Here is a 142,343-nt window from a genome sequence, read left to right as displayed (position 1 = left end):
TGGTTATGATTTCTGTTATGATTTCGGTTATGATTACGGTTATGATTTAGGTTATGATTTCGGTTATGATTTAGCTTATGATTTAGGTTATGATTTAGGTTATGATTTAGGTTATGATTACGGTTATGATTTAGGTTATGATTTAGGTTATGATTTCGGTTATGATTTGGGTTATGATTTAGGTTATGATTTAGGTTATGATTTCGGTTATGATTTCTGTTATGATTTCGGTTATGATTACGGTTATGATTTCGGTTATCGTTTCGGTTATGATTCCGGTTATGATTTAGGTTATGATTTCGGTTATGATTTCGGTTATGATTTTGGTTATGATTTCGGTTATGATTACGGTTATGATTTCGGTTATGCTTTTGGTTATGATTCCGGTTATGATTTAGGTTATGATTTCGGTTATGATTTCGGTTATGATTTTGGTTATCATTTCGGTTATGATTTCGGTTATGATTTCGGTTATGATTTTGGTTATGATTCCGGTTATGATTTAGGTTATGATTTCGGTTATGATTTCGGTTATGATTTTGGTTATCGTTTCGGTTATGATTCCGGTTATGATTTCGGTTATCGTTTCGGTTATGATTCCGGTTATGATTTAGGTTATGATTTCGGTTATGATTCCGGTTATGATTTAGGTTATGATTTCGGTTATGATTTCTGTTATGATTTAGGTTATGATTTCGGTTATGATTTCGGTTATCATTTTGGTTATCATTTCGGTTATGATTACGGTTATGATTTCGGTTATGCTTTTGGTTATGATTCCGGTTATGATTTAGGTTATGATTTCGGTTATGATTTCGGTTATGATTTTGGTTATCATTTCGGTTATGATTTCGGTTATGATTTCGGTTATCGTTTCGGTTATGATTTCGGTTATGATTCCGGTTATGATTTAGGTTATGATTTCGGTTATGATTTCGGTTATCATTTTGGTTATCATTTCGGTTATGATTTCGGTTATCGTTTCGGTTATGATTTCGGTTATGATTTCGGTTATCGTTTCGGTTATGATTACGGTTATGATTTCGGTTATGACTTCTGTTATGATTTCTGTTATGATTTCTGTTATGACGTAACGTTAAAAAATTTCCTTCGTAATGTTAAAAAATTTTCTTAGCAACGTTAAAAAATTCTTTAGCAACGTTAAAAAACTTTCTTAGGAACGTTAAAAAATTATCTTAGCAACGTTAAAATAAATCCTTAGCAACGTTGATATAAATTCCTTACCAACGTTAAATAAAATCTTTGGCAACGTTAAATAATTCCTTACAAAGCCGGCAACCATTCATAACGCAGGAATGTCGTGGAAAGCTTAATGGGCCAGGCTTTTCGAAGTTTAAGCATATTTAGATGATTTTTGTCTTTCGTGTTATAATTTCGGTATGGATTAGTGCATCACACCAGTTATGTAATGCCTCGACATAATGGTTTTGGTGGGTTCTAAAACTTTAGTTCTGGGCCGTCTTTAAGACGGGCTTTTAGGCTAGTTTACCATAAATTTAAACAACCTACTTTGGAACGGGGATTATTCCTTTTGCCAAGTACATGTAGACCATATTTCCGTGGTCATGAGGTAACTTGAGTAAGCCAAACGTACCGGTCCATACTTTCAACATGGTATTACCTGCGTACACTCTGACGTCGTTTTCGATGTTCTACATGAATAATGTTCAGATACCTATGACGCTAAGTCTGCCTATGACGCTTAGAGTGTATCCATCTATTATATGAGTGTGAAAAAAGTGAAGGAGGGTTTTATTCCAAGAGCCCATTTACGCCCACCCCACCTCCCTCAATGACCCCAATATCCCCCCATTAAAATCATCACCCAAAATCGAGTTTTGCTCAGATTTGGAGGAAATTTACACTTTTTTACGGCAGCTGGGGTTTTGGTGCCTTTCAGTGGGTGTGGAAGTTGTAAATGGCTCATTTAGTTTGCGTCTGATTTCCCACCAATTAGAAAAATGGCAAAAAGCCACCAAGGTGGGAGTACACTCCGACCGGTAAAACAAGGACACCTAACAATTTGTCTAACTTCTCAAAGGCCCTTCAAGATATTTAGCTGATTTTTTCACCATGAAGTACTACAGTGCGTAGTAGTCTTGTTGCAAATTTTCGTTCAAATTAGCGCAGGGGCGGAGAAATTATCCAATAACATGTTAAAATCAGGTGGCCAGTAAAACAAGGACACCTTTGGAATTATTGCTTTTTGAACCATTTATTTTGAGCTTTGTCAATTATCTTTCAGATCAATACTCAGAATAGCTATCCCCTTTATTGATGGTCGATACATTTTAATTTTTCATCGACCCCATGTGCTGATTAATGACACTGGTTGGCATTGAATCACATGCATCAATCTATATATCTTTTACTTGGAAAACTGTTGAACATGGTCGCCTATTAGCATCGACTTGACGCTATAAGTATCCCTGAATATTTTTAATCTAATTTAGACCCGAACTCCTCAATGGCTAAGGCAGAAAGTCGATACCATTATCTTAGAACCATTTCTTTGATTACCAAAATGCATAATATGGTGTATTTTCTGGTTGAAACAGCCATTTTTTCTTGCGAAGTTGTGCTTCGGACAAAATCAATTACTCTTGAGATGTTTTTATGACCGTGTACGTTAAAATTTGTACGCACAAGTACGATTTCGGACCTCATTCCGTTACCGACGAAAACCTAAATCATGACACAATTTCCACCGTTCTATTTATGGCAAAAATTAAGGTTTTCCTTGCGAAGGTCATGAAAATCATAGTTGTAGCTATCAGGTCCATCGCAGGTAACTCTTTTCTCGTCGTTAAATACGGTGTAATCCCCCTTAGAAGTCCACGTTATTCGTTGTTTCGCCCGTTGGAATCTGCCATCTTTTTGCTTCTGGGGATGTACCGGTTTGATCTTAATTTTCCTCTTGCCGAGGTTGGAGCAAGTAGACATGACTTGAATAGTTTCAGATGTTGAACTAGGAAGATAAAACTCCGCTCAAAGCTGGCTAATTGTAACACAGTTGTTCCTAGAGCGACGGCGAGTGGTGAATTTTTATATTTGTGTCGTCTAAGGCTTGCGTCCTCTGTTAATTGTTCTACCGAAAGTGCTCCCCTTGGCCTTCATCCTTGTTACGAAAGGTCGGCGGACACTTAGGTGATTGTACGTTTGGGAAATACTCCGCCGTAATGCACATTGAGCTTCTACTCTGCCACTCAGCCACAACTTCGGGAATTTACCCCTCATTATGTGAAATCTACCGAAGAAAAGAGTAAGTTTATGTCATAAATTGACCAAAATATCCCAAATGTACTGAAATTTTAATTTCCTACCAGAATTCGTCATATTTTAATTACTTTCGCCGAAAACAATCAATTTAATTTGGGGTGTCCTTGTTTTATTGGCCACCTGATTTTGACATATTCTTAAATTATTTGAAGTAATTTGAACGCCTCTGCGCCATTTTAACGAAATTTTGCGACAAGACTACTAGGAACTGTAGTACTTAATGGCGAAAGTAACAGCTATACATTCCGAAGGGCCTTTAAGAAATTGGAAGAAATGTTAGGTGTCCTTGTTTTACCGGTCGCAGTGTATAATGGTCCAAAAGTTTCAAATTCCGAGCAAATTTGAATTTTTGGTGAGCGTTTAAAGATGGTGATTATCGAGCTTGTGGCGCCTTTTTGTAGGTGTGGCGGGCGTAAATGTGACCAAGGGGTCAAACCACTTTAGGCTTTTAGTAAACGTATGGAGGACTACCACTACCACCACATGTCAAAAGGACATCGAAATCTGTGACTGAGAAGTATAGAAGCTTTCCTCCTTAGTCTAGGAAGGTTGTAGGAAGATTTAAAAATAATTCCTGCAAAGAAATGTGTAACTACTTAATGGAAGGCAAGGAAAATTCAATTTCGCGGGAAATATCCATCATGAGTATTAAGACCAGATCCATCCTCTAGCTAATTAAAACCCTAGAAGGACATTAACCGTTTGCTCCAACACTGCCAAATACCATATTAAGATTGACTGCTTATCAAAAGTGGTGAAACACCCACACTCTATAGATATTGGTTGTGTTGCTCGACTAATCCTGATATCGTATTCTAATCTAGAACTCGTCCTTATCAAGGCTCTCGCTTTGAGCGTGTCGACGTATTCAATACTGAGTTCGTGAACACTAGCCGCGTTTGGCAGGATTATACCTATCAATATGATCATCGTGAGTGAAACAATCAGGAAAGCTACCAAGATATAAGTAGGAACTAATACATGGAATTTGATAGAGCAACTGATGCCACAGACAACCACGCCCCCAACACCACCTAATGTGACTGCGAGCGTCCAGCGGAATATATTATTGCAAAGGTGAACCAGTAAGCTGAAGCAAATATATCTGTGACGTAAACATTTCCGGAACCAACGACGACTGTCGCGAACAATGCAGTTCAATATTTCTGGAATCAGGTATGCCAATTCCATTCCAGTTGCAGATATGTAGGCACCACCCATAAGCCAGTGATAACCAAGAACGCCACCGGTTAAACTTCGGAGCAATTTTCCTGCCAGGGTATTCTCAAACCCAGACGATGGCGATAAGCCTTTTAGAATAAAGTAGACGGGGTCCTCCTGTAAGAAAAACGGTGCTATTGGGAGAATACAGACTCCAAAGACTGCAGAGAAAAATAGTTCGTGAAGTAAGCAAGTCCACAAAAATTCTTGCATCTTGCTGGGATTATTGTTAGGTGTGGTGACCTGGGTGCCTGTGCAAATTTAAATCATTTTCAGAATAAATTAGGTCCATTCTTATTAGGGTATCCCGACCCCGGGTGTGATTGGAGTTGTTGGGGTTCTATTCGGGTTTTTTTTTGCAACTTAAACTCAGACACTTATTCAACCAAAATTATATTTTTAAAGTTTTTCATCAACCTCCCCAGGCACATAATTAAGTGATTTTTTACGAAAAGTTTAATAAAACCCAGTGAAACCCAGGTAAGGATTGTGCCGACCAACTGATACTGGCGTAAAATTGTAGATCATACTTGGCATACACGATTAGGAAAGCATGTTTCGTTGAACCTTTAGACAAACTTTTGATGAATTAAAACATAATAATGTGTTATTTTAAATTATGTCTGGAAGTTTTTTAAGAGTTGACTATATTTTTGTTAAACCGATCCTAATACATCACATAGTGGCGAAACTTATGAACTCGGTGGGGTAAAAAGTTCACTAGTTTCGTTGGGGATTTTGAATTTTTTGCAAAAAACTGCAAAAATCATCTGGAGTTGTTTATGTTTTTAGTGGTTTCCAGTGCACTGCAGTGGGGTATGTGTAGTGGGAACTTGCTGCCACACATGCTCTATGACGAGTTGAGACGAATCAGGAAAAATTGCAAAATTCTGACCTTATCGATGCTATATGCTTCAACGTGTGCTTAGAAATGTAGAATTTTTTGCATTACAATTAGTAATAGTTGTGGAACAAATTACCATCGGGCTTTAACGAATAAATACAATAGTTTCATTTATATTAATTAATTTACATAATACTTTTTTTCGTTTGAAGATTCGTTGATTAATATAAATGAAACTATTATATTTACTCCGTAAAGGCCGATGGTCATTTGTTCCACAACTATTACTTGTTGTAATGCAAAAAATTCCACATTTCTAAGTGCACGTTCAGGCTCATAATAGCAACGATAAGGTCAGAATTCTATAATGCATGGGTAGCATAGGGCGAAGGTATTTAGCGAGAGACTTTATTGGCTGGTAGAGCGAGCAGAGCACGCTATAACCAGTCGTTAAGTCGGATTAAAAGTGGAAACTTTGCATCATATTTTTCAAGATATTTGCTCGGAACCAAATTAGTGTGGATGGCGGAAATGATTTAGTCGAATTTTCAAGCCCCCATTTTTCTATTCAGTCAAAGGCCAGGAAGCGCCACATAAAATCAAATTGAAATTGACAAGCAAGTTTCCCAAGAAATTCTGGGATTCACCAGAAAAGAAATTACATTCAGTTCTTCATTATACATAAATGACTACAGTGACCAAAATATCAACATAAAAAAATGAATCAAATGAATTTTGGAATCCATGGTCATGACCATCATCCTTCGCGGAAAATTATTTTTCCTGTACGAAACTCGCTTTCAATAAGTGAAAATTGCTAAAAATTGTTAAAAAGTTAAAATTCATCAATTTGTGGCCACGAGGAAAATGCCCCAAATTATCCCCAATGTCGTCCCATTAAAAAATCGGGACACAATTTAAAAACAAGTATCCTAATGAATCAGAAATACCGAATGGATCCCCTGGATTCAGTAGAATGTGGAAACTAAATAGAAAGCTCCAGGTGGGTGATTTCTGGTAGTTTTTAAGAAGAAAATGGGTTGTGGGCCACAAATTGTGGGGGTGGAGAAAGGAGGTGGAGGTAACTATGATTGATGATCATTTGTAGGATAGGGTTACTACTTACATAAAATTTTTATTAAAATTGGTCAGTAATCTTTCAAGATATCAATTTCCCGCGAGTATCAGTTGATTGTCATACATCCGGAAACTAATAGCATAATATACCAAATGAAACCCGACGGGTAGTGGTTATATTAAGTAAAACTCGGGTGTTTTCCTCATACTTACGTAATTTCTTGGCATCAGACAACATCTGTCGGATAAGCTCGTGGTAGTTGAACATGGTGTAGTCGAAACAAACGTTGTATACAGCAGTTACCCCCAAAAGTGTTTGAATAAGAAAACGGACGACCTCTATTGCATCGTAGGATTTCTGGGTCATGAACAGCATGACAAGGAACAACGTACCCACAATGAATCCCAAGTTTAGTGTGGATATGATTAAGAAGGTAATAAATCGCTGGGGTGGTGGCGACCCAGTTATACCTGTGGGTTCTGCTGTGGTTCCGTCCACTTTTGGAAATAGGGATGGAACTTTGTACAAAATTACAGATGCATCGATTGTTTTCTCTATCTTAAGATATGCAGCATCCATGGTGAAAGTGTTACAGAAAACTGCTAAAGTCTTAGGGCAAAGGCTGTAGTTTATATGTACTCCAAGCTATGAATGATTGAATTATCCATCCAGTATGAATTTAAATATAACTAAATAAATTTCACCAAGGTTTCATAAGTTAAGCAGAAAATTTTTTACGTTCTGCACGGAACTAATTTCATTATGCGAAAAGATATGGTATGTTGAAGTCGATCGAAGATAAATTTAATTAATGAAAGGTTGAAATAAGCATATTCATGAATTAACTTATATTTTTGCTACTAGCAAACATTAAATAAGCATGTTCATACATTTAGAGTGGTATTTGCTACTGGCTTATCTGTTAAATAAACATGTTCCTGAATAATTTTTTTCATGAAGGAACCACTATCGTCTTCATGGTAGTATCTGTATGTTATTCTGAGAACCTATTCTTTGAGTGACTGAACGGGCTGGCGGAATGAGGAAGTGGAAATCTATACGCAAAGATTCATCATGAAATAGCTTCTTAAACGGCTTTCTTAAATTCTCCATGCAAAATATTGCAAAAAGTTAGTTGACGATGCGTATCTATTAGGAAATTATAATTTACGGTATTTATTTATGATCAAGGATTCCATAACAGCTTTGACCGATCGATAGGTAATTTAGACGTAGTGCTCAGTAACTTTGACGTAATATTAATACATATATACTCAATTTTTCTCCATGTACTTACGTATATTCAGACTAAATTCATTCTAGAATTGCAAATAATATCGTTTTTAAATATGTCTACGAAATTTCAGTCAGGCATGATAAGTTTTGCGTAATCGATAGACAGGTAACTAGAATTACGAGCCTCAACACGGTTTTGTAAGGTTTCAAATCTAGGCCTGGCTGTCCCAATTAATGAGTTGCCCTGTCACCCTACAAAGTACAGGTCTCAAACCATCATGGATGTTTAGATAACTGAATCTTACCCTTACTTGACAGTGTATCAAAATGTGAAATTTCTTTCATACATATCTGGAGTAACATAATATATATGAAAAACGATATTGTCTGCACGAATTGCAGTTCAGTCATTTTTATGGCATTTTTTGCATAATTAACAATTATACACAACCGATCTAAAAAAAACTCCTAATTATGAATTTTATTCATTTTTATTCATCATGTATGCATAAAGATAATATTTTGCTTACAAAAAGCACTGCAATTTATACGTTATCAAATTCATATAACTTTGACCCAATCCCAAGTTTTGAAGACATGCCAAATTAAACATGTCACAAATTGAAAGTTTCGATCAGTAAATATGTACGTATGTTCATTAATTACTCTTAAATTGCATATGTTAAACCCTTACTAAACCAAGGAACCATCACTTTCCGTGGCTTATACATTGCTCTGAGGAAGGTTAGTCCTTAATAAAATTTATTACCAACACAGTCAGTTCTTACACAAATGCATACATATTTCAATTTTAAATTTATTTGGCGTAATAGTAATTACCCGTTTGAACTTCGCGCATTTGAATGAAAATTTTGTACAAAATTATACGTTTGCCGATTGATTTATTTATCTTGGGAAAAGCAGCATCTGTGGTGAAAGTCTTGTAGAAAATTGCTCACCTGGCATGCTAAAAGGGGTCGCATTTTGTGCCAACCTACAGATATTCGAGGTTTTAAAAGATTGAATTAGCATCCAATATGTATTTAATATGTATGTATAAGTAAACATATTTTTTATCCATGGATTCGTCAACCTAAGACAGTTTAAAAGGAATTATATTTCTATTTCGTCAACGTGGAAGATATGGAAATTTAGAGAAGATAAATCAAATTAAGCATGATGTTGAAATAAATAGGCTAATTAATTAAATTTTCTATTTGCTACTGGCAGGTATATTCACACATATGTACAGTAGGGTCTCCCAAGTTTGTAAAAAAGATCTAAAAAAGCGAAAAGCTAAAAAATCTGAAATCCGTTTTTTTCGCTCAATACTTGACTGTCCCGATTTTTTATCGCTTGAATACGCAGGAGCAGAGAATGGGTGGTCAGGAAACTTTGGAGTTTCTTTTAAAATTCAAATTTGCTTCATGTTGGATATGATAAAACAACTATCTAAAATCATGTAAATCCAAAAATTACCAAAATTGGATGAAAATGGGATTTATGGCAAAGGTTTGAATACGGTAGTTTTAGTGGTTGCAATGCTTTTCAGGGGGTGTGGCGGGCGCAGGTGGGACCATGGAGTAAAATCCTCTTTCACTTTCCATGCACTCACCTTTTATTGCAATATATTCCATAGGGCATCAAATCGGGTGATGTCCCCTTAAACATGTCTCTGAGAGACTGATTTTTCACTCAAAGTAGTAAAAAGAGCGAAAAAATCATCTTAAAGTAGATTTTATTTTTGAGCAGAAAAAGCGGAAAAAAGATCGGAATCGCATGCGCAGTGCGGTTTACAAAAAGAGCGAAAAAATCGTGAGCGGAAAAAGCGATTTTTTTTCAAAGTTGGGACACCCTAGTATGTAACAAATTTAATGCTACGATGAAATAATTTTTATATCGACATGATCGCGTAAATTTTAAAATTTCAAACTCCGCACAAAAATCTCAAAAGTATATACGGACAATTTCCTCGTCGCCGATTTTTAATATCGCACAAAGGTCAAAGGTCACCATTATTTTTGTGAACAAATTTGAGGCGTCGAAAAAAAAACTTCGTGGATAATTTTTTTTTGAACTTTCTAATATTTTTTATCGGATACGACATGCGTTTTGAAGAAAAATGAGCTTTGGTCGGACCGTGTACGATTTTTTTGACGCCCACAGGAATTTTTCGCCAAGGACAGGTTGAAGGCCTAAAATCGCCACCGCGGCGAAAATTCGAAAACTGAAATATACGTTTGCATGTCGGGACTGTAAATATGCAAATGTGTATTTTAGTTTTCGAATTTTCGCCGCGGTGGCGATTTTAGGCCTTCAACCTGTCCTTGACGAAAAATTCCTGTGGTCGTCAAAAAAATCGTACACGGTCCCACCAAAGCTCATTTTTCTTCAAAACGCATGTCGTATCCGATAAAAAATATTAGAAAGTTCAAAAAAAAATTATCCACGAAGTTTTTTTTTCGACGCCTCAAATTTGTTCACAAAAATAATGGTGACCTTTGACCTTTGTGCGATATTAAAAATCGGCGACGAGGAAATTGTCCGTATATACTTTTGAGATTTTTTTACGGAGTTTGAAATTTTGAAATTTACGCGATCTTGTCGATAGAAAAATTATGTCATCGTAGCATTAAATTTGTTGCATACTGTAGGTACAAAGGAACGTTTTAATGTTATGGTCTGCTTAAGAATCAAGCGTACAAACTGCAAAACGCATATACACAACAAAGTAATAAATTTGTTTAAACGAAACTTTGGTCAGATGGAGACAAACGTTGAAGATAATTATTGTTTGCTTCGAATGGTCAATACACCCCCTTCCGTCCAATCTGGAGAAGCTTTTGTCGGACGCTCCCCATTAGTGCTTCACCACTGTTTTTAGTTACCTTTTTTGGGATTTTTGACCACATTTGGTGAAATAAGTTAAAATTTTTGGCTGAAGTTTTTCGACTATGATATTCTTTTCTGAATAAAGACAAAAATTGTTCAATAGGTCTTATATGGGGCAAATTTGGGAACGTTGTTCACCTCTCCCATGTTAATTGCATTTGATCCGTTTTCAGGCGGAGCGGGATAATTTTGCTTAGATCCATTTTCTAGTTTTGCTTGAACGGTTTTCTTGAATGTAGGAGAGTTGTACTTTGTAGAAATAAAGTCATTTTGATAATTTCGGCTGTAAATCAGGCTGTGGATGACGACCAATTTTGATTACATCAGGTCGCGTCTTTTTTCAGCAAGCTTGTTTTCCACTTTAATTTTGACCTTGACTGTATTTAAAAGCTTATAAACACTTATAGGACTTGATGCCCAACTTCTAAGGTTTAAAATAATGTATGGTGTTAAGCCTCAACTTCAAGTACTTAACCGGATTTCGCTATAAAGTTGCACATTTCTATTTGTACGAGTCTTGCCACTTTGGGAGCTGCCACACGAATGGGCAGACCGGATATTTTTTTGTGATTAGCAGTTTTTTGTAGCTCATACCTCTGTAGTATATGACAATTTTTGATTTTAGAATTACTTGATTTTCAAAGTGGCTACAGACAAATTTCTTCGAGCGCGCAACCACTTTTTCGTGGTAGTGGCGGACAGCTTTTGCTAGTCACTCGGTGGTTTTTGATCTCATTTTGGAACGGTAAGAGGTATCGACTTTCGGTTTTCGAATTTTAGTCGATGGATATATGTGCTACACGACTACGGTCATTTAGATTTTGGGGGAATCTGATATCCCATAGATATATGCGTTTGCAGTTTGTACGCTTGATTCTTAAGCGAACCATAAATCTATGGACATGAACGGAGCAACCCGAGGTAAATAGATGATATACATATGTACGCAGAATTTGAAAATCAATACCCTAAAGCCATCATGCTATTCATTTTTGAAGGGGTTTCTTAAATTTATCCAGACTTGTAAAATTATGTTAGTATTTCCTAATTCCTATTTATTTAAATTCGGACTTCATCGATCCATCGTGGATATGTATTAATTATGCACAAAGTATGTATGTATACCCTCTCTTTCCCGGATGTACCAATCCGATATATAACTCACGTGCTCAGAAATGGCAAACAGAAAACCAGAAAAAGTAAATGCTTCATAGATTTTTAACGGGTTTTCGTAAATTTACAATACTGTCTTGTAGTAGTTAACTCATATTTCCTGTATTTTATTTTCAGCATATTGTGATAGTTCTTAAACCTGAAAGAGCAGCAAAAAACCTGGCTATATGATAATAACTCACAAATGGCAATACACATAAATTTTCTATGTAAATTATCTTACTAAATATATCGTTCATTTAACAAATGGTTACTACCGACATAACTACATACATATGTACATACATCATTAAATATATGTACATTGACTGCTTCTTAACACTTCTAAATACTTCTTAGCCCTAAATACACATTTGTTTAAAATTCTGCATATGTCAGTAGCAACAATTAGAGTAACCTAGTTGTATGTATGTATTATGTAATATTGTTGAATAAAATGATGCTATCGATATTAATCTAACGAACACAAACAATTTTGTACATAAAACAATGGATCATGTAGCAATTTAAATGGTCTTATGGGCCTGGGAGAAGATTTACTTTTCGAAACTCGATCTTATGCTAGCAACAATAATTGCTAGAGATCAAGATTATGTATCACTCTATAAGGTTACGGCCACGATTAATTGACACCGTTTGTATTGCACGCTCGAGTTAAGTAGCTCTGGTTTAGTCACTGTACCCTCAAGTTCTTGAAAAAGTTGCTTTCATTTGTTCCATGGATACGCAATATTCAACTTATGCCATCAATTTTGCAATTCCTGGCCAATTTGTACTGACCACTGCACAAGAGGACAGATCGTCAAAAAAACTGAAGTAAAATCTAAAGATATGATTACTTAACACATTAAACATAGATAATTCAAAAATCTGTCAACTTTTGCATGACTGAATTTTATCGTCAGAGTTGGCATGATTTCTAAGCAACCTCTCCGGGGCCCTAAAAATGGTAAGACCAGTTGAAATTTAGAAGTAGAAAGTACTAAATAAATTATTTTATATTTATAAACTTTATTAGGAATAAAATAAACACAAATTTAGGTTTTTGATGCAATTAGCTTTCCTTTTCTGCATGATTAGCCAAGCTGTAAATTAGTCTATAATCCACTTACTTTTTATGATGTGATAAAGTGTGATAATATGAAATTACGATAATATGAAAGTGCATTCAGTACTTAATTTTGAAAAGACCAAAGTGCACAATAGAAACTAGAAAAAGACCTAACTGCAATTCCTAAATTATTTATTCAAAACGTTAGATGAACTGAAATATGAATTTCTTGGTCCCACGAGCCTATTTATATGGTACTCCTCGTTTTCAACTTTCCATGAACCCAAAAGAGCTTCGGGGCGAACACGGCGACGTCAAAAAAAGGCGTCCAGGCACGACGTCCAATAATGATATTAGCCGAGAAGCCGAATTATCCTATTATTTAACACCAGTTTATTTTATTTTGGCGTTTAAATTATTCAATTCGTGTCAAGAATTTGGGTAATTGAATGACCTCTTTTGGGTGGACGGAGAGTTTAAAACGAGGAGTACATGTCAAATAATATTGTCCAAAATATTAAACATTTCTCTGCTACAACGAGATCCTCACTCATACATGCATAATTAAAATCCTAGCAGAACATTAATCGATTGCTCCAATACTGTCATATACCACATTAAGATTGATTGCTTATCAATGGTAGTGAAACAGCCAGACTCAAAGGACACTGCTTGCGTTGCTCGACTGATCCTGATATCATATTCTAATCTAGAACTCGTCCTTATCAACACTCTCGCTTTGAGTGTGTAGACGTATTCCATACTGCGTTCGTGAACACTAGCCGCGTTTGGGAGGATCGTACTTATCAATATCATTATAGTAAGAGCAAGAAACACGAAAGCTATAAGGACAAAGGTAGGAATTAGTGTGTGAAATTTGATGGTTGCACTAAGGCAACAAACAACCACGCCAGCAGAACCACCCAATCCGGTTGCGGCTGTCCAGCGGAATATATTATTGAACCGGCGCATTAATATACTGTAACAAATAAATCTCTCACGTAGACATTTCCGGAACCAACGACTGTCGCGAACAATGCAGTTCAGTATTTCGGAAAATAGGTATGCCATTTGAAGCTCAGCTGATGTTATGTACGCACTGCCCATAAGCCAGTGATAACCCAGAAGGCCTTGGACCAAACTTCGGACCAATTTTCCAGCTATGGTTGTCTCAAAGCCCGATGTTGGCGATAACGCCTGTAAAATAAAATACGCAGGGTCCTCCTGTATGAAAAACGGTACTATTATGATAGTACAGACTGTAAAGACGCCAGAGAAGAAGAGTTCGTGAAAAAGACTAGTCCATAAAAATTCCTTAAGTTTGCTGGATTTATTGTTGCGAATGGCGACCAGGTTGCCTGGGTAAAGCAAAATCAATTTCTGGTGAGATATTGAGTTATTACAGGACATTCGGACACCGGGTTTTACTGGATTGGAGTTATTGGGGTGCCACTAAATATGTTAGCGGTTTATTTTAGTTGAGGTTTAGTTGAGTTGCTGGGTAATGGGGTAAGACATCGAGGTTTTCCTTGGGTTTCACAGAGTTTCACATGGAATACATGGCCAAATAAACAATTTTTCTGCATTTATTCGACCAAAATTAATTCCTAATAGTTAAGGTAAATTTTCGCAAACTGGTCTAGGTATACCATTGTATAATTTTAAATCTATATAGATTTTATCTCTGTAAGATATAATGAGGGTATTCATTATTTCTTCGTATCCTTAGTATTCTTCGTATCGGAAAATAACTTACGACGCTTACGAGATTTTGTAAGCGTCGTAAGATTTTCTCATCGAAAATCGCGTTACTACGCTTACGATTTTTACGAAACCTGACCCCTTGTTTTATCTTCGTAAACTATTTTACGATACTACGGATACGAAGAAATAACGAATACCCTCAATATCTGTTTAACCCTGACAAAACCTGATAAAATCTCAGTGGCATATGAAACTCAACGAGAGTGGGTTTATGGAGAAAAACTCAGGTTTCCCCTAACCATGTGACTTACGTAATTTCCTGACATCACATAAAGTTTGCCGGATAAGCTGGTGGTAGTTTAACAAAATGTAGTCGTACGAAACGTTATATACTGCAGTAAATCAAGGAGTGTTTGAGCAAGACAACGGACGACATCCATCGCATAGTATGATTTCTGGATTAGGAACAACTTCACAAGGTACAACATCCCCACAATGACTCCCAAGTTAAATATGCAAATGAGGCCAAAGGTAGTAAATCGCCTGGTTGCACTAGAAGGTTGTGCAGGGTCACCGTCCACATTTGGAGATAACGATGGAATTTTGTACAAGATTACAGATGCATTGATGGTTTTATCAATCCTAAGAAATGCAGCATCGATCGCGAAGGTCTTGCAAATACTGCTATCCTGATTCACCTAAAAGTCCCAACTTATATCTACGCCACGCTTTAAATGATTGAATTATGGATCGACCTTACATTACGTAGAAAACTGGGTAGGTGACTTATTCGAGTTAATCTTAAAATGGTAGGAAAGAGAAGAGTTTAATTGGGAGCTTTAAAAATCAGTAATTTTTTGATGTCGTAATATATTTATGTTCCCTTTTCGATTCAATATTGATTCAAATATTTACACATATACTATACCTAAATAAACAAAATTATTCATCCAAGGATTCCTCAAATTAAGTTCACGATATGATAAGATATGCACAGTTAGAGACGACCGGAGATAAATTGAATTAACGAAAGTTTGGAATAAGCATGTCAATGAATTAAATTTTCTATATACTTGCCACTGGAATATTTAACTTTTAATTTTTTCCTAATCAAGTTACCACTATCGTCTTCATGGTTTCATTTACATGATACTATTCCCATTTCTTTACAATACGGAGCAACCCCACGGAGGCACGAACACATGCAAAACATGTTTCTCACGGATATTCTTAAAATCAGCACCAAAATCTCAAATAACTAGATACAATCAAGAGTTGGTGTGGCACTTGAACACTTCTGTATAATTCACGCAATGGTGAAGGCGAAGTTTTAAGAATATCCGGAAGAAACATGTCGGGCATGTGCATTGTCCGAAATCGGATGTCGGTAATCATTAACTATATTCATACATAGATGCAATATGTTTCACGGAGCTTTCTGAAATTTACGTCGACTTGTACAGGTCCAAATACTTAACATATTCAAACAAATTTCTAGAATATACCTGAAGCAGGTTATAATCCGTGGTATTTATGATCAAGGATATCATTTTAGCCGTGATCAATCGATATTTAATTTCGATATACAGCCATTTTCATTCCGGTACATACATATGTACTACTGAAATCTATTTAAAAATATATATTTGATTTTTATCCATTTACTTTGTTATATTCGTACATTCAGACTAAATTGATTCTATAGATCCAGTAAAGTAGATAATAATGTCATCTTATCTAATTTGTATGTATATGTACATATATATATACATATATATATATGTATATATGTACATTTGTATGTATATGTATCTAATCTGTATGTATGTACATAGGTGCATACCTCCATATGTATACATACATACATAAATATAACTCTCAGTGAGCCGGACAAGTTTTAAGAGCGTAATCGATAAAGAGACAAGCAACAAGGATGGGCACATAATTATGTATTTGTGCAAGCCCTTACTCGGTAAGGTTTCAAATCAACGTAGAAGTTTACTTAAAATGCAACCTTTTTTCAAGCTACACCGGGATTGTCTAACGAGTTATGCTAAAAAATCGAAGTCAAAAATTAGGAATCCCGTGGCGCTTATCATTCCGTTGAATGGCCCTTTTGAAGAAAAATATTGGGGGCAAAGTTAAAGTTTTTAGTGGATTACATATTTATATTTGTATTTATCTAATCAATCCTTAAATATTTGTAATTAGCTTCGAAACGAAATATCGTCGCTTTCTGTGCAAAAGTTGTCAAATTTAACCCAGATGAAAACAAGATTTTTGAGATCGTTTTCCACCACATTTCTGGAGCGGAGAAATACATACTCAATAATTACGCACTGTTATCCAAACCTGCTTAAAATTATTGGCATACATAAGTGAAATACATCTTGAAATAATTACATAGAAACTAGATTCTTAACAACGATTTTGAGTAGAGATTATTTCTTTCGATTCGAGACAAGTTTGTTTAGTACAGGGGTGGGACAGAAGAAGGAGCCACTTGAATTTTAGGGGTGGCGTGTGATGCACAGTCGCGGCATTTTCAAAATTTGCATATGTCATACCCAGATAGTTACCGAAAATTTAGCACTATTCAGATTTTCCCTACGGTTAAAAATGCCCCTGCAGCACCCCCCAGAGTGCGAGGCACGCATAAAAGTGTTTTCCAAAGACATACTGAGCCAGAGAGCGATTGTTAGAAAATTTGCTGCAAATGGATTTATCGTCGATCGAAAGTACGTTTCTAATGTACTTAAAAACGTTGGAATCAAGCGGAGGGAAAAAGCGGTTAGAGCTCCACCCCCACGGAAAGGATACCCAAGATCCGCTTGAACCAAAAAGTTTATCCGGAAAATCAATTTTTCGCCAAAACGGTAAATCCACCAACTAAAAGTTGCATGGCGAAAATGTTAAACGTTAGTAGGAGAACATTTCTAGAGTCATCCACAATGACCTACAGCAAGTGACTCGTAGGAAATCTCGAGATCATTCTCTCAACCCAATTTATTTCTCACAAAATAACAGCCTACGCGAAGGATTTTTAAAAAAGTTTGGGTATAACAATTATTCCTACTACAGAAACTCTCGTTAGTTCCTCTGATATCAATCCGATGTTTTTTTTGGATTCGAGTACTTAAAACAGAGCCTTCTTGAAAGGAAAACGCGTGCGTTTTGATGCACTTTGGAAAAGTGTTCAGGACGAGTGGTGCAGAATCACTCTGAAAATTGTGTCAAAGGTCATGACTGGTTGGAAAAAGCGACTGAGGCTCGTTAGATAAACCAAAGGGCTTCACACTGAACCAATTACCAAGCTTCACAAACGAATAATAAGGCCGGAATAAATTTAGGCAAAGTGGCTCCTTCTTCTGTCCCACCCCTCTGTATATACAAATATTTGCAGGTTGGTGTTATGTATTCGATTTTAATCATACCTGTTCAAAGTGAAATCAGTCATTCAAATTTCACTCATTCGCATTTGTACGTGCCACCTTTCATTCACTTTCATTCAGCCTCATTCGATTTCACTCACTTTCATTCAGCCTCATTCGATCTCCTTCACACTCATTTGCCATCATTCGCTCTCATCATCAGTCACGCGCATTCACATTCAGCCTCGATCGTTAACTTTAATTCGCTGTCAATCACTTCATTCACAATCATTCAATTTGATTCCGAGTAAATCTTGTCGCTTAATATAGCTACGTATGTAAAATTTACATGAATTTGTTACGAATTATGGGTCAATATTCGCACCCAACATGTTTGTCTTTAGTATTTTATAAAGTGTCTGGTTTCGCGGCATTATCTAAAAAAGCTAGGGATTATTTTTTGCATTACATCTCGTGAAGCATCACATTTATTGAATTTCAGAATGGCATGTTTATAAAATAATGTTGTAATGAATTATTTAACAATTTAGTCAGCCGGATCTGTTCCATCCGACCTCAGTTTCTTGCTAGGTTTGCAGTTGGGGTTAATTACCCGTTTTCCTGTGTTTTTCTGTTTTAGCCTTTGATTTAAAATTGGTAGACGGTATTCCCTGTGAAGCACTATGTTTTGTAATGATTTGGGCGCTAGGCTCGATCTTCTTGCCCTCCCAAGAGATCCAAGTCGCGAAAAAACTCGCTCGATGCCTCCTGTCGACGCCGGAATAGAAAGGTACGTTGTAGCTAATTTTGCCAATCCAGGAAAATTTAATTCGTTTGCTGCCCAAAATTCCAGTGGGTCCACGTTGGGCTGTCTTGGTAAGTTCAAGTACCTTTGGACCTCGTCAGCTTCCTCATCACCTCGTTTTGAAATTTGTGGCAATTTTTTGAATGTAAAGTCTTCAAGGCTTTTATCGCTCGAAGATGAGATTAGAGAATATGTAGGTCTATCTGGTTTGCAAAATGTTTCCAAAATGTTTCTCGCCATTGTAGTTGAAGGTGTGTTAAGGCTTCTTGTACCATATGAAGCTGGTTTAACTAGAATAGATACATGTATTTACATCAAAGCATAATTTTAACAGCATGATTAACGAAATAGGTTTTACATTCGAACACATCCAGCTTTTGTCTAGGATCTAACAATGCACTTAATACGACAACGGCGTCAGTCAAGTCATCTTCAAATCTCGCCTTCATCCCGTCCAATAATTGCGACTTCATGCAAGTAAACATCTTGGTTGGAGTTTTAGCAATTTCTGATCAACCAAATAAAAAATACAACTGTTGTTATCAGATACGTATGTATGTAACGATTTTATCATTAGTTAAACATGATTTACCGTCATATGTATTGACGACTGCATAGTAAATTAGGCTTGAGGTTACACCGTCACCTTGAAGTAGATTTGTAGCCTCACATATCGGTGCAAGAAGATTACGAATTTCCACCATTTTCTCTTTTACCTCCATGCTTGGTGTTGGAGGTAAATTTTTAGGTTTTCGTGGACCGGTGCTGGCCTCGTGAATTAAATTGCAGACCTCTTCATAGACGTTATCCTGAGGTATAGATACACACAAAATTTATGTTTAACCCTCATCTTGCACGTAATTAGTAAAACAGATATACGTATGTTTACCTGAGTCAGTCGTTCCAAGATGTAGAAGGTATAGTTCCATCGGGTAGGGGCTGGTTTTAAAAGTACTTTACCCAACACCTTTTTCAGTCTTTTTCGCCAGTAACTGGATCTCATGAAATATTTTATAATGTTGTTAGCGCAATCCAGAACATCTTTGGGCCTTCCTCCTTTGGCTAGGACATCCTTCACTACGAGTTGGAAACGATGGGCATAGCATGAAAATCTGAATATTTCCCCAAGTGAAATATTCACGTTATGTTCAGTATCCGAGTCCGCGTCGTCAATTACGCCAGGGTCGGAGGTGTCATCTTCCTCCTCGTCCGAGCAATCACTTTGATCGGAACTTTCTTCTCTGTCAGTATCGTTTGTAACGTCGATTTCCTCCACAAAGCTTTCAGCGTTTTTAGTATTTTGTTCTGTTTCATTAATCCAATCGCGGAATCCACATACCATGTTGCTGGCACCATCTGTTACAAGGTAGCCTATCTATGCAATAAATATGGGAAACAAATTAAACAAATATTCCAAATTACCGTTCTGTTTTCAATTGAATAGAATTGCATAGCTGCTTCATAATTAAATATTAATTTATATTGTGTTAACTCACCTTATCGTGACCAATTCCTAAACTATTCAGGCATTTTGTAAAACTATTTTTTATGTTTTCCCCACTATGTCGGTCATTAAATTCCTCAGCAGCTAATACTTTTGACACCATGTTCCAACTTCTGGGATTTTCAGTTTTTTCGATGTAATGACATTTGATTCCGATGATCCCGTCGCCTTGTTTAGTTGTCCAAATATCTGTTGTCACGTGCAAATTGTGCTCCTGGACTTTGACAAGTGGGTTTTTGATATTCGGCTTCACCTATTATACAAATTAAACAAATTGTTAAACTCATAATTCAAAATTCAAATTGTGTGTCGACTTAGTCAGTATAGTTGCTGAAAATTTAATCTTTAAAAGCATACCGTTTTATCGACAATGCTGTTTAATCTTCTAGCTAGTGTCACGCGGTCCGGGAAAGTCACACGGGGGTTAAGATCGCTTACTAAATTCCTAAAACCAATCCCGTTAATAAACGAATACGGAAGACCATCAATAGAGACCAGGTCAAGTAGATTCGTATTAAATCGAGACTGAATGGGGTCGGTGTTTGAATATCCAGCATGGGTTGAAGAAAAAAACTCTTTAACCGTGTGATTCGGTTTAACTTCAACCGCAATATCTCCATGCGACAACTAAGGTTAAAATCCGGAAATATGTTACGACAACTTAAAATTTATTTTTGATAGATTACAGGAAGGTATATATAATTTATGTTACCCGATAATGCCGATTTCCATTCGATTTGAAATTTCCTAAGTCAAAGTAGTACAATCTGCTTGTACCAATCTCAATGCATCTTTTGCAAGTTGCGACAAATTTGTCGGATGATTTTTTGTGGCCGATGTAGTTAAATTGATTGTCAAATAAAATTCTAATTTGTGGGAGGGATTCAAATCCTGGTCGCTTAATGAGGTCTTGTGAGCCCGAGCAGACTGCCTCTTCATCGTCTTCAACGTTACAAGATGACCTCGTTATAAGGGCCGATAGATCTCCTTGGCTTGTTTTCTTTTTGCTTCGTTGACCAGTACTGGAATTAAGCTGTTCCTTGTTAGAATGTGGATTGGCCATTCTGAACTTTAGAATAACAATAAAAAAAATTTAAATACAAACAAAAGTCATAATTATCATTTAAATCTAATGAAATTACTTACATGGAACCAGAATGATGACAAAATAAAATTACTGAGAACTAAATCAAATTGGTAAGATTAAATTAATCTGTTAGCCGGACTTATTATGCAGCAAAGGATTAATTTGCACCAAATCAATGTGTAAAATTTTAAAGACCGTATCAACATGCTCAGGATTTAGAGTTTCATTCGCGTTCAAATGACATTGAAAGATCCACTTCGCCCATGTGTGAGTGAAAGGAGTGAAATGAGAAATGAAGAGAATGAACCACAATGACATATTTCACATTCACTCACAAACCTACTACATGAAATATTTCATTCACGCTCACTCACGAAATGATGGCCAACTCTTTCATCAGTAATTTTCATTCACACGAACCAAAATTCATATTCATTCACACTCATTCGTCCTCATACTCACGTCCGTGAATGAAAATGAACAGGTATGATTTTAATACGTCGATACGTGATAAACCAATCATCTTGGCATACCTACAGCATCATGAATTGACGTGCGTATTCGAAGCAGTATCAACCTTGCTATTTTTAAGCATAGTCTAAAATTCAAAATCACTCTTTTTAAGCATCCGCCAAATTGCGAAGCAACTTTTTTTAAGCATTCGCTAAAATTCAAAGCAACCCTTTCTAAGCGTTCCCTAAAATTCAAAGCAGCTCTCTTTAAACATGTCCTAAAATGCACCGATTTAAGGTAGTAGAAAATTTCGAGAAAATACATCAAAACACATCCAACACAAAGAAATAAAAATAAAATATAAAATGAACTTAAATTTCTCATTGAAATAAATGATGAAGGGGCCGTCTTATTAACACAACTCGAATATTTTGCTATTTCCAATACATGCGCATGTTTTTCCCAGCTTGTCCAAATCTGACGAAATCCAGCTTCGTTCATGGCCTTCATAACTGTGTCGATTGGCATGTAAATATTTGCAAGAACATGATCGAATTTTGTATAGGGTAAAATAACATGTTTCAAAACGTAGCATTTATATTTTCCCTTAAGAACGACATTTTCTACGTAAGAAGTGTAAGCTTCGAAGTGATCCGTAATAAATAAAATTGCACGTAGTGGAGTTTGCGGTGAAAGTTCGTGGAAAATGTCCTTCTCAACGTATGTTCTATTCATTTCGTATAAACTGACATTTGCATATTTCTCCAGCTTTTGTAGCACCAAGTCTGCCTTAAGTTGACCGAAGTGTGACGTTTGATTTTGCCCAGGTTTCTGAAACCAAATTTGGTACGAACTTTCTAACATGTCTTGCAATGATGTGAATTCCTTAAAATTCAGAAAGTCAAGAATATCCATTGTCATGTAGGTTGAATAAACCATCGACAAATATACCATTGGTGGAGAAACTACTAGCAAAAAGTTCTTAACCTTCACCCGTCTTGCATTATTGCATATGCCAGAAATATGTGACATTGTAACGTAAATAATATACGAAACTGACGCAAGGAGCCAAACTGTAACGGGAAATGGAAAAAACCACGGATCATACGTAGTGACCTCACTTCGTATAACATAATTACAATACAGCAGACTACATGAGCCAGAGTACGTGTGGGTGAACGTGTTCAAGGTGAAGAATAAGTAGCGGTTCTCGAGGACATGAAATCTGTAATACCCATAACCTTGTTCAAGGCGGGGTAATTTAGTCCATTCGATAAATGTGACATTTATTACTGAGGTGAGTTCCGCAATAATCCGAGTAGAATATGGACAATTCAATGTGCTTCTAGCGTAGGCTCCACTTGAGCACATCCGAGTCCATTTGGTATATGCATTTGTGTAGAAATATATACCCGGCCTCCAATCTGATTTGAACTTGATTGTGGAAAATGACGAGAGCTGGATATTTGTGGCTTGCTTGAAGTCAACTTTGCAGTAAGGACAGAAGAATAGGATGTGAGAAACTGCGAAATAGAATAGAAAGGTGGGTTGGCGTATATAAGGGGTGGTTTAAAGATCTCGCCAGAGAAGAAAATTATGCCAAGAGAAAGGCTGAAAAATTTAAATTAGCCATCAGGCATTTTTTCAACTGAGATTTTTATGGATTATTCAGCTAAAATATTAAAACTGTTGGAATGACACCTAGTGAATTTCACAGGCCAAACCTAGGAAATCCTACCGAGACATTTAAATTACCTTGCAGTAATTTATTTACAGATATGAGTTTTTAGATTGGCCAAAATTATTTAAGTTTACCTTTAATTTCGGCAAATTTTCGGGAAACGAGGATGTAAAAGAGCTTGACTGAGTGTCGCGAATCAGTTGAGTAGATTGGTTGATCACCCAGTATTTCTGTAAATACCAGCATTGTCGAGAATGCATTGGTACGATACGTGTCACCATGATTTATATTCAGCCTTCCTCGTTGCAGTAGTCTACCACTAGTTTTATCCGATTCAAAGAATAGGCTCAATGCGCACTGTTCCTGAAAAGTGAAATCGTACGGGAGTAGGTCGCGAGCATGAAGTGTTTCGTTGATAATACTGGTAGTCATTAAGACTAGATTGTTCTTATTATTGGCCTGCAGAACGTGCTCAAATACGTCCATGTAAAATATATCAGGATCAAATAAAAAGGCTTTAAATGTGCATTGCTGAAATTCAGGAAAGTAAAAATGTATGCTATCCGAAGGAAAAATAGTTAGAGAACAAATAAAAATTGTTTCCTGTAATATGTTCATTTCCGTCGTATCTGTATATAGGCGAAGCTGGATAGAAGGAATGTATGCTCTGGGGGTTGAATATATGTACTATAATACTGGGGAAGTATAACTTCCATCAAAATTTGATTCCCGCCTTCGTAAACTTTCCCAAACAGAAAGCCGGTAAGTGTATTTCGGATAATGTAAACTAATATACAAACATATAAACAGGTTAGCCAAATTCGTTCGTTTAATAATACACTCAATGGTTTTTTAGAGGTGGATCAATTATGCTTTGTAAGGCTTATGACATCCTTGCACAACTGACCTCGCGTCAATTCCACAAAGGACTGATCGCCAGATGTCCTGAAAGCGTATAAGTATTGATCTACTACATTGTAGTTATCATGCGCTGCCATATATGTAAACTTAATAAAATTCTTGGCATACTTAATTGTAGGGAAATTCCAGCAACTTAAATGAGTTTTTGTCTAAGAAAAGACTTATGAATAGGGATGGTAATCCGTATCCTAAATTAACCGATCCGTAGGATAGGATCGGATAAATACAGGATCGGATCGGATCGGATTTGCTCGCTTTAGGATCGGATCGGCTCCCGGTTCTACTCGAAATCCGATGCGATCCGATCCTAGGATATCCGCGGATGATATGTGTGAGACACCTTGTGTCTAACTATGGAAATACTTTACCAGCTGCTTTTCTTTATTTATTGGAACGGTTTTTGGTGAGTTCATCACATGGCGTACATTACCCGAATGAGCCGAATTATCCTATTATTTTACACCAGTTATTTTTATTTTGGCGTTCAAATTATTCAATTTAGTATGATTTCAACGCCAAAATAAAAATAACTGGTGTAGAATAATAACATAATTCGGCTCGTTCGGGTAATGTACGCCATGTGATGAACTCACCAAATGTGAAACGAGTTTACATCGGATGATCCGAGGATCCTGTGCGATCCTAGGATTTTATCGGTTCGGATCGGATCGGATTGTCTGATCCTCGGATCCTCTATCCGATCCGTGTGAAAATCCGATCCTATCCGAGTTTTTACGATCCTAGGATAGGATCGGTTACGGATTACCATCACTACTTATGAACAAGTGTAATTTATGATCAAGGGTATCATGACAGCCGTGATCGATAGATATATGTAATTTTGCTTAAACGCTGTGCCAATGACATGCATAAGAAGGTAATAAAGGAACTATAGTTAAATAAATTACATTTTCACTCCACCCTAGATTAAAGTATCACTATTTTCTAGTGAAATCTCTAATAAAATTGATAAGGAATAAACACTTAGGATTAGACAGTTCATACATATTTATGTACTATCCTCGTGTTTAGGCTTGGCACCTAATTTGCACATACATATCTCACTATGCTCATTTTCGGAGATACAAGCTTTCAATGTTGAATAAACTCTGTTTCTAGCGAATGCGTCAAAATATGCAAATGAGTTGCCCGGCTATAAAAATTCGATAGTATATAGATACATACATACAGGTGCAATCTATTTCGAAATCTATATATTAGTCTCTCGATTTTGATCCATTTATTCACATTAGGATTTCTTCGATTCGTCGTGAATACATAATTATTATTATGCATAAAATATACCCGACCCCTTTAGTTCCAAGATGGAACAACCCGACATAGATCACGTACTCAGAAATTGGAAATCGATAACCAAAAACCATTTATCATAGAATAGCTTTTAACGGTTTCCTTTAATTTACACCGAATTGAAATAGTTAACTTGAGCTTGAAGCATTGTATTTTCGGCTAATTCTTGAAACTGTAAGAAAAAAATGAGCGTAATTGGGTGAGATATCAGTTACACTTTACCATGTATTTACCTATGTATGTACATATATGTATGCAATATTGCTAAACAAATTGATATGATGATATCGATAATTCCGTATTAATCTTATGCACACAACAATGGATAACAAATTAATCCGAATTTTCTTAAAATCGTGAAGTAATTTAGAAGTGCAAAGTACTACATAAATTCATATTTACTCACTCATTTTCTATTTAAAACTTATTTCCAAATATTTGTACATACAATTTGCGTGCACAAATGCAATTCCAACCCAATCGGTTCTGCCCTCTTGGCTGTATTGTTTTTATGGAAGTCTTGACTCGGATTAAAACTGGAAAAATACCCACAATGCATATATTTAGGGGCAAGATTTGCATCGGATATAAAATCTGGCAGGGGCCAGTTCAAGTTGCAATTTATGTACATAAATACGTATAAAGTGCACTTTGGATTTTTACTTCCAACCACGCATTGTTTATATAAATACATAATTTCAGATACCACTGGCTTATATAAAATCCACGATGTAATATAAATATCTGGGCATCGAGCCCGGACTATGCAAATGTTCAACAAGGTATGCTAGATATGATACGTTATCAAGTAACAGCATAACCATAACTTTTACCTAATGTCTATGTAGGTAAGTTATTATACCACATTAATACTCCACTTGCATAACTAACATAATCCCAAAGTTACATAAATATATAAGCCCTGTAAACTGTCAGTAAATTTTTTTTGATTGATTTATGTATGTACGTTTGCCAGTTTTACATCGTTTTGCATACAGAATTTTAAATAAAACGGGCCTGGTTGGGCTCATATTTTTCACATTGAAATACTTGTTCTCCCCATAATTACGTATCTCTGAATTCTAGGAATACACATTGAAATGGGATTTGCAAATTTCTTTATTTTTGCAACGCTTGTAACCTCCGCGTTGAGCGCTGTGGTCCCAATTAATGGGGGAAAATATATTTTGGAAACGAGGGTAACCTTGACGGGTATTTTAAGCGTTAAAATCACGGCTGAAACGTTGGGCTGGATCGGGTGGGGGATATCACCTAGAGGAACGATGATGGGGTCGGACATGGTCATGGGGGGATTTAATGGAGCCACGGGGGAAGCATATATTGGGGTGAGGAACTTAACATCATATCAATATTTTGTGCAAACTGTTAGAAATCTTGTGTGGCCAGAAAGGAATTGGTTTCTCGGTATTAAAGTTGCTACCGTTTGATATTAAAATTGTATCAGTTCTTGAAAACTTGTCACCGAAATGGAAAACTGAGCTACTACACGGTATGACTTATCACTACCTCTTTTATAGAGTCACACATGAATTTTGCTTGGTATTATTTTATTACTGAATTTCTTACAGTGCACAGAATATTGAAAACATTGTTTAGAATTTTCAAGGAGAACTTAAAATTTTACATATACTTGATTGTTGTTCTGGACATTTAATTAGTCTAAGTGTAAATTGTAGGCTAATTTAATTAAGAAAATCTCTTACTCCAGGATCGCTACGCGTCTCATCCAGGCCTCCCAGAATTAGACAGGGAACAAAACGTTGAGCTTGTCTCTGCCTCTGAAAACGCTACCCACACCGTCCTGGAGTTCACGAGAGCTGTGGACACTGGCGATATAGATCAGGACCTTACAGTTGAGGTGGGCTTAAAAATTTTACAATAATTATCACCTCTGTTATCCCAATTTTTTGTAAAAATAGAACGAAGTCCAATTTATCGTGTGGGCCATCGGGGACACTGATGACCTCGTGTATCACGGTGTTGGTAGTCGTGGGTCTATTCAACTGAATTTGATGGATGGTTAAATCACACAAATTTCTTATTTCTGGATATAACAAGTCTTGTCCTCCTTAATGTGGTTGATTACTTATTTACGTAATAAAAATAAAATAGAAAGGATTTCCGCACTAAATATTCCTTAACAAATGTATTAAATATGTATTTGTGCACACAAACATAAATTTCTGAGAGCACATATTTAACTGATTCTGGATTTAGCACGTGCGATCCGTAGCAATAAAAATTGCATAATAGCTTACTAATTACCCTCTTTCATGGCTTAAAGTGAAGATTTCTTGGGCCGGATCAATTTGAATATTTAATTTTAGGCAGGGCAGATTTTTAAATAATTTATATCTTTTATACGTACATACATACATACAACACAGGCATGCATATATGTATATGCATATATTGGCAAATAAATTACGTGCTACCTTTTCATAAATGCTTGACATCAAACTAATTTGATACAGGAAAATCTAAAAAGATATGTACTGGTGTGGGATAAGTATTTAAATGTGAGTTCAATCATGACATGATTAATTCCTTCCCGAAAAATTGTACAGATGTGTGCACAATGAAATTTCTATAGAAATTAAAATTAACCAAATATGGGTATAAATTCCTCCAAACGAACGATAATACATACATACATACATCGAGCGGATGTACATACATACATACAAACTATTGTCGCGTCAGCAATTCATCTGCAACTATAATGAAACACTACAATGAATAGTTTACGTTGACGATATTTAAGCATGCACACACACGCAGCAAATTTTCGTACCAAATACTGCTTCTTAATTATGCACTAATAGTCTGCTACACATTCTGATCATTATTAAGTAACGCATTGTGCAGCCCTAACTAAAAAGTGGGTATGTATCACGTCATCCTACATATTTGTGTGCTTGTATGCATGCCGACACAAAAAAATCATGGTGATGATCTCGCTCAACTGCACATACAAATCTAGTTACGTATGAATTTAGTCATCTCATATAAACCACTTATAACCTCGGAACTTTATATCTGCATGAACCGAACACCTGACTTTGTGCACATTTTTTTACGTGCTTACAGAGATCTCGGATTGCAAGTTGTTTAGTCTTTTTTTTTGTTAATTTTTGCTGCCATGGAAATTTATTCCGTGGATGAAAATTTGCTCCACGGTTTAATCGAGCATGACGCTCTTCTCATAGAAACCTTGTCGTTGCTGCAAGCTAAAATTGTGGAAACTTATAATAAGACGAATACCCCGAAAACGATAGGAACTGGGATCAATTGTTTGGCGGCGGGGGCAAGTGTGGGGAGTATTTTGGGGGGAATGGCGTTAGCACCGTTGACCGCGGGGGTATCGTTAGGCTTGGCGGTGGGAGGGTTGGCAGGTATGATTTTATTGTGTTAAGAATTCTGCAAGAAAAAACATACATTTTCAAAACTTAACTGTGAGTTTTGGGCTTGAGTTTACTAATTTTTTTGTAACGTTGCATAAGTAGTTTACTGGGTTACAAATATGTGAGTACATAGTGTTCGAGTGACCCAGTTGAGATTCCAATGGTACGTCATTTTGCTTGGTAAACTTTGAAGATTGTGGAATCTAGATTTATTACATTGGTAAATTTTTGGAAGACATTTTGGAATTTGGAAACCCTCAAATATTACAAAATTTACACTCCTACGTACAACATATTTCGGTATAAAACTTGACGTGAAATATCCCAATATATGAAAACAGTGGAACTTGTATAGAGTATGCAAAATGCTTGCCAAAATTTTATATGCAAAATCAACATAAGTACTGAAATAATTCACGCCGTCTTTGGTACATTACATTGTGAAACCCGTAAATGCTGTACACTTACAAACTTTTTTAATTGTATAAATACCTGTAAAGAAAATTAGCTTAAAATTTTTTTTGAAACTTGCCCAGATTATGATGTTTCTTTATTTTTAAAAATTATTTTACAGAAGTTATAACTTCTGTAAACAGTTAACAGTTTTTAAAAGTTTATAGTTGCGCAGTTTCTCGCAATTTTTATTCTGTTTGCGTTTTAAAAAATCATCACTTAACAACCAATTTTTTATTATTTCACTTCAGGAATTCTAACTGGAACCGGGATAAACGTAGCGGCCGACTTATTTAAAGGGAAGAAACTAAAAGAACACTTAGCCCAATTAAACCTCCTCGCAGAAGAGCATGACCACCAGTTAAGGAAACTTGTCAAAGACCTAAATTCCGGAAGTGATCCACGAAATGAAATCTTAATTGAATATCTTCTCAAAGATTACAAAGTCAATAGCAAAGAAAAAACCTTCTCGGCCAGAAATCTCGCCACGGACGCGGTCACATTGACGGGTCGAGTAGGAGTAGTTTTAGATGCCAGAGAAGCCACCAAAATTCCACATGTCGTTAGTGAGGTACAAAAATTCTTACTTTTTTCTACATACATTTTGAGGCATTTCACTTCTGCCTTTGTAAGTCGGTAATGAAATAAGTTTACGAAGATCAGGTTACACACCAAAAAATATATCTTCGCAAATTTTTGTAAATTCATAAACAAAAATTATCTTTTATATCTTCTTTTATAATTATCTTTTATAAAAATTAACTAAAATTATCAAAAATTATACGAGACGTTCACTAGTTTCGTCAAAAGTTCGCAAGTCTACGTGGTTACGGATTTTGACGTGAAATGCTTCATTGTAATTCTTCCTATCCACAAATTTTTATATTGCAAAACTTAACGTGAATATGCCCATTGTAATGTAACGTTGATTTTTCTTTGTAAAGTTTTTGAAAAAATGCATTTGTATATTTTAAATTTACATAGTACATACATATGTACATGACTTTTTTTCTGCGTAACGTTCTAAACCAGATTTCGTACTGAATTTTATTTTATTTGAAGTATTTAGTTTTAATTTTCATCTCAACTTTTTCTACAGATCACTACAAATTCCGCCTCCACCGGACTGGTCATAACGGGGGCGGCGGTGTCTACCGGTCTCGCAGTGACTGGGGCAGTAGCATCGATAGGATTTGCGGTGTGGGATGTAGTTTCACTAATTCGAAAATGGGGCCAAACCCCGACTGCCGATACCGTGGAGAAATTACGATTAGAAATTGAAAAGGAGAGGGACTGGTTAAAGAAATTTTTTAATGTGTGAGTGATGTCTGTATAGAAACTGAATAATTGTGATACGATATTGACAGGGTTTGCTAAATACATAAGTATTAACATTTTTAATTAAATAATTTTAAATGGAGATTAATTAAGTAATTTATAAACACAAACCCTAAAATAAAATAAATTGCCTAAGTGCATATAAAATTATTTATTTGATTTCTTAATCATTTTAGTATTTAAGTTATTATTTTAAATTTTAAATGATACCATAAACGTATCAAATTTAATTCGACAATTCACAAATCCCTTGGTAACATTGTAAAATCCCTAAATTCTCTAAACTTTCAAACTTTTACTAATTTTAGAAATATTTCTGCGGAAAATTAGCCTACAAATTTTCGCAAACTTTTTTTTAACGTCAATTGCGTCTTTTTATTTTGTAAAATTATGTTACAAGACGCACGCATTTTGCAAAGGTACCAGTAGCTGCGTGAATTTCCTCAATATTTAGTACATAGTTGATTCATAAGTTCCCGCACAAGCATTTCTGGTGATAATTCCCAAAGTATTGTAGATATATGTTAGAATTCTTTATGGATGAACAAGGCACTAATATGGTTTAGAAATCATAACTTCTTTTTCAACATTTCCTCCAATGGCTTGCACGCAAGACATAAGTCGTGACGAAAACTGCACGATCGCGGCACGCACGGTTTTCATGGGAAAAGCGCCCAGATCTTCAGTAAGTATGACCTCAGGCCTTTAACGCTTTTATGAGACTTAGAACATATCTGTATCTATAATTTTTACCACCAGTCATAATTTAGGGGATTAAGGTCTGCAGATGCTGAAGGCCGTTCCATCGATGAAAAAAATTCATAAAAATTCGCCCGAAGTCAGTTTTGGACAATTTTTGCACTATTCTCAGCAGCAGAGCATAGTTGAAAGTTAAATGTTATTTTTCGAATAGTTCATGGCCCAGGGGTTTAACCATTGGCTCAGGGGCATTCTGAAAATAATTCTTGACCTGAATTTTTATTCCTTGCGGTGAAAAACAAGGATTTCCTTTCTCCAGCCAACTCGCTTCCTTTCACACCATGTTGGTGACTTTTTATTTACTTCCGCGTACCTAAAGGGATGTCAGACGTCCGTAGAGCAAATATCTGTCCAATCAAGGAATCCTCACTGAAGGAATCCTTTCTGAAAGGCATGAACACTTTCCCATGAAAAAGGTGCGTGCCACGAACGATCAGCCACCGTCCCGACTTATGTCTTCTGTATGAGCCCCTGGAGGAAATCTTGAAAAAGAAGTTATGATTTTTAAACCATATCAGTACCTTGTTCGTCCATAAAAATTTCTAACATATATCTATAATGCTTTGGGAATTATCACCAGAAATGTTTGTGCGGGAATTTATGAATAGACTATGTACATACCCCCAGGAAATGACATGACAGCTTTTGCCTGTTCATAAGCATTTCCATCCTCTTCACGTAGGCTCCTTTTAATTCTTCCAGTGTCAGTTGTTGAAGTCGTGGAATTTATTTTGACCTCATCCCCACACTGATAAACCTTCCCAGACATGATGTTTTCCTTATACATATTCTTCCGGTGTCATTTTATTTTGAATCGTGTACAGCAAATAATCCGGTGCGGATGAAGCCGTGAACAGTCCTCCGTCCCGGACAGAATTGCAACTCAATCGTTGACCGCATTTGGGGACGAAGCGACCCAATGTGGTGCATGTTGAAAAATGGTCATAAAATACTTATGACTTACGATTTCCAAGGAAACTAATTCTCTTAATTTTATTGGGATGGTTGATCATGTCATCTACCCATAAGTAAGTCATGGCGATGGAGATGATGCCATAGGTCGGAAATTGTTATTAATTCAAGGGTTAACCTATGTACTTAGGTTAGTCAGGTCTGGTAAAAATAAGTATTTGTCATTTTGAGACAGAAACATTACGATAATAATTATTATATGTACATACATTATTGTATGTATGCAAATTTAATAAAATTTCCTAAAATGTCTGCAATATTTTCATTTAAAGTATTTCATTTTTGTATAAGTACCTATGCAATATATTTATTTAGACACTTACCGTAGTTCCCACTCCAATTCTGAGGGTGGCCTGTTTCACGTTGCGACATCAATACACCGACATTTTTAGTGAATGGTAAACGTACATACATGAAGATTCATGTGTGGGACGGCAAAAAGTCTATTACAACTGACATTTTATTCTCTCCAGTTCCATCTCAGTACTGGAGCATTTTGTAAGTGACGAGTTGTTATCGGAACAAAAATAATAGTCCACTGAATCACAATTTGATCCTTTGTGAGTCGCAATGTTCTCTATCTAGTCTAGTTCTTAAACGATGACGTTGCACAGGGGCCAAACAAAAAGCATGTATGTACTCTCCATCCATGCAGGATTAAACTTTTACAGAAATTGAGAATTATGAGAAACTACGCCACTGCCAGTCTCAAAGTTCCCCGTCAGCACAATTTGAGCGACTTTGAGAGTAACAGTGGCGTATTTTCTCAGAATTCTCAATTTCTGTAAAAGTTCAATTCTACGTGGATGGAGAGTAATATATACCGTGTCCCAGGGAAAGTTAGACAGTGATCCATGACCTGTATAGTCCAACCTGGTTAGAATATTTTTATAATATCTTCGGTGCAGGGTAGGTGGTAATTATACCAACCAGTTTTTGTCCCGGGGGATTTGTGACAACCCCTTCTCCGCCTCCTATCCGACTTTCCGCACCAACCCTCGAATTTGCGGTTTTCCACTCGCTTGCGAAATGTCCTTGTTGATTTTTCCCAATTAACCTTTGAATTCTTGCAGCTTTTTCGCATTGGCGTTTAGGTTAGAGTATCTTGTTCTACAAGAGGCTTAAAACTTTTCGATTCGTCGCAATTGAGGGACATTTGAGAGGTTATCGTTTTAAAGGGCAAAATCGACACATTCAACCCGAAAGTGCTCATTCCAAATTTTTGTGTAATGGGAGGTTGCGACGTCCGGCCAAGGTTAAATTTCATCCAGATTATGACGTTTCCTTATCCAGAGCTGTGACCGCTTCAAACAGTCGTCTTTGTTAACTTCTGTATTTATGGTACCTTTTCAAATATAAGCTGGTGAAATGTTGTCAAAACTGTCCGGCCCCATCCAAACTAGGAATTTCACAAGGAGTTTGGTTTTCACTTTAAATTCATGTTGATATTCCACGTCAGAGGGGTTGGCCGAGTGAAAAAATTTCCATCCCGAAGTCTCTGAGAGATCAACTTTGCCGTAGTTGGCGTCATAAATAACATTAATTTTAGTGACATTTGTCGACATTCTTTTTTAGATTTTTTTGAAGTCTGCTTTTTTGGCCCTTAACGTACTTTGGGAAACTTTGTTTATTTTTTTCCGTAATCCTCAGTTTATGAACTTTACTGTTGCGGAGCAAACATTTTGAAATTAGCAGTACCCGAGCAGCGCCACAAGTTTACGTGGAAGAGTTAGTGCTGAAAAGTGTTTTTACGTCTTTCGAGTTTTAATTGGTGGCTATGAAAAGAGGTGGCCTGGAAATTTTTAAAAAGTGCACTTTTTGGCATTCTCATACCTCGAAATATAAAGGTAGGTTGCCATTTTGTGATACCTTTCCACGTTGAATTACTGCCACGTTATGTTCGAGTCACGTAAAGTGTCAATTTTTTAGTTGTGAAAAACTCGTTTTGCGAATTTTTCACCTTGACCCCGATTTCTATTGAATTTCGTCGTTTTAATTAAAAATGCTTTACACCTGCTGGAAGCCCTTGAAATTGCGTTTCAAAAAATTAAGTTAGCTAAGCAACAATATCCACTAATTGCGCAGTAAACTACATAATCAAACTGTCTAACCAAACCTGGGACATGCCTTAGTTGATGTAGCTAGGCATTTTTTTAAACTCGTATCCAGGTTACATGAATGTACGTAAGTTTTAGCAAAATCAGCATGTTCATTATAAAGCACAGATTCCTGGGGAGAATTAAGCGCTTGATATCTCGTCTATTTATTTGAGCAATACTGAATTAATAATATTCAAGTTTTTTTGCCGGCATAGTTTTTATTCCTCACTTCTCAAGTCTGACATTGTACTTTGTCCAAGGTCATACCTGTGCAAGTGAGTTTCGCTTCACTCAATTTCACTCATTTTTACCTCGAGTCAAACTCCCTTCACTCCCCTCACTCGCGTGAAGGAAGGCTGAGTGAGGCTTCACTCACTGACAAATCTCATTCGCACTCCTTCATTCCCTTCACTCCCTCATTCGTTACACGTCACTCATTCCCCTCACTCATCTATTTCCTTCACTCTTTCTTTCAATCAATTAAGTCCCTCGTGTCATCATAATTAAAATATTTTGGCGCCATCTAGTGGGGTAACGTGAGATTTGACTGGGACAACGTGAGACTGGGCTGGGGCAACGTGAGACTAGACTGGGGTAATATAAGACGGTACTATGTTAATATTGCCACGCTAATTTCAGCACGTATACTGATTATCTATCCTATATTCCTTCACCCTTCTTCCCCGGAGACGAAAGAGTGAAAGAGATGAAGCCTTCATCTCCTTCGCCCTTCATTCCACTCATTTCTCATTTGGGCCTCCCTCACTCACCTTCACTCACTCGATTAAAGTTCTCAATTCCCTCACTGAGTGAAGCTGCACAGGTATGTCCAAGGTACATATGTATATTATGTTCAGTGTGTTTTATGCATGGGTTTGTTTTGATTTCATTCCTGCTGCATTGTTTGGGCGAGAACACTGATAAAAAATGACCTTAGAAAGATACATGCTTGCAATCCATGTTAAGAACTTACACAGATTCGTCCTAATATACGTACATATTGCAAGTACATAAAGTTCTATTTTTTGCTATTTCAAATCAGTCATTTCTACTGTAAGCATTGAGCTTTAGTCACAAAGTTATGATTACTATGCACCACAATGGAAACAGTTGGAAGCGGGGGACACGTGTTAATAAAAACACTTTTTTGCAGATCTCCAAATCAACGCAGAATTTACCTGTATAACGATGCAAAGTTGCCTTAAGTTCGTGCATTCTTTAATATGAAAATATTTAATACATGCATATGTAACTTGCAAATTTTCATGACGCATCGTACCCACTACTCTGAGACATTGTGCAGAAAATGATTTCGCAAAGGTTTACTTGTTACTAATTTAGTTTACATGGAACCACGTGACAGTATAGAAACTATTAGAAACACACGCTCACTCCATAGCACCCCTGAATCTATACAAATAGTTCAGCAACCTGTAACCACATGAAGGTTGTGAAAATCAAACAGATTGTGATTTATGCAATTCAATAAAATGGGGAAAACTTGTTGCTGCACGTTACAACAGGGAACCGCTATCATTGGGACTCTTTGTATTGTAAGTACATATCTTTAGTCCAGAGCCTATGGAATTTTTTAAACAATAACGATTATCAGGGCATTGCGAAGAAATATTTGAGTGTATATTTTTTACCGAAGAAACAATTCGTAAAATCCGAAAGTTTTGTGAACCAATTTTACTAACTTTTACGTCATAAAATACGCACTTAATCTGAGCAAGTTTACAAAAATTTGTAAGCTAATTTTCCTTAAAAGGTTTTGCAAAGTTTTATAAAAGCTTGTTATAGAAGTTTACAGCATATAGGTTTTACCACGTTACCAAAGTGTGCGTGAAGTAATATAATATATTTATGTATGTTTTGTAATAAAATTTAAGGTTGGGAGCATCCTTACCGTTATAGTGAATTCTTTCTGGATCAATACCATCGTCAGCAATGAACGCATTAAGCCGCAGAAACATTGTACGTGTATTTTTCAAATGTCAAGTCTGTATTCAAATAATATCCGACAGTGTGTATCAAAATTATTGTACCATAGAAAAACTCACATATTTACCAGAATAACATCCTGAAAATTTGGAACGTGATAGCCCAGAAAACTTGTTTTTAGATGGCGTTTCTATTTTTGAAAAATGTGAAAATGATCAAAATTCACAATTTCGCCGGAAAAGTTATCGTTTCAACTCCCATATTGATTTTTTCCTTGGCTGTTCGACTTTGTAATCGATAGCTCAACTCAATGTGAGCATTTTGATATGTTAAGACACAAATTGTACCATTTTTTGAACAAATTTATGAATTTTTCAATAATGCGAATTTCCAAAATCTAAGAATGGCAGTTAGGGCGAATTTTGAAAAGCAGTTAAAATTTCAAAAATTTATTGGATTTAGATTAATTTCTAATTTGGCATATGTCGAGGCAATGTTTTTCAAACTTCGGTCACCCTCCGGATTCCTTAAGCTCAAGTGGTCAAAACACACAATGTAAATTACAAAATACACAAAATACGCAACGTGCAAAATTGTGTAAATATGTAATTTAAAATTGTAAAATTGTAATTGTAATTGCAATTGAAATTGTAAAATTTAAAATTGTAATTTACACAATGTGTGTGTACACATATCTCAAGATGACCTTTGAAAATTCTGACTAAAATTTGGAGAGTTACAGAAATTTGAAAAATAACGCTTTTTCAACTGACTAATACTTCCAGACGGTCTTTTCCTCATCCTCCCTTGTATCGGGATTGTCTCGGGCGTCGTGAGCTTTATCCTGGGTTCTCTCATGGTGTACGGATCTATCATTGTAAGTCGTCTAAAAACCCACACACTCTTAGGAATTAGTAATAAACGATTACTGGTCAAATTAACCGTATAGTAATGTACATGCTAATCAAAAATGTAAATGTCTCAGAATGAAATTCACGATTGTCGAAATGTCGATCGAATTATATCAAGAAATCAGGACAAAAATTAGGGATTATATGATACTCATATTCCAGTTGAAAGACCACTTTGAAGAAAAATATTGGCGGCAAAATTCAATTTTTGAGTAAATTTTCTCTCGCTTTTTCCTCACGTGGCGAAAACCTAGGTCGACTTGTGAACTTTGCCATCAATATTTTTTCTTTTCAACGGAAAAGTAAGATTTCTAATTTTTAGCCTGATTTTTTGATATAACTGGCTCGACAATACCAGTCTGTTTGAAAAAATGGTTCCAGTGTCGGAACCAAATTATTACCGGTTCGGTAAGAATTTACTGCCGAATCAATACGGGTGCGGACTATAAATTTATATATTTAAATATGTGGCTTATCGGGTTTTTAGAGTCTAGCGGTTTTTAAAAGTTTTCCCAAAATTGAATATATAACTTATGTACTTTGCAGCGCAATCGCCGCTTCATCATCCCGTGGTTGGTGTGCAGCTATGTTATCGTTGTACTACTCCTGGTCGTGGGAGCGATGGGGACGTTTAATGTCGTCTTTTATGGAGAGATGGATCATGTCGAACAAGTTTTCCTCGTCATCTTCAGTGGGATTATCCAGACATATTTTATTTCCGTTGTGAACAGATTCGTCACAGAATTGAAAGCAGAAGCGGATAATTGAAGTGTTAGCAAAATAGAAATTGGAACTCAAACCATGTTCAGACCAGATTATTTTTGGCTATTTTAGTTTGAAGGGCAACTCCTTGGAACATTTAGTCCGGCACTTGCGCAGATGTGAACAATTTAGTAACTTTTGGTCCCCACCAAGTTCGCAGAGACGATCGGTTCTCCGATGACTTGCTGCGCTAAAAGCTTGCTAAATTTTTCGAATCTACGCAAGTCTAGCACTAAATGTTGTTTTAAGGAGTTGCTCTTTTAACTTGACATCATCATTACTTTTCGATAGATACGATCTGCCAAGTTGCAAAATTTTATAATTTAAAAATTTCCTCATCTGCGGGTGATAATATTGATATGATATTATGATAATAATTTATAAACAAACCTGTAAAAATAAATTACCCAAAACTATTTAAGTATTTTTTCTCGGTTTCAGTAAAGTCAATTATTTTTTTAATTTAAAATGATATCTCAAAATTTGAGACCCAAACACATATGTTTGTATAAAAACTTTAACGATGCAATTCACTCATGCATGGGTAACATTCTGCAAACTTACAAACTTAAAAAATTACAAATATTTAAAAGCTTAAATTTTTTTGTAAAATTACTCAGATCAATGTTTCTCTTTACATATTTTTTAAAACACTTATTAAAAAAAGCACAAACTTATTTTATGAATTACAAATGCCTACGTGAATTACTTTAATATTTAATTTGTAGCTCCCTGAGGCGACATGATGGCTTTTGCTTGTTCATAAACGTTACCCTCTTCTTCACGAAGGCTTCTTTTAATTCGTCCCGTGCCAATTACGGAACTCGTGGAATTTCTCCTGATTTCATCCCCACAGCGACAAACCTCCCCCATCATAACGTTTTCCCTATATTCTTCCGGTGCTATCTTATTGTGAATCGTATACAGCAAATAGTCGGATTCGGATGAACCCGTGCATAATCCTTCCTCCCGGACAGAATTGCAACTTAGTATTTGTCCGCATTGGTTCACGAAGCGACCAGGTATGGTGCATGATGAAAAATCACATTGCGCACCACGCGACCAGCGGCACACCTTTTCCCCAGTCTCGTTATCCCATAGATCGGATATTTTGCGTCCTCCGGCCTCCGCGTACTCCGGCCATGCGTACTCCGGCCTCCGCGTACTCCGGCCTCCGGCTGGCCACGCGTACTCCGGCCTCCGCGTACTCCGGCCTCCGGAGGCCGAAGTACTCCAAGCCCGGAATTCTCCTATCTATGCGATCGGAAATTTTGCGTACTCCGGCCTCCGTACTCCGGCCTCCAGCCGGCCATGCGTACTCCGGCCTCCGGCTGGCCACGTGTACTCCGGCCTCCAGAAAAAGTCGCGTACTCCAGCCTCCGGAGGCCGAAGTACGTACTCCAAGCCCGGAATTCTCCTATCTATGCGATCGGAAATTTTGCGTACTCCGGCCTCCGTACTCCGGCCGACCATGCGTACTCCGGCCTCCGGCTGGCCACGTGTACTCCGGCCTCCGCGTACTCCGGCCTCCGGCTGGCCACGTGTACTCCGGCCTCCGCGTACTCCGGCCTCCAGAAAAAGCTGCGTACTCCAAGCCCGGAGTACTCCGATCTATGCGTTATCCACTTCGGCAAGGTAGCTACTTGGTTTGTACTTATCCCCAAGAAAGGCCTAGTGAATAAGTAAGATTCAAAAAGTTTAGGTTTTGTTTGAAGGTATAATTTATTCAAAATTGTTTTTTTGTTTAGTTTTTAATTTTTTAAACAGGCTTTCGATTTAAGGTAAGACCGGTTCTAAAACTTTCATTAACTTCTGATTTTTCTCCTATTTTAAATTCCGGTGGATGATGTATATTGACGACAATTTTTAAATGGATGGAGATGATCGGAAACCCTTACGAAATTTAAAAAATCGGAAAAGTATAAAATAAGTTTTACTAAATTTTCCAAACTCCAACTAATGGGGAAGCTCTTTTACGAAACAAATTTTCAAAAATCATAAAAATTGTCATCGAGTTTTTTAAAATTTTCCAATTTTACATCCCTAATTTTTTATCCAAATTTACATAGATACACTGTAACAAATCTGCTATATAAGGTCAGGCAAGTATTGATCTCTCGGTATTACACTTTCTGCAGCCTGGTATGCAAACATATACATACATACATATGCACATATTCCAATTATACCGGTCGGTAAAAGTTTCATTCAGATAATATCGTAACCATTCAATACCGAGCTGTTACCCCACAGTAATACCAATTTGGTACAGTAATACATATGCAAATATTGTTAGATATTATTTTAATACCAGATTTCCAAAAGTGTGTTCAATTTTTTTGTACTTTACCTGCACATTAAATTCTCCACAAACGCATTTTTCCGTCGCCTTATCGCACACTAACATACTCGATCCTTTGCAGTAAGTCCTGCGTTTCTCTATCGTGCTGGAGACGATTTGGTCAAAAATCTTGTCAGCTTCTTTGTCCATTATGCCGAATCGCTTCCACTTTGCAAACATGGTTAAACGGTACGACTCATCATCCCAGTGTTAGGTATATACGTAGTGTTAGGTACATACATAGTATGCAAAATGCAATGTAATAATGCAACCACAATTATTATTAATAAAGCCTTCCTAAACTACACATCTCTCCTCTCTCATCTCTCCTCTAAATGCATACATAACATTGGTGGACCTCCAGAGTACTTTTTCTCCTCTGACTGCCAAGAAATTAACTTTTACATACATAATCTCTTAAAGTGCAAATTATACAATTTATTCAAAATTAAGTACACATCCTTTCCTGACAAACATAATGCAATTTTTCCACGACGATGCCCCTTTGGAACTTTTTCAGTCGACGCACTGACCCCTCACCTCCCCCGTCAAACCTGCTCGCAGCTCCCGAAAGTGTATTTGTTTCTGGCCGACGTTTTAGCCATTTACGTGACCCTATTGACCCTGCCTCTGACCGTGATCACCAGATCGTCAGCCCCACAGACAGTTCTCAGTGCGGTGTTGTGACTGATGACTTTGGAGATACCAATAGTGATCCACTTCCGCTATCGCACCTCCCCTCGGCCCCTGACCCAGATCATTCCGCGTCGAGCATCCTCCCTGGAAATATAAATGATAATTTGTTAAACAACCAGGTGCGTCCTCCTTCCGTTACTTTTATACGCGAGAATCAGCCAGTGAACTTCGTACCAACCCCGGAACCTTCGCGTCCCCCAAACCCTCCTCCCCCACCCCCAGCCAACACATTTTTCTTCGGACCAAGAGCATTAAACCCAGACGCAGTTTTTCGGTTTCCGTCCTCTCCATCCCCCTTCATCCGTCCGCCCCCGCCAAACCGACCTCCAGTTCCTCCTCCCACTCCAGCAGCCGCCACCGCTAACATGGCCGCGAGGAATTTTTTTACCGGTAGCCCTCCACAACCAGCTCCTCTGGTTAATATTAATCTCGAAATGCCAAAATATGGACATGAACTATCCAAGCTCGGACTTCGACTTTTTATTCAGCGTTTCCAGCGCTGGGCGGAAGCAAAACGCTTAACTGTTCCTCAAGCCAAATTAACTCTTCCCTTGGCTTTCTCCAATGCCACTGCCCAACATTATTTCATGATCAATTTCGCGGAACAAGACAATCCAGCCATTGACTGGGCTACCTTTATTAACAATTTTCTGACCAAATGCCCAATGGAGGTTGATGATCATACGTCCGTCCTGGACCTCTTAAAGTCCCCAAAACCAGAGCTCGAGAAAGCATCGGTTTACTTGCAACGACTTCGCGCTGCAATGTTTGAGGAATACACACGCCATGCAGAACCAGATATCATTCGACTCCTTATGGACAATTTGGACCCTTCCCTACGTCAATTCCTCGAGTGCAAAGGACCTCCTCTGACTTATGGTGACTTAGTGTCACTTGTGAAGCATTATGAAGACCGTGGCCTGCAGAAAACACTGACCCCTCAACTCCAACCGCCCGTAACGATTATCTCCCCAACCGCTCCCCCTCAATCTGTTGGACTCGACGCATTCGCTGGCCTCCACCAGGCCCCAGTAACCCCACTAGCTCCGCCCACGGCTCAGCCTAAGCCCGTGAATAATGCAACTGACGGAGGCCTGTCACTCGGAGTGAATTTGACCAATGTTAAGAATATGCAAGGTCTGCTTAATCACCTTAGCGATCTACAAGCTGCTATCATGCGCCTTAATGTGTCGCCCTCCCAAAATCACGGCTCAAGATCTCGCCCAGATCAGTCCCAGGATAATCGTGCGCCTCGTCCTAACGGACAACGCCCCTCATTTGAATGTTACTACTGCGGCATCCGCGGACATAGAATTATAGAGTGTCGCAAGAAAATGATGGCCTTCAACTTAACGGCCAAGGGCGTGGTCGCAATGGTGGGTATCGTAATAACGATACTTTCCGGTGCTGGCTACCGCCGCGATAACCGCCGCCGCGACGACTCTCCTCGTGACCACCGCCGTCGCAATGACAACCGTGGCTACCGTCGCCGAGATGACTCCCCCCGCGATCAGCGTCGCAATTCAGACTTTCAGCAACGCCGCCATGATGAATCTCCCCGTCGCCGTGACAACTTCCATCATAATACTACGGATCGTGACGACACGCGACGTGAAAACCATCAGTGGGATGAGCGTTCAACGCGTACCCCTCCCGGTTCACCGCCCCCGTCGGGAAACGCCCGGCTTTGGGCAGATTGATCTGCCCACCATCCCTCAAGCCTTTAAAATCTATTCTACGTCCATCGTCCCCCTCCCTTGACCCTGCTGGACCCCGACATGTCACCTTTAACCAAAATACGATTGACTTACGCATCAACCTACAGGATTTCTCTGCTAATCATGGTCCCGTAACAATCGACACTTTTATCAATAATCAACGAATCACTGCAACAGTCGATAATGGTGCTAAAGCCTCAATCATCACAGAAGCCCTTGCTGTTGGTTTACCCCGGATTAACCCAAATTTACCTTATCGACTGTCGGATTTTGGCAATCATACAATTAGAGATTGCGGTCTGGTCATTCTACCTCTCAAAATTGGCACCCGACAAGTGACATACCCGTTTTTCGTCGTTCCCTCATCACCATGTCCTCTTCTCCTTAGGCATGATTTTCAAGAACATTTCCTTCTGTCCAGCAACGAATCCTTTCGCTGTTTGATGTCTCCTATCCTTGGTTCCGTCCCGTATACAAGCGCCCCGCAACGATTATTCCATTCCTGCGATAACAAAGAAATTATGCAATCACTAAACAGAAATATGGACATGAAATTACTTGATGCGTCTCAGCGGACTCCCGCGACACAACCAGAACAACCCCCCAAACCCCAACCACTTCTGCCATCCCTAACAATTTCACCAGCAGCCTCGGGGCCCTTACCTCCACCACCACCGCCATTACCATCAGCCCTACTTTCTCCACCACCAGCCGCACTTTCTCCCCCACCGGCAGCTGCAGCTGAACTTTCACCGCCACCTTTTCTTATGGATCTGACCAAACTCAAAATCAATCCCAACATTTCGCCTCCTACGAGAGCCAAGTTGCTTTCTCTGATCACGGAATTTAAGCATATTTTTTCATGGGACCCAACCAAATTAGGGCGAACTGACCGTGTAGAATTCGATATTGACACCGGAGATCTTCCTCCCATTAGAATGCAACAATTTAACCACCCAGAAAAGATTCACAGAGACATCAAAAGTCACGTCGACAAACTTTTAGCCCAAGGAATTGTACGTCCTATCCGTGGGTCATGGTCCTCTCCTTGCTTTTTCGTCCCGAAAAAGGATGACGACGGCAACCTGACCTCTCAAAGATTTACGGTAGACTACAGGTCCCTTAACCGCATTACCAAAAAGGTCCAGTGGCCACAAACTCGCATTGATGATATTTTTCAGTCCCTGCGTGGCAAGAAATATTTCACCAGTCTCGACTTTACCTCAGGCTGCTACCAGGTACCTATGACTCCTGACGCCCAGGAGAAAGCAACTTTTGTGACCCGTGAGGGTACCTTTGCCCCTTCCGTTCTTCCATTTGGGGTCTCAAATGGCCCCGCCCGATTCGCCGAGCTCCTCGATGAAGTACTTTCCGGCCTTAAGGGTGAAGTTTGCCAGAATTTTTTTGACGACATAGTTTCCGCTGGAGAAACCGAAGAAGAAGCATTGGAAAAATTACGATTAATTTTTGAACGAATTGCCGCCGAAGGGCTCACTCTTAAGCCATATAAATGTGACTTTCTCCAAGACGAAATAAATTTACTCGGTTTTTCTCTCTCCGCCATGGGGACAAAACCCGATGAGAAGAAATTACGTGGTGTGTCCCAGCTAAAACCCCCCACCACCGGACACAAAGTGAAGAAACTAGTAGCATTCTTCAGTTATTTTCGCAAATATATACCAAATTTTTCCCGCATTGTCCACCCGTTACAATGTTTATCAACCATCCGAGGGAACATTACGTGGACTGAAGAGCACCAAGCTGCCTTCGACACGGTCATTGCACGACTGTTGTCACGACCAGTACTAAGAGTATTTGACCCTGCCCTTCCTACCCTGCTAGAAACCGACGCCTCTTCTTATGGACTAGGAGCCGGACTTTTCCAATTCTATGAGGGCGAGAAACATCCGGTAGCATTTATCTCACGAACTCTTTCCGTGGCTGAGAAACGCTATCCCTCAGTCATGTTGGAACTCACAGCCATCTGTTGGGCCCTGAAACGCCTGCGACCCCTCATTTAAGGTGTCCCCCTTTCCATCGCCACAGACTGCCACGGGATTTGTTTGTCTAATGGATTATACAATAGTTGAAATTCGCCATGTGAGTGGCAAGAAACATGAATGTGCCGATTTCCTTAGTCGCTATCCGACTGAAGATTTTCAACCAAATCGTGATGAGCTTGATGACCTCCCTATTCTGACAATTGGCTCTCTTAATTTGATGTCCAGTCAAGGTGACGACCCTGAACTAGCCATAATTATCAACAAACTGAAATTAGGACAAGATATAAAAATCAATGAGCATTTCACACTAAAAGATGACGTACTATTTAAACGTGATAACCAATATAACCGTCTAACCCTGGTTATTCCGTCAAAACTCATTCCTTCCGTCCTAGATGAGTGTCACGACAGCCCATTTTCCGGACACATGGGGTTTACAAAAACGTACGACAGAATCAAGCAGCGATATTGGTTTCCTGGTATGCGTCGTCAAATAATGCGATATGTAGCCACCTGTTCCAAATGCCAGTTTCGGAAATCACCCAGATCTAAACCCAATGGACTTTTCCAATGCATAAAAGTGCCAAAAAATGCTTTTCAACGTGTTCAAATAGACGTGGCTGGCCCATTTCCTGCCAGTAAATCCAACAAAAAATACATCATTACCGCATCATGTTACCTGACCAAATGGCTCGAAACTGAAGCTGTCAAATCTGCTCAAACTGAGGACATTATCAACTTTTTGGTGAAACTAATATGCCGCCACGGTGTGCCTGCTATCCTCCAATCTGATAAAGGTACAATTTTTACCTCTGATTTATTATCGCAACTTTCTTCCGCCTTGGGCATTAAGCACTTGCTCTCCACCGCCTACCATCCGCAAAGTCAAGGTCAAGTAGACCGAAGCCATGCAGTTCTAAATGACTGTATTCAAATTTATCTAACCGATTCTCTCAAATCACACTCTGATTGGGACACATGGCTGCCTCATATTACATTTGCCATTAATTCCTCCAAGCACACCACGACTGGTTTTAGCCCGTTCGAATTACTCTACGGCCGTGAGGTGGTCCTTCCCACGGAATCCGCATTTATTGCTGAGGAATACATTAGTTTGGAGAAATTCCTTTCTCACATAAGATCTGCTCGGACACTTGCGTGGGACCGAATCCAACACTCTCAAGAGGTTGCAAAATTTTATTATGACAAAAAACGCAAGCATATTGAATTTCCTATAGGCAGTCAAGTTCTCTGCCGTAAGTACATCCAAAAGCTGCTAAATTAATGCAGTATTGGTTCGGCCCGTACATGATTAAGCGAAAACTTTCTGACGTTAATTACATAATTTCCGCTACGATGTCTAATGGTCGTGTTATCACGGAGACCGCCCATGTTGAGAAACTGAAACTATACAACTCTAGGACGACTGATGAGACCACCGTCAGCACATTCTCCCCTTCTGCTCTGGACATTTCCCACGATGCAAGTACAGACCCTCCTCAGAGTGCAGACCACCAAGATAATGCTGACTATGCTGACGAGGAAGTTTTATCTTCTCTAGACCCACCACATTCCTCCCGATCCTCACCTGGCTCTCCGACTCCAACCCCCAGTGACACACTGACCTCGCAACAAGCTCAGTTGCACACAAATAATTTTCTCTTCGACTCTGATTTCCCTCAACTCTCTCCACAAGCACATACATACGAATCTACGCTGTCGCAATCTACGCCACCGGTTCTTTCACCAGTTTTCCCACATAACAAACAACCAACACCTGCACACCAATACAATCTTCGTTCACGAAAGAAAGTTACATTTCAAGAGGGATCATGAATCCTTTGTGCTTACTTTGTGTTACACTTGTTTCTGGTGCTCGCCTGACTGGTGCGAAAGACCAACTTTCAACAACAATTACGCGACTTTCAACTGGAATTTTGACAACGAATGTCAAAATTATTCCCTATGAATCTACCGTTCCTCTGATTTACGAAATGGATCTCCCTGACCTCGACCAATGGACCCGCCTCTTGACACCGCTTAACGACACAGACATCGGCCAAATTTTGAATGCCACCCACTCTCTTGCACTTCGACTCCTCCAATTATCCCGTCCCCCAGTTCAACGCGTCACCGCCGTTCCATAGAAATCATTGGCGACTTTTATAATTGGTGCTGTGGCGTGGCCCAACAAAAAACTGTCGACCGCATGCAGCTTAACGAGCACCACCTTGATAATTTCACCCTACAACTTCAATCGGCCCTTACAGCAGAGCATTCCTTCACAGTTGAGTCCACTAAAATTTTTAACAAAGATTTTCAGGCCCTCGAGAAAGCCCTTAGCGAAACCGACCGAGTAGTTCACAATGAGTTACGCGATATCGCCAATGAAGAAGAGAGACTAGAATCAAAAGCCCAGGATGACCACCATTCCCTTTTTGCCCTGGCCGTCGCCTAATTTCAGACAGTACTGAACCAAAACTGGATCCAGACCCTTAGCGACTGCAGGCAGTCACTACTCCCACCCTTTATTGTTAGCCCGAAGATGCTGCGACGCGACCTACGAGTCCTGCAACGGAAGATACTTCAACATAACAGAGAGCTCAGCATCCCCTCCAGCGACTTGGAGGACGTTTTTCGCTATCCCTTAGCGACTTGTTTGTTTAGTCCGAACAAAGTGGTTGCGACTGTTCGCATCCCCCTAGTGAGCCTGAATACGACGTACGAAATGAAACGAATCCAATCCCTGTCTTTTTTTATTCAACGATGACGTCTGTCAAGTGAAAATCGATGTGAATTACGTTGCCCTGTCCAAACATCGTATTATCCCCATCACGCCGACCATATCACTCATCTGTGACCCGACAACAAATGCTCTCTGCTTGCTGCCACGTTTCGATCCTCCTGTTATTACTGAACATAATTGCATTCGAGCCCTCCTAAAAAGTGCCCCCATCTCAGAAATCAACCAAAATTGCCACCTCTCATGCACTAAGCTGTACCACCCACTAATTCTGCAGTTGGGACCAGCCAGCTTCGGAATCATTGCCCCAAATTCCACCATCAAATTATATCCAACTTCACGAAGTGCCCACAAGACTATTACAGCCCCGACAATTGGCCTTTTGGAAGTGCACCTTTCTTGCTCCAGCCGACTCTACGTGGACTCTATTCTGGTGACGCCCGACTTCCCTTGCCTTAGAACCCAGTGGGATCCGTCTTACCATCATCTTGTTCCCGCCCCCTTCACCAAATTACGCACCCCAATCATCACCAATGCTACTCACTTTGCTGCCCTGGACGAGATTATCAACCAAGAATGGCATGAATCAATTCCTCACACAAACTATTCCGAGCCACCACTTCCTGCCACCCATCACGTGCCCTTGGAAATTCATGCAGCCGCCTACGTGTCATACAGTTCTTCAATTATTTTATTTTTGATTGTAATTATTGTAATTTGGATCACTTATAAATTGTTCTGTGTTCCAGTCCCCCTAATTCCTGGAGTCCACGCCTACCCTGTCCTTGAAACCATCGAAGTCACGTCGGATGTCCTTACTGTCCTTTTCCTCCTCATTTTAATCCTGATTGGCCTAACCATTTTACGCCATCTTTCTAAATTAGCTAATCGCACCAATTCGAATCCCCGACTTATCTACGCTACTCCACCTACCGAGCCACTGCCGACACGTCACGATGCCCACGAGATGTCAACCTTGCCCAGTGCTCCGCCCCAAACTACGGTCCACCAGTTCGATGCCTTCGGAAATTATAACTAAGTTCATTCATTATTATTAATTCACAAAAAACCATCGATTTCTTATTATTAATATCAAACAATATTTCTGTATCACGATTTATTCATTTGAGTAATAATTTTGCTTCAATATTTGTAGTTCTGCTTACCGGGAGTGAGGCAGTCGGTGGATGACGTCACCCAGCAATTTCCAAGTTTCCAGTAATTTTTCCAAGTTCCCGAGACCACCCACCCCACCCACAGCCACACCCCCGGTGACCTTTGACCTCTGAGGAGGGCCCTTAAATCCCCCCTTCCCCCCAGCCTTAAGGGCTCTCCCCCCAAGGGGTACCCTAAGATGTTATCAAACCCGGAATCTGCAATTTATCAACATAAAAATTAGTTTTATAGTCATTTTACTGCTTGTCGATACTAGATATACATTTATTTTTAACCAATTTCATGATTTTCACAATTTATTTCTAACATAATTCCCAAAATGTCCAAAAATTTCCAAAAAAAAATATATATGTATTTAGTACTTACCTTTGCTGTGAATCCGCTTCCTGACATAATTTTTGATGAGGCAGATATGTAGCACTTTATTTTATCAATTTGATTGTATTTTAGAACACAATTTTGTTAGTTAATTCTTCAAAATTTAAAAATTTAGTGAATTTTTCCTCGCCTTTGCCTCGTTGTGTAGTTGTGTAGAATAATGGCGGACGTTATTCCGCCTCTCCTTTGTCCCGAGTGATCGTACTCGTCACTCGTATGCTTTGTTCAGTTTAGTAAATTCGTCGTAATCACTCGTTTTTAAGTTAGCGTCACTACTCTTTTTCAGGAGAAAAAGTCTCCTGCAAGAGGGTAGTGTTAGGTACATACATAATATGCAAAATGCAATGTAATAATGCAACCACAATTATTATTAATAAAGCCTTCCTAAACTACACATCTCTCCTCTCTCATCTCTCCTCTAAATGCATACATAACACCAGGAACAAGATTGTCCGAGTTTGAGGGTACTGGCGAGAATAAATCGAGTATAAAATTCCGTTGGCAGGCGAGAAACATCTTCAGCGGGGGTACTTCTTGCCAAAGTATTGAAGGGGGCGAAGACAATGGTAAAAACGAGGATAAGTTTGCAACTCATTTTTTGCAAGGAAATATTTTGCTTAGCTGATTGTTTCGATTCGCATGAATAATTAACGGATACTGATGCAAGTTAAGAAAATCCGGCCATATTTATACGAAACATGGATGTAAATTTGTGTCTTTACACGTGTCACCCGATTCCACGGATTTGCATTGTTGTCAGCCAAATACTGCGTAGTTATCGCATCTTTGTTAGTCATGGGCCCAGATTTGAACCAAAATCTGTACCGTTTACGGGGTACATGGCAAAGAACAGGATAAAAAATGCAACACAAAAGCTTATTATTTATAACGAATTTTGAAAGCCACTAATACTAATGCATGCACATTTTATTAATACTTCGTCATCGTGCGGGTGACGGGTTGCACGTACGTCTTTTCCATGAATATTTTTTTTAATCCTTGCTATCGCCAAAATGATATGAATTGCATAAAAAAGACCGTATGCAAGAAACATGTCTCGGACGAAGGGCAATGTCAAATATGGCATGTGGCGAGCGCAAAAAATCTTGTGAGACGGTAGTAGAAAAGTTATTAATAAACATTTGAATGCAGTCCAGTCCGGAATAATTGTAAGTATTTCTAAATACTTTATTACGACGTTCGTGAGTAGGTACATACATCAGTAATGAATATATTTATTACTTATGTCTGCATGTATAATAACGCTGTAACTTGTACATACATAAATTTTCAAATTTTCAAACATACAAATTTGTGTAATGAGTAATAGGTTCTGAACAAAACAGACATCTATTTATGAACGTCTAATGACGTCTTTACATACATATTTAACGGTATGAATTTTATGATTCCATATGCAAAAACAAATCCACGTTCTTATACTAAGCATTATGTAATGTAACAACTTGTTAGCAAAGAAATGTTCTTGATGTGTCCCAGGAACCTAAATAGAGTTGGTATATCAGCATATGTACATAAATATGTATGTGTAATATGTAAGTATTGCATCGTGCATATTGCATGCATACTTACGTAAGTACATATGTAGATAAGCTCTGTTATGCGTGAAGTGAAGATGAGTATTTACTTACAAAATCATTTATTTGAATCTCTTCACGATACAAACAATTTAACTTCATCAATCCCTTAGCTATGTACAATTTATTTAACTACCTAATTCTATTATATTTAAAAATAAAAATATCGATGGCTAACAATACATAAAATAGTGATACATCCATAGTAATTAAAGATGGTTAAGTCTTTACTTAATTCCTTTCTCATTTTTAATGAGATACAAAATTAAAGTAATTTTCGCCATTTGCTGTTCTTACTAATAAATACTGCTTACTATTATATAATTTCCTGACCCGTCTCTTCTTTCAAATCGGAGACGAATTTTCGTACAACGATGACACACATTGTGAGAAAAAGCTCAAGTTGGGCGACAAAGATAATTTCACCAGAATTATTCCATCGCCCATTAATAACCAACAGTATTAAAGCCGCGACAGCGACTAAGAAAATGGTCACGTAGCTCCAGATCAACCAGGGCATAATTAAGCGGTGATTGCGCTACAAAATATTAAGTATATACATATTTTTCTAAAAAAATGAATATATGTATTTTTGAAAAAATTAAGAAACAAACATATTTTGGAGAGATAACTTACGCTGAGATGTCCGTACACCATGACGCACGCCAGGATCAAGTACACGACCGACATGAAGATTAGGATGCAGCCGATCGTAATGTAACTACTGGTCGGAATTACTGAAGTAATTGTTTCGAATTCTTTGAATGCAGTTATAAATTCAGGTTAAATTTAGAATATAACGTACGATTTCCAAGGAAATTAATCCTCTTAATTTTATCTGGACGGCTGATCATGTCATTTACCCATATGGAAGTCACGATAATGGAGATGATGCCATAGATCTGAAATTGTTATTAATTCAAGGGTTAATATATATATATATATTTGGGTCTGGTCAAAAATGTTTGTATTATTTGGAGACATATTTAAACATTGCCACATTAATAATAATTACTATATGTATATGCATACATATCTATGGACGTTTAAAATTTCATAAAATATCAACAATATTTTTATTTAAGGAATTCAATTTTTGTGTAAGTATGTAATAATATATTTGGACACTTACTACAGTTGACACTCCAATTCTGAGGGTGGCTTGCTTCACGTTGCAGCAACAATACCCAGACATTTTTAGTGAATGATAAGTACACGGAAATTCATGTACCGGAAGGCAACAAGTCTATTAAAACTGACATTGTATCACTCCAGTTCCACCTCAACACTGGAGCATTTTGTTAGTGACGAGTTGTTCTCGGAAAAAAGAAATAGAAAAAAGAACTGAATCATAATTTGATCCATTGTGAGGCACAGTGTTCTCTAGTCTAGTTCTTAAAAGATGACGTTGCATAGGGTATAAACAATTAAGCATGTAATAAAATTTTGGTAGCGATTTTTTACTCGTTTCTAATTTAGATGAATATGTGACTTTAAGCTTAAAGCAGTATTGTCATTATAAACTACAGATGGTGTAGGAGAATTAAGCGCTTGATATCTTGTTTAGTTATTTGAGCAATATTAAATTAATAATATCCAAGTTTTTTTCCGACATAGTTCTTTAATCGTCGCTTGCAACTTCTGACATTGTACTTACTTTGTCCGAGATACATAAATACCTTTGGCTGTTTTGATTCCATGCCTGCTGCATTGTGTGTGTGAGAAAATTGATAAAAAATAGTTGTGGAAAGATACAGCCTTGCAATCCTTGTTAAGCATGTACATATAATAGGGTCGTCCTAATACTTCAAGTAGATACAAAAAGCTCTATTTTTTGCTATTTCAAACCAGTCATTTCTACCGTAAGCCTTGAGCTTTAGTCCATCACAAAGTCATGATTACTACGCACTAGTGTGTGTAACAATGCAAACACGTGTAAGCGGGGGACACGTGTTAGCGAAACAATTTTTTACCGATCTCCGAATTAGTGCATCATTTGTAACGATACAAAGTTGCCTAAAGTTCATACAAAATGACACTTAATAACTTGCACATATTTTTCATGACGTATCCTCCAACTCTGAAGCATCGTGTAGAAAATCGTTTCGGAATGGCTAACTTCTTACTATTTAGTTTGCAGGTAACCAAGTGACAATAAAGAAATATAAGCTCATCCTTAACACCTCTGAATTGATACAAGCTGCCAGATATTTTTACCTCCGGATTTTTATCTTCTTCTAACAAAATTTGATAATTTGATGGACACGAGTCCCAAAAGTGCTTATGCAATTCAACAAAATGGGGAAAACTTGTTGTTGCACTTTAGAACAGGGAACCGCAATCATCGGGACTCTCTGTATTGTAAGTATACATATTTAATAGAGAATCTTCTTAATATTGTGAAAACAATAATTATTAGGACATTGCGAAGAAATTTTTGCGAGGACATTTTTTGTCTAATGCACTCTCGAAAAAATTGTGCACAACTAGTTGATTAAAAAAAAGTTGATAAAATTTTCTACAACGTTGGACAAAATTTTTACTCCACAGACTTGAAATTTACACAACAACGTTGTGTAATGTTTGCTTTGGTCAACCTTGCGCAAAACTTGATATTTTTGTTGACTAAATCTAATTTTCATCATTATTGGGCAATTAGTTCCCAAAAGTTGAATAATTTTTACTCAACACTTGTAAAAGAATTGGCTTTTTGAAGGTAGTGTAAAATTCAGCCAACTTTCAGTTTACTTTTTACACAATAGTTGTGTAAAGTTTACTCTCGCGACGTCGCGTCTCAAAAGCAGCGTGGATGGCGCCACTTATATACTGACGGTTGACGAAAGGATTGTCAGGAAATTAAATCCTTTCTCTTTTCCTGTAATTTTCCACCAAAATGACCGAAAATTTGGAAAAAGCTTTAAAAAATACCGGATTAATCCAATATAAGGACAAGTTCCAAGGTAAAGTAGCTTTGGTTAATTGTTGATAACTTTGATTGATTGATTTTATTTACCTAAGTTAAATATTACTACCTTTAATATTTTTTTTGCAATTATTTTTTATAGAGAACGATGTCGACGACACAATCTTCTTCAAGTTGTTGGATAGTGCCGCTGGGTCAGTGGAAGAACGTTTGTTGGCAGAAATAATTCCGTCCGTTGGTCACCGATTTAAATTAATTTCAGCTGGTAGAGAGGTAAGCAGGTCAAGGTTAGAATTAGGTCAGGTTATCTCACTAGACTTTGCCTGTAGTATTTGCGGAAGTACTTTTAATTCCTTTCAAGTATATTGGAATCACATTAGAGAATTTCACGAAATAACGAAAGGAAAAGCTAGATTAAATTGTCCTTTGTGTACAATGATTTTCACAGACTCGGAAAATCTTCAAAAACATGTCAACAGAAAAGTTTGTCCAGTATTTCAAAAAATTTCAATTAAGTTTCCCCAGATTTCCCCTAATGAAGAGAATGGAATGGGAAGAAATATTGAGCAAGAATTATTTTCACCTGAGGTCATTCGTGAAATCCATGAGGATTACAAGTTGGCTTTTATAAAATCATTACAAATGTCAGGTGGAATTTCATTATCAAAATCAAATGAAATTTTAATGGCTGCTAATTCATTAGTAAATAGTATAATTGCAGTTGCCACAAACTTTTCTGTCAATAATACAAGTCAGGATCAACTTTTAACCCACCTTAATAGTTTAAAAAATCCATTTCCAAAAAATAGTTCATCCCAATATAAACTGGAAAAACTTTTAAAAGAACGATCTTTATTAGTCGAAGCAAAGGAAATAAAATTAGGGTCTCACTTTAAATTCGACAAAATTAAAGGAATGATGCAAGAAAAAATTGACAACGCTTACCATTTTCAATTATCTGAAACTCTACCGACAATTCTATCGAAATATTACAAAGTGGCAGATAGTATACAAGTAAATTCAAGTGCAGAATATTTTGAGAACTTTAAGTCAGGTTCACATTACAATAATTTCAAAAACAATCCTCTTTGCTTGCAGATTTATTACGATGATGTTGAAATTTGTAACCCGTTGGGATCGAAAGCTAAAATACACAAACTCGCGATGGTTTATTTTATTATAGCCAATTTTCCTAACCATTCAAATCGCAAACTTGAAAATATTTTTCCACTTATAGTTGTTAAATCCAAATTTGTAAAAGAATACGGAATGAATTTAATTTTACAACCATTGGTTTATGAATTAAACTCGCTGCATGAAAATTCTCAAAGACTAAGCTTTTTAGAAAACACTCCTTTTAGTCATATTCAAGTTCTCCAGTTCTGTGGCGATAATTTAGGGATGCATACAATTTTTGGCTTTGCTGAAAGTTTTAATGCGAATTTCAGATGTCGTTTTTGTAAACTAGATAGGGAACAAACTTTCACAGCTATTGAGGAGTCGGTAAATAGAAGGCGAAATTTAGAAAATTATGAAAGTGATTTAGAAGTTGGAAACGTTAGTTTGACGGGAATTAGAGAAAGGTCAATTTTAAATGATAGTAAAGGATTTAATGTTACAAATAATTTTGCCCCTGATATTATGCATGATATTTTGGAAGGAATTTGTGTCACTGAATTGAAGTTGTTTCTGAAACATGTTACTCAAAATCGTATTTTATCAGTTAGTGAGATTAACCACAGGCTATCGTCTTCTTTCAACAAGAATGGTCATGCAATATCAAAGTTTCCAGAAATAGATATTGCTTTTATTAATGGGGAGAGAAAATCTTGTTTTTCTGCATCAGAGACAAGCCATTTTTTCCTAATTTTTCCTGCAATATTTGGAGATAAGTTCAGCATGTCGAATAAGCACTGGGATTTAGTTTTAAAACTTCGTCGAATATTACGAATTTTATTGGCACCACAAATTAGTAGGTCAGGTGTGCATTTGTTAAGTTATTTAATAGCTGAGCATCATCAGGCCTTCATTAGTTTGACAAATAATAATTTAACGCCAAAGTTTCATCATTTACTACATTATGCTCACGCCATAGAGCAGTTAGGCCCGTTGAAACAATACTGGTGTATGCGATTTGAGGGAAAACATCGTCCTGCTAAAACAATTGGAAAAAATTGTTATAATTTTAGCAACATTGCAAAAACAGTTTCAAAGAAAATGTCACTTAACTTGGCATTTTTAGTTGGATGCGAAATAGAGGGGGATATAACTTACAAATCTGGCTCACTAATTGCATTTAAGGATATGAAAATATCTTTTGACTTTTCCAAACTTTCCAAAAATGAGTTGGACGAGGTGCTTTGTGTTGACTCGGTGACCGCCAAGGGTACCAAAATCAAACCCAATAATTATTTAATTTTGAAGGTCCCATCACTTAGTTCACAATTTTGTCAAATTATCATGTGTCTAGTTCACAATAGCAAAGTTCATTTAGTTGTCAGGCCGGTAAAATGTGAGGAACATTTTAGTTATTCGTACGTGTTTAAAATAATTGACTTTGATAATGCGTTATTAGTGGACTTGGACGCCATAGATTTGGAGTATCCATTAGTAATTGTGAATAATATTGAAGACCCGCAAGGTCATGGGTTCATTTGTTGTCCCATTGAGTTAATCTGAACAAAGTTTTGACTCTATGTACATATGTAGGCTAAAATAGTGTTTAATCTTAAAATAAGTAGATTTTTTACGCATATATTTAGTTAGATAAGCAGACTTTTGAAACTGACCAGCGAGCACTAGGAGATATGCCGGACGTTATTTTGGTAAAAACTATTACTAATTTTATGTTAAACTCTTGCGAATTATGCAATTCTGTAAAATCGTCTTAAATGTACATATGTTTTTTTACAGGGCAATTCCAGCGATATTGATTCCGGAAGTCGACACCGTCTTCCTAACGAGAGTGGACCGGAAGTTGAAATTTCGTTTTTATCTTTCGATCCCCTATTCGTAAGTAGATAGGATTGTAATACAATTTTAATTGTGATAATAGGTATTTAATTATAAGTTTCTGTAAATTAGGATATTAAGCAAATCATCTTAAGTTCTGACCAGGAAAAGGGGACAAAAAAGGGAGAGAAAATCTTGCAAGAATGTTTGGAATCCAACGCCATCACATTTGAAGTAAAAAGTCTGATTAAACGACGAATTGTTAATTATCTTGTGAAGCAATATACTTATTTGTAAGCTAAATTTATAAAATAATTAATGAATTAATAATCTACATTGTGATTAAGTTTTTTTGAACATTTGTATAGTCCGCCCAAAAATGTAAAGCAAAACTTGGCAGAATGTGTAGCAGCACAACTTTTTCAAAACTTAAGGCTTGAGCAACAGAGAGACATTGTGGTACTTAAATATAAAAACTAACTAATTTCCTAGCCGTTTTTAATTATTTTGATTTGTTTTTTTACAGAATCTTTTTTACCGCGAGTCCCGGATAATTAATTATAAATCAGATCTTCATAAACGAACCCCTGCGTCAGGATTAATTGAAGATCGATTGAAATATTTAAGGAGGAAGCACCAATGTGGGAGGGCAAGTATTCCCAAGGTTGTTAGCAGTTTAATGTCGGAAAGTATGTATTTTCTTTTGTTACTAATTGTGATAAAAAGACGCTAAAATCTATTTTTTATAATTAAAGGTCCCTGGGAGAATGAACAGGAAAAAAAGTCGTGGCTTTGCTACTCATCTACTCCCTTTGATCAAGTTGCCGAATATATGGCGCAGACCTTCCGATTGAGGTCAGAAGAGTTGCTGAAAACCGTTGACTTGTCGGAAACACTAAGCCAGTGGCCCCGGCTAATTGATACTCCGGGGATGGTGATATTTTAATTTCCATCAGTTCAGTTCAATTTAATGCAAAATTTAACTATTTGCTACATGTATTATTATTATTATTATTATTATTATTATTTATTAATCAAGCTTGCTTCTTTACAAAAGCTCGTTATGCCTGACATATTAGTAATTTCACATTACATGAATTTGTCGTAAATTTGTCAAATAACTGAATAAATTAGGTGATATGTATAAATATAATTAGAGACTTAGTACAGTATAGTTTAGTGTCATATATAGGTTATGCAATTATGTTCAACGAGTATAATTAAAATGTATTCGTACCTTTAGTTAAAATGTGGTTTCTTAGTTTTACTCTGAAAGTCTTCTTATCCGTACAATTTCTTATATTTATCGGGAGATCATTCCATGCACTAACAGGGTGAAAATGTATACTTCTCTCTCCGATTCTGTTTCTTGGATAGAAGTTACCTCTCAAATTAAGAGCGGATCTGGTTGGATATCTATAAAAAGTCATGCATTTTTTAATAAAACCTTCAAAAAATGGAATTTCGTTATTCTGTATTGAATATAAAAAACATAGAGATTTATAATAATAGTTTTGTTTAGGTAACATCCATTTCAGTTCGTTCTGCATTATGCTACAAATTGGTTCATAGCTTTTGCGACCTAAAGTGACTCTTGCGACATGTCGCACACCTTTTTCAATTATTTTCAAATTTTTTGCACAAGAGGACCCCCATATTGCAATCATATAGTTTAAAAGTGAAATTAAGCATGCATTAAAAACCAATATGAGGTTCCTCTGCGTCATTAGAGGTTTAAGAGGATATATTGACCGTGCTACATAATGGAATTTTCGGGATAAAGAATTTATGTGGTTATACCAAGACATCTTTGAGTCCAAAATGAGCCCAAGACTTTTTATCTGGTCTTTGCTTACTATTTTGACCCCACCAATGTCAATGCTAATCTGACCTACTTTACTCAGATTTGAGGCACTACCAAATACAATTAATTGACTCTTTCCCAAATTTAGTTTCATGCCGTTACGTTCCATCCAGTCAACCACAGCAGTCAAATCAGTCGTCAATTTTTCAATAATCTCATTTATCTTACTAGGGTGACCACTAATGCAAAGCTGACTGTCATCCGCAAATAACACCATGAGACAGTGTTGCACCACTAATGGAAGATCGTTAATGTAGACACAAAATACAAAACTGCCTAAAACACTACCCTGGGGGCATCCACGCACCGTGTAACGCACTCCGGAGATTTTCCCGTCTGGACCTTTGACAACTTGCGCCCTATAACTAAGATAAGATCTAAACCATTTAGGATTCACACCATACCAACTGAGCTTTTCAAAAAGTATTTCCCTCACAATGACGTCAAATGAACGCGACAGGTCTAATGCTGCTAATATACAAATATTACCTTTGTTTAGCTGTTCATATATGGATTCAGTAACAGCCACCATTGCTGTTTCGCATGAGTGCCTGTTCCTGAAGCCAAACTGCCCTCTATATAACATATTGTTGTCATCGAAGTGCTTAACAATCTATGAATGGGCCACTTTTTCAATAACTAGAGACAAGAAGGGTTGCACAGCTACAGGACGATAATGCGGTGGTTCAGTTGGTGAATCAATTTTTGGCAATGGTGTAATAGACCCAGTTTTCAGACAATTCGGAAATTCCTCTTGCATTAATGACCCATTCACAAGTTTGGTAAGAGCATTGCTTATGTTTGGACACCTGATCGTATAATTAAGCATAATTGGTGCAAGACCTGTGCTGTCATAAGCCGTCCTAGTTCTGGTTCTCAGTTTGTTGTATACACGTATTAAGTCATAAGTGGTTATTTTTGTAAATTTAAATTGTGCGTCATAATCAAGTCCAGATGGTTTAGTGGGGTGCACACAATCAAACTCCTCATTCGATACACCTGCATAAAAGTCATTGAGTATATCAATATCCAGCGGATTATTAGTTTGATTCTTCATGAATAGTTGTTTTTTGGTTTTCCATACCCCATTCTTGCTAATGTCAGCATCAATTTTACGCCTACAGTCAAGCTTAAACATTTTATTTATGTGTGCATTCAATATCTTTAGTCGAGTCCTGGTCAGATGTGTGGGAAACTTTTTATGCTGTTCGTACAACTTATTTCTGTTTAACGTAAGTAATTTGGTATCATCCGACATGTATCGAGGTGTCGATGATTCCCTAATAGATTTGGTCAAAATAGGTGCGTATTCGTCAAAAAGCTGTATGTGTTTGTGTATAAAAGTCTTACATGCATCATCAATTGTTAATAAGTGTAACCCCTCCAAGTCCATTTCGACTACTCTCTCCGCCAGCCTCCTAGTATCCAATTTACGATACGACCTAAACTGAATAACTCTTTTTTTCTTTGGTAACCGAGTTACTTGCCTGTCTATTATTGTGGATTCATGATCAGATATAAATGGTTGATTCACACAGGCGCCATTAATATTCTTATCGTCATTCGATATGATAAGGTCGAGTCTAGCCTTTCCTCTCGTGGGGTTTTGTATCAGTTCCAGCAGTCCCAGTCTGTTCAATACATTATTAAATTTTTTGATGTGAGATTTGTGTGTGTCCTCAAGGTGTATATTATAGTCACCACATATGTAAAAATATAAACCTGTCTTAAGGTGTGCATGAAAAATACTTTCAAATTTGTCTATGTCAGTATTTGTCAATATAAACTTGGGGCGATAAAGACATGAAACCATAAAAGATTTTTCATTACCACTTTGGAATTTCAGTGTCAATATTTCTATTTTTGAATTGTCGATGTCCATCTCCGCTAATTGCATTATCTTGCATTTATGATGATTCCTATATAGCACGGCCAATCCACCTCCCCCTCCTGTTCTGTCCAATCTTATAATTGCATAACCTGGAATAGAGATAATTTGTACATTCTGATCGAGTTTCGTTTCAGTCATGCAGAATATATCAATGTTATTAACATGCAAATAATCCGATAAATTAAAAATTTTATATCTTAATGAGTTAACGTTTAAATGTCCAATCCGTAATGGTCCTGTCGTCTTATCCTTAGGTATTGTAGGTTGAATAGTGCCCTGTAGTCAATCCTCCTCCATAATCGAGTTATCGCCAGCTTTATGCTGTTTCACCGCTCGTGTCTGTGATTCCGAAGACGTCGCATTATCGTTCCTCTTCCTCTTTGAATCCTGTCTGGTTGTCATCTTTGACGTCCTCTCTCTTGAGTAGTTGTCCTTCCACTCCTCCTGTTGTTTTCGCGTGAGATCACGACGCACGGCAATTGTTTTTAGATCTTGGTGGTCCTTTAATTTCCAGCAATTACGCAGCGCCTCCGACTTCTCCTGAGCGTTGCGTAGGGTGACCCGTAGTGGACGCGGGTGTGGGCTTTTCCGATTTGGATCCCCGATTCGGATATTTGGTAACGCTTCCGTCCACGCGGGCAGAATAATTCCCATTACCTTTGTCGCTGCGGCGATTCCCTCCTTTGTTTCCGGTACACCCATCATGACGATGTTGAGAACTTTATGTATTCGGCGGGTCTGTTCTTGCATTTCTTCCCGAACTTGAGCTATTTCAGAGTGCACATCTGCCGCTACTTCATCGATTTTCTTTTCAATCCTGTCCTGCCGTTTCTCCAAAATTGTTACCCTATCCACTATAGAACCCACTTTGTTTAACAGTTCTTTCGAGAGGTCTTCAAATTTATTTGATATGATATTGCTTAGGTTGGTGAAATTTGTCGCCAATTCAGCCGAACTATTTGTCATTGCGGAGGTGTCATGTGATTCGTCTTTCCTTGGGCTGTGCTGAGTAGGCATCCTGAATCAAAGTAAAGTGTGGTGACAGTATCTTTGAGGTATGACAGGATACAGTGGTTTGTCAACTTCGGCAGGACATATACTCAATGAATAGAACTTATCTGTATGTTTATAACATAGCGAGGTATGGTCCCAACTGGAAAGAGAACAAAGGTATTCCTCCGCCTTCCCTTCCAGAATTTCCGAAAAGTTTAGACCCGAATTTGCACCCCCGTCCCGATTCTACCAAAGATTTCTTACTCACTAATAGACTGAAAAAGACTTCGTGCACAGTTTAATATATTTCACTGCTTCCTACTCAATGTTTCAACAATAGAAATTATATTTTAAACAAGAGCTAAAATAATGTGTATACGTGCTTCTTTCGTACACATGTACATCATGTATATTTCGCACACATGTATTGTTTAATAGATTGACCAAGATTTCTCGGCACGACACCCGGGCGTAGGTGAAACTATGCTTCATAAGTGGGCGTCAATTTCTAAGCAAATTTGGAAGTTTGCAAAAAATGCAATACTGGACGTTCCCCGGGAAATTGGAATTATCCATAACATTAGTGACTGGTCTGAAGGTAATTATTATGAAATTATTTGCATTTATACAATGATTTAATTTTGTTAAAATTTGCTCTTCAGTTTTATAAATAATTTGAACGATTTTTTATATTCACAGAACAAATAAATATCGGCTCATTAATTGTTCTTCCGTACTTGTTATCAAAATCTGCGTATACTAAAGGCAGCAAAAAGAGGCGAAAAATAACCGCCGGTCAATCCTCGGAGTTTTTTATTCAATTTGTGAAAGTAAGTTTACTCTATTCTACTGATAATGTTGTTTCAAAATCGTTCACGGTGAGGTAATTTGCTCCTTGTAAATTTTTGCAGTCAAATGATGATTTAGAAGAATTCCGGATGTCAGAATCATTGAGGAAGCAGCCATTCATTTTATGTGTAGGAAATTTGAAGAATCTTGAAATTCAACAATCCTACATCATGGTGGAAAGGCGCCTAATACTAGCAGAATCTCTGGTCAAAGCAGTGGATATGTGTTTCAAGATATTCCACGTCCTGCAGCTACAATTTCCAGACGAGTGTTCTAGTGTTTGGTGCTTCTTCGACCACTCCGTGTTTCGAATCAAGGAAATTAAGTCGCCCTCATCGTCCGTTTTATCTCTAGCATCTCAAATTAATTTGGAAGATGGAGAACAAGACAATTAGCTCGTTTAGCATTAATTTATATAACTCACGTACTTATTTATGTTACAAAGATTAATTTTTCCGCAGTTGTAGAATTCGTGGCAATATTTCATGTCAGTATTAATGAAGCGCTTAAATAATTTATAGTTATTATTAACATAATTAAAAGTATTATTAATTACCTGATTAATGTAAATTGCGATGGGGTAAATATTAGTTAGTAAAAGTACGTTTTAATTATTTAAAAGGCATATTTTAATCAACATTTGGTGTAAACTTTGATCAACAAAGGAATAAATTTAATTAAACCAAAGAGTAAATTCTGGTCGTTCATTTTAACAATTTTTAGTTATTTATTGCATGATTTTTAGTTTTTGTTGTGCATTTTTTAGTTTTGAGTTGAGTTAATTTTATGCAACGTATTGGACAAATTTTACTCAATTGTTGTATAAAAGGATTAATCAACAGAGTTGAGTAAAAGTTAACCGATGGTTGTGTCATCCTCCTTTTTCACCAAGGTTGGACAAAATTTTACACAACCTTGGACAAATTTTGTACAATTTTTTCGAGAGTGTGATAATGCGTAAATTCGTAAAAATAATTTTACAAACTTTTACAAATTTGTAATTTGTTAAAAAGACGCCATTGATTTGAGTGGATTTTTTAAAAATTTGTAAGCAAACTTCCCATTGAAAAATTTGTAAAGTTTTCTAAAGGTTTGACGGTTTACAGAATTTACGGATTTTGCTATGTTACCAATGCCTGCGTGAATTGCATCTGAAGAAATCTGTGGTTGACTTGAGATGTTGTGGTTAAATTTATGATATACTTACTCAGATTTATTGGACATTTAGAATTTAATTTGTTTACGTGCACTCTAAAAAACTTGGTCATGTCTATTATATGGTAATTATAAAATTTGTTACCGACTGGTAGGAAATGCTTAACATTTTTTAGCCCTGGTTGCACATATTACCTCCATGGTAACAAGTTTACTACCAATTGGTATCAAATTATCATCATGTCGGCAGAGTCACATATAGCCACTGCCTAGTAATTGCCTTGCTATGGGACGTTCATAAATTATGTGACGCATTATGTTATACATACATTATTTCACATATGTATATTCATGCACACGATATCATTGGAGCTATAGACACTCCCCTTCTCCTACTTGCGCTACAATATATATGGGCGTCCCCTTGCCGGATTTTTTAGAGTGTAATTTTTGCTGAAGTAAGAAAAAGTTTTTCATGTGGCACGTACATATGCGATGGGTTACAACACATATTTACATATGCTATTCGAAAAGTTCTCGAGCACAGAACAGTAGGATTTTTTTTGTATAATAAATACTTATTTTTTCGAACTTGACACTACAATTAATAATTTGCTATTAATATGTATATTTGATAATATAATTACAGATTGAAAGCATCTTCACCGTTATCGCGAATTCTTTTTGGATCAGTTCCACCATCAGCAATGCTGAACAAATTAAGCTTACTGAACAATACTGTACGTAGATATTTATATTTTTCAAAATTCAATTCCTGATTCAAGTAATATCTAACCAACATTTCTAAACATATGTATGTACAGTGGGTAGCAAAATTAATTGTACGATAGAAAAATTCTTCTATCTCACTGGGTATCCACGATAATAGCTTGAAAACTTGCAAGGTGGCAGCCTAGAAAGGGCTACCGGTTCGGGTTTGAAAAATTTCAAAAGGTCAAAGGTCGCATTTTTTACCCATCAGCACACTTTTCAACTCCTAGTAGTTTGGAGTCTATATTTTTTCATCGATAGATCAACTCAATGTGAACATTTTCATATTTTTAGTGCACTTCTCTCTATACGATTCTGCTAACAAAGTTATGAATTTTTCAACAAAGTGAATTTCGTCAAATTCAGCATTGCATGCACAAGAGAGTTTCGAAAAATTGTTAAAATTCGCCAACTTATTTGAAAAAAAATATTTTGCTCCCTACCGTACATACCTACTTAAATAAATGGATTAAAATTCACCGCTTATCTGCCAGTTGGCAAAACTACTAAATAACGTTTTCAAATTTCCATAACTCTGCAGATCTTTCATCCGCATGTGGTCAAAATTTTCTGACACAGTGTATAAAATGTTCAGCCCAAACTGCATAATATTTCAAAATGTGCTTTGCGAATTTTGACAACAGCCAGGAGATTTGAATGGTTATGGAAATTTGAAAAACATAACTTTGTCAACTGTCTAATATTTCTAGACAATCTGTACATCGTCCTCGCTTCTATCGGCATCGTCTCGGGCGTCGTGAGCTTTATCCTGGGGTGTCTCCTGGTATACGGGTCTACCATTGTAAGTCGTCTAAACCCATACACTCTGAGGAAACCAATATTAAATCATTACTAGCCGAAGTACATATATATGATTCCACCGACATCGTTACCGTTTAGTAATTTTGCGGTAATGAAAAATGTAATACTTGGAAACAAACTAGTACACATAAATACACCAATCCAAAAGAAAAATACCGAAAAAAAATCACTGTTTACCATCAAGTTTTCCCCTAAATAGCAAATAAAAACTATATTTTTAGAAATTTTGGTGCCAGGGAAATTTATTAGTAGGTATATATTTTTGTGTGCATTTCATCGTCAACGGAAAATAAAATACTGCACAAATATTTATGTCAAGAGGTTAATAGGGTCAACCTCCTTTTCAGACCACCCTCGTATATTTGACTCTGTCGATTCGAATTTTTTTAGTGTACACGTGTAGCTTTTTGAGTTCTGTTAAAATTAAATACACCAATTATGTTCTTTGCAGCGTAATCACCGCTACATCCTGCCGTGGTTGTGGTGCAGCTATGTATCCCTTGTTCTACTCGCTGCCGCTGGGGGCATGGAGTTGTTCAATGTGATAGTTTATGGAGGGGTTCTTGGTGTCGGAAATTTTTTCCTTACCGTCATAATTATAATTATTCAGACATATTTTATTTCCGTGGTGAGCAGATTTGTTACAGAGTTGAAGGCAGAACCGGATAATTGAACCATTAGCAAACTGAGTGTAAATTTTCGTCACAAATATATGTATGTCAAAGTTTTGACATTTCTGGGAAAATTTACAATTTTTCCAATTCTATGTCCAATAAAACCAATGAAAAAGCTGTCGGTATTTACAAGGATATTTATGTACATAAATATGTACAAGGTTAAAACAATATTGATGTAAATGTAACTAAATCTAAAGTAAATTTTATGTATCTGGAATCGAAAAACTATGTATAAGAACCATTTTTTCTGATTTATGTATTTTCTGATTTATTTTGTTGTATTTGTGTAACATATTTGTTTACTGTGCCAAGAAAACATTATTCACAAGAATAAAATTAATCCTTGAATAAATTGCAGACAAATTATTTTGAAACGCGTGATATAATAATGCCTTCGTGGCACATTTTTAAAATATTGCGTGATAAGGTCGTCCGTGTATGTAAATGTGTTTGTTTTGTAATCGTTGTAATACTGGTGCTTGTATTTACAACGTCAGCAAGTTATAAGCTTCATATATGTAGTTAAGCTACATACATAGATAAATACATGCATGTAGATACATAGATTTAGTTGAATATGTGCGTTTACCTGGAGTCCTTAGAATCGTTTAGCCTGGTCGGGGTTAGCTTTGATTGGTTTAGAGGTTAAGCTAGATAATTGATGCATTATCAAAGTACATAAAAGTGCTTAGAGAATTATGCCTGCAAAAAAACTATTTCTTGCAAGTGTTTTATTTCATTACAAACTTTTTTTATAAATATTCATACCCATGTTGATACACTTGTACGAGGTAAAGTTTGCCCTTCCTGTCTTTCCCCTTGGTCGAATTAATCACTTTTTGTACTTTGTCCCCGGTCAATAGTTACATACCTAATAATTATTACTGATTAAATATTGTGGTTGTGTACTTACATAAGCAATATGAATGCATGTCCAATCAATAAATACATTCATATGACAAAATGCATATTACGGTGTGCACATAACGTATCACAATCCAGAGAACATTTTTACGGTGGTTTTCGCTTGCTTCTCATAAGTGAGACATGGGAGGGCCATATATCAATGGTCTCCCACGTCTGATATGCCTAAAGCGAGAGAAAAACCATCGAAAAATTTTCCCTGGACAGTGATACGTTATGTGCACACCGTAATACATAAAAGTAAAAATGAGATTCAAGCCAATCAATTTCAGAGTTCTTCTTTCACACTTGACGCAAATAAGTACAAACTATAATCTCTACAGGATGTAAATTCTCCTGGATAGGGAACCCTTTGATCCGCAGAAGGCAGGATGACAGCTTTACCACACATACACATCCTGGATGCGAAATAATAAGTACGTAAGTAAGGATATGTTAAGTCGGCGACGTCTACTCGACCAAAGATTTACTAAACGTTATCTAATTACTTTGCTAAGCCGTGCGGTTTCCGTTTCAAGACGCGCGTATATATTTATTAAGTTGAATATGTGAAAAAATAGATAATGCCCAGCTAATTTGCGAAGATTGTCTGATGGATGGGAGTATATATTTAAATGTGCACAAACATTCGCATGTCACTCTAGTTTGCACTTCTACGGCTAACAAAATAGTCTACACTTGCTTAGTAGTCAATTATACAAGATTTATAATTTGTACACAGTTTAATAACCAGCATAAAATAATATGCAGCACTCGTTTTTTTGCACATTGTTCTATGTTTATACATCTTTTTTACAATTCTTGTCTGTACAAGGCATGGTCTCAATCGCGCCAAGCATACCTGTAGCGAGAATCCCATCCACCAGTTTGTACAGTGGAATATCTTACACAATTGCCTGTAATAAAGGCCACGTTCATTTTGGTTCACTGCCTGGAAGTAGTGTTGAAATTTTTTATTGTGGTAGACATGCATCGAGTTTTATGTTTCAAGCCATATCTCCAAACACATTTATCTTGTGGAGGGGGAGATCAATCGTGACATTAGGCGAAGTCAACGGGACAACGACCATGCTTACCGTTAAGGAAGGCAATTATGGACGTGTAAGTTTTATTAAATAATGTAGTAAGGAAAGCAAACAAAAAACGTGCCTGAGACTAGGGTTGGTCATCCGATCCGATCGGATTATCCGAGATTATCCGACCACTTACTATAACATCTATCCGGTCCGACCCAATCCGACCATGTTGTAGCAAATGGTCGGGTAAAAATATTCGATCCGATCCGACGGATCGGATATTATCGGATCGTATGGGACCAACCCTACCTGAGACTATATGCAATGTACAGTATATGTATTAGTTTTAAACAACATGCGGAAATTTTTGCATCAAAATCATTCAACAAAATTTTGACGGCTTGAGGTACGGATGTCTGAGTATTCTCAAGCGGGGTATTCATTACGGGTTCGCATGCTCGCATGGTAATATACTTTAAATAAAATAATTTTAAAAAAGCTTGCTTAGGCGAGGCGCTGCTAAAAGTGAAAAACAAGGCCTCTGGCATATCTTTTAAATATCTCGTACCTTTATCATTGTAACAGGAGTTGGTGGCTTTGTCTCACCGCGAGGCCAAACATTTTTACCGTTTACCATACCACGACGTCTATTACTTACATTTTCTGCTAAGATATTCAATTATTGCTAATTAAAATTGTATCTATATGTATAAACGCTTAAACAAACTTATTGCTTCGAAAGGGTTATAAAATTGAGTGGATTTTGTAAAATTATTATGCAGAGGACCAATATGATCAATAATGTTTATTTAGCTCATAATTAAATTCGATAGTTAACCAGTAATTCAGGTAGCTAATAAAATTTGATGGATGTGCACAATTTTCAATAGGTGTTATGCAAAAAATTAAGATGCCGACGTACGAATAACAACGCGAGGGTATTTCCTAATTTTATTTACATATTAAAACAACTAGTTTTCAGTACGAACTAAAAAGTGATAAATGATAATTTTGACGTAAACCCAGATTAGTTAGGTTCTTGCGAATTCTTGAAAATATATTCTTTATTACTAGAGGCTTGGCGTAAAATGTTTGGCCTCGCGGTGATGCAAAGCCACCAACTCCTGTTACAATGATAAAGGTACGAGATATTTAAAAGATATGCCAGAGGCCTTGTTTTTCACTTTTAGCAGCGCCTCGCCTAAGCAAGCTTTTTTAAAATTATTTTATTTCATGAATTTTAGGTGATGCACATTTTCAGACAATTAATTGCACCTCAAAATTGTTAAACTTTTTGAAGACCGAATGTCTTGAATCTTTTTCATTACAAAATTAGTTGAAAATATGTACAGAGGGTCGCAAAATTAATTTAAAAACGGATTAAGGATCAATAATCCAAATCTTTAAATTAATTTAGCAGATAATAATTTTTCAGATAATAATTTTTCAGATATTAGGTTTTACGAGGATTAGTTATTTCATGAGAAAAATCTGGATTAGGAAGGAAGATTATTTAATCTGGATTAGATTATAAATTACAAAATGAACTTATAAACATTTAAATCCAAGATATATGCATATAGGATGTTCAAATTTAAAATTTGTAAATTTGACACAAAATGGAAATTACAATTGACCAATTAATTTGGCAAATTGCCTAACACAACTACTTGTATTTGGAAAATTGTTATATTGATAGCTAGTAGCAACCAACTAGAAATATTGTAATTTTTGGTTAGCAACATGAATGGTTTCAGATGCTTCCATCAAAACTTTTTCTGTTTTGGACCGATCTCAGTCGGATTTGTTTTAAGTGACGCACAACCGATTTCTGCATGATCAAATCAGGTTTTATGCATATAGTCCTGTGGCACAAGTATCTCAAACTTTGATTTTAAAGTTTCACATCCAAATTTGAGAGCGAAGAATAAAACTTTTCTATCGGGCATATTGAAAAACCACATCTCCTAATTCTCCTCTGCACGATTGCTCTTTACGCCATTTGCGTAGGATTAACCGTTTAGGCTCTAGCCTCGCTGACAGTTTCAAAGGGTGTATACGAAAGCATACTTAGGCTTCGCCGTAACCATGGTGACGCTTTTTTGCGGGCACCCATTGTTACTTTTGCCTCACCTAAGAAAAAAATGCTTTAGAGATGAGCAAGTTCGTAAGTGAATTTTCAAGCCAATTTTGTTGTTGCGAACTCATACCGAATACCTAGAAAAATTTAACAAAAGGCGGAAAGTTTTTGCTTCTGACTTTTCAGTGGACTTATCGTCCCCACCTTCTAATAGTGTGCTATCTAATTTTCTAATTCCTCCACAAAGGTAAAATACTAATCCCTAGTTGGCTCGCTCACGTTTGTGTTTCAGATTTCTCAAAGTACTGTAACCAGATCTCTGATTACCCCGTTGCACATTTCTGGTGAAGATATGGAAGCCAAGTATCAATTACGGTTTGTCAATCAGGGCGATAGCTTTTCTACTGTGTATGCAAAGTTTGATTTAACTTTGGATGATTCGAACAAGCTGGATGTCCATTTCGCATCTAACGACAGCGATGCTAACACGGATTTTGACGAAGGCAGCCTCGCATGGAATGAGACACTGTTTGCATTCAATATTCTAACGGCTGGGAATAAACTGACCGGGTATTTTAACAACCTTGCTTTTCCCGACCTTAATGAAACGATGGTCGTCTTGAAGCAGACCTTGGTTAATACGGGTCCCTACGGTTTGAGAAGTAGCGTAAGTTCCTTAAGTAAAAATTTCTACTTACGAATACCAATATTAGATCAAGCCTTTAAGGCTCCAAATTTGCTAAGAATTCAATTCACAAATATATTTAGAGTATGTAACTTATCAAATTTAAGTTAAGTAGATGATAAAAACGTCGTGTGAATACCCTAAATGATTTCGGTGACAATTTTTCGTTGAAATATTTTTATCAGATTTTAAGTTTCAATCATCGCCATTCCTTAAAATCCAATTTTTTCGACATCATTTTCTGAAGGCTTGCTTAACATGATAAACATTTGTAATGTTGTTTGATCAGATTGCCTTTGTTGGTGGTGAGTGTTTATAAAACTGTTAATAAAACATTCTTATAGTTTCAGATGGGGTGGGAAGGCTCAGGCAAGTACTTTAAAGTCAAAACCGGTGATTTCCGGGTGCCCTGTGGCGGATTCCCTATAAGGAACTTTCTTTCATCAGAATTCGCATTTCCATCCGCAGGAAAGTTTGAAATTAACCGGAAGGATGATATTATCCCACGATACAAAATGTCTTGTGTTCCGAGGAACGTTGGACTGGTAGAATTGACGAATCCTAACATTACCGGGATGAAAATTGACACTGTAATCCCACCAGGAGGAAGGGTTGAGTGCTTGATGAAGCACTGGGTTGTACTTGATGAGACGATTCCATTTGTTGCAAACTTTGTCGTCTCTGGTCAGGAGGACACCAACACGGGCATGTTTTCGGATCTGCACCCATTAGTCGTGCTGGCGACTTTGTCTAATCTTGGCATTAATGTGACGGATGCCGTATTGGATGAAGATTCGAATAGAGTCAAGATTAATATGGATGGCAGCCTTACTGGCCCTTTTCTTACACGGGTGGAAAACCCGGTGGCGAAGTGCGAACCGTTTGCCATTTGATTTAGTGTGGTGGGGATGTATTTATATAGATTCAGTAATTTGGAACTACATAAATGTGTATATACAAAATTAGCGTTTGAATTAACAATATATATATTTAATTACTTATGTATTCAATTAGTAATAAAACTTCTTGGGGCTGAAAACCACACTCAATGTAAAATTGAGTAAAATTTGTGATCACACTACTGGATGTATAAAATTTAGACAACGTGATTAGAACCACACCCACTGGGGGTGAGGTTTCCCAATTTTAGGTATTTCGCCGATACCCCCTTGTCGAGCTGAGAAAAATTATGTGTCACATGACATGTTTTCGTTAAAATCGACAATTTGCTTAGAGCCACACCCACTGGGGGCGTGGTGTCAAAATTGTATTGCTTCTGTTGAGGTCCCCTCGTCGAGCTGAGAAAAATGATATATCACATGACATGGTATCGTTGAAACCGAAAAGTCGCCGAGAGCCACACCCACTGGGGGTGTGTCATGTGACTATTAAAAACTTCCACATATAATATATGCCTTAGATTATTGTTGCACACCAAAATCTAATTCTTTTTTCTTCAAATTCGGCTCCTATGTATTTTTGGCCAAAATTTATTAAATCTGGCCCACTGTGCAGTGCATGCATATATGTAGCCGACACGCAGAGTTGTGAAAATGGTTTTAATTGCTTGTGAAATTAAATTATATTTAAATTTAATTTAATTGAAAAATTTAATTTAATAAATTTAAAAAACTGTTATCGTCATAGCATTTTTTGTACACATACATTTCTTTGTTCATTGTTTAATCCTTCTTTGTTGAAGATTTTTTTTAACTTGCATTTCAATACTTGCATACGGCTGGCTTAGGCGAAGACGATAAACCATTGGAAATTATATAACCATGCTAGGCCGGGAATTACATACATATGATGTATAGCCTTCATGGTTTTCAGTGTCATGGTTTTCAAACCAGTTTTTTTGTAAACTGATATCCATTAACACTCGAATAAAGGATGGATTGAATTGAATTATTTTTGAAATTTATTTATTCATAGCAAATATGACGTGAGAGATTTTACTCTTATTCAAGGTAACCCATCTTTTCTTTCAAATAAAACTTTGTAGGACTACAAATTTTCCTGACATGTAAATAACTTTTACATGCATACATATTTATTTTGTTAAAGCTGCTAAAGGTTTAATTGCAATTGAAAGATGATACAGAACTTAATAAATTGACAAAGCATCATATGGAAAATTTCACGTGAAACTTACATATTATTTGGTTACGTTGTCAATTTCACATCGTTTGACAAATCTGCGTCGGAGTGTAGGGAGTTTTCTGCTTTTCTATCGACCATAATGAAGTCCCGTTTATGAACCACTTAATCAAAAAGGATTCCAGGTATCGCTTATTCTTGAGATTGTTTATCCTGTAATGTTGTTAATTTAATTTACCATCCATTAATTTCATCATTCGGAGGAAAAATGAATGTCTATCAGCGGATGCTCTCCGCTTTTGACCAAATTTATGTGTCAATGGATCAAAAACTTAATTAAATTTTCAAAATGCACTAAGTAGATATCTATGTCGCAATGGTCACGTTTGGCAGAGATACTTGCACCCAAAGGGGACAAAACAAGCCGTATTTAAATTTCACAAATTTTACACGTTCCAAATTTGCTGCGCGTTTTCTCGTCTTCGGATACAGATATTTCTGCCAAACGTGCGTATTTGTCTAAGGTGTCCTTTGCAATAGTCAACTTAATTAAATTTGTTATCGATGGACACTAATTTTATGAAGTCAAAATTCAGGGAGCATACGCTGCTACGGCTCCGTTGTAAGTACAATGTACATAAATACTTACATGACCTGAAACTGTGACCCAGCCTTGGACGAGGGGGGGAAACCAAGGGAAAAAGCAGCTCCTTTATACGGATTAGACACAAAAGGTGTGGAGTATCGTATAATTCCTAGCATTGCATCTTGTTCAATTTTTGACACATTATTTGTAAATGCCGCCATGGCAACGTCGGTTTGCTAATATAAATTAATATGCACTCATTTTTTATGCATCGTTATTGGTGCGCACAATATTATTTTTTAAGGTATGGAATGCGTACATTATTTGCAACGATACTCATCAAGCCAGTATTCCACGCGGGAGGGTCACTGCTCGAGTCCAGGGTTCCGAAAGAATCGACTTCTGTGATTGTGCAATTTTTTAAATTCTTGAATTCCTTGTCCATAATGCGGAGTAAATATGTCGACAAGGAATCCGGTGTAACAGGAGGATCGACACGTTCTGTCGGCGGTTGGTGAGTTAAGACAAGTCTCGTTCTTAATGACCCAGGGATGATCCTGTGAAGTAATTCATGCTTGGTTTAATCAGGCAATTCAAGCAGTCTTAGATAACTTTTTAAAATCCCTAAGCTAGTAAACAAGTCGAGGCGTAATTAACCATTTAATCTGTGAAAGTGGCATATGTCGCTTTGGCTACTTGTCCATAATTCGTGACAAAGGCATATGTCATCCCAAAAATCCGGTTCATAACCCGTGACGATGACATATGTTGCCACAGAAAACCTTATCTTAATTCGTGACGTAGACGTTTGTCGCTCTCAGGCAAATTCGCCATAATTCGTGACGTCGACATTTGTTTTTAGCCCGAACCAAGGCTTATGTAATTGTCATGTCCGTCCGTCCGTCTGTCTGTCTTTCGGTAACTCTGGAACGAGTTGGCCGATTGACTTGAAGTTTTTACGAGATGCATATTGGACAAAGTTAGGAACCGAATTCGAAGATGGACAAAATCGGTCCACTGGTTGACCCGTAGGGGTCGTCTGGGTGGGTGGGGTATTATGCACCAAAACTTCGAAATTTTCGTAGAAAGCTGAAATTTGGTGCAGAGGTAGTAAATGGGTCCTAAAGGAAGAATATGAACTCAAATTGGTAAAATTTTCATATGGAAGGGTCCTATTGGGTGACCCATACTGATTTTTCAAAATCATCATATCATGCTGAAATTTGGCATTTAGTTTTCTTATGGCTCTTAATGGAAGAGTATACATTGGAATCTGAAAAATTTTCATCTGGAAGGACCCTAGGCTATGGGGTGACCCCACCAAGTTTCAGGAATTAACATGGAAAGCTGAAATTAAAACCAGAGATACTTACTGCCTTCTCATGAAATAATTTAGGAAGTTAAATATGAACAAAAATTGGCCAGAGGGACACTAGGGGGTGGTCCACACCGATTTCTAAAAATTTATATAATCAGCCAAAATTTAGTATGGAGTCAAAACATAACGTATCTCATGATAAAAATCTATTCAATTCCACGTCATATTCTTTCATTGCAGCAAATCATTATCAACTTTCATACAAATTTTGAATTTTCGTCACCCTTGACCCCCACCGGCCAACCACTTGACCGATCGAACCAGTCTTCGAACCCAAGTTGTGTATTTGGATGGTTTATATGTGTGGAAAATTTCAAGTCGATATAAAAAGAGTTAACGTGGGACCACAGAACTATACTATTATATCGCGTGGGACAGACGGACAACACTGGTACACAAGCTCTGGGTCGGGCTAAAAATTAAAAATTTTGCGAAAAAAGTTGTCACGGAGTACAATATTTGACTGGCATTTTTGGTTACGAATAATGATCCCTTAGAGATAAAGCTCCCTCACGAATTAAGGTAACTCTACTGTCGCCTGGTGACACGAATTATGGACATCGTAACTTTTACTTGTCCTCTTTAAATGGTTAATAAAATATCAAATTGTTAGCAAAACTTCCTGTTTTTTATAAAATTCAGAATAATATGTATCGGTAGAATTTATTCGTTAACTTAAAATGCTAACCAAAATTGCTGATTTCGGTCTAGGAAAAACTAATGGAGAAAATGCAAGTATAACAAATTGTAGAATTAAGGTCAGAAATCAAGGCATCGGCCAAATTGTTGTCAAAAATCAACTGTTGAATTGTTCATATTTGACGACATTTTAACAATTTTGAGACAGACTTAAAATTAGGAAACAAATTGCACATTTTTGCCAATTTCGCGAAAACTGCCTGTAGCAGCTCCGCAAATGTTGTTACGAATTTTTTATGCGCTCAAGATTACGGAAATTTTAAGTTACAAAGGGCTGCTTGAACTGCTGCTATATTTTAAAAATTTCAAACTAAATAACCTCCCGCAAATAAAATAAAGACAATTTATGAAAGCTTAGGAAAGTCTAGGTTTTCTTCTTAAAACGCAATAATTTTGGGGAGTCACTTTAAAATACAGACAAATATTTCCTTGTGCTAGTCATAATTTGATTTCCAGATTTTTTGGCCTTAAATTTCCTCGAATTAAATGAAATGAATAATCCACTAAATGGTTTACCTCGACTGTGGCAATATTATGGATTTGGACGATCTCTGGAAACAAGGGTCATAATTTTGATCAAGTTCAACGTTGAAATTTCAAATACATATGGGAACGTCCTTATATTACGTCATCAAAAAAACGTCGATTTTTAGGACACCCATCCACCCCTTCCTTATCCTACTCATGTTAAGCTTAACACCAGCAAGATATGAGACCCAGAACCGCCCTAATGACATAATATATGCACGTTCCCTATCTGTATTTTTAATATCCATACAAAATAGGTGATTTTTAAAGGTGACGAGTACATGTCCAGCTTTGCATTGACATATGCCCTTAATACACGCCGTGTCCTTGTATTTACAGGTGTCCGTGGGTTTACAGTGATGCATGTAATCGATTGCTGCATTCTGTTGACTTCCTGTTTTTTGTTAACAAAGTTCAATTAAAGTGGGAACAATTAAACAGAATTTTAGAGATTTAAACTAAAGTTTTATGTATGTGCAAGGTGTACTGAATTTTAGAAAATTTAAAGCTATTTAGGGTCATGGTTGACATGTCCGTACTTATGTACAGGGATGGGCAATCCCAACATTTTCGATGGATTACGGATTACGGGTTACAGATTAATTAATTTAAAAGTAATCGTGGGATTACTGGATTAAGATTATATCGTAGCTGAAATAATGTGGATTACTTGTTGGATTACGGGGATAAGTTAATGACGTGGATTAGGGATTACGGATGACAGTAATCGGATTACAGATTATTATCTAAATTACAAAATTCTAAAATTATTATTGGATTGAGATAAATCGATATAACGAGCGAAACAAACCTGACTTATTAAAATTTAGTATTAACCGTGCTAGATATAAATAATGCCATATCATTTTTACAATTGTGCGCTAAATACTGCGCTTTTAGAAATCCAGTATTTAAATAATACCAAATTATTTTCAAGTACATGCATATGACTCCATCAAGCTAGATATTTTATATTTTACAACTTTAAGAAATATAGTAGTTAAATGTAAAATATTCTTACGAACCTTCACTGCCAACATGTCGATAAACTACAGAGATTAAAAGTATCACGATGGAAGCACGAAAGCAACGCCACATTTTGCTGAACACTTGTATGAGCGAAATTCTAAAAAAAATTGTGATGCAAAATTTACCTGCGGTAATGATTTTATTTCACTTTACATAAGATGTGAATTGATAAATTAGCCTGCGTGCAAAATTTCAAAGAGGAATTTAATTTTAATATCACGGAATATACGTATTTGAAATGGTTGAAGTACAATGGTGGTCATGGCACGATACATGTATATAGCAAGGAAATATCTTTAGTCAAAATGAAAATTTAATCAAAATTTTTAGATTTTTCTGTTCATTAAAAAATTATTTTGAAAAATTTATTCATTTACATGAGTACATATGTACGAAAAATTGTATGTAGGTTTATAATTTTTAATCCGTCTTGGTTGATATCGCAGCTTAAATCACCTGCTTTCTGTATGCAGGATTAGTGAACGACTTATCTAAATATATGCATAGGATTACAATTTGTATGCATTCGTTACTCCGTATTTATAGAGGTTCTTTTTTAAAATGTTATGCAACGATTGCTTACTGCGTGTTTAGTCAAAAATTATTTAAACGAATGCTAATTATTAGATAATACTGCAAGGCCAGGAACTACCGATTTTGCAAATTTATTCACTCATAACAAATAAGAAAGGACATATTTTGCTGGTTAAACGTGGCCAAAATTAAGTAAAGTATATAAGGCAACAAGTTTTCATAACTTGTAGTTAGTTCTTGGATATTTGTTTCCGTCGCACTCTTACATCGTTTGACACACCTGGGTCGGAGTGTATGGAGTTTTCTGCTTTTCCATCGACCATAAAGAAGTCCCGTTTATGAACCACTTAATCAAAAAATATTCCAGGCATCGCTTTTTCTTGAGATTATGTATTCTGGAATTTTATTAGTTTAAGCTTGCATTAATTAAACTCTCCCACTGGGCTTAAACTTTCGTGTTGTCCATTGTTTCTCTAAGGAGAGCCTTAAGAGTAACCCTGGTCAACGTGAAGGTTTAAACGACTATATGTAGTACCCAACAATGGATATCTTCCATAGTATTCTCTCAGATTTTGACCAGTAATTCTCAGTAATTGATCTTAAATGACGAAATCTTGCAGTCAATTTCATTCAAATGACAGGAAACTCATTTTCATTCACTATCATAATGAGTCAAATGAATTACAGTGAATAGGTATGATTGGGAGATAGTGTCTTTTTCACAAATTTCATAGCTATTAAATTTATGATCAATTGACATTAATTAATTTGGTAAAAAACCGGAGAGCATACACTTGGAGACCTCTATTGCAAGGACATAAGTTGCGTTATACATTAAGATTACGTATGTACGTACATGGCTTGAATCTGCGACCCTGCTTTGGACGAGAGAGGGAAACCAAGGGCAAACTGAGCCCGCTTGTACGGATTTGATACAAAAGGGGTGGAATATCTCATAACTTTCCTCACTTCTACGTCAATTTTGGACGCATTAAATGCCGCCATGGCGACGTCGGTTTGCTAATAGTTATTTTTTAATGTAGATTACTCTCTTAGAAATGCAGTATTAAAATAACACCAAGCGGTATTCATATATTTACGACGACTCTACCAAAGTGGTATTGATAAGTAGAACAGTGTATTTATGTAATATAGCTCGGTATTAAAATGTTACCATATCCGTAGCAAATTTTTACGGACCGGTATAATTTTAATACCAAGCGGTAACACAGAAAATTCAATGTAGTACCAGCGAGACTACACCAGATTTCAAAGAGTGGTGCAAAGCGCACCAAAATTTAAGACATTCTTATACATAAATTACATTATTTGCAACGATGCTCATCAAGCCAGATTTCCACGCGGGAGGATCACTGCTCGAGTCCAGTGTTCCGAAAGAATCGACTTCTGTGATTGTACAGTTATCTAAATTCTTGAATTCCTTATCCATAATGCGGAGTATGTCGACGAGGAATCCCGTGTAACAGGAGGATCGACACGTTCTATCGGCGTCTGGTGAGTCAAGGCAAGTCTCGTTCTTTATCACCCAGGGATGATCCTGACGTGAAGTAATTTAAGTTAAATTGAATATTTCCCAAATTTTTAAAATATGTAAATCATTAGCCAAAGCTAAATTTATTTCTTGATCTAAATCGCTAACTGGCTAGAATGTGGTTTCCGTAGTGGGATGCGAACTCGCGACCTGCGTTTTTCATGACGATTACTCTAACAATTGTGCTATCAGGACCAATTAACGCGTTCCGTATTTAATTAAAAAGCTAACGATTGAAAATTTATAATTTCTAGTTAAATACAATTTATAGGAAAATTTTGTTTCACAAAGCTCAGGAATTTTGTAATCACTTGAAAATACAGATACCAACTTATATTTTGATTTTAAAAATTTCTTGATAATAAATTTCCTCCAATTAAAATAAATGTAGAAATATTATTTACCTCGACAGTAGCAATATTATGGATGGGTACAATTTCTGTAATGAGGGTCATACATAGATTTATTTTGACAAGATTGATGTTGATAAACGAAATTTCAAATTGTATTGCATAAAAGTTTTAAGTAAATAATTTCATTACCCAGACAAAGTATTTGACCATTATAGGTGGCTAGGACGTATCCAGCTTTGCATTGACAAATGCCATTAATACATCCAGTGTTCTTGTATTTGCAGGTGTCCGTGGGTTTACAATGCTGCATGTAATCGATTGCTGCATTGTCGTGGCTTCCTGTTTTTTATTAAATTTTTAAATAAATTATGTAAAGGATAAAATGAATTTAAAAAAGTGTCCAAAGTTTTGTGAGCTGTAAAGCAGTTTGGTTCTTGTGAACTTAAGTACAAATTTAGAATTAATTAAATATATAAATTATTGAAGGAGTGAAATACATAACCTGTAAAAATAATGAGTTCGAGAAAGCTAAGTTATTAAAATTCAGTATTAAACATGCTCCAATATGGCAGCATATTTTTTAAAACACCTTTATAAACTAAATAATAGGGGTGTTCATAAAAAGAATTCACAACTTCGGTAAAAAATTTGGCTTGAAAATTCATTTAAGAACTTGCTCAATTTATGAAGTCGGCAAATTTTTATGTCAAAATGAATTTGCGATGCGAAGATGCGAACTAGTAATGAATACCCCAACCACATAGCCTTGGAGATGAGCAAGTTCGCAAAACCAATTTTTTGCGAAATTGCATAGTTTTTCTTATAACGTGGATGTTATGTTTGACACATTTTCAGGGGTTAATAATTACACATTTAAAGAACTAAACGAACCTGCAACGCCAACACGTCGATAAGCTAAAACAGCCATCAAAATGATCGCCAAGGAATGAAGAGAAAATGACATTTTGCTTACCACTCTTAGGAATGAAATGTAAAAAAGTTGTGATACAAAATTCGCATATTATAACAATTTTAGGAATTTACTTCACATAGATACATACAAATGCTGTACTATCCGCTTAATAAATTGGGAAATCAATATGCGTGCAAAATTTCTAAAGGAATTTGTATTTTATTTTTACACAATATGTATCATTTATGCACGAAATAGTTAATGTAACAATAGTAGTCATGCATTCCAAATCAGTAAAACTTACTCAAGGTTGAGCAAAAAAGAGGATTACACAACCAAAAACTAAAATTTGTCCATCGGTTGGACAAATTTTGCATAACGGTTGGACAAGGCTTACCTTTTGGTTGAGTCATCCTCTTTTTTGCAGAAGCTCGAGTAAATTTTACTTATTTTTATTTAGAGTGTGCTAAATGCGACCTTAAATAGTAGCCAAATTAATTACACAACTATGTACGTATACAGGTACTCGTGTATGAAATAACAAGTGTTAAATTCCGTAAAAAATCGTTGAAGTAAACTTACATAAATATTTTAATTCATGAAATTCTACACCTGTTGAAATTTTTTAATTATGTATATTTAGCTGGGTGCCTAATCAGTCAGGGTAGTAACATCATGCGCAATCGCCTCAGTCCAAAGTTGAATTCGAAAAGGAAGAATCCGACGGAAGATGTCAGTACGCCAACGCCATAAATTCCCAGAGCGGTGTAAACTTGGCCCAACTTAATCGAGGTGAACGGCATCGAACTAACTTTGCACGGTGACGCGTGTGGGATCCACTTGGCACGAAGACGACGTCGAACCCCGGTTTCGTCAAGTTTTAAAAGTCTGGAAATTTAAATATTATTTATATTCAGAAATTTATTATGATTGATTTTTATTAAGTTTTGTAAATTTAAAAGGGTTTAAAGCCCCAGACTGAACACAACTTCTGAAACACAAAAATTTTCTGGCATTGAATCCAGAGTGTATTAAATTGGCGAAATAACGCTGAATTTTTGTTTCATTTCAAATTTTGAATGCAATTTTTTTGTACTTCGAAATTTTTGTGTGGTTTTAAGAAGTTAAAAAAATTAGTTTGCATAGACAAATTATGCTCGAAGTTCTGAAATAAAGTTAAGGAGTATGTACATTTTCAGAAACCTAATCCTTCTGTTGTTGTTTTTATTTAATTTTTTTATGTTCCGGATTATCCAACAATCGGATATCCGACTCATCTTTGCTCTAAACCACAAACTCTTGCGAGTTTTTTGGCACTAATTATTCAAACTTACCCATAATTAATGGTATCCTTGAACCTCGACCTTTTCCGCATGAACATGGACCAGGGGTACTTCAAGTTGAAGATGGAAAGGGCACTGAACGAGCAGGGGACTTGGCCTAACATGTCAACCACGGTCGTCACGGCGGTCTCCTCGTCAATTACGTACGCCGTGGGTGACTCCACGACCTCCTTGATGGCATCTTCAAACGTGGTATACACATAGTTGGCCGACTGGATGCGACCAAGCAATTTCGCGATGGCGGGAATGTGCAAGAGCGCCTAGAAAGTATTGGATCACACGTAAACCTCGTGATAGTGGCGGTATCATTTGAATTTTGACAATTAATCTACAGATTAGTACGCCTGTTGTAAATAAATTTATAGTTTTGCACATTTCGCAAAATTTCTAATCAAGCTTGAAAATTGAAGAGCAGATTTCGATGAATATTATGTACTAGATTGAAACCGATATAAATTAATTATGCATTTGAAGATGGCCAAGAAAAATTCCTTACCTTTAACATGACAAATATCGACGAGGAGGTTTCCCCCATTTCGAGCAAAATCTTGTAATCCGAATCGAGTAGATTTTGCACAGAATTAATCGAAAATCGATTAACCGTCTTGATCGAAAACATGTTCCCCGTGTAACAAGCCATCAGGACAATTAGACTAATGGAAATAGAGAAGAATGCGATCCTAGTACAACTCCTGGATATTAGGGGACATGCTAAAAATGTGAAAGTGGCAAATTTATGTACATAGTTTAATTTTGTAGTAATGCAATTCACGCATGTCTTGATAGCATTGTAAAGTACTTAAATTCTCTTAATAACATTAATTTATCCAATGCATAATTCTGACAAGGCTCATGGCCCACAGAAGTACAAGTTACTTCTCATTGTAAAGTACTTAAATTCTCTTAAAACTTTTGCAAAATTTTGCAACTATTTTTCTTAGCTTGCTAATTTATGCAAACTTACAAAAAGGTATGTACAAATGACTGCGTGAATGGATTCAAAAAAGTCTACTGCATTACAAATCTTGGCGTGAATTTTTTTTAGTTGCAAAAAAATAGGATATTTTTATGTACCTTTCTGTAGCAAGATTGACGCCGTATGAAAAAGCGTATCCCGCCAGGATAATTTTGCAATGGCTGCGATAATTTGTAAAATGCAGAAATAAAGGAGACAGACGATACTAATTCCGATCCAAAGCCACCTGCTGAACGGGATGCTAAAGACGTCGTCAATGTTGGATTCGTGTTCGTGATTTATAACTGCAATTATCCTGAAAAATTAATCCAGCAAATGATTACCAATTGTTGAAGTCGTGCAAAAATAAGAAATTCAATGGTTTTCATACTATATAACTCATTGTAAACAACGTAGGTGTTTATTACAAGTTCGCTAATGTGTGTATGTATGTATTCGCATCGCAGCATAATTTTGAAAATTGCTAAATACTAACCTTGAAAATCGCAAAGTATTTCACGCTAATTTTTTTGCGAACTTGCAAACTTCTTTTTGATTGTTTGATAACGTTTTTAAGGTTGTAAACTCGTACGTGTTGAATATCTGGACAAACTTTCGTATTTTTGCAGTGAAACATTTTTTAAGTTAGGCTAAATTAAGTTGTAAATTAAAAAAAACTATTTGTCCAAATCTGGATTTTTTTTATCACGGAAGTGAGATTTATATTCTTAATGCGAAAAATAACCTAAGATTGCACGTATACTTTGTGTATGAAATTCTTCTCTATATATTTGAGCTGTGGAAAGAACTATGCAAATATTTAGTCGGCGAAACACTCGACCTACTTTGAGTTCCCAATGACAAAAGTGGGGTCAATCAATTTGGCACGTTCATAATAAAGGCTGTAGGAGCCCAGGAAGATGTCCACCCCGTCACCAACCTCGGCCAGGGAGAAGTTGTACGGCCCAACCTCTGGGACCATGACGTAGCTAGAGGAGTTAAAATAAAATGTACACTTTTTAGCCATGCTTTCACCACGTGACTAAATTAAAAATAATGAGCTGTTTGTAACTGTGTAAATTGTGCAAATTTGTTAAATCTACAAATAATGTACAAATTTATGTACACATTCCATTCCTTTAAGACAAAAGGAATCGATATCTTTAAGTGTGTGCATAAAAATTTATAATGAGACAACTCACGCCAAACTGTGTAATTTGTGCAAATTAATTAAATTCGCAAACTTCGTATGCTTAAGATAGAAACAATCGATTAATGTCTGTCTGTGTTTGCATGAAAACTCGTAATGATTGACCGAAGTTTTACAATTGTAAATTTAAATATATGCTATGTAAATACATTCATATGAACACACAAATTAGTGATTCCTAATTCACGCAAATTTTCCAACTGTGTAAATTGTTAAAGTTCTTTTATCTAGAAATTACAACAAGTATTAATACATAGATTTATGCGAAAAAAATGCAATCTCAGGTAAATGTTTGCATATGCACTTATACATACAACAATACGTATGCAAGAGGTTTTGCAAATGGGAAAATTCCTCAAATATGTGAGATCTATAAAGTCTGCATGCGAAAGAATTAATCGATATTCTTGTGCGTATGTAGACACCCTCCTAATGACGCATTTAAAGCCAATTTCTGTAACTGTGTAAATTGTTCAAGTATATACATACATACACACTAAAGCTAAAATAAAGGTTAGACCATTGTGCATAAGTATGCAAAAATGTCCATACTTATATGATAAAGTGGTTAACGCGAAGTTTTGCAATATTCCTACCTTGTCACAGTTAGTAAAAATGGAAATGTTCATGACCAATTTTCCCAAGCAGTACCCTGCATTTTCGAATCACGAAGCTAACATGAGATAACATGGTATAAATAAAATCATATGAATAAGTTATTAAATTAGTTCGTTAGTAAATTTCCTTTAAAAAATGAACCCTTTTTCTTAAAAAAAAAACGTTTTGCGAAATGTTGCAATGTTCAACAAGTTATGTTGATACGTTAAATTTGCGAGAAAAATACGTATACATTTTCACTGTACGTTACTCGAATGAATGAATGACGCAGTTCACGTAGTCACTGGTAACTTGTAAAATCTTGCAAAAAAGTGCAAACTTTTACAAAATAAAACAACGATATTGAGATCTGAATAAGTTTACTAAAATTTGCAGGCAGAGTTTCCTTAGAAATATTCGTAAAATTTTGTAAAAGTTGGTAAGTTTACAAAATTCACAAATTTTAGAATATTGCCAAGAACTCCGTGAATTGCCTGACTAAAACATTTACCTGAATCCGAAGATGAGCTGCAAGTTTCCGAAAATCTCGGCGGCATAGCCACCCGTCAAAGAGTAACTTACAAGCCCCAAGTTTTCAGTCTTCTCAACAGTTACGTCATACGGGTAGAGATTGTTATACTGAAATTGATTAGCAATTATTAAATAGTTACTTAGGGAAATATTGACACGCATTTTCGCACACAATCCAATCAACTTCTTAAACTTGTAAAGTGTTGTACAATTTTCGGGAAAGGTGAAATTGACTGATTAAGCTACTGTAGAATGTATTTATAGACACATACGAAAAAAACTTATACAATAATTTGCAACTTTACAAAAGTTGTATGCTTGCAAAGTGTATTTATTTATACTTTAAAAAATAATACATTACCCTGGTCGTGATTCGCAAAATTATTCCTGTTAAATTTTTTATTATCATATTTATCACGAACTATTTTTGCTTAAAGTAGAAAGTTAATGGTTTGAAAATTTGATTGGTGTAGCGGACCTAACAGAAACCTGGGTACGCATTGACTGTCAACCAGTCCCGGAGTAGTAGCGAAATGCACATATATTATTTTCACCCATGTGCAGTCGTTTTACATAATAGTTTATGTAGGTGGGAAATCGGTCCAGGTGCCGGACAAAGGTAAGGATTTATGGTTGCATACATACACGATAATGATAATTGATTGACAGGAAATAGAGTTAGCGACCCTTATTAAGTTAATTGTGTATCGTCGCTTCATTGCAAGGGATGCGAACTTGTCAGGTGTGAAATTTTATGCACAAGTGAAAGTTATGTATGTATTTTCATACGATGTGATTACATATGTCAGGCAGATCGTTACTTGATACCAGGATGGGATTGAGCTTCAAATCAATCGATATGCTATGCATGCATAATCCTTCGCCTCCTATTTCTCCACGAGTATGTAAAAAGCGTGAGCAATGTGCATATGTATCGCAAGCTTGACCAGGTGACCTGAATGATTTTAGAAAGAAAACCATAGGAATTTTGATGTTTGGGACCACAAAAAATTAAGTAAATACATAGGTTATATAGAATATTAAGAACTATTGACCTCTGATTTCATTCCTTAAAACGATGTATGAATGTTTTTATCATGTGTATATTTATGTATGTTCTGGGGTGGCACAAAGTGTCAGATTTGGTAAAATAATATTCCCTCAAATTCTATCATCAATTTTATTCACGACCTTAATTTAATGGGTCAAATAAAATGTGGGCATAAAGTAATGCAAAATAATAAATGCTTACATATATAAAGCACATGATGTTCAGTTTTGTAAAATATGACCAATTTGCTCTGATCATGTTCCACATAAGTAAGTAATTAACTTGTGTCTTCATATCACATGTGTACGAGTGGTTACTGAGATCATAGTGTCCTTATCAATTGTCAATGCTCTTATCACTCTACTCACATCGTGAAAAGTGTCACATTCATAAAAAATGTAAAAATCACAGTCAACCTCACCTACACAATTCTTAAAGTAGGTCACGTTATAACCCATATTTATACTTCATGTCATCATTCTTCTTATCTGAAGCATATGTTTTTGTTTTTTTATCAAAATAAATCGACTCTCACAAAATTCAATTTACACACACTGTTATAAATCTGGTATAGTCAGGCAGGTATTAATTTAGCGGTGTTAAAGTTGGTACTACAATTATATTGGTCCGTAAAAATTTGTTACCGATTAGGTAAAACTTGATCTTACTTATCAATACCCCTTTTGTAGAGTCATACATGGGTATATGAATACTGTTTGGTATTTTTGTAATACTGGATTTTTTAGAGTGTGCCAAAACAGACATGACGACAAAATGAAGTATAAACGCAACTTTGCAATTATAATTATCCTTATCAAGTAATATATCCATACTCATAAAATGCACCTGTTGCCAAACGCATTCTGCCAATTTTTGCAAAATGTTGCGATTTTTCTTCTTAATTTTGCATCTTACTAATTGCTTTTTAACCTGCTCTGCAAACAATGGTAACGAAATCGATTCTTCTTTCACCTTCGTACCAATAATAATCCCCACATTAAAACCACTCGGTCTCGATGAGCCATACGTGAACAAGTATTGCAACGAGAATTTTCCCCCGGGTTACGTTTACTACGGCTGCTGTTCGGAAAAGCATAAGAAATCGCATTGTTTTTTAAACGACCACAGATCTCGAGATGCATTCTGCGAGACACAAACTTTACACGACAATCGGTTCAGTTTCAATTGTACGAAGTCGTTACTGGATAAGAACTGCACCCTGCCGTGGGGGACGTGTTATTGTTGTTCGGCGTAAGTTAAACTCAACTAAATTAATAAATAAATCCTAATTAAGGAAGGAATCATCTAAATATTGTGTTTGTTAGAGATCCCCTCACGAATTCAGGGGGCGGAGCGCCGGATCCACCACAATCCGTTAATCTGACAGGTACGTATTGTCTCCACCTTTTTTGAGTTTAAATTTTTTGCAATTTTATTGAGCTAGAAAAATTCAAAAGACCTTGCAGAATATAATAGTTTCAAAATTTTTGGGAAGCATATTTTTGGAAATTGAAGTATGCAAATGTGTAATTACGATTATAGACAGGTGGTTCTTTCGATTTTTTAACATCACGTCAAAAACTCAAAACATCAAACCCATATTTGAAAACAAATTTGAAAATTCGAGCATTGAAAAATACATAAATATGGGTGTGCAAATTTTTGACGTTCAACAAATTAAATATAAAATTTGTCGACACAAAATCTAACTTCTTCCTGGACGCTGACGCATTATGAATATATGTAATTGCTTATCATTAGACCCATCATTGTGTGGAACCATCCGCACAAACTACTTTTTCGGTGGGAACCACACCTTGGTCTATGTACGGGAACAAACCGGGTATGAGTTGCCCCTATTTGGCTCAATTTCCTACGCCTTAAAGGGTGGGAGGAAGTTTGTCGATGTGATGAATCCCAACTGTCGTATAAGCGTTTGTCATACGTTTAAGCAGTATGACGCGGAATGTCTCCACTTTACTAACGGGGGACGAAATAGTTACACGACGGTAAAGATGGAAAAATACGTAAAGGGTGGGCATAAAGGAAGTGCCAACACTTTTCTGCTCTCTAAATACAGTTGTGTAAAATTTACTTAAGCTTGAGTAAATTACAGAATGACACAATAATTGGATGAAATTTGTCTAACTGTTGGACAAATTTGACAAAAAGTTGATCAACCATGGCACAAAGTTGGCAAAATCTTTTACAAAATGCTGGATACATTTTATTCAATTGTGCCATCCTCGATTTTTCTTTACCTTGGATATTAAAAAGAAACTTCATTTGGAGTGTATTGAAATCTCAAAATGTGATAACTCAGATAGTTTTAATAATCAATTGACAATTAAGTAAACGAGACATGGTGTAGTACATTTATGACCACCCTTTAATTAAATTTGAACCTAAAAATGCAACCAATTTAATAGTTACATAAATATTTGTATTAGGATCAAGATTTAGAAACAGTTTCAATAAGCTGCGGTTGTTTGGTAATGCCATCGAACTCAAATACATGGACAAAAGTCCCTGATAAGCTAATTTAATGAGTAGCTTAATTTGTCAGAATGGACCACATGCTACAAATGATTGCACAAAACCGGATGATATCGTGCAATCTGACGTGACCACTTGTCTACCTCAAAACCTAGATGGAGACACGTGTGCCATACTGTATCAAGAGTTCGGTTGTCAATCTTGTCTTTATGACGAGATCCGTCTCCATGAAAACCGGTCTTCGTTTAATCCGAGTAATTTTGCAGTGGTCCGATCACTTCGCGTCAACTCAGGTTGTACCGTGCGGGCTTCGACTGACCAAGATTTCGTCGAATTTAACGGGACAACGTCCATCCTGCCGGAGGTACACATTTACATAAACATCAAATCTATATTATAAGCTGGAAATGTTTGTCTGCAACGGAAGTGAAAGCAAATGTTCTGTAACGGAAGTGAAAGCGAAGAAAGTTTAGTTTCAAATGGCGCGAAAATTCAAAAATTTTAATTTTAAAAACAAATGTGAGAAGGTGGGGGTTATCGGGTCTTTATTGGTCGATGGTGGTTATCAGAATGTTGCGGCCTGGTGGTGGTTATCGGAAATTTGCTGCATGATGGTGGTTATCGGGGTGTGCCGGCCTGAAGGTGGTTATCGGGGTGTGGCGGCCTGATGATGGTTATCGGGGTGTGGCGGCCTGATAGTGGTTATCGGGGTATGGCGGCCTCATGGTGGTTATCGGAACTCTGCTGCATGATGGTGATTATCGGGGTGTGGCGGCCTGATGGTGGTTATCGGGGTGTGGCGGTCTGAAGGTGGTTATCCGGGTGTGGCGGCCTGATGGTGGTTATCGGGATGTGGCGCCCTGATGGTGGTTATCGTGGGGTTTCTGTAAATTTATGGCACTTCTGGTGGTTATCCGGAGAGGTTATCTTATTGGATTCCGCTGCCATTGCCGTTGCGTACTGCTTCAGGTAGCCTGTTTGTGGGGACTAGATCACTGCCACGTTTCCTGTCATTGGCAATGGCAGTGCCACTGGCAGACTGGGCTGAAAGAGCCGACTGAGCCAAGAGAAGTGCCAGACAAACTGCCATTGTCAATGGCTGTGCCACTGGCAGATTTGGCTGGCAGAGATTACAGAGCCAAGTGGGTGACATTTAATTTTCCACTTTAACTTTCGTTGCAAATTGCTTTCACTTCCGTTGGCGTCAAATTGTTTTATTAAATACATATCTACAAAATATTTAACTGGTGAAATTTGGATAATCTAATTATCTCTCGCCCGGCGGGAGACGGGCTTATACGCTAGTAATTTAATATGATGGAGGTCTCCCAGCGTATCCTAAGATTAATATAAATTAAGCACAAATTTATTTAAGATGAAATTCATCATCAGACATCGTCTGCCAATCTAGGATTGGCAGAGATATTTGCGTTCGAAGAGAAGAAAACGCACAGTAAATACAATTCGGAAAGTGTACAAATTCTTAATTTTAGGGCGGGATTTCGTCTCTTATAATGCAAAAATTTCTGCAAATTGTGGACATTGGCAGATAACGCCTTTTTTCAAATTTCCAAATTAATTAAATTTTTGATGAAATCAATGAGCATACGCTGGGAAACCTCTATTGTTAGTTTAAACAATGGTACAAAAATTGTATTGGAATTATTACACATATTTATAAAATTGAAACTAGTTTTTCATTCGAAGCGTCATGAATGACTCGGTGTACTCACCATTTAACTCGTACGACTGCGTTTGCGGTCCAAAAACTATCATCGAGGAAGGCGAGGTTTCATTTTCGGGTATGTACATAAATGTGCTAAAGTTTTCTTTGGGATCCATATGAAAATTATGGATTTGAACTAAAAGGAGGCGCCATCGCGGCAATTGCGGTTGGATTAGTCGTATTAGCCGCTGCAGTGGCGGGACTGGCGTACTTTATGAGGGGTCGGAAACCTAAGGTCAAGTTCACCCCGGAGGAGATAGAGCAACTTAAGAAGGAACTATTTGGTTGGAGTGAAGCACCGATTTGTAATCATATAGGACCGGAAGTGGATGTACCAATCGTTGGCTCAACTAATAATGGGATAAATGAAGAATATTCGGTAAAAAAGGAGGACATTGAAGGTAAGTATGGAGTAATTAGAGCTAGTGTATTTAACCGATAAACTAGCCACTTCATAGAGTGTCCGCTAAATTGATATAGAGGGTGTTCCGGAAGTAATGCAACTTTGGTCAAATGCACATATAAACTCAACGAATGAATTTTTTAAAGCGAAATTTTGGTCAGAAAGGGACAAAGGTTAAAGCTAATTAAGTTTTGCTTCCAATGGTCCGTACACCCCTTCCGCCAAATTTGGAGACGTTTTTGTTGGGCGCTCCCAATTAGTGCTTCGCCACTGTTTTTGGTCACCTTTTTTGAGATTTTTGACAACATGTGTTGAAATAAGTTCAAATTTTTGACTGAAGTTTTTCGATTACAATATTTTTTCTAGGATAGGAACTAAAATTTTTCAATAGGTCTTGTATTTGGCAAATTTGGGAACGTTGTTTACCTCTCCCATGTTAATTGCATTTGATCCGTTTTAAGGCGGAGCGTGATACTTTGGCTTATATTTAATTTCCAGTTTTGCATAAATGGTTTTCTTGAAGGTGGGAGAGTTGTACTATGTGCAAATAAAAGAATTTTGATAATCTGAGCAGTACATGGTCTTGTACAGGACGATCAATTTTGGTTAATTTTAATTACTTCAGGTCAAGGATTTTTTCTGCCCTCCTGCTTGCTACTTTTATTTTACTCTTGACTATATTTATAAGCTTCTAGAACCTTCTAGGATTTGATGTCCAACTTCTAAGCTTTCAAATAATGTATGGTGTTCGGTGAGAACTTCAAGTACTTCAGCGAATTTCGCTCCGACATAACAAATTTCTATCTACACGAAGTTTATTACTTTCGGGGCTGCCACACGAATGTACCGACCAGATATTTTTTGCGATTAGTCATTTTTTGCAGCTCATACCTTAGTATAACACAACAAATCGTCACTTTTGGAATTTCTTATTTTTTAAAGTGAACACAGCTCAATTTCTTGGAGCGCGTAACCACTTTTTCGAGGTAGTGGCAGACGATGGTTGCGAGTTGCTTGGTGGTATTTGACCTCATTTTGGAACGGATAGAGATATCGACTTCTGGTTTTCGGATTCTACTAGATAAATGTGTGGACTACAATATTCACCCAATTTCGAATTTGGGGCAAATTGATACCCTTGCATATATGCATTTTACCAAAGTTGCATTACTTCCGGAACACCCTCTAAATAGGTTGCATGTACTATTTATGCCCATGCAGAAGAACTACTGTTGCGGGTCACCAAATTAGCATATATAATTTGACACATCCAAATATGTAAAGTGACGGTCAATTTTCGACAGGCTCAGCTCAGTACGTAACACGCTATACATTCATACATACAGGGTGGTTTAAATGTCAGGTTACAATGGAAAATTTTTCAATTGGAAAAATTCGTAAATTTCCATTAGTTACGGATTTGGGATTGAGATTTTTATTAATTTTTATCAAAACTTATGGAACACTGATGACAAAATTCTTAAAATATTGAATTTCAAAGGCAAAATTTCGGTAACTAATGGAGATTGCGAATTTTTCCCATTGAAAAATTTTCCATTGTAACCTGACATTTAAACCACCCTGTATATGCATACAGCCTTAGAAAACTGGTATTAAATTATTACTGACCGGAGTAGATACGACTCTATCGGCACGGTAAAAACAGGCGTCACCGTTCAGTGACGCACTGAGAATAAAAAAATTACTACTCAGAAACAAACTACTAATAACCCAATTATTATCAAATTAATACAAGAACAGAGTATATATATATACTATTTTTACAAAATGACATAGTTCTCTCTGGTGAATTAGTTGTTATAAAATTTTTCAAAAAAATATTAAGGCGAAAAAAATATTGGCCCGTCTGGGGATCGAACCCAGGACCTTGGCGTTATTAGCACCACGCTCTGCCGATTGAGCTAACAGGCCAGTCGATACATCCAACCGACAACTTACCCACCCAACCGTTTAATGAAAACTGATTTGCACACTAACTGCCCAATTTGGCTCGTTGCAAATTATTTTATAGCGGTGATTATGTCCTGGCTGATGAAGTGTTTTATGATATCTTCAATTTATGACGATGTGTACATGCTTATTAAATGAATGAATGTAAACATATTTATAATTTGCATATGTACGTATGTATGTACATTTTACATACATATGCAAATTATACATACCTATATCTGGAACGAGATTAGCAACGCTATAGTTTATAAGGCCAAATTGTCGATTTGACCATGTCAAATTGGCTCCGAAAGTTTAACTATTACAAATTATAATATTTGCATTTTTCCAGTTTTCAAAAATACGGTACTTGGACGAGGAAACTATGGCGTGATCTTCAAAGGTAGTCTTTCCTCACAATTCGATCAGGACAAGGTGGACTGCGCCATAAAAACTGTGGATGAATTCACTGCTAGAATGGATGATTTGAAATTACTCATGAACGAAATTCGGATAATGTCCTGTCTTGGTCGACACGAAAATGTGATCGCGTTTTTGGGATTTTATTGCAACTTCCATCCGACGAAATGTATGAAATTATTACTTTGTACCGAAATATCTCTTTTTTAAAAAGATTACTTAAATAATTTTGAAAATTACGATAAATTCTGTACAGGGGAATTTTTATGCTTGATGGAGCTTTGCACAGAAAATTTGCACAGCTACCTCCATCAAGCTAGGAATTGTCTAGAGGCCTCCTATTCCGCGAAAATTAATGCTCACATGCAAAAAGCGGGATATGTTCTTTATGCAGATGCTCCAGAACCGGGAACATTGTTAGTACAAATTTATTTATATATCTATATCCATGTCATGGGTCACAGCAATTCAAGATTTATAAGTTTCCTATCCAGAAAAACTTCTATTAGTATAAAGGTCCTGTGGGCATCCTTTTCAAAAACATTCAAATTTCATTGAATTTCAAAATTTAAAGAAATCCGTCGTTCATCATTCGTTTATTTAAAATTTGAAGTATTCCTTCATTATCCATTCGTTTAGCTATTTTCTTAGGAATTGATTCTCTGATTATCTATGAATGAGTGAATGTGAACAGGTACAAATGCCCAAGAGTAATACAGCTTATTAGAAGGCCTGGGTCCCCAAATTCATGATATTAATATTATTTGAAGTAAAATTTTGCCATAAAAATTTCCGCTTCTATTATTCAGAACTTCACCACTTCCCCCGCCAGATGCTCCTCATGTCACCATTACAGAACGTGAAATGAGAAAATGGTCAGCCGAAATTGCTCACGGGATGAATTACTTAACAATGAAAAATGTATGTACCTACATTCAAGTATTTACATTCATTCATAAAAATTACGTGGGATTCATAATCCTGCTTACTGATAGTTTTACGTGTTTAAACATTAAAGTTGCTCCATATCGACCTTGCCACTCGGAATGTGTTACTCTCTGCGAATCGAACTGCTAAAATCAGTGATTTCGGGTTGTCAAAGAAACTGTATGACACCTTGTATTACAAGAAAGTTCAAGGAGGTCATGTAAGTCTTGTTCGGTAGACTCTTAAAAATCCAGTATTAAAATAGTACCAAGTGGTATTCATACATATATGACTCTACCAAGATGGTATTGATTAGTAATACTGCATAGTGATAGTTCGGTATTAAAGTTTTACCATGTCGTTACCAAATTTGTATGGACTGGTATGATTTTAACACCAAGCGGTAACGACCTTAATACCGGGAAATCAATACCACATTTCTAACAGTTTCGTAAAATTTCTTAAAAATGTGTCTTATCTCAAATAATTTTTTTTGTGTCCAGGTTTGGCTTAGCATGAAATGGAGCGCCCTCGAGTCGCTGATGGGGTTGAAATTTTCCAAGGAGTCTGACATCTGGTCGTATGGGGTGACACTCTGGGAAATCTTCAGCCTGGGGGAGGAGCCTTACCCGGAAATGGGTGAGATGGTGGACCTTATCCGATTCCTCAACATGGGACACAGACTCCAATGTCCAAAATCTTGTGACCATGAAACGTATTGAATTTTTTTTCGAATTATCGTAATCATAAAGTATATATGTACATAAAGTAACTAAATAATTTCATGATTTTAGATATACTCTGATGCGACGATGCTGGGAAATGGATCCGACTAAAAGACCCACCTTTCTCGAAATCGGAATATTTTTTGAAAATGCGGAGAGAAAGCAAATTTCTTTCTGATTAGCTGATTGCTAATCCATACATTCACCTTTAGCATGGCATTTAGTAACAATGAGTTAATTTCCTTTGCTAAAAGGTGACATTCACAAGACAATTAGTTGTTAATTTAGTAGTGAATTAGCAAAATTTTGTAGTAAATAAGACCGGGATCTTAGAAAGATAAAATGACGAATTTATAATTATTAAATGTGACACCTTGATCATCTTGAATTCATAACTGGCATAAAATGATCACGATTTGAATATGTAGATTTCCCTTATTTTTTTGTATTGTCCAAGAATTTTGCACGAGTCGCACCAAGCGAAACTGGCATATCTATGTGGGGGCTGCTTGTACTTCTCCGCGTCTTCCTTGCCGTTTCTTCCAAATATGTATGTAATCGTAATTTGGATGAAGATCTTTTGTTTTAAGTATTTTAATGCTTTGTCATTGGCCAAAAATTGTTAGATGGGTTATGGAAGATTTGAAACATTTTCCTTTTAGTGACAAAATTAAAGTCTTACTCCTCGTGGGTTGCTATTCAAAAAAATACAGACAAAAGTTTTCTAAAAAGTTAAAGTCTTCTAGATAATATGTTATCCTGCCAGCTAATCTTTCAGATTTTTTGGGTTCTATTTTTTTCAAGGAATGGTAGGCACTCATTACATATACTTACTCACATGATGTGACGAGGCCATGTCTTAAAAAACCCAAAATCGTTCATCGTGTGAATTCTTCAAATCAAAGAAATGATCTGCATGTGTGGACATTCATTTTTATTTACATATGTATGTACATGTTGAGAAACATAGATATGTTCATATGTACGTATCCCTTCATTTTTCTGGATTCCTGTCTTTTTTAACTATAAATATATGTAGTCCAAATTTACTTGGTCAAGGTTGGACCTTAAACGGCAATATGCGGAAATACTTAAGCTGAAACACTTTCGCGGAAATACTACCCGGAAATACAAACAATGTACCTACATATTTATAAAGACGCCCTCTAACAAAAAATGGACCGCTGCGACTTCCAAATCAATATGCGTGTACCAATGAAAGGCCTAGTGTCATACATATAACCAGCTATGTTTTGTACGTATGTATGTATGTAGTTCCGGGTTTTATTTAGAAAACTTTTATTAGTTATCGTCAGAGCCGTGTCGGGTCGACACTTTTACTGATCCATCCGAACCGAATCCTAATATTTCGGCTGCAAAAAATGTCCACCCAAACCGAATCTGAATTTTTTGAATTTTTTGATTGAAAAAATATTCAACAGAACCGAGCCAACATATACATAGACTAGCCTATAAGCTCGACTTCCGTCGGGCGATAAATTTGACACCTCGAATGTCTGCGAAATTATCATAGCACATCTAGAAATATTCATGATGGTGGTGGTAATCGTTTAAGCAAACTCTTATACTGTCCTAGTTACTGTACCAGCGCAATAAACACACCGGCCCAATAAACGCATAGCCCAGTAAACGCACCAGCCAAGTAAACGCATAGCCCAGTAACTGCAAAGACAAATAAGAGCATAGCCCAGTAAACATACCTGCCCACAAAAGGCACCAAAAAACGCGCCTAGTAAACTTACCAGGCCGTTATGTACAACCAGCATACAAAACTTTGACACGCCCCATCTCCAAATTTAGTGTTTTGAACCCAATTTATTTTGAATTTAGGGGCCAATAGAAACTTTATTTTCCCCACATTCACTTGTACAATGGAAAAATTCTTGTCAGAAAAAAAAATCGTGTCACAGACAAATTTAGTTTAACATCCGTTGCCAACATGATATACGTAGAAATTCAGAATATTGAGATTATTCCTAATATTCTAAATATTCTGATTATTCTTAATAGTCTCGGTCGAGTAAATCAAAAACGTCGAGAGTATACAAAATTTCTCATGATTTACGACATTCTCTATATCCTCGACACTTGATATTCTCGATCTCGATATTCTTCATATTCACAATATTCTCGTATATATAACCATTCTGAATATTCTTGATATTCCTGAATTCCTGGCATTCTGAATATTCTTATTCTTGATATTCCTGATACTCATGATATTCCTGATTCTGATATTCTGAATATCAAGAGTATCAAGAATATTAAGAATGTCAGGAATACCAAGAATATTAAGAATATCAGGAATACCAGGAATATTAAGAATATCAAGAAGATTAAGAATATCAGGAATACCAAGAATATTAAGAATACCAAGAATATTAAGAATATCAGGAATATCAAGAATATTAAGAATATCAGGAATATCAAGAATATTGAGATACCGGGATATTCGGATATCGAGGTATTGGGGGCTTACCTAACCCAGATAACTACCACCCCTAGATAACTAACACCCCCAGATAACCAACAGCACCAGATAATCAACACCCCCAGATAACCAACACCCCCAGATAACCAACCCCCAGATAATCATAAGGCCACGCTTAAGGCTTTCCCTACTTTCACTTCCATCACGAACAGAATTTTAGGACGGACAGATTTGCTTTCACTTCCGTTACCAACAGACATTCTCGCTTATAATATAGATATTTTAGTTGATAAAATACAATGACCCATCCGAACCGAGTCCAAATTTTTCGGTAAAAAGATATCCAAGTGAACCGAATCTGATTTTTTAGGTTGAGTAATATTCAACTGAACCGAATAATTCGGATTCGGCTGGGATGGATACTTTATCCGAAAGTCGGAAAAGCGACTCAACTCTGCTTTCATGGGTATTTATTGATATCAAAAGTAATGAAATGTTGTATTAATTGATATTTTTAAGTAGTCACACCGACAATTGCGTGACGCAGGAAAGGCAGCGTATCGTCTAGAACGATAGCTTTCTCCCTTACCTTACAAATATGGAGCTTGGTTTTATACAAATTAAAATATTGTCGCATGCATATATAAATACAGAGACCACACCAGGTGTGAATATTTAATCGTTGGAAGTTTAAATATTTCATGATCCCCACTTTTCATTAAAGTTAAATAGCGATCCCACAAGCTCGACGGAATATAAATAGAAATGTTCTCATATTTTTCTTAGACACATCTTACATTCAAGCCTGACCGTGTATCTGCAGCAGACATGACGACTATTCCACATTGTATTGTGTATACAATCGTTGTGCACCTTTGCATCATGAAAATTGCACCTGGGTCACCTTCACCTCCAGATTTTTACAAAATTCAAAATTTTGAAGATAAGGTCAATTCGTTTTCTCCCTGTCAATTAAGCATTTCTTATTTTGGAGATTTTGATCTTTCGTCGAGTATACGACGACCATACCAGTTAACTAAATATAGCCCCGTGCTATACAGTCATAACAGGTGAGCACACTTGATTAACTCATGAAAAACCATTTGCGAACTTAAGGATTTTGGGGTTCAATTTTGAAAAATTTAGAACAACTTAAATACTAAAAAAATATTTCGCTGCAAGCATCTGAACTCGAAATGAATACCCCAAATACATAATATACATATGCCAATATTCGATAATATCATACCATTAGCAAATAATTTTCTCAACAATTATCCACTTTCAGACCTAACCGGACCCAAGCGAATCTACTATTTCAACCAATTCATCCCATATTTCGTTCCCATTACCCTGGACAAAGCTGCATCATCTACGTCATAATCATACCGCCAAAGTTATTTCACGATTACACTACCATCGTGCGATACACTTTGTATACTGGTTTGCATTTGGATTTTCAAACCCTATATGAAAACTGGAACATAAAACCTCACCATAAATACTTTTCCTACTTTTATTCCAGCCTCATCGTCATTTTCGGTAGTAGTAATAGTAATGCAACAAACTTATATGCTTCATTCGCTCTAGAATTTTTTAACCAGGCAATCTTTCTAGTGTTTCCAATTGCGAAAACTGCAGATACTAAGCAAAATTATGTTGTAGAACGTAATTTCACAGCATATTGCGAATATGTCCAGTTATCTGGAGGAACCACAAATTTGAATTTACTGACTGCCGAATGCAAAACGTTAATTCTACCCGTCTTTTCGCTCCCTTGGTCCACCTGGGAACTTGTAATAGGGTACTCCGCCTCCCCACTAAAGCTAGTCAATTCATTGAAAAGTTATTCTCTTGACGTCGCCCTACAAATTGTGCTGTGTCAAATGACCACGTTAAATAAACAACCTTACAACTATTCAAACTTGGTCGTAATATTTGCCAACCTCGATTTCGCAAAGCCTTTTATGCCCTCGTATGCAGATTCTGATACGATGAAGAAATCCCTTATTCTCGTGGGGAATTGGTCATTCTCCTTTGTCACGTGCTCCTCCCTGAGTGAGGGACGCTTCAATTATTGGGGTTACGTGAAACCGTTCAACATTAAAATTTGGTATGCCTTAATGGTATCCTGCCTTTTCATTACGATTCTCCTAATCGGGCAGAATGGGTCGAAATACTGGGCCCTAAGTTGGTACGAATTGGCCAGCGCGATGTTTAATGCTGTCCTGGATGTGGCATTTATCGTCGCGGAGAGATCGAGTTCCACGTTACGGATAATGTTTCAAAGTCCCGCTTCCGAGCAGCTGATAATTCTTTGGACAATGGTGACTTTTGTGATAGTCAATATTTACAAGAGTATTGTGACCGAAGATATTACTGCACCCCTGGTTTCTAGCCCGCCTGAAACGTTTGATGACTTGATTTCCGGCCGATTTCGGATATACAGCAGTCCAATCATGCAAACCCGAACTAGTCTTCTCATTCCGGAAACGATGATGAGCTTTCGGGTCGGAGAGGGCGAGTTGGATGAAGAAATTTATGGACAGTTTTTGTCATGGATGGCATCACTTTCCTTGCATCTTGCAGAGGTGGTTAATGCTATTGGCGAACGTCATTCCAAGGCCATGCTAAATTCTGAGGATAACAGCCGCCTAGATTTGAAGTCCTTCCTCAAGCAGAACCGCAATAATGTCACGTTAGTTCAGCAGGAGTTTATGAAGCACGAAGTTGGTAAAATTGCGGGAATTTCGCAAGTTGTGGGTGCCTCCCTGATTTCTGAGGTAGTTGGTCAATGTGATAAAACTGCTTTTGTTACACCGTCAATTTACATGATGTCAAAGAGATATTTGTTATCTATTTTGGGCGGGGATAGTTCACATTTAAATAGGAAACCATACATTAAGGGTGGGGATACCGTTTTCTCTAGAAGGGTTTACATAAGGATTGGTAAAACGGGGATGGTAAGTGAAGTGTTAAAGGGGCGGATGGAAAAATTACTTGAAGGCGGGTTTTACCAGTTTTGGCAAGATTTGATCGTTAATGCTCATACGGTTGGGCGTATGCAGAGAAGGGGGGAGGAAGCGTTTTTAGAACAGCAACTAAATTCTAATATTCTTACGATTTTCTTCATGTTTGGGATCTCCGTGGGCCTTTGTGTTTTTATATTTCTGAGCGAATTTGGTTTGTCAGGCAGGACGCGGATTGAATATGAGATAAGAATTTTGATCTATCGTTGTAGCACTCTGCAACCTTTGGAAAGCTGATGCAAATGTGACATCAGCATTTCAAAGGTCAAGGGATTCAAAATACATAGATGTAGTTTTCATAAGTATCTCGCCTCTCATGTGTGTCCAAACCATATTGTGTGCAGGAGGAGATCATGAAGGGGAAGAGAGGATAGGCATGAGGAGCACAGAATGATGCCTACGTCATCATGATCATCATGATCATGAGGGCGTAGTTTGTGCATATGTAGCGTAAGTAAAGATAGTGATCAAGAAGGCGTGGCTTATGTGATCACGTATATATAGAGTAAGCAGAGAGAAGAAGAAAAGAGTGTAGTTTTAGATTCAGGATCAGCAGGTTAGATTTAGTGATCATCAAGATCAAGTTCAAGGTTTAAAGCTCCGGAAACATAAGTTCCTGTCTAGATAATTAGTTAAAATATAAGTTATAGCATTAGCTCTCCCACGTATTTATAATACGAGCATTTCTGTAAAGTCAATATTTTTCAGTCGGTATTGATGTAAATAAATTTATTCATTATTCTTGTAAAAAAGTGAGTTTCTACTACAAATTTCTTGCACAACGTCACAAAGAAAAGGGGCATCCGCGAAAGTGGATGTGAATCAGGACACGCAATCCCATAATCGAATAGGGAGCGTTACAACTCGTGCTAAGAATTGTGATGCTAAAGTAAAAATTTAGAACATTGTTAACCCTTTAAACTGTAACGACGACAATAGTCGTTTTATAAGAAATGGTTTAATTCGGGAGTACGACAAAAGTCGTCCTGAAAAATCGTGGTCATGGCGCGGAAGGAAGACAATTGTCGTTTCTAGAAGGTCATTGATTTTCACCATTTTCTCTCCGCGACCTAAAATTTGTTGCAATTTTGAGGGATTTCTCCTATGCCAACACAATGCTAAATTTGAAGATTTTCTTCCCAAAAATTTGGATATTTCCCTATAGAACTCAATGTTAAATTTTTGATTTTTCTTTTTCTCGAGATTTATTAAAAACTCCTGAATTTCTCCTCCCGCGCCATGACCACAACATACTTATAGTGTTTCCGATTTAATGCATTTTCTTGTCGTTAATCATACACGTTAAAAGGTTAACCTTTTAAATATTTATATATGTATAATTGCATACATTTTGATGTACGCTTAACATTAAAGAGTGAATAAATAACAACACGAAAAGAAACGCATTCATATTTGGGACCCTGCATAAAGAGTGTCATCAGACAATAATTAACGTCACGATTTATCGTTACAACTGAAAATTTTATTAAACGTCCCGCACTAGAAATCAGGTCATGACAGCAATGTCATGACCAGAATATGAATTCTTTGCGAATTATTTATTCATGGAAAACCTGACATACATATATTTTTTCGCGAAAGAATTTTCTTATAAATTCCAGATTTAGCAAGATAACTCAAATATGAAACTTGGTATGAGTTTAAATATACATAGTTTTTTACATTGCCAATTTCATACCATTTTACACAACTGAGTCGGAATGTAGGGAGTTTTCTGTTTATCTTTTGACCATAAAGACGTTCCATTTATGAACCACTTGATCAAAAGTTGGTCCAGGGAACTTGTCTTGGTTAAAGTGTTGAACCTTGAATTATAATTAATTTTACTTAACCTCAATTAAGTAAAATGTCCTTATTGAAGTTAATTTATATAAATGTATGCACACGTACATGCCCGTGAACAGTCCCCAAACCTTGGACGAGACTGGGAAAGCAAGTCGCAATTTAGTACCTCCATTTGAGACAAATCGAGTGGAAAATTTCATATTTTTTCTTATTTCTTGGGTTACGATGGATACGTTAAATGCAGCCAAGGCCACATCGGTTTCCTAGGGGTTAAATATTTCAAATGAATACTTGTTAAGGTGGGCAAAGTGCAAATAAAATATCTTTCGAGTTACATTGTTTGCAATTGTTGTTGTTGTTGTTAATCCTTTATTCACGTGTCAACAGAGATCAATTCATTACAAATTGGTTTACACACCATGACACAAGTAGCATATATTTTTTATAAGCATCTAAAACTAATCTAATTAATTAAGTAGGGCAACTAAATAATTCATGAAAATCATATATATATCATTCATTTGTCCTTTGATTAATTATAAAGTCGCGACATAAAATAACAAATTGGGTGTAAGATACATTAAAATCCCATGATCGTGGCAGCGTATTCCATAATTTCGTAGCTCTATAGGCAATATTATTAAGAGCCAATGTCGTGCGAACCCTGGGCACTACAAGAAGTGGCCAAGAACGCTGACCTGAAGTTGAGCTTTGCAGATGCTTGAGGTTGCAGAAAGCATACTTAAATAGATACATATCTCGCCTCTCCTGCACCGTCAAAAGGTCACATTTGGTTAGTAACTCGTTGTAATTTAGGGCACTATAAACATTTTTGAATTTACAACGCTTATTCGACCTCCTTAATTTTTTTGTATAGCTAGGGAGAAAGTAACTTGTTAAGAGAGAGTATACCTTTTTCTGGATAGCGTCAAATTGCAGATTAGTTTTCACGCCCCATATATTGATACCATAATCAATTATGGAATGAATATAACACGATATAAATATACTAAGTAATTTATTAGTTAGATATCTCTTAACACTGAAAATACAGCCAAGATTGCTTGAGACCCGATTTAGTACAGATTGGTAATGAACATTAAACCCAAGAACTGAATCAATATGCACTCCTAAATATTTGAAGCATGTCACTTGTTCAATCTCCTGCCCCCCATTCAGGATTAAGGGGAGATTACAATATTTTGGAGGGAGGGGGTCTTTACACTTATGGAATATTTGGTATTTTGTCTTATCGAAATTAATTTTCATGTTGTTATCATCATACCATTTTATGATACTATCAATCTGAGCTAATAACTTACATATCATATCATCTAGATTATCTCCAGCTAAGTACACACAAAGATCATCTGCATATAAAATGAACGATAAATAGATAATTTTGGCGATGTCGTCCTGATAAGCACTATATAATAATGGCATAACCGGGCCACCCTGTATAATACCGGTTGAGTTCACAAAGTACTCATCAGAACCCTTAAATTTAAATAAAGTATTAGTCATATAATTATATATCGTTTTTACATATCGAGGGTGTAATTGGTATTGCTCCATGAGCTTATTAATAAGTAGTGATCGATCTAAACTATTAAATGCGGACCGTGCGTCAAAGTAAATAGCGATAACCTTAGCATTGGGCTTATCTAAGGCATCATAAATATAGTTAGTGAACTCAACTAAGGCAGTGTCACAAGATCTGTTTGTCCTGAACCCATGCTGATTATTACAGAGTTTCGATTCAATTCTGGTACGCAGTCTTTTTTATAGTACACGCTCAAACAATTTACAATACAAATTTAAACAACTTATTGGCCTGTAACTAGATGGGCATGTTCTTTTACCCTTACGTTTATAGATTGGGGTGATACAAGTTGTTTTGAACACCTGGGGTATAGAACAGAACTGAAGAATCATAGTAAACAATATCGCTAATTGAAATGATACAACATTACTACACCTCTTAAATATAGCGAGAGGTACATACAATTCTGAGAAACTGTCTTTTTTTGTATTAATTAGGGCTTTGGTAATTTCTGAAGGGTAAACTGGTGGTATTACATCATCGGGATTATCATTGAGGTATTCAGTTTCATAGTTTACAATCTTATTCTGTAATTGCTATTCCGGAATAACCGGGGTGGATTTTACAACGAACGTAGAGGCCAAGGTCTTATTTATTTCCTTCGGTGTGTCAATGACTGTGTCTACAATTAGTTTATTAACACCTCCTTGCATTGACCTACGGAAAGCAGTAAGCAAATTTACATTATTCCAGAGACTACAATTATCACCAATCGAGTCACTAAATTTTTTCCTAAAATATATTTTTTTCGCATTAGTGAGGCACGTGTTATACTTATTACGTGCATGCCTATAATTCTTAATTGCAATATCTGTGCCTTCATTGTCAGAAATAACCCGCAACTTATTACGACATTTACGTAAAGTTGCGAGTTCTGACGTATACCAAGGATTAACCTTGGCTTTTACTTGTCGTCTCTTATTAAAAATATTGTTATAACAATATTTTAAAAGGATAAATCCTTTTAAGTGTAAATGCACTCTCACTTCTGTGTTATGTAAATGTAAATAAACTGTATCAAATGCAGAGAAACTCGAAAAGTAACGTCGGGTTTTTAAGAGTGTACATATCGAAAGGATGGAACAATGTAGTTACATATTTCATGTAACCTTATTGTACTTAAATAAAAATGCTTCTGGAAACATTGAAAGTATAATTATACTACAATGTAGTATAATTATACTTTCAATGTGAATATGTATGTAGTAACTACATACATATTCACATTTTCTAAACAATTTTCTTACCTCGATCGTGACAATTCTATGGATTTGGGCGATCTCTACAAATAATTTTCAAACGGCTCATCATATGTATTTATGTATGTAAATTGTACTGACTGTAGAAATATATATATTTATTACCTAGACAAAAGTAATGATTATTTTTACTCAAGGCTAGTATGTAGCCAGTTTTGCATTTACATGTCCCATCTATACATTCAGTGGGATTGTATTTGCATGTGTCCGAAGGGGTACTGATACAATTGGGTTTGCTCCTGATCGCTGCATTATGGTTCGGAATTTCTGTATAGTTTTGTAGGAAAAGAAGAAATTGTGGCAAATAAATTTAGAGGTTTTTTTTACACAAATAGATAAAAACTTTGTGAAATTTGTTAAATATGTAAGTAATATATAATCTGAAGTAATCTGAACCCACGTACCTAATCCGTGAATTAATTGAATTAATCCTGAAATTGCAACAAGTAATAAAATCACTGAGGAGCACAGGCAAATAGGCGACATCATCTCCTTTGCTACTCGTATCGAGGAATGCGAAAAAAAATCTCGTGCAACATCAGCGTGTTATGGTAGATTTCATTTAACTTTGTGCTTTCTATGTATGTATGTATGTATAATCATATGTACATATTCATTAAATTCGTGCATGCACCCATTGAAATGAGAATTTTATTAATAAGTTTTCATGTTCAAAATTTTATTTATGTACATATGTACCTTGACTGATAGTTATCATCCCATATTGTTCTTTTTACTAGATAAATAGCTTCGTCACTTGCATGAATAGATAAATATACGATGGGCTAAAGTTTAGTGTAGTTTAGATGGATATAAGCTTACATCTGGTGGAACATGAACTGAACACACGTAAACTCATGTCAAAGTCATATATGTACATACATGAGTCATAAGTATACTAATAAATCATTAATATATTAAATATACATTAATTAATTAACCTTAATTTTATTTCCATTTACATATTTATTTCCACCGATAAATTTGTCACCTTCCTATTGTACCTCCATTAGCAACGTGATCGTCAAATCTACCGCGGAACTCATTAAGCTCAAAAAACTAGAATTCTCCATTTTAAAGAAGGGATAGCTCGTGTCAAACCTCACAATCCAGCAGGATCTCACCTTCTTGAAAATGTATGATTTCCTCATCTCACCTTGCCCCATGCCCTTCACGAAACCCACGCTCGCGTTGAACACCCGCGATACAAAGAGCACCTCAAACATCGTTATTCCAGTCGCAACTAAAATAGGGGTAGCGATAATCATCACATACACCCCAGTTAGCACGTTGGCGTACCTAATCAACCCAAATGCTGGCACGGCTATCATGATTCGCACCGTTATTAAGTGAAACGCCACGTACTTGTACACCTCGTGAATGGCGCGATCAATGATTTGATGGCACCGATAAACCCAGAATAACTTTTGGGTGGACAAAATTCCCAGGACGGTCCGGTATTTTGCTAGAGCATGGTCCACCGAATTCGGGGTACAATTTCCCACCCAGAATCGCACCATTCTCATGTACAGGATACCCGTTGACAGTAAAAAGGTACACACGGAGGACGCTTTCTGCCCGGCCATGGCGGAAAAGGCCATCACGGGCAGAGACGTTAGACTCAGACGGGGAGAGTATCCAATCGACCATTTAAGAAATTGGTGAAAAGGCTGGCGTGGGTGTAACACCATGACACCAAACATTACCGGAGTAATGAAAGTAGAACCAAAGGAGGTGGCGAACATTGTAAATTCGTAGAGTTTCAACTCCATCCAAGGAAATGTGTGGCGATGTCGGTCAACATTACGCTTGAAGGTGTCTGGAAATTTGTGACAAAGAAATGCACTGTTAGAAGTCTTTTATAGTAATGATTTCTCGGTTTTAAATTTCTAGCCGCTTGGTACTAAAATTATACCGGTCCGTAAAATTGGCTACCCATATGGTAAATTGTTAATATCGACCTAAATATGTATGACTACACGGTGTTACGCATCAATACCAGTGTGGTAGAGTCATATGTGAATACCGCTTGGGGTTATTTTAGTATTGGATTTATAAGAGTGTAGAATTTAAAAAAAACATAGAATTGCGGATTTATATGTACCAAAATTTGAATACCTTTCAGTTTCTGATCCAAATTTAGCAATAGATTCACGATGTCCACAATTTCATGCCTCTTCCACATCATCACGTACATTGCTAACGTCATGGCAAAAAGCATGCTGGCATACCCAGCTTGCAGCATAATACGTCCGACAGCCCCCCGACTTCGGTCCGTGCTGGACATGCTGGAGGACAAATTATAGGCCAGGGCGAAGAAATATATCGTGAAGTAAGAGACCCAAACTGACACCCAGATTATCAATGAGATCAGATTAGTGGCCCTTAATCTTCCCACGGTAGCGTCCCAACGAAATGGGGCTACGGTGTCGAAAGCGAATGCCTTGACTTGAAAAATATACCATTTTTTCAGCCACGCGGATAACATTCTGGTTTACTTGAGGAGATGTGGGGATGTGACTAATGTGTGCACGGTTAGCTTCGCAATGGGCAATTAGATAGATTTATATGAGGACAGTTGTCGAAGTAGAGTTCAAGCAGTAGAATAAATTGAAAGCTAACAAACAAGCAGTTACTTGTATATTTGCCCAGATTAAGCTTCGGTATTATATGTATATAAAAATATATTGGTATGATGCTTAATAGAATTGTTTGCTAAGCTGGAGAATTTTATTTTGCTTTTATAAATACTCTGTATACGTATGTACGAATACATGAATTCATATTTGCTCCATAGACATGCACGTGAATTTAATTAAATTAGCTTATAAGTTTGTTTTGCTCTGAACAACTTATACATAAATACATATGCTTTATTTGTTCCATGAAGCCACACAGGCCGGAGTCCTTGATAATACAACTTTATTATAAGCTAGAAATGTCTGTCCACAACGGAAGTTAATGTCCTTTGTCCCCAACGGAAGTGAAAGCAGGTGAAAGCTCATTTGCAGCTACGACCAAATTCCATCGCGTGTCGTCTTATAAGACGACATGCGATGAAGTATATGTACTTCAGAATTCTCAATTTTAGATTTTGAACGCCGAACACGAATATGATACTCGTATTGACCTATGACAACCCAGTGACCGTGTGTTAAATGTCAAAAATATAGGACAAACGTTCGGCCAGGGGGAGACGGGCTTATACGCCAGTATGTAATATAATATTAAAAATAATCCTGGTAATATTCGAATGTATCAGAGGTCGGCACCTGCCAATTTTTGAGACGGTCGTGGCTCCAACTTTTCCGGCGGCTTCAACAGCGAAGCTAGGCGCCTTATATAAATCTGTTGAAGAATAGGTTATCAAATTTATCGGTTACACAGGCGCGCAAAACTCTACAGGCGTCTGGCACGAACGGTGGCGTCAGCTTCTAGTATAGTTTACGTATACGCATACCTATTTATTTAGATAAGGTAAGCATACGTACAGTAGAATTAATGTTGCAGTTAACCTAATTTGCATATTTTGAAAACTTGGCGAGAGTTCCTCAACATGGAAACCCAGTATGGCCGGAAGTGTGCATAGTGAGATTTGTGTACATAAATCAAGTGACCCGCAACAAGAGTTGTGCATACTGTAATTATGTGTGTACAGACCCTGTACTACAGAGGTTACCCATGCAAGTTTCTGATGTAACCAGAAATGAAGTACGTATCGGATAAACTAGGACAGAGACACAATTGTTGTGCAATCATACATACGCATAAAATTGTTACATATTAGATACATACTTGCATAGATAAATTTTTATATCATTGCAATGCTTGGGTTATTTTTAGGGGAGAAATGTTAGTTAACATTTGGTGAAATTCTTACATAATCGAAATATATAAAATCAAATATGTATGTCTAAATATATAATAAATACTTCTTACAATACAAACTCCGAGTTCGCATAATTCGGATTTTACTTATTACATAAATATTGAGTGGTGTGTGTAGATACATACATATGTATGCATGTACATAACCACTATAACCATGTATATGATTAGAAGTTCCGTGGTACATGGATATATAGGTAAGTATTAATTATATTGTATAAATATCTATGTATAACTGCTCAATACTTATTGGCAGCAGAATAATTCTTTCAGCAATAAACTGTTTAGGTTATAAAAAAAGTTTAATGAGTAGTGCAATAATATGGCAATAATTACACATATTTATTTATGTCATTACCAAATGTTTGTACTTTAATTATGAATCCATCAGAGAAGATTGGTCAATTTAAAATTTGGTTCAATTTTAGTGAGCTTTTTTCTAATAAATACCAAAACTTGTAATATTACTTAAAATCTTGATGAAGAATGGAACAATGAAAGAAGAAAAATGATGATCGTGCATACATAGGTAAATAAAATCGCAAAATGTAATTTCTTCAATTTATCAAATCTGTCTACATACATATTGTAATGGTCAAGTAATTAGGTCAGAATTTAGGGGAAAATTGACAAATCGTATAGACGACATGCATTTACATACAACACAAGCTCTCGGAAAGCAAGTACTTATTTAGGTCAATATCATTCATTACGATTAGGCATGTATATATAAATAAATAAGTGTATTTACTCGTCTGACGAGAAAATTTTTAAATATGCTAAGCCTGCACTGTTGCATTCGTAGAACCCTGACTCAGCAAATTGGCATATCCTTTTACAAACTTTTACGAAACTTTTGAGATTTTTTTTCGATTTTTACGCTGTTAAACTTAAATATTTGCAGTATTTCCAACTTTACAGACTCAATTTATTGAGTTTCCTGTTTCAAGTTGCACACAACCTTCTTATCGAATTGTATTTTAAAATTCGAAAAATTCCAGCATGTTGAGTGAACAAGTTGTCCATCTTTTGTCACGAATTGTCTCCATGTCGACGAAGGCTGGAGCAACCCCGTTCACTTGGCAAAAAAAGACCAAAACTATCGTCGTAACGGGCAAAGGGAAACACAAAATGAAATTTTGGTTTCGTGTCCAATCCGTTTTCTGGATTCATGTCTTAATCCGAACAATCTTTCTTCGGGTTTATCATGTCCGCCGGGTAGCAGAATTTTACCTGTGTCTCTCCATTTTTTTCACGATTACGCTACACATCCTTGCGTCACTACCGTTCATCATGTTTCCGCATGATTTCGCACAGTTTCTGAATTCGTCGTTACGATTCTTCTCAAAGTATGAAGGTAAATAAATAGGTTAAACCGGTATTACGAATAGGACATTTTTTTGGATAGTTTCCGAAATACAAATGGCTCTATAAATAGTATTTACAGTGTATTTATTAAATATATAAATATGTAATGGGTTGCGTTATTGACGTAGCCAAAAGTGAACACTAATTTTTGTTAACCCTTAACAAGTTGAGTTGTAGAATGGTACGACAAAAGTTAAAAATGAAATTTCCAACTTTGTTTTCGGATACTTTAATTTGCCTTGATAACATTATACATACATAAAATCGATAAATTCTATGTGTACGCTTGTGCCAAATTTAGCTAATATTTCTATGGAAAGGTATCTTGCAAATTTTTCTAAACTTACGAAGGTCAAGTCGTCTTTATATTTTGCAAAAGTTTGTAAAATTATTGTACAAAACTTACGAATTACAAATATTTTGCAAAAACAATGTCATACTTCTCTTAAAAAATTACTCACTTTATTTCATTCATTTTTCAGAAACCTGGTATTCCTCAGTTTTAAAAAAGATGGAAACTTCCCGTTTTCATGTCCTCCTCCTCGCTCTTTACGCCACAATCGGATCTTCCTACCTGGCCTGGTTTGACCTAACCTGGCTCTATCTCACCTTCCCCACAATGGACATCTTCCCCAACGTGGTCCTCCCCCTGTACTTGCAATCCAGCTGGATCGTCTACCTCATAATTGGCGCCTTTTATTCCCGCCTCGTCTTGATGATGTGTTCCACCTTCCTATTCACCATGGCTGTCGCTCTAATCCACGAATTCTACCTGATCCCTAAAATCATGACGGATTTGTGCGGAGAAACTGCGGAACTTAAAATTTCCGAATTATTCCACGTGGAAAATTTATGCCCGACTTATCGAGCCTTTGAATTACTTTATAAACTCCACATGGAAAATTATGCCTATCTCCTGCCGCCAATTCAAGCCCTTTTGGGGCAATATGGTCTCATCCATAATTATAATCTTATCCTGAACTGGGAGGATTTGTCAGTTTCGGTAAAATTGTTCCTCCTTGGTCAATCCGTTATCGTTCAGGCGGCCTGGATAACTTTTTTGACATTTGGTGGATGGTTTTACGCGAGGTCGGGGAAGGTTTTGAAATCTTGGAAACATTTGAGCGGGGTAAGGTGGTCTGATAGGGAGAGGAAATTGATGGGGAAATTTATCAAGTCGTGTAAACCGATGTATGTCGGATATCCGGGGTTAATGAAGATTAGGAAGATAAGTGTACCGAGGTATTTTCAAGGCTTGTTTCGAGGCACGTGTCGAATGTTATTGACACTGAGGGGGAATAAGGTAAAGGTTAAAGGGTGAAAGTGGGGACTTAATTTTGGGACAAGTTTTAGATACCTTTGGATGTAAAGTTAGCACGGGCATAATTTATGTATGTGTAACAATGAAGGTCTCCCAGTGTATGCTCCCATAATTTTATTAATGACGCGTTATATTGGGTTCTGCTCGCTCTGCTAGCCAATTGACCTGTCATGACTCCGTATCTTTCCCAAGTGTTTGAAGTTGTTATACTAGATAATTAAAGCTTTGTCCTTTAATCATACGACGCAAAATTGCCTTGCACTGAATGAAGGTTATGCCTTCCTAAAAAAACACAAAAGTTAATTATGTTCTAAAGTATTTTGAAATCAGTCAGGGACGCGGGCCCCCAGTGAACCTGTGCCCATCCGCCCCAAATTCATTGTTCCGCTAGTGCCCCTTTCAAGTCAAGTTTTTAAAGCCAAAGAAGGAAATTTTATTCAATTGGAGACAAGATATCCTGAGCATGAGGCAGACATTTGATTAGAAATTTTATTGGAGTTAAGATATGTACATATGCATCCTGAGCTAGTAATGCTAAATTAAATCACATCATTCTAAAACAATAAGTTTCATATGTACATAAGTGTGGAACCAGTTGAAATTCACGCAATAACTTGTAAAATCTGTAATTAAAAAAACAATTTTGCAAAGTTTCAAAAAATAAAAACACATTCTTCATTTCAGAAAAATGTATATGATAAGCTAATTTTGATTCGATTTGTTTGTAAAATTGTGCAAAATTTCCAAGTTCTACGGGTTTTACCAAGGTATGGACCGTGGACTGCGTGAATATCTATGCAGCGCTTAGAAAAGTTCCTATGTAATTCTTATTTAAAAATGATTGTTGTGCACTAATCATTTTTAATACACACTAAAATTCACACAAAACTCATCTAGAATCTAAATAATTTAACATTCAACTAATTTAAAATTTGTTTCATGGCAAATAAATAAATATAATATATGTACATAAATATTCACTCAAATTGGCAAATGGTTAATTTGTACAGATCTCTTGATTTATTCAGCTCAAAGTAACAAATGTACATACATATTTGCATAAAAAGCTGGTGTAGTTTATAGTTTCATGCTCACATCTTAATGGAGGTTAAACTATACCATTTTAGAAACGATGTAAATATTTACTTTACCACGCTTTACTGCACATGCATACAAATTCTGCTCAATTGTTGTCTTAATCAGTATTGTTTACTGCAGTAGTGATTTGTAAGGCAACAATACTGCACTTAAAAGAATGCCAAGGGATTAACCTCCTTCCCTGTAATGGGTTGAATCACGTCCCAATGCTCGTTCGCCTTGCCACATTCAAACCTTAAAATATCCAAAAATACGAAACTCCTCTCGCCAAAATCCATCCTGTCATGCACCACGACAAAGTCATCTTCTGCAATTAATCGCACAATTTTGTAGTCCGTTAATCCCTGCCAAAACGGACTTTTCAGCGTTTTCAGGAGGGTATCCGGTCCACTCAGGGTCATCGGGTTGTGTTGAATATAGTCCGGACCGATGTACTTTTCCACGGCGGCTTTTCTCCCTTCGTCGGTGTGGCCGGGTCCGAATAATTCTTTGTAAAGGGCTACCACGCTTTCCTTGTTTTGTTGTGGCGTAGTTTTCACACAGTTGGCGGCGGCGGCGACGCCATCGTCTTTGTAGTTGCTTAATGGAGGTGGTGGAATATGACCGGGTGGTCCATAATCGGATAGGCGGGAAGGAGGAGATGGTGCGTCTCTTCTTGTGATGGAGTGGTGGTTGCCATACCCGGGGGACAGAAGTGTGGCTATAATTGCGAAGAGCAGGGATAACATTGTTGGTAATTCGTGTAAATACGGAGTGTAATTTATTTATTAAAGGGACGACTTGTTTAAGAGGATGATGCCTAATTTGGACTGGGCTCGAATTTATGGAGCACATGGACGTAGTCGTTATTTATAGGCAAGAAATTGTGTTTTATTTTATTTGACAAAGTCGTAAATTAGTGTACGAGTGATACGTTTTGTTCCATTGTTAGTAGCGGAAGGAACTGAAGCTACTTTTATGTGTAGTGACTGTTTTGTCTGTCCGACGAGAGAATAACTGTGTCACCTTTTTTAATGAGATTCTAAGGAAGTTTGTATGTAAGCAGCAGCTCATAGACTCGATTATATCCATTATTAGGATTTGTTGGGGATTTTTACAAGCGCTGAATCGTGTATGCACTCTAAGAAATCCAGTATTAAACTAATACCAGGCAGTATTCATGTGTGACTTCACCAACGTAGGATTTAGAAGTAACAAACAGCTCTGTATTCCCACAGCAGTAGCAAGTTTTTACCGACTGGTAAAATTCTAATACTAAGTAAGTGGTAGCAATTTTAATTCCGATAACTCAATACCTGATTTCTAACAGTGCAGAGTAATTGTTTAACCTTGCCACCTATGTAAACAAACACTGATGTGACAACCATCTCATTATACAGGACGAATTGTTGTACTGAAGAAAGAAGTGAATGTACTTTGAGGTACTTCTTCACCACAAAAGAAAACATTTAATTTATCCATGTATTTCAAGGTTTTGACTTAATGCGTCGGGCAAAGTGTGTCTTGAATACATGCATAGTGACCAAGGTTAACTTTTTATTTATGTATGTATGAATTTGCATATGTAAATATGTATATATGTATGCACGTATTACGCTTTTAGATACCCCTATGAATACAATTTACGATTACGCATTTGAATAACTGCTTGTGACCATATTCTATTACTACGTATATATTTGGATCAATTGGCATTTTTACATAGGTATGCAGTATGTAAGAAAATTAGGAGCAACATTGTGCAAAAGCTATGGCAGGAAGTGTAACTTGATAATGCATAACACCGACCGCATCATAAAAAAAATGTGCCTGTACAATAAGCAAAATCCTATAAATTTTGGAAGTATCGGTCTTTTGATACATGTGGCCCATGTAATTGTCACTTATGTATGTATGTATCAGGATATAAAAAATTTGACTGAACCTAATCATTGAAAAAAACTAGGTAGATATACATAATTTTTAATCATGTAGAAAATTTTATAGTGACCAGACACTTCGGATTGAGATATACACTTTTACTGGAAAAAGTCAAGAGCTTTTAAGAACCTACCATTTTAATAATACAAATCGCCCCTCTCATAAGTTAGGAATTGGCAAGGTGATAAACGCAGTCAGCCCTAATCGGTTGGAACATTTTTGAACGTCAAAATTTCGCAAAGGCTGAATAATAATAAGCCCCCGCGTTGGGGTTCCATTGATGAACAAGAAACTTGAAAAACTATATCCTCGCAACGATTGGGATCAAATTAGCTTAGAAAAAATTTACTTTTGAACTTCGTGAAAGTACTTATTGACATTATTTACCTATTTATTACTCATAGGCTGTGAGTGTACATAAGTACACTCTTAAAAAAATCAATAACCGTTGGTATTGATACGTGACTCTACCGCGTGGTATTGATCCGGTATTGAATTAATACTACGTGGTAAAAAATTTAATACCAATTAGTATTAAAATTACTACCATGAGGTATAATTTCAATACTGGTTCTATACCAAGATGGTATAACCGTTTAATACCAAGGCGGTAGAGTCACGTATCAATACCGTTAGGTTTTTTTCAATACCAGGTTTCTAAGAGTGTAAGTATACGATATATACCAGGTGTGCGATAAAGTAAATTCCTCTCGAGTATAGCTACGATTTCAATCGTATTTTATAAATCATTAGTTAGTTCTCTTTTATAATATCGTGCTGAATATACATTTTTAAATATTTAACAATACCCATTTGTTAAACTAAACTTTTTGACGTTCCTTAGTATATACCTAATTTTATGTAATTCTCTAACAAATTGTCGTTCATTTAAATGATCAGTTTAGCGATAACGTTTTGGCGAAAAGCTTTCGCCATAAAATTTCAACCTTCATGTATAATTTACGACCCATTGGCTTTCGCTAAATATGGCTTAATTTCCCCATCTCGTGGATAATTTCATGATATTTTTTTTACCACACTGGAGTAAATTCATGTTCGTCAATTTGACTTTCGCCAAACTGATCGTAAATATTTCTTGTATGACGCCGTGCATAACGCAAACAATTTGTAATTTACAACTTAAAAAAATTTCAATATCAATGAACGTTGCCATATAACTGTTAAGAACTTTCGTCGAAATATCGATAATTATTTTCCAATACGCTCTTTTCAATCACTTGGTCTCCAAAGTCTGAAATTAAGCTCAATCTAATTTTTTACTAGTTGTATAACCGATCATGAAGAAGTTTTTTCAACCACGTTTTTTCTCCATTATAATTTTAATTAATAATATTCACATTTCCAAATTTACCGAAGTGGGTGACAAATTTCAGACCTATTTGCCACACTCCTTTTTGCAATGCACGTTTTCCCTCGCAACCAACTTTCACGTCGACCAACGTCCATTCTTAACCGGAATAATTCCACAATTTACGGGTCTATCAGGTCTGTAAATAATCATACGTGTTCATGTTCATTTACTCGATTGAAAATGAAGAACATTATAAAATGATACTCATTATTCAAAAAGTTCATCATTCAAGAGTGAATAATTTTATCAAAACATTTAAATGAACAAATATTGAATAAACATTTATTCATTTCATATTCACGTTCATGAAGAATGAATGAATAATTCATAACCTATGCGTAATATATTGGGTAAATTGAGAAATCCATCTAATAAGGCGAATTTGAGATCAAAAGGAATAATAAATACATAAACATTTATTTTCAAATTTTGAATAAATGAGCATTGATTAATAATTTTTAAAATTTTTAAGTCGAATCAATTTTGAATTAAGAAATATTTTTGGAACAGGTACAACATCACCAGCTGTATTAATTGATCACATATTTCTATTGGGAAACGCAACTTATCCTCGAATATCTACCCCTACGGCGATACATGGCTTAACGTCACACTCATTCAAACTTGGCGGGTGCAGTGTTTTCATATTTTACACGTTTTGGACCCCGCCCGGCACAAGACTTCCGCTCGTTTACACCTTCCTAGATGAAATTAGGAAACTTATAAATCCACAGTTTATCTTATTGCAATATGATTTTCCCATTCTGCCAGTTCTTCATCTTATTAAGACCTCTTCGGTGTACATTATTTACACGCGGGGCACATTGAAACGTCTAATTTTACCGTGCATCGCGTGTGACTGGAAAGAGGTAATTTCAGACCGCCTATTAGACCAGCGGCAAACCTTAAACATTCCTGGCGGTCCCACGTCATTGGACGATATTCGAACAAGATGGCTTCAAAATAATCTTGACTTACGTAAAAATCCGGTCCAAATGGAGTTAGATGACATTTATACGAATTCTATTTCATCAGCTGACGTGAAATCTTGCTGGTTAAGGAATAACGAATACCTTGAAGATCTTAAGGCCGACAATTGTGTGAAATTTGTGCTCGCACAGTATTACAATTTCACCCTGTCAGCACCTACAGATGGTTATGAAACCGGCGTTTACAGCATAGTTGTTAGTGACCTACCGTCAATCTCGTTTTATAACGAAATCCTGCGCAAACACAGTTCTGACCTTGCGTGGTCCGTTCATGGCGCCAAATTGGAATCATTTTACTTCGCCGTCGTCACAGATCCGACAGAGATGGGGTTAAACGCGGTTTTTATGCCGTTCGACAAAACCACGTGGAGTTTAATTGCTAACTTTTTACTAATTTTCACCCTTCTACTTGGATTAAGTAGTTCTTCTCGGAACTCCAAGTTTTTTTCTGCGTTCCGCAAATATCTGTTGTGGACGTCATCTGCAATTTTGGAGCAATCGAACCCATTCCCGCTTAAAAACTTGGGTACCAAGATGCCCCTATTTTTCATATTTTGGTTGATTATGTCCCTCTTTTGCGGCGTGTTTTACAAGGGGGCGCTCTACTCTTACCTAACCGCGCAACCTGTTCCGACCGTACCACAAACTTTGGAAGAAGTCGTGCAAGAAAATTTGGCTATTGTAACATCTACAAAAATGAAATCGAAAGCTCATCCTGACGATATATTCTACCCACTTGCCAATATTCTGAAAGATTTGTTGGGTGGAGAAGTAAATCAAACGAGGAAACAAAGTGACGCTTTTGCTTATCGGCTGCAAACCATTTATGAACGGGTGGAAGGATTAATGTCGGAAGAGGCAGAATTAGCGCGAAATGTATCGTTAAAGCTAAAAGTCGCAGTTCACCCCAATACTAGTGTCGCCCTGCCGGGAAGATTCGTCCTGGTGGATGGAATCGAAGATCTTACCGCGTTCATTGAAGGGATGAAGTATTATTCGAAATCGTTCGTAATTAAGAGCTCGGAAGTTACCCCTTTCGTTATGCGGGTGCCGTGGTTGGTGGCTAGGAATTTCTTCTATGACCTCTTTTCCCGCGGGTTGGGGGCATTAGTAGAATCTGGACTGTATCAGAGGTGGATTAGATTGTCGCATATTGGAGCCCAGTTAAGAGATCTGGATAAATTTGAGGGTGATTTGGATAACGAGGACGACGTTAATCACTACGCGAGATTACTACTTGCGACAAATTATCATAAGAAATATTTATCTGAAGCGCAACACGTGTCGTTAAACTTGATGAAAATGCCGTTCGCGTTTTGTGCCATATTTGGCCTGGTGCCAATTGTTGTTTTGATATTGGAGCTTATATTTAAGAATCGAGTTGAATTATTAATTTCGTTTGAAACTCTGAAGCAGAAAGGATTTAGTCGTCAAACGAAAGTTGTAAGTTTTGTGGAAGGCTTGGAAAACGGGATGTTTCCTTGGGTCGCATAGTCCGACAATATATGCAAATACATATGCAATGTAATACACCGAAAATAAAATCGTGATAAAATTATCACCGTTTTTATCACCGTAACATAGTTATCTCGATTATTATCAAAAAATACATTTATTGTGGAAAAATTGTCACCATAATTGTTGCCCACGCGGGTAACGACTAAAGTCTCATGTACAGGGTATAATTTGTTTACACAGTGGAAACAAATTGTCACCAAGCGGGGTAGAGACGTCTTGTCTTCTCCTGCAAGTATTTTCAAAATTTTGGGTTTACCAATCACATCATTTGGCATCCGTGTAAATTACACGGTGTAATACATATATACATATCCGATGGGAAGAAAATCCACTTAAAAATTCAAACCTGCCGTAAATTCCTGGCAGAGCTACTTATGTTCGACTTGAAATTAATCCCAACTTTCCATCTTATACTCTGAATCTGATCAGCTCTTTTTTCTACGTATAGTGACAAAAGATACCCTATTCAAGAAGAGAACCCCACACCTACTCACGAGATGATCAAAACAGAAAAAGAATAAATTTTAACTTTTTATTCAATTCGTAATGAAATTTGCATGCTATAAATATCATATACTTAATTTAATAATTTTCATCAACTAATTAGAACAAAACTAACAATAATTTATCCTGCTCAGGTGACCTGAGTCAGGTCAAATCTTTACCTTGTAAGATTAAACTACTAGGTCCTTGAATTAGAATTCTAATGTAGAATAAACTTACGCATAAGCATAATCTTAAGCATATGTGCATAATTATCGCATCATTAAAGATATTCAATTAATTAGCATCCTCTCGCCTAAAAATCTAATTCAGGGTAAACACTTGCTCGTAAATATGTACACTGTTAAAAATCTGATAGAATCACAATCCTCACCTCGCGGTCCACATGTGTGACTTCAACGCGCATTTCTAACCTAAAGGTGATAAAATTAACACCAGCCAGTGACAACTTGTCACCATTCGGGCAAGACTTACCACTATATGATGAAAAACACATCGTCACCATTGTCATCGCTCGGTGACGATTTACAGCAGAGTGCATACAATTATTATATTTTGCACAACCATCTTCCGTTATGAAAATTGTTCAGGACATTTTTACTGTTTTTCTGTCTCTGGCGAATTTTTTTGCAACACAATACAATGCGCAAAGGACTTAAGGCAAATACCTACATAAGTACGAAAATATAATTGTAAGTTATGAAAACACGCAGAGAACAATGTAGGGAAATGTACCATATATCGCTTAACAAGGTCAGTCCATCCATAAGGTATGTATGTGTGTATTCAGAGCTGTTGCAAATTAACAATTCTTCATGAAATTTGCCAGTATTTTGTGCATTTTGGACCTCTGCAGTTTCATTAGATCAAAAAATATTCGTCCATATTCTGCATCAGAGTACGAAGCAGGTCGTCGCGCCGGGCTGGCAAGGCATAATCTGTATCGGTCTTGGTATGGCATGCCAAAAATGAAGTTAAATGACCGGGTGAGTTAAAAATAATGCAATTTGCATTTTCCATGTAAAAAACGGGAAGTTTGACAGAGCATTCGATAATTTTGGAAAACTTTATAACCCAATTAGTCATCGAGAGTATCCATTATTCGTTGGTATAGCTATATCCATAGTCTGTGATTTGTTCATGATTTGATGGTTTCTCGCATCCATACTCCATAATTTTCCAAAACTTATTTTACTCCGATGTTTTCATTGGTTGATTTTTAAATTGCTATGGTGATTAACATGCCTAAAATTATGAACCTTTGAAAGCATCACCAAGTCACTAACAAATCACGGACTATGGATGTAGCTCATGGTTACTATCGTAAAACTATTTAAGGAGACATATGTACTCTCCATTCGCACACAGTTGAACTTTTACAGAAATTGAGACCGACAGTGTAGTTTCTGACAATTCTCAATGTATGTTAAAGTTCAACGGTGTGCGAATGGAGAGTATTATGTATATAGGGGTCAAACTAGTAATCTATTATACGCAACGCGATTTATTTTCTGACAAAATTTTACGACCCTTACAAAATCTCGTAATCGTCTCGCAACCAACTTATTTTACGAATACTGATGAATAGATAAAAATAGTAAATACCTTCGGTGAATATCTCATTAATCTTTTATTAAAATAGCTTAACAAATTATTGACGCAAGCGTTTAGAAAGCCGGTATTTAAAAATACCCGGTATTCAGATATATTTATGTATGTAAATACGTAATTTAAATGGACGGCCCCACATATAAGATTCAAAATTTCTAAATTAAATGCATATTTCCACAAACTCCAACATTCTTGTTCCAGCTCAACACTCGTGCCGCCCAGTGGGCCAAACTTGTCGTCAATAAACAAAGAAGCGGACATTCCCCGAAAGAATGGCGAAAACTGGACGGGCAACAAGTCGGGGAGAATGTGTATACTTATTGGAATAATCACCCCGGACTACAGCCAAATATTTCTGAACAGTTCGAAAACGCTGTTGACAATTGGTATTATGAGATCTGCGACGACAAACAATACCCAAAGAGGAATTTTCAAGGTGATGTTAATCTCTACCATGATACCCAAGTTTTGTGGAGGTCGAGTCGTGAGGTAATTTTAAATAAGGGGCGTAGTCGCGTGAACATGAAAATATCAAATGTGGATTTACAAAATTTTCAGGATTTTATTTTACTGACTTTAGCGTAAAATTCATAGGATTTTTTTTCGAATTTTACCAGAGCCGTGTTTTGTTTGTTGCGCTTTCTACAATTCCTCCCATGCAATTTGTTTCGCCAACAAAATTATGGGGATCTTTAAATTTTAAGACATTAATCATTATTTTATTGTTCAGCTAAGAAAATTGAAGATTGTCAATGCGAACTTATTCCGACAAGCCTTTTTTGAATAATTTCCAAAATAGTATTTCACAAATCCACTCAAAAAATCAATTTTTGAGCTTTACGAATACATATGCTAAGCGAATTGAAGTGCGATATGTTGTCTTGAGTACGCCTAAAGATGACGGTGTCTACCTTTACGCTAACAATTTATCATGGCTGATAAATGTTTTTTTCGAATCCTAATTTCTAATTAAGTGCGTACCAAAATAAATTTACAGATTGGGATGGGCATCGCCGTTAACCGTCATAAGGGGTGGACATACGTCGAAGTGGTGGCACACTATGCACCAGCGGGAAATTGGATTGGTGAAGGTGACAAAAACCTTAATGGGCTGAAGCCAATTTGTCACACAGAGTACGAAATTTGCAACGCCCACAACGACGGAGACCCTTTGGAATTTGAGTGTCACGGAGCTTTGTAAGATTTGTCTAATTTTTTTCGATTTATGAGGTGTACAAGTACTAATCCACGTGCCTACTCTCCATTCACACACAGTTGTCAACTGTCAGTTGAACTTTTACATACATAAATTGAGAATTCCGACAAACTACGGCACTTTCAGTCTCAAATTATCATGATTTGGCACTTTGAGATTGTCAGTGGCGTAGTATCTCAGAATTAATAATTTCTGTAAAAGTTCAACTGTGTGCGAATGGGGAGTATTTAGGTCGACAGCCTCCAAACAATGCTTAGTTTTTGGCTTCAAATTTGCTATTTTATTTTTGTTCCTAACCTACATATATATGGAAATATCTGATTGTAATTAGAATACTAATTTCGTCAGGTGGAATCCTGCCGATGCTGACACTTTTCCACAACAAGACCAAGTGCAGGAAGAAAATATTGCTGAAATCGAGGAACCCGACAAAAATGAAGGCAATGAAGAAAATTATAGGGAACATAGTCCAATGGAAGAGGGTAATAGATTCAAGTTCCAGTGGGGCAAATTCAACACTATCCCGTTATTTTTGGATGGAGGGTTTTATGAGAAGCTGAAAAACTACGGATTTTATAATTACTTTCTTTCCCTTCCCAACGTTGGGGGATTATTTAAGAATCAAATGACTGATTATCAAATGTCTGACTACCAAACACGAGAAGACCAGGAATCTGACGAGCAAATATCCGATGAAAAAATACCTGAAGGCCAAGTTCCTGACGACCTAATCCCTGAAGGGGTAACCCCTCTGGGACAGGAATCTGACAAGCGAGAACAGAACGAAAATGATTTTAACTTAGGCTGGAGTGATATAAAAGCACCACCCTCCGTTATGAGGGTCAGGAGTATAAAAGGGTATTCCAAGATGGGAGGACCTTTACCTGTTTCCAGTTCAAGGGCAAAGGATTTGTTGAATGTGGGAGGGCTATCAAATATGTTCGATGAAAGATAAGTATATAAATACATACCTATACTGTATATATAAATATACTGTAGAATAAGCAGGACAAAAATAAGTGACATTTAGCTCTTCACGGAGAAATTTCAATTTCGAAAATTAAATTGCTTCAAAGCCTTGAAAAGGCGGTATAGTAAATGCTGATAGATGGTTTTTTAATCAATTGCATTCTAATCTATTTTGCTCAGATACATTATTACGGATTATATGTAATGTACAGGGTGGTTAAAATGTCACGCTACAATGGAAAATTTTTCGATGGGAAAAATTTGTAAATTTCCATTAGTTACCGAAATTGTGTCTATGAAATTCAAGATTTTACGAATTTTGCCATCAGTTTTGATAATAATTAATAAAAATCTCAACCCTAAATCCTGTAACTAATAGAGATTTAGGGATTTTCCCCATTGAAAAATTTTCTATTGTTGCGTGACATTTAAACCATCCTGTATGTAATAATACAATAAGTATAGTAATGTAACAAAAAAATCATGCATTGCTCATTCCAACATTGTAATTTCATACAAACAAAAATTTTGATGTATATTGCCATTTGTGTAATTTCCCAGATTAATACCCAATTAATGTACTTGTTTTAAGATCATTGTACAACCTGTATCATACAAGATACACATGTAATAAGCCATAGAAATGGTTTATGTAATAGATTTGTCCGACGTCTACATATATACTTATGTATCTGTCAATGCTTACAATAACTCTTATTAAACTTTAACTCAAACTCGACGTTCAAAAACATAAACTTAATATTTTGCACACAAGTAAAAAAAAATTCATGAGTAAAAAACCTAATTTAGAGGGAATGGTCTATAATTAAGCTCCCTTTCGATGACGTAGTTGTCTCAAAAAAATCTCACAGGAAAAATATGGCGCGAAATCTTTTCACCATGCTTTACTTTTCCCAAAACCCATGTTTTTTGTTTACAAAAGAAAGTGCGGGGACACGCATTCACTATGTACTGCATTGCATTTCTTGTAAAACCATTTTTATTCAGGTTTTTACTCAATTCACCAAAATCCAATGCAATACACAGTTAGTGGACGGCCCTCGCACAACAAGTCTGGGTTACACCAGTTATTTCATTTTTTTCAATTTTTAAAACTATTTTCTGAGACTTTGAAATTGAATTTTGAAATTCTTTCTACCGCTATTGTAGATAATTAGCTGATTAATAAGATTCTTTTGAAATTTTTCCATTTCCATTGGCCAATTTTGCTGTGGTACAAATTTAATATAACAGGTGGTCTTATGCTTTTTACACATTTCTTGTACCTCAGCTTTTGAAAACCACCGAAATATTGAACCTCTTGTTCGACTACGACCACAATGGAATTATCTAAAATAGCTGTAGAAAGAATTTCAAAATTCCTTCTGGTAGCTGAGAAATAATTGAAAATGTAGGGTTATGACGTCATTGTTATGACGTTGGTAGTGACGACACGAGTCTCACGTTAAGCATGTGTATGCCTGTACCATGAAATAGTATCAAGGTCAACGAAACGAGAGAGAAAATAGAGTTGCTAAACGTTTAGATGCACAAATAGGAATTCAGTTGTTTGCATGATTCGGATCCACAAACAGGAAACAGGCATTTATGAATGAATGAATTCGTAGATTACATAAAAAACATTGACGGAAATACGATAAGTATCCATCGTACAAAAATCTGTTATTACACAAAATTAATGTTTGTGATTTGGGCATGACTTTAGAAAATTTGCGACGCAGTAGGCGACGACTATTATGGAAAATGACAGGTCATCATCGGCACGTGCAGTGGCCATATTATCTAATTGTCATATGTAGCTATTTACAATTTTTGCATTTTAAATATTTTGTTTTGCGCATTTGTGTATACATAAATATTTCCTTAACGTCCCATTGGATTGGTTTTAAATTTGCAATTCTGTCAAAATAAGAAAAAACAATTCATAATTTTATGTATTTACTGATTTGCGACTTGTAAAGATATCTAGAAATTACCGCAGCTTCACTGAAAGCTTGGAAATCTGCGAAAAGTTTCAACAGGCATTTAACAAATTCTCCGTAAGATTCGCAAAATTCTTGGGATTTGTCCAATTTAGATCCTAAAATTAAGTTTAGTTTAATACATCATTTAAATTGTGGATTATGCAAATTCTCTATTTTGTACATACCATAATCCGTTACACAATGTTCAGTAGCCCAATGTGCAAAATCATGCGCTTCATCGGGAATATGAATATTAAGGAAGGATTGGACCGTGTCTGGGGTACAGGTTCCTTCCTCCGTTAGCTAAAAAAATAAGAAATTAGAAGTTAAAATTTTGTATTCACAAAATTTTGGACACGTCACTAGGAAGTTTGTAAGCTTGGATGGAAACTCGCAAAACTAGTACATAAGATACTACAAAAGAAAATAGGCTGATTGTAAATTAAGATGGATCGCTGGCGTCTGTTTTTTGCAGGGTTGCTAAAATTACTTATGTAATTATTGGCTCTATAATGTTATGACTCTTACCAATCCAACGTTGTCCAAAACGCATCGTATTATACACTAGTGGACAAATTATAAAATTAATGGCCTTTCATATACATGTATGAAAAAAAGTTTTATGAAAAAACCTACGCTTGTTTTCTTCTCGAACTCCTGTTTCGTCGAGTTTTGTCTGACTTCTTTTGAGCACGTGTGAAAAAGCTTGATCACTTTTTTCGTGATGAGATTGACAATTTTTTGGCAATCGAGTAGCGACAGTTTTGATCCCTGTGTTGTAAAAAATGGTATGTGTTTATTACATATTTATTACTTACGTTTCAAAAAAATATATGCAAAAATACACTCAACTTGACTTGCTAAATAAATCAATAAAAAACATTTCCATTTTGTGTAAAGTTTCTAGCAAAAATTCATCGATTTTGTTTTACGAAATGTCGCAAAATTACATATGCAGATATGAGCAATTTGCGAGCTATGTTGACATGAGTTCGCCAATTATTTTTTGTCGTATTTTAGGCCAAAAATTGAGTTAATTTTTCACAAACCTGCGTAACAGGAGCCTCATCAGCTTCTATGGATGGAGAACATATCATAATCACGACAAGCGCGAGGGACGTCGATGCAATAAAAACAATAGAAAAATGCTTCACCATTTTAAGTTTAATTTCTAAATTTTCACTGAAAAAATAAGTATGTAAGGCTAACTTTGGTACAGACAACGAATAAAAATGAGCGTATTTTTTAAACTTGAACTCTAAAGTGCGAATGAGTGGGTTTTTACCTGATTCACGGCGGATATATATTTTTGACGCGTGGATTTAATTGAGGATTTCAAATTACATGGTTATTTTGCGACAAAGCTTTAATTTGGTTAAAAGGGGACAAACCCGCACAGATTATGATTACTGCTTATTTACTAACCGGGAAGGAAGCTCGACGGAAATTCTGCAGTCATGCAACTATAATCCCTACAGAAGGGTTGGGCACTTACGTGGATACGAATTTGACCTTGAATAACCCCGGAACGGTTTGTCGCAGCGGGTCAAAATTTTGAGCAGACGAGCATGTTATCCTCAAATAGTTGTGTGCAAAAATTAAACTCTCTACTTTCAAAAATGTCTCCCCCACAGCCCTCAGAAGCTGAGACACCCATAAAAACTCTTTCCAAACTTAAGTACTCGTAGAGCCAAATATATAAGCATCTTAAAAGTGATGGGAAAACATTTTCGAAATCTAGAATCAATCTGGTATTGAAAAATATAGGTGAAAAGTGAGAAATTTTGAGCTAAGGGCAACCACCACCTCCTCAAAGAAGGCAAAAAAAGTGTTAATTCGGGCCGTGCTTAGGGAAAGTGACCTCTTGACCTCAAAAGACACTCCACCGACCCAAAGAGAAATTTTCCGTAAGGTTGGGGTGTCTAAGCGTTGGGCGAAAAGAGAAATTTAGATTTTGAAGAAACGTCGTCGGAAAAGTCGTATGCATCAGCTGACCGAAAAGCAGGAAAAAAATCGCGCCCGTGTTTACAAAAAAAATTATTCGAATTTTCTGTGAAGGAATCAGAGTGAGATATTGGTGACATTTGACGAAGCACTAATTTCTCTACAAGTTACTAATTAGGTTCGAAGAGCTTACTACACGACAAATGCCGAAAACAATTCACGCAAGTTGGTGCCTCCCAGTGAGGAGAACTTTTGTAAACAGTTAATGGTTGTGGGTGCAATGTCCGGTTATGGTGTCCTCCCACTTATCAAAGTCCCCCAAAAAGTGAAGGAATCTTCGAAGTATTATCTGGACCGTGTATTGAAACCACTTTTAGAATAACATTTTCCTAAATTTCAAGGTAAAAAAATAATTAAGGTGAGTTTTCATCATGACGGAGCGTCTTCCCAGACGGCAAAGTTGACCCAAGATAATGCCAACCACTTTGAAGCTAGATTTGAGATAAAAATCACTTCGAATAGTGAAATACGTGTATAATCCCCTAATATAAGTCAAATGGACTTATTTGGGGTCGGACACATGAAAACAAAAATTTTTCTGCGGAGACTGAATTTTTTAGACGGAGTTTGGAAAGAGTAAAAATGAGTGTTTCAAATTATGGGGGCTGTGGGGGAGGCATTTTTGAAAGTAGAGAGTTGGTTTTTTACACACAACTATTTGAGGATAACATACTCCTCTGTTCAAAATTTTGACCCGCTGCGACAAACCGTTCCGGGGTTATTCAAGGTCAAATTCGTATCCACGTACGTGCCAAACCCTGTAAATAGCTGTTGTATAACGAATTGTTTAAATACGGCAAATTTGATGAATATCACATGATTTATGCTATGATTACGCCTTCATTAGTAAATTGTGTATAATTTTGGCAGCACATATTGCATCTGTAATTAATGCTGCACTTTTGCTTAAATATGTATTGCAAAATTCAGTGCAGATAATGTTATATTTAGCAATATATGTGCATAAATATGTATGCACAAACGGATATGTACATACATATGCATGCATACCTGACTATGAAAAGATGAATAAATATGCACTTATCTGTACGACCTTTCATCTGTTTTATTGGACTAGGTCGTGTTCACCGTAAATATTGAGGGGGATCAGTTCGTTCAAATTAAGAGTTAACCTGGCAATTAAATTCCATGGATTATTTTTTATAACTTGGTTTTTATTAAGTGACAATTGGCCACTTTTTCGAGTTATTTAATTTATATATATAGAGATTTGGGAGAATGTATATTCGTAAGTATATCTACATATTCATACATATTATTTATGTATGTAAGTGCACACAAAAAGTTTACTCCTTGCCACACAGAATCTTAATTGGCAAGGAATTTTCTTCTGCAAACTTCCTAACGACGCGGATATCTTGGAGTAACGGCTGTAAGAAAACCAAATAATATCAATTTGTCCATCAATTTTAATTCCAACTATCAAGGAAAATTGATCTCACTGAAATATCCGTAATTTCAAAGATCTCCATCCCCTTTGTCCGCATCAAGGTGTGACAAATCTCGTCCGGAAGCCCGAGTCCATCTCCTTCGCTGTCTTTATCATCGCCAGAGTATGGCAGCAACCGAAGACTTATCCGCTTAACATCTGCACAAATAAATAATTCCAATTTTATACACGACTCCCAATGGTTCTGCGAAATTTAAATTTTTTTGCTTTATAGCACAGATTTGTTTGATAACTACATGCGTATAACTGCGTATACAAGATTCTTTTATTTTAAAGGAAAATAATAAACTCCTGGAAAAAGCCACTGCAAAAATCTCGATTATGCATTACCTAATTCAATTTATGAACTGCCACTCACTCAAAAAACTTACCATCCAAGGGTAGCCTATCTGCCGCCACGAGGATATCTTTCATTTTATAGTAGCACGGCATAATAATTTCCAAACTTTCCAACCCCCAGGTGGCAAAGGCACCAAATAACTTAAAAAGTTTTTCCCTTCGAAGTACGGGTAGGTCTAGTTTGCGCTTTTCGGTGTCAAGATAAAAGTGCTTAACGTTTGGAAATATTTGCTTCACTTTCGAAATCAAGTCCAATTTTTTTGTCCCGAACAACTTTACCGTCTTAACGGTTGGCATGGGTGACGTTGCCAAGTAGAGGAAAAGATTGACATGTGCACCCTTTTTGCGACCCTGAATGCAAATTGTTTCCAGGTTCGGAAAATATTTCTGGTTCAGATATTCTTCAGAGTGAACTACCTCAGTTGCCATGATTTTTAAGATTTTCAGTCGCTTCATTTCTGGGGGTCGAAAATCATCAAGTGTATACCCCGCGAAGAAAGAGCGTATCCCATTTAGTTCCAGTTCCACTAAGGAATCCTTAACCTTTAAAATTTAAACCGTTTTCAAATTTACTCCCAACCAGATATTCAAATACAATAATACGATATGATAACAGTATAATGCAAATTCTTAGCAAACTGGGATTAACTCGTTCGTTACCACGCCAGCGCATAAATATGTGACTCTACCGACACGGTAATAACGAACATTACAGTTTAGGATAGGCAGTCAAGTCAAGAGTAAGAATTGTTAGGTCTTTGTAATTGATGTACACGATTTATTTGTCGTTATATTAAGTAACCAATCAACTCATGTTGTTGTAGGGTTCTGAATAATGTTGACAATTTGTTAATTGATTTCAATAAAATCCAGTTTAAGTAGATAAATTGCACTTATATGTACATACTCTCTCAAGTAACTTTCTTTAATTCGAGCAAGGCAGAATTATGTAAATATCTAGTAAAGACACTATACTTTGGGTAGAAGATATGTAGCTTGGCTTTTATAGTACGACGTGACCTCCATGGTAATAATTTGTTACCGACTCGACGGGCATTCTTCTCGATTAAATTATCTGGTATGCAACCAGATTAAGAACATTATACCATCCCGTCAATTATTACCGTTATCAATATTCAGTTTTTCTCGAGTTTAAATCAATCTGAAAAATTACCTGTTCCAGCATTTTGTTAATTTCCGATTCAGGCCATATTTTATCTGTATCCAAATCCTCCAAAATTTCAGTATTCGACGGTATAACCGTGGCACTGAGCGATTTAAGAGAACCTTTACACCCCTCCAAATCTAAACGGAAGTCATCCCCCAATTTTAACTCGGTCAAATTCCCCCCACATTTATTAATCAATTCTTGAACCACGACATGAAATGGGGAATATTTCCGTTCTTCATGGAAACGCTTCCACATCTTAAATTCAAGACGTTTCAATTTTGGAAAGACCCCAAATATTTCCACGTTTTCCAAAATTTCTCCACAATTATCTATTTCGACGATCGTTAAAGTTTGCAGCTCAGGAAGGCTTATGCAGTTCAAAACTTTGACAACAAAATCCACACAATCTGTATCGGCGTAAAGTTCCAAGAAATTTATGTGCTGGTGATATTTCTCCAAAATTTTCATCGACCATGAATTGTCTTGCAGGCCTCTAGCTCGCAATCTTTTTGCTAATATGACATCCAAGTTATTGCAAAATGTGTCAATTTCTTCGTTTATAGTGACAGTTGATGTCCACAAAATGACTCGTTTGGCAAAGAAAGGTGTCCCAATTTTGTTCCATTTGGTACAAACGAGGCGGAAGTTCTTAAGGTCGTCGAGACTATGGAGGAGGTCTGCTATCTTTCCAAGTACCTGGAATCAAAGATTTACTGATTTACAATTTCAATATGGGCGGTGGGGGCGGAAGTGTGGGGACAGAGGGTAAAATGCCCCCAGGGTTAAATCTGCCCATGTTATATACAGAAACCCGACCCTCCCCTATCCTACAATGTTAATGTCCCCATGTGTCACCACGGCTTCAGCTGCCATTGAATAGAAGGCACATTCACATATTACGTTATCAAAAAAGTAGATTTTTACACTATCCACCCTCCCCTTCCCTATCCTACCCATGTTAAGCTTAATACGAGTAAAATATGAAGGTGACCCGAAGCTACCTATCCCCTCACGTTTTTGATGACCTAATATATGGACCTTCCCAAAACATTTCTGTATGTAGAATTTTAAGTCAGCATTCATTACAAGTTAGCAGAATTTGCTCAAAGGTACATTAAAAATGCACAATCAGAACTTGCTCGTCTTTTCCAGACAGGTAATAAATACTTGACAAATTTTCCAAATATTTAATAAATTTTCCCAATTTTTACCAGGTCGTCAAATAGAGCGAATTCCATGTTTTTTTTCAAACGTGCTGGAGCAAGACTAGAAGAATTTGTAATTTCGAAAGACAAATTATTTCACCTGTGGAATAATTTGGTTGTATAATTCACGATATAATGCAACGATCGGAACGAATGAATTGACCAAATGAGAAGTTGGAAAGTTTGGTGATGACGTGAGCACCTAATCTGATTCTTTGTTTGTTCCGGGATATGAATCACGTCTGCACACAGTTACTCATTCGCATGCAAAAGTTCAGTACGCCGTTAAAATTGTCGCATATATTCTCCGTACTTGTATTTATTGATTTGGTAACAACATCCTACCGGATGGATAAATAGTTTGTTTATGATACACTATTTAATCCTAATGCAATTGATGAATGAATAATTTCTTCAAATAATTTTTGAATAATAAATGTTAAGTAAATATTTATTCATTTTGTATTAATGAAGAATAAATGCATACTTTTCTTGATTACTCCTTTTCATCCCAGTATGAATTTATATTTGCACAAGAACTTATAACAACAAGGCGAATTTGAATAATGGGAATAAATGAGTCAGTATTTTTGCCAGGAATTGAAATCTTCAAAATTTTTGGTAATATGTAAATATGTATTTTTAATTCTAGATTTATCATATGTCCCTAATTTAATTTTGCAAGGAATTTTGAATAGATTGGATATTATTTATTTTAGGATTTCTCATATTCCCCAAATTTACTTCAAGTACTTCTTCACCTCTTCCTCATCCAGCAGAATGTTGCTTGGTACGATTTTCCCGCCATTTGGGATCGGCCGCGCCACCACAAAGGTCACTTTGTTACTGGTCTTAATCACGCTGTCAAAAACCTCCTGTGCCGCTTTTCCCACCATTTTGGCTAGATTGTGTCCATTGATGCGAATAATGTAGTCACCTATTTGCATTCGCCCGTCATGATGGATCAAGCTGCCAGGGTCAATCCTACACACGCGTAGTCCCACGTGATATTCTGCCCAGTGCGTGGCACCTCCGAATTTCATGTCTAGCACAGGTTTAGACAGCTCGATAGTTTGAAGGATCGCATTATCCGTGGTGAACTGTAATTTATGTACAAATTAAATGTCTAAATTAAATTTTTAATTAAAATTTATAATTAAGCGGATAATCTAAATCTTTACTATTGATGTGCCCAAATTTCTCGAGGCGTCATTCTTTTGTACATTTCCTTCTGGGAAAGCCTTATCCAAGGAAGTTAACTTATTTCCCGCCACCAAATAATTCTCCAGGGCTTCGTCATCCTCTAGAATATTGCTTGGAACGATTTTCGTCTCACTTTTTTCCACTCGAAACGGCCGCGCAACTACCAGGCGGACTTTAGTCTTCGTTTGCATCTCCTTCAGGAACACTTCGTATGCCCGTTTCCCTGGCAGGGCGGCGATATTAAGGGCATTCACGCGAATAATGTGGTCCCCTCGTTGCAACCGCCCGTCCAAACTGGTCGCGCTGTCTGGAACAATGCCGGACACCATTAATCCCTGGTGGACTTTGGAGAAGCACGTGTAAATTCCGAATATCGTCTCTTTTGGGGGTTTAGTCAGCTCGATGATTTGAACGATCATGCTCTCTCTGTTAAACTGAAATGGATATTTACATGGTAAAATTGAGGGCGAGAAACGTAAAAAATATACAATTTTAGAGACAGAAATGTTTATTCAAAAAAATTAAGGGCCATCCATAAATTATGTAGAGCGAAAGGGGGGAAGGGAGTCTAAGGCTCGAATGATATCATGCCTACTATCCTCGAACTTCGGCTTGGCACCTCATTTGCATAAATCTCACTATGCCCATTTTCGGCGCTACGGGCTTTCCATGTTGAATAAACTCTATGTCTCTCGCGAATGCGTCAAAATATGCAAATGAGGTGCCAAGCCTAAGTACGAGGATAGTACATATGTTACACATGAAGGATTGTTGGGAGTGGGGGCCTAGAAAATTGCGATTTTAGCATTACGTGCAATTTTTGCATTTGCAGAAGCGGAAATAAAAAAAATACGCTTTTGAAGGTGCGACTTAATTAAATTTGTGAATACGTACCCCTAGCTTATTTAATCGTGTCGTTTTCTCCGAAGGGGTAAGTGGCATGCGGGGTTGGTCTGGTGGGAGTGGCCGTTGGAGGGGTCCTGTTGGCGCGGTGTGTTATTAAAAACATTAATTATAGTTGCGTTTCCCTTCCTCGACTTGAAAGCACAAAGAAAAAGCAACACCAAAATGAGCACTTGTAGAAGGTAGAGGATTAAAATTTCCCAAATCTCCATGGTCTCTGGATTCTAAAAAAATTTGTAATTTGTAAAAATTGAGTTACTTATTTTTGTAAAAGTGGATGGATATGCTTACTAAATGTTGATGGATTTGGGGTAGAAAAATTATTATTTTTTGAAAATATTATTCTCCACTAGGTTCCTGGCGACGGTGTTAAATGGACTGTGTGTAAGAGGACTCCTCTTAGAGGAGGAATTGACCCTTGGCTTGGCAAGGAATTTAGTAAAATAAAAGGACGAATTAAAAATAGGAAAGGGTTCTTTGCATACTTTTCAATAGGCAGATTTTCTATGTAGTAAATATTTAGAGAAGCACAGATTTAAATTCAATACGGACGTGGTAATAGGTTTCCGCAGTGGGAAAGGTCATTCATTGGCTTTACTTGGCGTCGTTCATTCCAGAGTTTTAGTTTTCTTGAAATGTTCACCCTTCTTATGGGAATTATGTATGTCAAATGGTAAATAAATATGCGCATATTTGTATATGTACACTCTTAATAATTTGAAGATAAATCGTCGCCAGCAGTGGTACGATTTTTGGGGTAAGGACTACACACGTTTCACGTTTTGAGACGTTTTGTCACCAACTGGTAATAAATAATCGTCTTCGTGTAGCCAATTAACGCTCCATTTTTCAATTTTTTGTGTTAACCTGGCACATTCCCACAAAATTTTCCGAATTCATTTCCACATCCTCCTCCCACCAAATTCAGCAATTTTGGGGGCCACTCATCCCACGCAGATGCTAGAATCCGTTCTTATTCGGCGTACTTACATAATTCATGCAGATGCGAAGGTTGAATCAGGGTCAATAGGTCAAATAGTTCCCGAGAAGTGGTCGTTTCATTCCATTGTGACATTTATCAATGTTGAACTCTGCCTTTTCTGGTTTGGGTTTTATTGGTACGAAAAGGTCCAACTGAACTTTCTTCCTGGTACAATTCTTCCAAATCCTGTCATTCGTTTCATAGGTACATACCTGAACCATACAAATATTGATGGTAGGGTAACCTTGAACTTGACATTTTATGTTTCCATAATGTGTTCCCAAGCTAAACAAATAGCTTTTTGCTGGCTTTTAATCCGCTTTATTGAAGTCCCTTTTTCTTGCTTTCTATCAAATTATTTATAATTATGTATTTTTAATGTTACCACCAGTGAAAATATGTACTTATCATGTGCATAAAACGCGAGAACTTTTGTCCTTGATTTGTTTTATTGAGCACTAATTTTACCCCGTCGTGCCAAGTAAATAAATACAGAAGATTTACAGATGCCATATCTATATTTCTTCCAGCATACTTAAATAAATGATTTGTCAAACGAAATACTATTGTAAACAGGCTTATTTTTGTTAAATACCTCAACTTAATGTGGTACATATTTATCTTTCAATTAGCATTATGGTATTTATACTACTTGCAAAAAATCTAAATACACAGGAAATAAATATATAATATGTAGATATCAAAATATACGTAACATAGTTATACGACGTTAATAAGCTAAAATTCAGATAAAAAATAAATATGAAGCTGTGACTTTTCATAGCATATTTAGCTTTATTAGTTTTTCTAACATTGGTTCTAACCTTCTTGTCTTGTTTCTTATTGACATATTTTATGGCACCACAGGGATCCTTAAGTCAACCTTAAACCCAAAAAAATTAACTGCAGTCGTCTTCCTCCCTTCAAACGAAAAACATGTAGATATTGCGTAGAAACAGGTCAACACGAAAATCTAGCCGAAACCAATAAAAATATTGTCCCTGTTAAAAAGGTATGTCGTACATACATAGGTACACAAAGCTTTAAAAAGCGCGTAGCTTCTCCAAATTTATGGTTGATTGTTATTAATCGTATCACAGACATACCTGTTCAAGAAATATTTTTTTATTCAATTTAAAAATCGGGAAAATTTTTCTTTAATCATTTACTCATTTATCAAAATTTATGAACAAGTACATATGCACATATTTACATATTCATTATGTACTATTATCAGCTTTGAATAATTTTTTCATTCTAAATATATTGAATATGTAAATTAATAGGAAAAGTTATTATCAGAATGTTAAAAATAAATAAATCTCACTTTCTTCCAAACTTTTAGGATTTGCACCAAGTCACCATAACCATGAAGATGACCTTGTTTCTTATGGTAATGCTTGCTCTCAGCATTACAGTTCACTGTCAAAATGCAGGTAGTAACATGACGGAAATAAAATCTAAACCGATTACACATTGTCTCAAATTCCCCAGGTTTCTGCTCGACTATGCAAAACACGTGCCAAGAAGATAACGGGCGATTTATCGAGTGCCGGCAAACTCCAGGTCGGGATGTTGCAGTTTGTCAAAACCCCTCAGGCACCAGGTTCCAAGATGAGTGCGGTACTTTCAGCGCCTGCGAAATTAGCGAGACTTCTTCCGGCCGTACGATTTGTTCTTGCCGATATTAACGAACAAAATCGACGAAAACGAAAATTATTTAATTAAAATTCAATAAATAAATGAATAATTTATTTCGAATTTTGAAACTAAATACGAATGTTTATTCATTGTGAATTAATCAAGATTAAAAGTGAACTGTTTTAATTGCGAATTTTTCAACCCATTCTTATTCCATGGGGCAAAATGGGAAATTCGTTTTATAAAGCGAATTTGGGGAAAACTAATAATTGCTGGTTTATTTAATATGATTTATTTAATCAAAAAGAAAGATGGAATGTGATACAATGAACATTTGTAGCTAAATGTATAACAATTTTTCCTATAATTTTTGTACGCTTCTAGATTTCTCATATTCGCCTAAATTACTTTAAACATTTCTCCAACTCTTCCTCATCCGCGAGAATATTGCTTGGTACAATTTTCGCGCCACATGCAACCGGTCGCGCCACCACTAAGCAAACTTTAGTTTTTGTTTTCATCTCTTTCGAAAACACCTCATGTGCCGTTCTTCCCACGAGTTTGTCCATTGACGCGAATAATGTAGTCACTGCTCTGTCTCGAGGCAAGTTTTAACTTTATTTTTAGTCTGCAACGTAGTTAACAAGAGGCAGGAGAGCAGAACGAGGCTTTAGCAGAGAGCCTAGTTGCAACCGCCCGTCCAGCTTGATCGAGCTGCCAGGCTCAATCCTATCCACGCGTAATCCCACATGATATTGCGATGTAGAGGCGGCAACTCCGAATTTCACTTCTACCACAGGCTTGGAGAGCTCGATAGTTTGAACGAGTGCGTTATCCGTGTTGAACTGTAATTTGCCACAATAATTAAGCGGGAAATACGGAAATGAATTAAATAATACAATGACTCATTCATTAAGCGTGAGGGTATTATCATTGCAGGCATTTGTAGGGTTTGCGTCGCAACATAATTTTGAAAAATATTTTGCGAACTACATAAATATATATTAAGTAGTTGAGGAGATGCACAATTTCGCGAAGGAATATTCAACCCAAAAATATTTGCGAACTTACGACCATTGTTGTTTTTGCTACCATTGCAAATGATCCGAATTCGTAATGAGTACCCTATCTATCTTAATTTTGTTTATTCTTACCATGGATGTGCCAAGATTTCCTGTATTTGGAACTTGAGCCAGTTGTGCATTAATTTTATTTGTTGACATCCCAAAATTATTTAAGGGTCTAATTTTCGCAGGAGAAAGGGGTTGGAAGGGTCGTTCTGGTGGGAGTGACCGTTGCAAGGGCCGTTTCTGCAAACTAATGTTATCAGGATCATTTTGATTGCTGTTTCCTCCCCTCGACTCGTTCATAGAAATCAGCAAAACAGTAATCGCCGATGCTAGTAGTTGTCCAAGGAAGAAACCGAAAATATCCCAAATCTCCATGGTCCCTGGAAAATATGTAAAAATGTAAAGATACTAAAATTCGTACCGATTCTTACTAATTTATTTTAGATTACTCTCACTATATTACCAAAAATCTTGATGGATTTAGGGCTGGTAAATTATTATTTTTTGAGAATATTATATATTCTCCGCTTGGCTTCAGTTAGCAGTGGTGAAAGGAATGTGCCTTGGCAGGGAAAGGAATTGACCGTTGGAAAAGAAGGATTTTAGGGCTAAAAATAAATGGTAAAGGGTTTATTTCTTTTCAGCAGTTAGATTTTATTTTCTACTGGGCTGTGAAATTGGTCCGGGTATTGCATACATAAATAGGAAGGGAAGCCTTTAAAACTTCAATGCGGAATGGCTAATGAAGTAAAACGTTAATTTCCGCTGTGAAACAAAAAGTTGCTAACTTTAACATTTTTGACATTTTTTAATCTAGACTTTTTAAATGTTCACCCTTTCATGGTGGGTAAGTACACTATACATAAATAAATAAGAATGAATTTGTATGTGTGTGGTGTGTGCGCCTGGATAGTTCTTTTCCACTGTCATTGATATTCTTGGCTTTTAATTAGGGAACATTTATAAATTATGTAACTCAAAAATTGCGAATTTCTTGATCCCGCTCCCCCTTTAATATGCGTCACATAGGCATGATGTCATTAGACCCTATCTACCTCTCACGTGACATAATTTATGGACGCTCCCTTACAAGTGAAGGATGCGTATACTAGGAGACTAGCAAATTGAACGCATACATCTTGTGTAGGAACAGGGCGACAAATCTTCGAAAATAAGGTGAGTAAACCTACATGTAGATGTGTCAAGAAAGGGACGGATTAGGATTAAAAAGACAAGAAAGGGTTTGCTGGTAGCCGTTCGTCGGGCACAAATTCTTAAATATTTTTAATATTTTGTGCTTTTATGCGTAAAAATAAAGTAACTTTTGAAAAAAACTCACAATTGTCAACCCATTTATTTCCGAGATCTCCTTACGTTTTAAAATTTAAAAATTAATTATTTCCATTCAAAAATATGTAATAATAAATTCTCCAACCAAGTGAAAATATTGCTTTCATAGGTTCATAATTTTAATACATAGCACAAGTTTTATATTTTAACTAATCAATTTAGCGCCATATGTAAACAAAATAAATTATTTCTTAATCAAGCTTCCCCCAAAATTTATTTTTCTCTCTTCGACCAAATATTTGTCAAGGTTTTCCCCATCCGCCACAACATTACTGGGTAAGATGTACGCATCATTTCGAATCGGCCGCGCGACCACCAGGCGAATGTGCACATTTGTCTCTGCCTCGTTCTTAACTGCAGCAGCGCCCTCTTTTCCCGACATTTTGGCGATATTTAGAGAATTCACGAGAATAATTTTGTCACCTCGCTGCAACCCACCCAGATCGGCAACGCTGCCTAATGTAATATCAGATACGATTAAGCCAACAATGTACTCCGAACAGTACGTGCTAAATCCAAACTTCATGTCTTGAAACGGTTTCGACAGCTCGATAACTTGAACGAGGGCGTTCTCCGTGTTGAACTGTATAAAATTGAAGGGAAATAGGATCAAAAATTAAATTCTAGTGAATCAGGGGACTTGAGGGGACGTTCGTAAATTACTTAACGCGAGTAGGGGGTGAGGGGTGTAAGGTTGCAATGATAAAGTGCGCATGCTAAATGGTGTGGTTCTTGAAAATCGGGATGTTTGCGTTACATAATTTATGAACGGCCCCAAACGCCAAACTTTAAATTTGATTCTTAATACCATAGGATTTTTGGAGACGGTAACTGATTATCGGACCCAGAACCGTTTTCATTCGTGGATTTAAAAGCGCAGCTCAGAAAAAGAAACACGGGGAGACAGATAACTTGTAAAATACAGTAGGTTAGAATGTTTTCAGTACCCATTGTTTCTGGAAAACAATTTAAAATTTAGCACAAATTCAAACCAAAATTACTACCCTGACTTACTTGGATTCATAAAAAATAATGCGTTTTTTAAGGATTTCGGCTTAAAAAATTGGCGTTTTCTACAATGCGGGATAAACTTGTTCCCAAGTTGAATGAGGAGTGCAACTGGTTCAGAAAAAGAAGGAATGGTTGGCAAGAAAGGGACGGAGTTGATTAAAAAGAGGAAAGGGTCGATAATGTTACCCTTTTTGCAGGTGGATTCTACATATGTATGTACAATATGTTACCGTAAAGAGCCTTCGACGTACTTATTTATGTATAATATCCTACCCTTACTTTTTCTATATTTTGTTTGATTTTTACAACAAAACCTTTTTGAACGGGGGGATTTTTTAAAGAAACATTTTCTGTCAATTTTCTGCTAATCCTTAACTAAACATCTACCATGCCGTATTACATATGTGCACAATGTATGTAAATACCTAGGATTGACTCGAACAACACGATACGGATGCATGCAGATAAATACATACACCTCAAATTTTCAAAGATACCCAAACCCATGTATTTAAAATATTTAAATGTTGTCTATGAAAATGTATTCAGAACGACGGATTGAGGCTTCGTAAGCATGGACGATAAATTGAATTGATAATTCACCGGGACGATTGACAAATTAAGGGACCGAGATTAAAAATAGGAAATGGTTTTGTGTTACTGATCCCCTGCAGATTTTGCACAACCTTAATGCCCAATCATCCTGTCAATACCGGAAATCTTAATACAGAAATGTAAATAAATTTCGTTTCTTTTTAACGGATAAAAATAAAATGCAAGAAAAAAACTCGCCGTTTCATAATCGTTAATTCATTTATTTCTGAGACTACCATTTCGTTATAAAAATGGTAGAACTTCTTTTCATTCAAAATACGTAGCAAGAAGAAATGTAAGAAATGTTAGCTTCATAATAATGTCGTACAATCTCAGTAGCACAAATAAACATATTTTTACAACTACATTATTTGGCACCATTTTAAAAAACAAGTCGAATTACTTCTTATTCTACCTCTCCCCCAAAATTTACCTTTCTCTCGTCAACCAAGTACTTGTCTAGATCTTCCCCCTCTGCCACCACATTGCTGGGTAGGATGTACGCATCATTTCGAATCGACCGCGCCACGACCAAGCGCACGTGCAAGGTTGTCTGCAACTCCTTCATAAGTGCCGCACTTCCCGCTTTTCCCGACATTTTTGCGAGATTTAGGGAATTAGCGAGAATAATTTTGTCGCCTCGTTGCAGCCGTCCATCCAGATCGGCATTGCTGCCTACCGTAATTCCAGATACGACTAATCCATGTCCAACAATGTGGTCCGAGTAGGACCAGTTTACTCCAAATTTCATGTCTTTAAATGGTTTCGACAGCTCGATAACTTGAACGAGGGCGTTCTTCGTGTTGAACTGTGTACAATTTAAGCGGGAAATTCAAAAATTAATTTATAGGTGACTTAATAAGGGAACGTTCATAAATTACGTAACGCGAGAATGGGAGGGGAGGGGGTCTAAGCCTCCAATGTTATTGTGTTTAAGAGGCACATGTTAAGGGAAAGAGCAGGGTATAGAAAATCACAATTTTTAAGATAGAAATTTATGAACGTCCCCTGACGCTATGTTTTAAATTTGTATGCTAAAACTTACCATTTTGTGGCAGCGGTGAGTCAGCCGGATGTCGGGTTTGTTTCGGGGGGAGTGGTTCTTCTAGGGGAGGATTATCGTTGCCCGAAGGGGTTTCGTCCGTGGATTTAAAAACACCATTGAGTACAATAAACAAAGCGAGAAAGATGACTTGTAGAATGCAGTAAATCAACAGGCTTTCCCTAGAAAAATAAGGTGAAATTCAGCACAAATTATTACCAAAATTTGTACCCTGGGTTACTTGGATTGTTCATAAAGTTGTGCTTTTTCGGATTTCGTGTTAAAAAATGTGTATATGTATCTATTTGCAACAAAACTGGGAATAGTCGACAAACTTGGTTGCAAGTTAAATAAGGATTGTCACTGTCTGAGAAAAAGAAGTCATGGTTGACAAGAAAGGGACAAATTTGGGTTAAAAATAGCTAAGACTAAGGGTCGATACTGGCCGGATTAATGCAGGTAACACAGCTGTAAGGGATACGTGATATGTGATACGGCCACTTTTGATAAGTTTTGATTATTTTTCCAATTTTCCCACATGAATACATGTTAATGCTAAACATTACTCGAATTAAACCGCATTACCAACTTATTTTCTCAGAATTTGATGGAGAATATGAATATAAACTCAAATTTTGAAAATTTTAAGTTGTACACATCGCATTAAACTGACATTGCGAAGTTTTGGTCAAAGTTTGTATGAAGCATTTTTTAACGTGCAACAGTGATTATTTATATGTACATATAAATATGAAAGATATTGGATATACGTACATATATCATTTAAAGGGAAAATCCGAAGGCATTTGTAAGTATATTGTGTCACAAAAAGAGGTGACCATTTTATATATAATTTGTAGATTTATATAAAATTGTCGGTTCTGGCATTTCTGAGATATTATACTCAAAATAAAAGTTGTGAAAAATTTACCAAAGAACAAGATTGAGTAAAGAAAAAAAATAATAGCGCAGCAATTGTTTAAAATTTATTTCACTGTTGCGTATAATTTGTCCAAAAGTTGTGGAAATTAATTTTGGCAATTGTTGGATGTGTCATCCTCTTGTTTACTCAACCTTGGACAAATTTTGGTTAGGTATATTTTACATCAGCGTACTAAAAATCGGTCTTGGGTTGCTTCTTAACCTCACCTCACCTCATTAAAACAATCACCTAGTATCCAATTTATACTTCGTTTATTTACTCTGGCTAGGATATTTATACTTCGTTTTACATGTCTCTGGCCTTTATGTATGTATACACATTTCATAGTCATGTTTTATTTTTATTAATCCTGATAATTATGCATATACGTAATTAACGATCTTCATCAATTCCAAATTCAAGTCCGTAATACGTATAACACGCAGGCAAATAAATTGTGCTGGTTATAAAAAACTAAGTGGTTGCTGTCTAAGCCGCAGATATACGAAGAAATACTTATGTAAATGTGGTATAAACTAACCATTTGTTTGTGCACGCCAGTGCATAAATATAAATACATACGATATAAATACGCCGCTAAAAGTTTTAAGAAAACGGACTATTCCGTTCAAATTCATATACGATACGACAAAAACATTATAATCGGTTACACGGCTAATAAAGCTACTTACATGAACGTAAAGGGTATGTACATATACGTATCTGTCTAAAATATGGCATGATATTAGATAAATTACTTCTTTAAGTACGTCACAGGTACTAATTTATTCGAAATGTATCTTAAAGAATGCTTATTACCTATAATTCGAGGCCAACACGACAATAAGCACTGTTTGTTAAGAATAGGGTGGAACATTTCTTTTTTACTAGTAACCTAACACTCTCAAAAGGATCTAGTTGTAAACTAAGCCATTTCTGATCAGTGATAAAACGTCAACTATTTGTGG

General features: G+C 36.5%; 13 protein-coding genes, 4 long non-coding RNA genes and 1 other non-coding gene across 23 annotated transcripts; 9 read left to right on the top strand and 9 right to left on the bottom strand.

The window, feature by feature from the left end:
- The first annotated feature begins 26,515 nt into the window (after positions 1 to 26,515).
- Positions 26,516 to 27,784, top strand: LOC110861218 (DBH-like monooxygenase protein 2 homolog). The gene is made up of 3 exons (XM_022110328.2): positions 26,516 to 26,978; positions 27,362 to 27,511; positions 27,573 to 27,784. Exons 1-3 carry the CDS (start codon positions 26,733 to 26,735, stop codon positions 27,675 to 27,677), a joined length of 501 nt encoding a protein of 166 aa, XP_021966020.1. The 5' UTR covers positions 26,516 to 26,732; the 3' UTR covers positions 27,678 to 27,784.
- Positions 27,785 to 28,663: 879 nt separating this feature from the next.
- LOC110861210 lies at positions 28,664 to 30,986 on the top strand. 2 transcript variants are annotated; one of them, XM_022110321.2, is made up of 3 exons: positions 28,664 to 29,048; positions 29,762 to 30,081; positions 30,610 to 30,986. In XM_022110321.2, exons 1-3 carry the CDS (start codon positions 28,796 to 28,798, stop codon positions 30,829 to 30,831), a joined length of 795 nt encoding a protein of 264 aa, XP_021966013.1. In that variant the 5' UTR covers positions 28,664 to 28,795; the 3' UTR covers positions 30,832 to 30,986. The 2 variants fall into 2 exon arrangements, 1 of the variants encoding a protein (XP_021966013.1); XR_004833135.1 differs by lacking the exon at positions 28,664 to 29,048 and adding an exon at positions 29,115 to 29,357.
- Positions 30,987 to 35,757: 4,771 nt separating this feature from the next.
- On the top strand, positions 35,758 to 38,711 carry LOC110861220. Its single transcript, XM_022110329.2, has 4 exons — positions 35,758 to 36,231; positions 36,571 to 36,655; positions 37,408 to 37,499; positions 38,080 to 38,711. Exons 1-4 carry the CDS (start codon positions 36,154 to 36,156, stop codon positions 38,299 to 38,301), a joined length of 477 nt encoding a protein of 158 aa, XP_021966021.1. The 5' UTR covers positions 35,758 to 36,153; the 3' UTR covers positions 38,302 to 38,711.
- Positions 38,712 to 50,993: 12,282 nt separating this feature from the next.
- Positions 50,994 to 52,477, bottom strand: LOC118432986. The gene is made up of 4 exons (XM_035844476.1): positions 52,081 to 52,477; positions 51,754 to 51,850; positions 51,585 to 51,685; positions 50,994 to 51,486 (listed from the first exon to the last, which is right to left on the bottom strand). Exons 1-4 carry the CDS (start codon positions 52,141 to 52,143, stop codon positions 51,265 to 51,267), a joined length of 483 nt encoding a protein of 160 aa, XP_035700369.1. The 5' UTR covers positions 52,144 to 52,477; the 3' UTR covers positions 50,994 to 51,264.
- A 209-nt stretch (positions 52,478 to 52,686) lies between these two features.
- On the top strand, positions 52,687 to 66,461 carry LOC118433006. Its single transcript, XM_035844515.1, has 4 exons — positions 52,687 to 53,309; positions 64,225 to 64,315; positions 65,057 to 65,148; positions 65,620 to 66,461. The coding sequence occupies exons 1-4, from the start codon at positions 53,232 to 53,234 to the stop codon at positions 65,839 to 65,841; spliced, it is 483 nt and encodes a 160-aa protein (XP_035700408.1). The 5' UTR covers positions 52,687 to 53,231; the 3' UTR covers positions 65,842 to 66,461.
- On the top strand, positions 53,341 to 63,114 carry LOC118433005. 2 transcript variants are annotated; one of them, XM_035844514.1, is made up of 11 exons: positions 53,423 to 53,908; positions 54,014 to 54,144; positions 56,634 to 56,696; positions 56,785 to 56,883; positions 56,956 to 57,116; positions 57,192 to 57,282; positions 57,350 to 57,512; positions 57,579 to 57,757; positions 62,010 to 62,169; positions 62,271 to 62,401; positions 62,483 to 63,114. In XM_035844514.1, the coding sequence occupies exons 1-11, from the start codon at positions 53,842 to 53,844 to the stop codon at positions 62,813 to 62,815; spliced, it is 1,578 nt and encodes a 525-aa protein (XP_035700407.1). In that variant the 5' UTR covers positions 53,423 to 53,841; the 3' UTR covers positions 62,816 to 63,114. The 2 variants fall into 2 exon arrangements, with proteins under 2 accessions (XP_035700406.1, XP_035700407.1); XM_035844513.1 differs by lacking the exons at positions 56,785 to 56,883; positions 56,956 to 57,116; positions 57,192 to 57,282; ... (3 more) ...; positions 62,271 to 62,401; positions 62,483 to 63,114 and having other exon boundaries at positions 53,341 to 53,908; positions 54,014 to 56,678.
- Positions 66,462 to 67,418: 957 nt separating the features above from the next.
- On the top strand, positions 67,419 to 72,199 carry LOC118433010. Of its 2 annotated transcripts, XM_035844526.1 has the most exons (4): positions 67,419 to 67,870; positions 70,158 to 70,532; positions 70,895 to 70,919; positions 71,019 to 72,199. In XM_035844526.1, exons 1-4 carry the CDS (start codon positions 67,514 to 67,516, stop codon positions 71,441 to 71,443), a joined length of 1,182 nt encoding a protein of 393 aa, XP_035700419.1. In that variant the 5' UTR covers positions 67,419 to 67,513; the 3' UTR covers positions 71,444 to 72,199. The 2 variants fall into 2 exon arrangements, with proteins under 2 accessions (XP_035700419.1, XP_035700418.1); XM_035844525.1 differs by having other exon boundaries at positions 70,895 to 72,199.
- A 369-nt stretch (positions 72,200 to 72,568) lies between these two features.
- Positions 72,569 to 76,962, bottom strand: LOC110861131. The gene is made up of 6 exons (XM_022110239.2): positions 76,867 to 76,962; positions 76,092 to 76,235; positions 75,830 to 75,864; positions 73,556 to 73,793; positions 73,300 to 73,472; positions 72,569 to 72,863 (listed from the first exon to the last, which is right to left on the bottom strand). Exons 1-6 carry the CDS (start codon positions 76,879 to 76,881, stop codon positions 72,731 to 72,733), a joined length of 738 nt encoding a protein of 245 aa, XP_021965931.2. The 5' UTR covers positions 76,882 to 76,962; the 3' UTR covers positions 72,569 to 72,730.
- Positions 76,963 to 77,519: 557 nt separating this feature from the next.
- Positions 77,520 to 80,389, bottom strand: LOC110861130. Its single transcript, XM_022110238.2, has 6 exons — positions 80,201 to 80,389; positions 79,499 to 79,648; positions 79,361 to 79,395; positions 78,729 to 78,962; positions 78,261 to 78,424; positions 77,520 to 77,799 (listed from the first exon to the last, which is right to left on the bottom strand). Exons 1-6 carry the CDS (start codon positions 80,271 to 80,273, stop codon positions 77,667 to 77,669), a joined length of 789 nt encoding a protein of 262 aa, XP_021965930.1. The 5' UTR covers positions 80,274 to 80,389; the 3' UTR covers positions 77,520 to 77,666.
- A 154-nt stretch (positions 80,390 to 80,543) lies between these two features.
- On the top strand, positions 80,544 to 81,400 carry LOC118433000. The gene is made up of 3 exons (XR_004833133.1): positions 80,544 to 80,657; positions 80,745 to 80,794; positions 80,866 to 81,400. It is a non-coding gene; the product is annotated as an uncharacterized LOC118433000 (long non-coding RNA).
- Positions 81,401 to 86,529: 5,129 nt separating this feature from the next.
- LOC110861211 (fibroblast growth factor receptor 2) lies at positions 86,530 to 94,951 on the top strand. Of its 2 annotated transcripts, XM_022110322.2 has the most exons (13): positions 86,912 to 87,160; positions 87,237 to 87,296; positions 87,671 to 87,918; positions 88,360 to 88,401; positions 88,476 to 88,769; positions 90,099 to 90,207; positions 90,275 to 90,532; positions 92,840 to 93,076; positions 93,164 to 93,323; positions 93,717 to 93,828; positions 93,926 to 94,054; positions 94,338 to 94,549; positions 94,629 to 94,951. In XM_022110322.2, the coding sequence occupies exons 1-13, from the start codon at positions 87,046 to 87,048 to the stop codon at positions 94,735 to 94,737; spliced, it is 2,085 nt and encodes a 694-aa protein (XP_021966014.2). In that variant the 5' UTR covers positions 86,912 to 87,045; the 3' UTR covers positions 94,738 to 94,951. The 2 variants fall into 2 exon arrangements, with proteins under 2 accessions (XP_035700409.1, XP_021966014.2); XM_035844516.1 differs by lacking the exon at positions 93,926 to 94,054 and having other exon boundaries at positions 86,530 to 87,160; positions 87,235 to 87,296.
- Positions 92,394 to 92,466, bottom strand: Trnai-aau. Its single transcript has one exon. It is a non-coding gene; the product is annotated as a tRNA-Ile (tRNA).
- Positions 94,952 to 124,125: 29,174 nt separating the features above from the next.
- LOC110861129 lies at positions 124,126 to 125,723 on the bottom strand. 2 transcript variants are annotated; one of them, XM_035844473.1, is made up of 7 exons: positions 125,517 to 125,723; positions 125,104 to 125,238; positions 124,996 to 125,031; positions 124,653 to 124,770; positions 124,480 to 124,583; positions 124,355 to 124,402; positions 124,126 to 124,285 (listed from the first exon to the last, which is right to left on the bottom strand). In XM_035844473.1, exons 1-6 carry the CDS (start codon positions 125,622 to 125,624, stop codon positions 124,367 to 124,369), a joined length of 537 nt encoding a protein of 178 aa, XP_035700366.1. In that variant the 5' UTR covers positions 125,625 to 125,723; the 3' UTR covers positions 124,126 to 124,285; positions 124,355 to 124,366. The 2 variants fall into 2 exon arrangements, with proteins under 2 accessions (XP_035700366.1, XP_021965929.1); XM_022110237.2 differs by having other exon boundaries at positions 124,126 to 124,402.
- Positions 125,724 to 127,625: 1,902 nt separating this feature from the next.
- LOC110861173 lies at positions 127,626 to 130,841 on the bottom strand. The gene is made up of 5 exons (XM_022110285.2): positions 130,664 to 130,841; positions 129,456 to 130,148; positions 128,314 to 128,824; positions 127,935 to 128,080; positions 127,626 to 127,862 (listed from the first exon to the last, which is right to left on the bottom strand). The coding sequence occupies exons 1-5, from the start codon at positions 130,688 to 130,690 to the stop codon at positions 127,779 to 127,781; spliced, it is 1,461 nt and encodes a 486-aa protein (XP_021965977.1). The 5' UTR covers positions 130,691 to 130,841; the 3' UTR covers positions 127,626 to 127,778.
- Positions 130,842 to 131,328: 487 nt separating this feature from the next.
- On the bottom strand, positions 131,329 to 132,966 carry LOC118433001 (patj homolog). Its single transcript, XM_035844504.1, has 3 exons — positions 132,755 to 132,966; positions 131,839 to 132,294; positions 131,329 to 131,757 (listed from the first exon to the last, which is right to left on the bottom strand). The coding sequence occupies exons 1-3, from the start codon at positions 132,800 to 132,802 to the stop codon at positions 131,398 to 131,400; spliced, it is 864 nt and encodes a 287-aa protein (XP_035700397.1). The 5' UTR covers positions 132,803 to 132,966; the 3' UTR covers positions 131,329 to 131,397.
- Positions 132,967 to 134,639: 1,673 nt separating this feature from the next.
- On the top strand, positions 134,640 to 135,571 carry LOC110861221. The gene is made up of 3 exons (XR_002549038.2): positions 134,640 to 134,757; positions 135,091 to 135,181; positions 135,240 to 135,571. It is a non-coding gene; the product is annotated as an uncharacterized LOC110861221 (long non-coding RNA).
- A 2,224-nt stretch (positions 135,572 to 137,795) lies between these two features.
- LOC118432991 lies at positions 137,796 to 138,949 on the bottom strand. The gene is made up of 3 exons (XR_004833127.1): positions 138,821 to 138,949; positions 138,615 to 138,762; positions 137,796 to 138,389 (listed from the first exon to the last, which is right to left on the bottom strand). It is a non-coding gene; the product is annotated as an uncharacterized LOC118432991 (long non-coding RNA).
- Positions 138,950 to 139,605: 656 nt separating this feature from the next.
- LOC110861182 lies at positions 139,606 to 140,806 on the bottom strand. The gene is made up of 2 exons (XR_002549032.2): positions 140,457 to 140,806; positions 139,606 to 140,219 (listed from the first exon to the last, which is right to left on the bottom strand). It is a non-coding gene; the product is annotated as an uncharacterized LOC110861182 (long non-coding RNA).
- Between the last annotated feature and the right edge of the window lie 1,537 nt (positions 140,807 to 142,343).

The sequence above is a fragment of the Folsomia candida genome, unplaced genomic scaffold (genome assembly GCF_002217175.1).
Source record: "Folsomia candida strain VU population unplaced genomic scaffold, ASM221717v1 Fcan01_Sc038, whole genome shotgun sequence".
Lineage (NCBI taxonomy): Eukaryota > Metazoa > Arthropoda > Collembola > Entomobryomorpha > Isotomidae > Folsomia > Folsomia candida.
The sequence above is the reverse complement of the archived record's forward strand: the minus strand, read 5'-3'. Positions and strand labels throughout refer to the sequence as shown.

Bases quoted from the DNA above. Each gene is read 5' to 3' on its own strand.
- LOC118432986 (XM_035844476.1), bottom strand. From the start codon at position 52,143: ATGTCTGGGTATTGTTGCTGCAACGTGAAGCAAGCCACCCTCAGAATT. The intron at 51,851-52,080 runs GTAAGTGTCCAA...TAACAATTTCAG, and splicing joins GAATTGGAGTGTCAACTGTA to ATCTATGGCATCATCTCCAT. The intron at 51,686-51,753 runs GTACGTTATATT...CAATTACTTCAG, and splicing joins GATTAATTTCCTTGGAAATC to TAATTCCGACCAGTAGTTAC.
- LOC110861220 (XM_022110329.2), top strand. From the start codon at position 36,154: ATGCAATTCAATAAAATGGGGAAAACTTGTTGCTGCACGTTACAACAG. The intron at 36,656-37,407 runs GTACGTGTATTT...TAATACTTCCAG, and splicing joins CATTAAGCCGCAGAAACATT to ACGGTCTTTTCCTCATCCTC. The intron at 37,500-38,079 runs GTAAGTCGTCTA...TGTACTTTGCAG, and splicing joins TGGTGTACGGATCTATCATT to CGCAATCGCCGCTTCATCAT.
- LOC110861211 (XM_035844516.1), top strand. From the start codon at position 86,790: ATGTTGCGATTTTTCTTCTTAATTTTGCATCTTACTAATTGCTTTTTA. The intron at 87,919-88,359 runs GTAAAGATGGAA...TATTTGTATTAG, and splicing joins GACGAAATAGTTACACGACG to GATCAAGATTTAGAAACAGT. The intron at 93,829-94,337 runs GTATGTACCTAC...TTTTGTGTCCAG, and splicing joins ATTACTTAACAATGAAAAAT to GTTTGGCTTAGCATGAAATG.
- LOC110861129 (XM_022110237.2), bottom strand. From the start codon at position 125,624: ATGGTGAAGCATTTTTCTATTGTTTTTATTGCATCGACGTCCCTCGCG. The intron at 125,239-125,516 runs GTTTGTGAAAAA...TTTACAACACAG, and splicing joins ATGAGGCTCCTGTTACGCAG to GGATCAAAACTGTCGCTACT. The intron at 124,771-124,995 runs GTAAGAGTCATA...TTATTTTTTTAG, and splicing joins TTTTGGACAACGTTGGATTG to CTAACGGAGGAAGGAACCTG.
- LOC110861173 (XM_022110285.2), bottom strand. From the start codon at position 130,690: ATGGAATTCGCTCTATTTGACGACCTG. The intron at 128,825-129,455 runs GTAATTTTTCAG...TAAATTTTAAAG, and splicing joins TTAACAAAATGCTGGAACAG to GTTAAGGATTCCTTAGTGGA. The intron at 127,863-127,934 runs GTGAGATCAATT...GTTTTCTTACAG, and splicing joins TTGAAATTACGGATATTTCA to CCGTTACTCCAAGATATCCG.
- LOC118433001 (XM_035844504.1), bottom strand. From the start codon at position 132,802: ATGCCACTTACCCCTTCGGAGAAAACGACACGATTAAATAAGCTAGGG. The intron at 132,295-132,754 runs GTACGTATTCAC...TATCCATTTCAG, and splicing joins CACGATTAAATAAGCTAGGG to TTTAACAGAGAGAGCATGAT. The intron at 131,758-131,838 runs GTAAAGATTTAG...CATAAATTACAG, and splicing joins GAAATTTGGGCACATCAATA to TTCACCACGGATAATGCGAT.
- LOC110861218 (XM_022110328.2), top strand. From the start codon at position 26,733: ATGGGATTTGCAAATTTCTTTATTTTTGCAACGCTTGTAACCTCCGCG. The intron at 26,979-27,361 runs GTGAGGAACTTA...CTCTTACTCCAG, and splicing joins CGGGGGAAGCATATATTGGG to GATCGCTACGCGTCTCATCC. The intron at 27,512-27,572 runs GTGGGCTTAAAA...TTGTAAAAATAG, and splicing joins ATCAGGACCTTACAGTTGAG to AACGAAGTCCAATTTATCGT.
- LOC118433006 (XM_035844515.1), top strand. From the start codon at position 53,232: ATGCAATTCAACAAAATGGGGAAAACTTGTTGTTGCACTTTAGAACAG. The intron at 53,310-64,224 runs GTAAGTATACAT...ATATAATTACAG, and splicing joins TCATCGGGACTCTCTGTATT to ATTGAAAGCATCTTCACCGT. The intron at 64,316-65,056 runs GTACGTAGATAT...TAATATTTCTAG, and splicing joins TAAGCTTACTGAACAATACT to ACAATCTGTACATCGTCCTC.
- LOC110861130 (XM_022110238.2), bottom strand. From the start codon at position 80,273: ATGTCATTTTCTCTTCATTCCTTGGCGATCATTTTGATGGCTGTTTTA. The intron at 79,649-80,200 runs GTTCGTTTAGTT...AATAAAAAACAG, and splicing joins TCGACGTGTTGGCGTTGCAG to GAAGCCACGACAATGCAGCA. The intron at 78,425-78,728 runs GTAATTTATGTA...AATAACTATTAG, and splicing joins TGAGCATCGTTGCAAATAAT to CAAACCGACGTCGCCATGGC.
- LOC118433010 (XM_035844525.1), top strand. From the start codon at position 67,514: ATGCAGCACTCGTTTTTTTGCACATTGTTCTATGTTTATACATCTTTT. The intron at 67,871-70,157 runs GTAAGTTTTATT...TTTGTGTTTCAG, and splicing joins AGGAAGGCAATTATGGACGT to ATTTCTCAAAGTACTGTAAC. The intron at 70,533-70,894 runs GTAAGTTCCTTA...ACATTCTTATAG, and splicing joins CCTACGGTTTGAGAAGTAGC to TTTCAGATGGGGTGGGAAGG.
- LOC118433005 (XM_035844513.1), top strand. From the start codon at position 53,842: ATGACCGAAAATTTGGAAAAAGCTTTAAAAAATACCGGATTAATCCAA. The intron at 53,909-54,013 runs GTAAAGTAGCTT...TATTTTTTATAG, and splicing joins ATATAAGGACAAGTTCCAAG to AGAACGATGTCGACGACACA.
- LOC110861131 (XM_022110239.2), bottom strand. The intron at 75,865-76,091 runs GTATGGATATTA...CCTTGTTTCCAG, and splicing joins CTTTAAAAATCACCTATTTT to AGATCGTCCAAATCCATAAT. The intron at 73,473-73,555 runs GTACGCATTCCA...AATTTATATTAG, and splicing joins TGAGTATCGTTGCAAATAAT to CAAACCGACGTTGCCATGGC.
- LOC110861210 (XM_022110321.2), top strand. From the start codon at position 28,796: ATGGAAATTTATTCCGTGGATGAAAATTTGCTCCACGGTTTAATCGAG. The intron at 29,049-29,761 runs GTATGATTTTAT...ATTTCACTTCAG, and splicing joins GGCGGTGGGAGGGTTGGCAG to GAATTCTAACTGGAACCGGG. The intron at 30,082-30,609 runs GTACAAAAATTC...CTTTTTCTACAG, and splicing joins TTCCACATGTCGTTAGTGAG to ATCACTACAAATTCCGCCTC.